The sequence below is a fragment of the Oncorhynchus nerka genome, linkage group LG24, assembly GCF_034236695.1.
Source record: "Oncorhynchus nerka isolate Pitt River linkage group LG24, Oner_Uvic_2.0, whole genome shotgun sequence".
Classification (NCBI taxonomy): Eukaryota; Metazoa; Chordata; class Actinopteri; order Salmoniformes; family Salmonidae; genus Oncorhynchus; species Oncorhynchus nerka.
In genome coordinates this window covers 24345967-24490145 of record NC_088419.1, presented here as the reverse complement: position 1 = coordinate 24490145, position 144179 = coordinate 24345967, and the positions used below count along the sequence as shown (strand labels likewise).

The window sequence follows — 144179 nt, the reverse complement described above, 5'->3', positions numbered from 1 at the left end:
ACAACATGCCTCCACCAACAGAGCCCACATCATCAGAGCAGGCCTCCCCAGTGCAACAACTTGTCTATCTATCTGGTGGCGTGCAGAGGGCATATTAGCTGGTTGGCTGCTGAGGTTTGGACCAGCACCAGCCTGACTTATTGATCTGACCACTGATCAAGAGCATCCTGATTGGTTGCATCACTGCCTGGTATGGCAACTGCGCAGCCTCCCACCGCAAGGCACTACAAAGGGTAGTGCGTACGGCCCAGTACATCATGGGGCCAAGCTTCCTGCCATCCAGGACCTCTATACCAGGCGGTGTCAGAGGAAGGCCCTAAAAACTGTCAAAGACTCCAGCCACCCTAGTCATAGAATGTTCTCTCTGCTGCCGTATGGCAAGTGGTACCGGAGCGCCAAGTCTAGGTCCAAGAGGCTTCTAAACAGCTTCTAGCCCCAAGCCATAAGACTCCTGAACATCTAACCCCCCCCCCCCCCACGTTGCTGCTACTCTCTGTTATTATCTATGCATAGTCGCTTCAATAACTCTACCTACATGTACTTGTTACCTCAATTACCTTGACATCTGTGCCCCCGCACATTGACTCTGTACCGGTACCACCTGTATATAGCCCTGCTATTTTTATTTTACTGCTGGTCTTTAATTATTTGTTATTATTATCTCTTACTTTTTGGGGGGTATTTTCTTAAGACTGCATTGTTGGTTAAGGGCTTGTAAGTAAGCATTTCACTGTAAGGTGGATGTGTTGTATGTGACAAATAAAAATGGATTTGATTGGGCTTACCAAAGAAAAACCACTGAGGAATGAGTCCTTTTTGGGATGTTTTTCTTTGATATGCCCTATCACTGGATTACTGTCATACTGTAATTCAAGGCACACCTTGAACTCTTAACACACATGTGCTGCTATTCACTTTTCACGATCAGGCTTTTTGTTTCCACTGTCACATGTGAAAGTCAGTGGCTATGGGAAAGCACTTCTATATATTATAGTCATCATTGTGTCCCACCCTGGTGCTTTTGTGCTCCTGGGCACAGAGCAGGATCATGAGTCTCTCACACGCGGCACATGACAATTTTTTCCTCAAGGCTAACTTACAATATTGTGTTGTTCTGGCCTCAGTGACTTGTATTTGTGTGTAACATCATTCACATTTGTGTATGTGTACCTGATCGGGTATTGAACCAGGATTGTCAGTGTAAGTTGTAAGACCATGTGTGTATACAGATTTATATCCTAAGTACGGCCACTCTGGAAGCTACATAAACAAGTCCTGCAGCATTACTGTTTAGATCAGTGTGTTTAACCATTTAACATGTTGCTGTCTCATATTCAGCTAAGACACCAGGTCATTATTGTCCAGTACCGTACTGCACTGCATTGATCACCTTCACTTTAAAGGTAATTAACGGAAACGATTTTCCTAAGATCGTCATAGCGCTTTGTTTTCCTATAGATCGAAAAAGACGGCCTGTTCCTTGTGTGTCATGCCTGTACTGTCCATTCATTAGAGGCATGGGACTGGATTGAGACGAAGGCATCGGTTGTAACACAGACCTCATCCAGGGCCTCATGTTGGGTGCCTTTAGAATTCTACCAGCTTCTGGTGTTTACATGACATTATGTGTCCTGTTTGATTCACAGTGCTAGGTGAGCTTGGCTTGCCATGGTGGGCTCTGTTCAATCAGGAGTGTTGGGACAGAAGATAAACAATGCGCTGGCCGCTGCCTCCTGTTACTGGAGGGCTAATTATAGCAGGATATTGTCTCACCTGAATTAGCCTGACCATTGTGGCAGGAACGAGAGCGAGAGCCACCTACAGCGTCTGAGCCAGACCATGTCATCACTGGGCCTGGATGAGATTTATTGTTTGTTTCCACAGTAACTTAATGAGTGTAAGTCATGGAGATAGACTGTGTCGTCTTCTGAGTCCTACTGACAATACTCTCTTTAGAGTGAATGGGTTGTTATGTACTGCAGACTTAAAGGGGGAGCCTTGTTCTCTTTGTGGATCTGTTTCATTCTTCTGTTGAACACCGATCTATCATTTAGACTAGAGAACACGTATTCATCCTCTGCATTGTTCTTCCAAACCTTTTATTTCCTTTGATTCGAACGCGTTGTGCATTCTTTCTTGGTAGCCTACTGGTTAGAGCATTGGGACAGTAACCGAACGGTTGCTTGTTCGAGTCCCCAAGGTGGAAAAATCTGCCGTTCTGCCCTTGAGCAAGACAGTTAACCCCCAACAATAACTGCTTCCCAGGCAGCCCCCCACACCCCTCTGATTCAGAGGGGAGACACATTTTGGTTAAATATATTCAGTTGTCCAACTGACTAGGTCTCCCCTTTCCCTTTTCCAATCCCACTTGTTAACTTCCAATGGGCTCCAGTCCCACAGTGCAGTCATAGTATGGGAGAGGCCTAATGCTGATTAACAGCTTTCTATCTATAATATCACTCTAAATGACTGACTCCCCTGGCACACATAAAACACATGCCTTGGCCGTGCTCTATGGCAGTGTTAGTATTATTGCTTCCCGAATGTATTTCAATAGGCGCAGAGTATTTTTAAAATAAATGATTTAATTACCTTTGCAAAGTGGATCAGTCTGGCGCGGGTTGCATCAGGGCTTTTAGCCACCACCCCCACCGTCAGAAGGGAAGGGGGAAAGAGAAATGGCTTTTCAATTAGTTTGATTGCCTGGTGTTTTGTTGGGCTGGTTCTGCTTCCACAGGCTCTGGGACTGCTCCAGGACAGAGCAGGCGCTGCTGGAGATGCTACCACTCAGAGTTTGTGACCTGAACATCAACCAGAACAACCTCAACCAGGTAACTAACAACAATCATTTCATGTCTCACTGTCCTCTCACTGCACATCCCCAACCAGCTAACACATACATCAGTATTGTCTACCATCTCACTGGACCATACATTAATCTCAGCCACAGGACTCAGTCATTGGACCTTGGAAAACAGTGCTGCAAGAGGTTCCGACATAGCGACACTTACCACTGCAATGGACACTTACCACTGCAGAGCACTTTCACTTAGAGAAAAACTCTCAAATGCTACTCGTGCCTTTTCCTGAGGGATACGTTGCACTGAAGAAAACTGTTGTATAGAGTAAAGACCTTTAAACAGGTCAACGTTCACAAGGCCGCAGGGCCAGACGGATTACCAGGAAGTGTACTCCGAGCATGCGCTGACCAAATGACAAGTGTCTCCACTGACATTTTCAACCTCTCCCTGCCTCAGGTTGTAATGCCAACATGTTTCAAGCAGACCACTATAGTCCCTGTGCCCAAAAACACTAAGGTAACCTGCCTCAATGACTACTGACCCGTAGCACTCACATCTGTAGCCATAAAATGCTTTGAAAGGCTGGGCATAGCTCACATCAACGCCATTATCTCAGAAACCCTAGACCCACTCCAATTTGCATACAGCCCCAACATATCCACAGATGATGCAATCTATTTTGCACTCTACACTGCCCTTTCACACCTGGACAAAAGGAACACCTATGTGAGAATGCTATTCATTGAATACAGCGCAGTGTTCAACACCATAGTGCCCTCAAAGCTCATCACTAAGCTAATGACCCTAGGACTGAACGCCTCCCTCCGCAACTGGGTCCTGGACTTCCTGACGGGCCACCCCCAGATGGTAAGGGTAGGTAACAACACATCCGTCACGCTGAGCCCTAACACGGGGGCCCCTCAGAGATGTATGCTCAGTTCCCTCCTGTACTCCCTGTTCACTCATGACTGCACGGCACGACTCCAACACCATCATTAAGTTTGCCTGATGACACAACAGTGGTAGGCCTGATCACCAACAACGAGACAGCATATAGGGAGGAGGTCAGAGACCTGGCCGTGTGGTGCCTGGACAACAATCTCTCCCTCAACGTGATCAAAACAAAGGAGATGATTGTGGTCTACAGGAAAAGGAGGTGGTTGAAGATATCCCTCTAGTGGTGTGGGGGCTGTGCTTTGGCAAAGTGGGTGGGGTTATATCCTGCCTGTTTGGCCCTGTCCGGGGTATCATCGGATGGGGCCACAGTGTTTCCTGACCCCTCCTGTCTCAGCCTCCAGTATTTATGCTGCAGTAGTTTATGTATTTCTCCAGTCTTATCCGGTGTCCTGTGTGAATTTATGTATGCTCTCTCTAATTCTCTCTTACACTCTTTCTTTCCTTCTCTCTCTCGGAGGACCTGAGCCCTAGGACCATGCCTCAGGACTACCTGGCATGATGACTCCTTGCTGTCCCCAGTCCACCTGGCCGTGCTGCTGCTCCAGTTTCAACTGTTCTGCCTGCGGCTATGGAACCCTGACCTGTTCACCGGACGTGTTACCTGTCCCAGACCTGCTGTTATCAACTCTCTAGAGACAGCAGGAGCGGTAGAGATACTCTCAATGATCCTCAGATGGGGCCACAGTGTCTCCTGACCCCTCCTGTCTCAGCCTCCAGTATTTATGCTGCAGTAGTTTATGTGTCGGGGGGCTAGGGTCAGTTTGTTATATCTGGAGTACTTCTGTCCTATTCGGTGTCCTGTGTGAATCTAAGTGTGCGTTCTCTAATTCTCTCCTTCTCTCTTTCTTTCTCTCTCTCGGAGGACCTGAGCCCTAGGACCATGCCCCAGGACTACCTGACATGATGACTCCTTGCTGTCCCCAGTCCACCTGGCCATGCTGCTGCTCCAGTTTCACACTGTTCTGCCTTATTATTATTCGACCATGCTGGTCATTTATGAACATTTTAACATCTTGGCCATGTTCTGTTATAATCTCCACCCAGCACAGCCAGAACTACCTGACATGATGACTCCTTGCTGTCCCCAGTCCACCTGGCCATGCTGCTGCTCCAGTTTCACACTGTTCTGCCTTATTATTATTCGACCATGCTGGTCATTTATGAACATTTTAACATCTTGGCCATGTTCTGTTATAATCGTCTTGTGAATGTACACAGAAGAGTCAGTGCAGGATAGGGTCAATGCAGATAGTCCGGGTAACCATTTAATGAACTATCGAGCAGCCTTATGGTTATTTAGCAGTCTTATGGCTTGGGGGTAGATGCTGTCTCGGAGCTTGTTGGTCCGAAAGCCGGACACTCCGGTGCCGTTTGTTGGACGCTAGCAGAGTGAACAGTCTATGGCTTGGGTGGCTGAAGTCGTTGGCAATTTTTCAGGCCTTCATCTGACACCACCTGATATGGAGGTCCTGGATGGCAATAAGCTCCGCCCAAGTGATGTACTGTGTCGTCCGCACCACCCTCTGTATCGCTTTGCTGTCGAGGGTGGTGCATTTGTGGTGATGCAGCCAGTCAAGATGCCCTCGATAGTGTAGCTGTATAACTTTTTGAGAATCCGAGGGCCCATGCCAAATCGTTTCAACCTCCTGAGGGAGGCGCTGTCGTGCCCTCTTTACAACTTTTTGGGTTTGTGTGGATCATGTTAAGTCCATAGTGATTTGGACGCCAAGGAACTTGAAGCTCTTGACCTGCTCTACTACAGCCTCTTTCTCCTGTAGTCCACGGTCAGTTCCTTGGTTCCCAGGGGCCTCATTTATTAACCGTGTGTCAATTTCTCACTGTTACAGATACAGTTATCCTGTGTGTGTGTGTATCCTGTGTGTGTGTTTCTTTTCTCTCCTTCTCCCCTCACAGGTGAAAACCATCACTCCCCAATCAGTCAACAATCAATCATCAATCAGAAGACACACCTCCTCCTACTTCCTACCCTATCACAGTTCCTTCCCCATGGTTTAAAAACCCCATCATTTGTTTGTTCTAGAGCTCAATCTCTCTGTAAATGCCATGTCTGTAGGTCTCTGTGTTTCACTCTCGCTTTGTGTCTTAACCTCTCTTTTGTTTAAAGCACCTCCATTTCACTTCGTAACAACCTGTGAGTATTGTTTTTGGTTATGGTGTTTGTTTGTTGCTGGTGGGAAAAGGGGGAAACCAAGACAAGTCGCCCATGGGCATACACTACCCGTAGGTGAACTTTGTTAAATACACTAGTTAGAACTGGGCGGACCACCCACTGTATTTTTGGTTAGTTAGTTAGCTGTTGTTAAAGTAGGCTAGTCTAGCTTATGGGTGTTTTTGAATACTTATTGTTTCTTTCCTTGGGTCCAGCTCAGCCCCTTTTCCTGCTCCCCCCATTACCGTGTGTTTATAAATAAACCTAGAGTTTGACGGTAGATTTCTGTTGTCGTGGTTATTTCGTGCACACTTTTACTTTGTCACAATAATAATTTGCATGAGTTATGTTACGGGTCTCATTACCATCCCCCATAGACTGTCAGGCCAAAAGGGATTCGTAACATAAGTGGGGGCTCGTCCGGGATCTGTCATAACTGACACCCATGCCGCTCATGTAGATTGTTGTAGTGGTATAGTTCAGTGTTGAGCGTCATAGCTGAAGTAGCATTAGTGTTTGCTATTTTCTTTGGCACTTGTGAAGTAGTGTAAAATGACTACTTTTGATTTGAAATCCTTTTTGGATAACCCTTCGTGGGAGGTTTTTGACAAATGTCGTAGAGTTGATTTAATGACCTTGGCTGACCATTATTCAGAGATCCGCAGAGTTTAGTTAAGGCGGAGGTTAAACAGCTAGTATTAAATGTATTGTTGAAAGAGCAGGTGCTTGTGTTACCGCTGCCTGAGCCTACTACCCCTGTAGGGGATGTTGCTGCTCCTGTGAGCCCATTGGTGTCTGATAATGAGGGAGAGGCTAAAACACCAGCCACATTGTCCCGTTTTGATCCACTCTCCCCACTGTCAAATGGTGATGCCAGGAGGGATGTCCGTTTAGCACAGTTCCAACTGGAGGTGGAAGAGAGAGCCCAAATTAGGCGAGAGACTCTCCAGTTGGAGATATGTAAAATAGAGGCAGAAAAAGAACGAGAACAACGGCATTTGGAGATGTGTAAAATTGAGGCAGACAGAGAACAAAGGCAGTTGGAGTTCAAAATGCGCCAGATGGAACTGGAGGCAGAGACAGCGAGGCTAGCCTCCGGTCCTACTGTGCCTGTTTGTGAGCCGTCCTCACCTACTGTGTCCTCAAACGCGTTTGACATTAGTAGGCAGATTGCCTTAGTACCTTTGTTCAGAGAGTCAGAGGTTGACTCCTATTTTTGTGTATTTGAGCGTATAGCCGTAGCATTGAAAGGCCTGAAGAGGTATGGTGCCTATTACTTCAGTGTAAATTAACTGGTAAAGCCCAAGAGGTTTTGTCAGCGCTACCTCTGGAGGACAGTTTGAATTATGAAGTGGTCAAAGCTACTGTTCTTCGTGCCTATGAGCTTGTGCCTGAGGCATACCGACAGAGATTTAGGTCTCATAGAAAGTCTTCTAGTAAGACTTATGTGGAATTTGCTAGAGACAAGGGAAATCTGTTTGATAAATGGCATGCTGCTAGTAAGGTAACTGATTTCAACTCTCTCCGGGAGTTAATCTTGTTGGAAGAGTTTAAAAATTGCTTACCCGAACGCATTGTAGTTTACCTAAACGAACAGAAAGTATCCTCCCTGGCAGAAGCGTCTGTGTTGGCAGACGAGTTTGTGTTGACGCACAAAAGTGTGTTTTCGGCTCAAACTGAGAGTAGAGCCATTGAGTTTCCTACCTTTAGCCCTAGTCGGCCAGCAGTAGTATATCAAGCACGCCAGAAGAATGAGCGTCCCTGTTTCTATTGTCATAAAGTAGGACATATGATTAATGATTGCTTCCTGCTTAAACGCAAACAAGGGATGCCTCTTCGTGCCAAGCCACCAACAGGTGTTGCTCTAATTCGTACGGTTGTGAGGTCTGCAACAAAACAGGTGCCTCAGGGTAACTGTAGTTTGAAAGTCTCAGTCCCCGACCGCAGTTATGAACCATTCATTTTCGAGGGGTTTGTGTCCCTAACGAATGACAAAGCGTCTCAACGACCGGTTAAAATCCTTAGAGATACTGGTGCGGCGCAGTCGTTTATATTGTCTGATGTGTTGCCCTTATCTGACGATACATATTGTGGTTCCAGTGTGTTAGTGCAGGGTATTGAAATGGGTTTTGTCACAGTGCCATTGCACTTTGTGAAAGTACACTCTGAGTTAATCAGTGGAATATTCAGAGTGGGGGTACGCCCTATGTTGCCAGTGAAAGGTGTGACCTTTATAATGGGTAACGATATTGCCGGAGGAAAGGTAGTGCCCGTATTGGAAGTATTGGATAAAAGTGACCACTCTCTCTCCAATGAGCTGGCACAGAGTTATCCACATGTGTTCCCCGCTTGTGCTGTCACTCGTGCTCAGGCACGACAAGAGGGGGACGTGATCGATTTGTCGAACACTGTTCTGTTCAAAGAGGTTGATCAAGAAGATGGATTGTGTGATACCTCTGAGAAGCTGATCACCTCTGACAAACAGCCCAGGAAAGAAGCAAAGAACGTTGAACTTATTGCTGATGCAATACAGTTACCAGTCACTCGTGAGCAGCTGATTGCTAACCAAAAGGTTGACAACAAGCTTGCTAAATGTTTTTCTAGTGTTGTCTCATTGGAAGATGTGAAGAAGAAGAACGTGGCTTACTTCATTGATGGTAATCTCCTCATGCGTAAATGGAAATCCCATGTTGACGCGGATGGAGATTGGAATGCTGTTTACCAAATAGTGATTCCTACAGCCTTTCGACAAAATGTGTTATCCCTTGCTCATGATCACCAGTGGTCTGGTCATTTAGGAATCACAAAAACTTATGATCGGATCCTTCGACATTTCTTTTGGCCGGGTTTAAAACAAGATGTGGCTCAGTTCTGTCGGACATGCCACACATGTCAGATAACAGGAAAACCAAATCAGGTTATTCCTCCCGCTCCTCTTTGTCCCATACCTGTCATAGGTGAACCATTCGAGCATGTGGTGGTTGATTGTGTCGGACCGTTACCGAAGACAAAATCGGGTAACCAGTTTTTGTTAACGATAATGTGTATGGCTACAAGATACCCCGAGGCCATTCCTCTGAGAAGGATTACAGCCCGGTAGTGAGTAAAGCCTTAATAAAATTCTTCACGACATTCGGGTTACCTAGGGTGGTACAAAGCGATCAAGGAACCAATTTCCTATCCAAGCTCTTCAGGCAGGTGTTAAAATCCTTGTCAATTACGCACCGTGTGTCAAGCGCCTATCACCCAGAGTCTCAGGGTGCACTTGAAAGATGGCATCAGACACTGAAGTCTATGCTACGTAAATATTGTTTGGAATCTGAGAAAGATTGGGATGAGGGAGTTCCTCTAGTTTTGTTTGCTGCTCGTGAAACTGTGCAGGAGTCCCTAGGTTTCAGCCCGGCTGAACTGGTGTTTGGTCACACAGTGAGAGGACCAATGAAAGTCCTTAAAGAACAGTTCTTGTCCCAAGAGTTGTGTACCAGAGATGAGAATGTGTTGGACTACGTTAGTCGCTTTCGTGAGCGCCTACACCAAGCTTGTGCTCTCGCAAAGGAAGCTCTGTCTTCCTCACAGAGGAGCATGAAAAGACACTATGATAAAGAGGCTGTTTCTCGTCCACTACAGCCAGGTGACCAAGTACTGGTGTTATTACCTGTTCCAGGATCTTCACTGTAAGCTCGTTTCTCGGGTCCTTATTTAATTGAAAAGAAAATAAGTGAAACTGACTATGTGCTTCAAACTCCTGATAGACAACGCCGATCTCGTGTGTGTCACATTAACATGTTGAAAGCTTACCACACCCGACCCATCACACAGTTAGAGAGTTCAAAAACAGAGGAAGGTACTGCTGTCTCCTCTGCTACTACTGCTATGACAGTGGACTGTCATATTGATGATGTTGATGGCTTGGAGTTGCGCAATACTCAGCAGCAGTGTGTTAGATTGCCCAACTCAGAAATGCTGCTGTCTATCCAATCCGGTCTGGTTCATTTAACGGATGGACAGGCCAATGATATTGTGAGGCTACTACACAGTTTTCCATGTCTCTTTAATGACGTTCCTACTCGCACAAATGTGTTGGAACATGACATTAATGTTGGAAATGCTACACCTATCAAGCAACACCCATATCGTATCAACGCTTCCAAGAGGAAGATAATGAGGGATGAGGTGAGATATTTGTTGGAGAATGACCTGGCTAAGCCAAGTTCAAGCCCTTGGAGTTCTCCTTGCATTTTGGTTCCTAAACCTGATGGTACGTCTAGGTTATGTACGGATTATCGAAAGGTAAATTCTGTCACAATGCCAGATTCGTTCCCGTTACCCCGACTGGACGACTGTATCGACACTATTGGTGCTGCTAAGTATGTAACTAAGTTAGACCTCTTAAAAGGTTACTGGCAGGTTCCGTTAACTTCACGTGCTTCTGAGATTTCTGCCTTTGTGACCCCAGACAACTTCCTACAGTATTCAGTCATGGCTTTTGGGATGCGAAATGCACCAGCCACTTTCCAACGACTGGTTAACTCCGTATTAGCTGGCGTTCCTAATTGTAGTGCATACCTTGATGACCTAGTGATTTATTTGTCTGAGTGGTCAGATCATGTTGACTCGCTAAGGGTAGTATGTGAACGGTTGGCAGCTGCTTCTCTAACCCTGAACTTGGCAAAGTGCGAGTTTGGGAAGGCTACTGTTACCTATCTCGGTAAAGAGGTTGGCCATGGACAGGTGCGCCCTGTTGATGCCAAGGTCTTGGCTATAACTGCATTCCCTGCACCTACCACCAGACGAGAGCTACGCCGCTTTTTAGGGATGGTTGGCTACTACCGTAGCTTCTGTAAGAATTTCTCTGCGGTAGTTGCTCCATTGACCGATTTGCTTAGTCCAGCTAGACCATTTGTGTGGTCCCCTGATTGTAAGAGAGCTTTTGAATCTGCGAAAGCACTCTTATGTAGTACACCTGTACTTGCTGCTCCAGATTTTGAACTTGAGTTCAAACTTGAGGTAGATGCTAGTGCCAGAGGTGCTGGTGCTGTTCTACTGCAGCAGGACAAGAGTGGAGTGGATCATCCCGTTTGTTATTTTTCACGTAAATTTAATAAATGTCAAACAAACTATGCGACAATAGAACAAGAAGCTCTTGCTTTGTTGTTGGCTCTGCAATACTTTGAAGTATATATTGGTTCCAGTGCCCTACCCGTGATTGTATATACTGACCATAACCCCTTAGTTTTTCTCCACCGAATGTACAACCAGAACCAGCGCCTTATGCGTTGGGCGCTGATTGTACAAAATTATAATTTGGAGATCCGCCACAAAAAGGGTTCTGATAATGTGTTGGCAGATGCTTTGTCGCGTGTGTGAAATGATTTCTGTATGTTTTGCAAGGTTGTTGCTTTGTTGTGAGTATTCATTGAAATACTGTAGTCGCAACTCCTAGGGTTGGTCTTTTAAGGGTGGGAGTGTTACGGATACAGTTATCCTGTGTGTGTGTGTATCCTGTGTGTGTGTTTCTTTTCTCTCCTTCTCCCCTCACAGGTGAAAACCATCACTCCCCAATCAGTCAACAATCAATCAGAAGACACACCTCCTCCTACTTCCTACCCTATCACAGTTCCTTCCCCATGGTTTAAAAACCCCATCATTTGTTTGTTCTAGAGCTCAATCTCTCTGTAAATGCCATGTCTGTAGGTCTCTGTGTTTCACTCTCGCTTTGTGTCTTAACCTCTCTTTTGTTTAAAGCACCTCCATTTCACTTCGTAACAACCTGTGAGTATTGTTTTTGGTTATGGTGTTTGTTTGTTGCTGGTGGGAAAAGGGGGAAACCAAGACAAGTCGCCCATGGGCATACACTACCCGTAGGTGAACTTTGTTAAATACACTAGTTAGAACTGGGCGGACCACCCACTGTATTTTTGGTTAGTTAGTTAGCTGTTGTTAAAGTAGGCTAGTCTAGCTTAGGGGTGTTTTTGAATACTTATTGTTTCTTTCCTTGGGTCCAGCTCAGCCCCTTTTCCTGCTCCCCCCATTACCGTGTGTTTATAAATAAACCTAGAGTTTGACGGTAGATTTTTGTTGTCGTGGTTATTTCGTGCACACTTTTACTTTGTCACAATAATAATTTGCATGAGTTATGGTACGGGTCTCATTACCATCCCCCCTAGACTGTCGGGCCAAAAGGGATTCGTAACACTCACAGAATGTTGGTGTACATGGAGGTTCTAGGATTTGCATGGTTTCATTGATAAATCAGAGCCATACTATATTTGTGCGCTCGTGAACGATCGTTACAACCCGGCCTCAGAAATGCTCTCCATTCACCTTTTATGGTAACAAAATTGCCCTAATTTTCTGTATGATTTGGAGATGTTGGAACTGGGCTGTGACCGTTTCTAAAATAAAGTGCAATGTCAAATTTGATCACATTTAAGTAGAGGTATGGGCAGAATGTTTGAATCTTTTTCAGTGACTTTTTCAAACAACAATAGCGAGTGCCAAAAATTGATTGTCTATTCGAACAATGTCAACGCAAATGCTACAGCACACAATTGTTGTTCAATGTTTTGTTTATCAATAGATTTTGGTGTTTTTATCTCCCGCCTTGGTATAGTTTAAATTTAATTTAAACTCCTATCGCACATCAATACTGTATCCTACTATATACCCATACTGTCAAATATTTTAAATAGGCTACTGGTCTATTTACTTTATGCTTGCAATACAATTGATCAACCAGTAGAAGTTGTGCATACGCATGGTCTGAGATTTGCATGGAGATGCGCACACTTTCCCATCAAGTTCAATACTGCTAAATACCTTCCTGGCACATACAACGTTTAGTCTTTAATCTTTTTTGTGCTCACACACCTTTGATAAAGGAGGCCCAGGGGAAACTCTCTGTCAGGCCTGACATCAGCGTTCAGGGTGATGAATGAGAGACAACAGGTCAGACCAGTCAATGAGACATCACAGCTAGGCTCAGACAGTTGCCATCAACTACTCCACCTACAATACACTGTACTACAAGATACCTCAACTGTGCATATATTAGAAAGGAACATTTTTTTCCCTTTCTTGATAAAAAATAGATTTCGGGGTCTCCCAAGTGGTGCAGCGGTCTAAGGCGCTGCATCGCAGTGCTAGAGGCATCACTACAGACCTGGGTTCGATCCAGGGATGTATAACAACCGGCTGTGATCGGGAGTCCAATAGGGCAGCACACAATTGGCCCAGCGTTGTCCGGGTTAGGGGTACTTTACTTGGCTCATCATGCTCTAGCAACTCCTTGTGGCGGGCCAGGCACCTGCAGGCTGACCTCAGTCGTCAGTTGAATGGTGTTACCTCCGACACAGTGTGGCTGGCTTCCGGATTAAGCGGGCAGGTGTTTCAGAGGATGAATGACTCAACCTTTGCCTCCCGAGCCTGTTGGGGAGTTGCAGCGATGAGACAAGATCGAAAAGGGGGGTAAAAAAATTCAATAGATTTCAAAGAAAATATGGCTTTTAACATTCTGCTCTTAAACAGTGGGAATGGCATCTCAGTCATCCATTTAGGTCTTGTACATAACATAATTTCAGTTACCCGTAAAGTTTGTAAATACTTGGTGAAATACAATGCCGCCGATTTTATTTCAATATCAAATCTTTTCTGGGTAACAATTAAGTACCTTACGTGATTGTTTTAAATTAAAAGGGTAAAAAAGTAAACAAAAATAGCCTCTTAGCAAAATGCAATTTCTCAAAGTATTTTTCTCCCTCTCTGGTAGTGGTCAGAGAGGGGGCAAATTGTAGGAGCCTAATGGGAGGGATGTTTAACCTGAAAATGAGCTGGCAGAGAAGAGGGCAAACTCTCTTTGTAAATGGTCTATTAACTTGTAACGGTTGTCTTGGATGGAAGAAGGAGAGGACCAAAGCGCAGCGTGTTTAGTGTTCATCTTTTTAATAAACAACTGAACACTTCAAAAATACAAAACAAAGTGACAATCTGGAGCAGACACGCAAAGACTGAAAATAACCACCCACAAAACACAAAGGAAAACAGGCTACCTAAATATGGTTATCAATCAGGGACAACGATAGACAGCTGCCTCTGATTGAAAACCATATCAGGCCAAACACAGAAATAGAAAATATAGAAAAACTAACATAGACTGCCCACCTCAACTCATGCTCTGACCATACTAAATAAAGACAAAACAAAGGAATAAAGTTCAGAACGTGACATAACCCACTCAGCCAAACAATCTGACATTTCTGTCTTTTCAAACAGCTCTTACACTAAACGTGCATTATCATAATTTTCCCAATTTCACAGTATTATTCCAAACTCATAGTGTGAAAATATATGTAAAACACATGAAAATCACTATTTTAACTGCATCCCTTTTCAGGATATGCCTGCACTTGAACAGTAATCAAAATGATTCAGATGCACAAATTTGCCCTGCTTCTAATTGATTTGAATGACGATGTACCTGTCATCTCCAGTTAGCCAAACTCAGTTCATCTGGGGGCTGAAAATCTCTCTCTGGCAGATGTGTGCCAGTTGCACGTCTCCAGCTGCCAATGGAAGTCATGCCTACCCAGCACAACTACACAAAAGCCTGCTTGGCGCTCCAAACAATTTGTTGGGATAAGTGTGTTTGAGCAAGCATGCATTTTGCCTAAATTGTTCTCTGTCAGGCCCAGATTTGCCTGTTGCCAGCCTGCGGGGGTGCTGGAGGGTTTGATTAGCTGTGCCAGGAAGAGGGGGCATGCAGTATGGAGGAGGGGAGATACTCCTGCAGCAGTTCTTCTCTCCCTCTCCCCATCAATGGAGAGAATAAACCACAGGCTAAAGCATATAGCCTCCCAACCTCTATCTCATTACGGCAAGAAGATACAGCCTTTATACAGCCCACTACCCTCTTCAGTCTACACGTGACGGTTGTCTCCTATAATACAGCCCCAAACACACAGCGCACCACTGCCCCCCAGACACTTACCCTCTCCCCAGCTAATCTGCAGAGCAGTTCCCTACCCCTCACCCTCTCCCAGGGCAATGCTGCATAAAATTCAGTGGTTCTCCCTTACCCTGCTTCATCCACACGTGTCTGATTGATCACCTCTCTCTAGGTTGGGCTAGCCTTTGACCAGCGGTATAGTCGTTGTGCTGTGAAGTGCAGCACACCACACAGCACCGCACCACACAGTATAGCACCACACAGCACCGCACCACACAGTATAGCACCACACAGTATAGCACCACACAGCACCGCACCACACAGTATAGCACCACACAGCACCGCACCACACAGTATAGCACCACACAGCACCGCACCACACAGTACCGCACCACACAGCACCGCACCACACAGTATAGCACCGCACCACACAGTATAGCACCACACAGTATAGCACCACACAGCACCGCACCACACAGTATAGCACCACACAGTATAGCACCACACAGCACCGCACCACACAGCACCGCGCCACACAGTATAGCACCACACAGCACCGCACCACACAGTATAGCACCACACAGCACCACACAGTACAGCACCACACAGTATAGCACCACACAGTATAGCACCACACAGTACCACACAGTATAGCACCGCACCACACAGAATAGCACCACACAGCACCGCACCACACAGTATAGTACCACACAGTATAGCACCACACAGTATAGTACCACATTGTATAGCACCACACAGTACCACACAGTATAGTACCGCACAGTATAGCACCACACAGTACCACACAGTATAGCACCACACAATATAGCACCACACAGTATAGCACCACACAATATAGCACCACACAGTATAGCACCACACAGTATAGCACACACAGTACCACACAGTATAGCACCACACAGTACCACACAGCATAGCACCACACAGTATAGCACCACACAGTACCACACAGCATAGCACCACACAGTATAGCACCACACAGATCAGCAGCACACAGTACCACACAGATCAGCACCACACAGAACAGCACCACACAGTATAGCGCCACACAGTATAGCACCACACAGTACAGCAGCACACAGTACCACACAGTATAGCGCCACACAGTACCACACAGTATAGCACCACACAGTACCACACAATATAGCACCACACAGAACAGTATCACACCGTATAGCACCACACAGTATAGCACCACACAGTACCACACAGTATAGCACCGCACCACACAGAATAGCACCACACAGCACCGCACCACACAGTATAGTACCACACAGTATAGCACCACACAGTATAGTACCACATTGTATAGCACCACACAGTACCACACAGTATAGTACCGCACAGTATAGCACCACACAGTACCACACAGTATAGCACCACACAATATAGCACCACACAGTATAGCACCACACAATATAGCACCACACAGTATAGCACCACACAGTATAGCACACACAGTACCACACAGCATAGCACCACACAGTACCACACAGTATAGCACCACACAGTACCACACAGCATAGCACCACACAGTATAGCACCACACAGTACCACACAGCATAGCACCACACAGTATAGCACCACACAGATCAGCAGCACACAGTACCACACAGATCAGCACCACACAGAACAGCACCACACAGTATAGCGCCACACAGTATAGCACCACACAGTACAGCAGCACACAGTACCACACAGTATAGCGCCACACAGTACCACACAGTATAGCACCACACAGTACCACACAGTATAGCACCACACAGTACCACACAATATAGCACCACACAGAACAGTATCACACCGTATAGCACCACACAGAACAGCACCGCACAGTACAGCACCACACAGTATAGCACCACACAGTATAGTACCACACAGTATAGCACCACACAGTATAGTACCACACAGTATAGCACCACAGTACCACACAGAACAGCACCACACAGTATAGCACCACACAGCACAGCACCACACAGAACAGCACCACACAGCACAGCACCACAAAACACCACACCGAAGAGCAGCCTCTCCTCCCCTACATAGACCCTCCAACCTTTAGCAATTACATGTTAACAGCTCCTTATGGAGCAGGAGTTTGAGCTGCTTTGAGGGCAGGCTGGGGTAATGCATCACAGAGGGGGAGAATATGACAGCTGTTCTAACATTCAGAGGAAATCCACAAAGAGGCTCTCACACTTCAGCTGCAAGCGCAGTATTCAGAATTCCTAATTACGATTTTGGAGAAAGTTGACATTTGGGATTGGATCTCTCCGCTCTCGGCCACACAGCAGGGACTGGGGATAGGTATACCCCTCAGGGGTCATTCCTCTTCCTACCCTCCTCTTCCTAAGTTAACCCTCCAGACTGCTGCAGCGCTGGCCTCTACGTGGCTTTCACTTGATGTTTTACAGTAAAATAATTCATGGAGGCCATTTTTTCCTTCAATGGAAGTGTCACGGGCAGCGAGAAAGTCTCCTCTCTGTAGTACTCAGGAATAGTGAATCACCCTCTCACTGAGATGCACAGGAGAGGAAATGAACTGTGGAGCTCAATGGAGACGTATTTCTTCCAGGCTAAATCGTACTGGATGAATTATATACTGTAGGTCCCTGTTTGTTTTTATGACCCTCCATACTTCATTGTTCATAAAAGATAAATCACTTTAGCCTTTATTCAAATGTATGTGGATAGATAGGCCAATATATAATTTGTTGTATGAGAAGACTTGACTGCGATGGAGCTTTTTTGTCTTTGGAGCTAAAAAGCCTAGATCAATTTGCCATGCATGCTATTGGATAGCATTGTCCATGTCTTTATAAAGACTAGATGAAAGTGGACAGTATGTAATTCACTTGACAACCATGACATGCTGTACGTCTGGTAGAGTTCAACCTAATAATAAACCCCACGAAGGCTCAAAGACATATTTGCCTCCACATTGTTGAAAAGGCACGTTGAGGCCTTTTCGAAGGTGCTTTAAAAGCAATGACTGAAAGAAAATGGACAATTCAAGCAATCTCCACCCAGACACTACCCACAGCATGTAAAATAATACAGTTGTACTGTGTGCAAGTCTGATGATCAAAAATATTTGCCCCAACACTAAGACACTATAAAACATCCAATGCTATTATAGGAACACAGTTCAACTGTGTACCGAAATTACACAACTCTCAAATCCCACCTATTGTATGAATGTGACCATACAAAACTCACATGCATTCTAATATATCAAATAAAATAAAATTGTATTGGTCACATACACGTGATTAGCGGTGTTATTGTGAGTGTAGCGAAATGCTTGTGCTTCTAGCTCCGACAGTGCAGTAATATCTAAAAAGTAATATCTAACAAATTACACAACATATTCCCAATACACACAAATCTAAGTAGGAATTAATTAAGACTATAAACATATGGACGACCGATGTCAGAGCGGAACGGACTAAGATACAGTAGAATAGTATAGAAACAGTATATACATATGAGATGAGTAATGCAAGATATTTAAACATCATAGTCCTCTGTCTGACACCAGTTCGAATCCCAACAGAACTTAATTTCTCATCATATGAAATCACATAAGGTCATCATCTCCATCCCTCAGATCACATGGAATCTCTTTTTGATGAGTGCAGTCTGTCTGTGTGTTCACAGGTGGTGGACTGCTCCTAGGTCAAAATCTATACACCTCCATACCTGGTTGCCCCTCCGCCCAGTGCACCGCAGAGAGCTCATAATTGGCCTGCCACAAGGAATGGAGGACTTTTAGGACGGCGGTGGGTTTGCCAAAGCTTCACTGCAGCTTTCATAGTGCTGATATTAAGAGCCCCCACACACAACTGAGCCTGAATACAGATGGGAAAGCAGGGATTCCTCCTTAGCTCAACACACAGGTCTGGACTCTATCAATTATCTTTGTTAGACTGTCCATTGCATTACAATGTTCAAATCAAACTTTGTCACATATGCCAAATACTCATTCTTAGGATATGAAAGTAAATGTCATGAATCTGACAGAAGGTTCTGATCCCTAGAGGAACAGTTTAGTGGAGAGATCCCTTATTTTGCCCTCAGCGATCCCAGCTTTGTGGTGCTTAATGCATAAGAGTTACAATGCTGAGGCCTGATCCAAATGTTCTCTGCAGCCATTTTTTCTCTGTGAGTAATTATCATAATAAAAGTGACTGCACTCAGACTCTATGGGCACTCGCTCGCTCTTTGAAGGTCTTACATGAAGCAGAGTTGTAACGGGATTCTTCCTGGGAAGGAGAGGCGGACCAAAATGCAACGTGGTTGAAGTTCATGTTTTTTAATAAGAAAATTGAAAAACATGAACATAATACAAAACAATAAACATGGAAAAACCGAAGCAGCCCTATCTGGTGCAACAAACACAAAGACAGGAAACAATCACCCACAAAACCCAACACCAAACAGGCTACCTAAATATGGTTCCCAATCAGAGACAATGACGAACACCTGCCTCTGATTGAGAACCATATCAGGCCAAACACAGAAACAGACAAACTAGACACACAACATAGAATGCCCACTCAGATCACACCCTGACCAACCAAAACATACAAACATACAAAGCACACTATGGTCAGGGTGTGACAAGAGTCACTGCAAAGCTGTCTGGCATGGCACAGAACTGATATAGGCACACATTTGCTATAACTCTCTTTAAATTAGTTATTTACAGTATTTGCAATTGCTTTTTTTTCAATTAATTGTCTTTCACCACTTTATTCTGTCGCCTATAGGCCTACTTTTATGTTAATGTTTATGTTCGTTTTTGTTGTTCACTAAATTACTTAATGGCAATAACACTGGATGCATTCTTATCACTCTTACAGTAATTCCTCCTTGTCGATATGGGAAAACTAACGGGGAATATTAGAATTTGACTTTCTTGGCTCAAAACGGGATATCATCATGAAACATTCTAATTCAAATTGTTGTTAATATATTTTGTATGCCTATTGTATTTTAATTATCTGCCCGAATGTTGATTTTCCACACTGGAAGCTAAATTGGCGTGGTCAGAATGAATCTATAGATATAGTTAAGACATCAGAGGCAGTAATGAGTGGTTGAGATAACATAGTGAGGAATTGAGGATTCTCCTCAAAGTTTTGTGTCTTAAGGAAAATGAACTGGGTCCATGTGCCCGGCTCCCCGTTTATCATGGCACGACAGACAAAGACAAAAGATTTAAGTGCCTTTGAATGGGGTATGGTAGTAGGTGCCATGCACACCGGTTTGAGTGTATCAAGAACTGCAACACTGCTGGGTTTTTCATGCTCAACAGTTTCCCGTGTGTATCAAGAATGGTCCACCACCCAAAGAACATCCAGCCAACTAGACAGAACTGTGGGAAGCATTGGATTCAACACGGGCCAGCATCCCTGTGGAACGCTTTCGACACCTTGTAGAATCCATTCGAACTGACGAATTGAGGCTGTTCTGAGGGAAAAAAGAAGTGAAACTAATTTAATGTAGGAAGGTGTTCCAAATGTTTTGTACACTCAGTGTAGGTCTTCACTGTATCTGAGCATATACCACAGCCCTGGACTTCCCCTTCCCTATATTTACATAATTTAGCAGACACTCTTAACCAGAGTGACTTACAGGAGCAGTTAAGGTTATGTGACTTGCTCAAGGGCACATAGACAGGTTTTTCACCTAATGGCTTGGGGATTCGAACCAGCGACCTTTCTGTTACTGGCCCAACGCTCTTAACCGCTATGGGCTACCTGTCGCCCCATTGCATGGCAGTGGCGCGACAGTTGGCACCTTCTTGCTGAAACTGAAATGCTGTGCGTTGAAGCACTTGCAGTTGAGTTGCTTCTGTGTTGAGCACATGCAGATGACATCACAATATATCAGATGGCATATCCACATATAAAGATTTAGACTGTGAAGATCTACACAGAAATGTTGATTGACAAGAATAGAATGCTCTCTCCAGTGACTTCACTCTAATACACATATACACATGGCCTATGGACTGCTGTATATATCACAGGAAGTTGGTGGCACCTTAACTGGGGAGGACAGGCCCGTGGTAATGGCTGGAGCGGAAATTAGTGGAATGGTATCAAATACATCAAACACATGGTTTCCATGTGTTTGATGCCATTTCATTTATCTTGTTCCAGCCATTATTATGAGCCGTCTTCCCCTCAGCAGCCTCCACTGGTATATATTCCTTAAGGTCACGTTTGGGCACGAAAAATTGTCCAACTCCGCCTCTTTCAAACAGAAATGGAGTGTGCCTTTGGTGGTTCATCAATGTGTCATTTTGGTTATGCGTAGCTAGTTCATTAGCTAAGCTAGCCACTGTAGCTACTGTAGTCAGTAACTCCTCCTGTATGTGTTGACTTCATTTCACAGGATTTGTTTTTGGACAGAAGGTGTAGAGATCGGTAAGAAATAGCACTCCTGTATCCAAATATCTTATTCATCCATTTTAAATATATTTTTTGCATTAAATGACCTGGTATGATGGTGCATTGATCAGTTATACAGTTTAAAGACATTATTTTTTGTGTTTAATTGGAATAATTGGAAAACTTCACAAACAAAGCGACAAACTCAACCATGTCACAGTCTTACAACCCTGTTATGGTCAAACAAGTATTGGGTGGGTTGAGTTTTTTGGCTCAAAATGTGCTCCTCGTGTGGTGAAGAACAGGAGATGACATAGCATGCATGAAATTAAGAATTGGCTTATATTTTTGCAATAAAAGGTAATAGATTTCTATCTTTATTTCTTGTAACAGAGTTGAGTTGTTGAGCATGAGGACGCCAATCTAACAATAAAAATACATTTCAAAAATATATATATAAAAAAATGCATGACGTGCTTGTCTTTGCACCATATTGTTCTGGAGACTTGTATGATGTCACTTCCAGTTGATGACACAAGGATAAGTTCACTATTTTTATGGGTGTAATGATGGGGCAGTGAGTCGGAAGCAGGTGCAGGTGAATCGTTTTAATAAAACAACAAAAGCAAGAACACGACACTAACATAAGGCAGTACGTCGATACACAAGAACAATACCAACTGGTGAGTGAACATGGGAGAGTGACATATAAAGGGGAGGAAATGATTAAGGTAATGGAGTCCAGGTGTGAATCATAATGATTGATTAAAATCACCTGTGAATCGTAATGATGAGTGTCAGGTGTGCGTAAGGATGAATCCCAGGACCAGTGGTTAGTACTCTGACGACGTCGTACGCCGGAGGGGAGGAACAGGAGCAGACGTGACAGTACCCCCACAACCAGGGGGACGACCCCGAGGACGAGGAGCTTGTCGGCGAAGGTGGAAATCTGAGGATTAGGAAGAGCAGGAGACAATGGGGGATATTGGTTGACGCAATGGGGGATAGACTGAAGTATGCAACTTAATATTGTGATTTTAATCAATAATCATGCATTTATTTAAAAAAATCCTCAACAAAAAAGCATAAATAGATGTTTACATCTACGGCAAAATCTATGACAAAATGCTTTCTGTCAGTTAATGCATGTGGACATCCCTTCAAATTAGTGGATTCGACTATTTCAGTCACACCCATTGCTGACAGGTGTATAAAATTGAGCACCCAGCCATGCAATCTTTATAGAAAAATATTGGCATTAGAATAAACTTACTGAAGAGTTCAGTGACTTTCAACATGGCACTGTCATAGGATGCCACCTTCCCAACAAGTCAGTTCATCTAATTTATGCCCTGCTAGAGCTGCCCCGGTCAAATGTAAGTGCTGTTATTGTGAAGTGGAAAAGTCTAGGAGCAACAATGGCTCAGCCTTGAAGTGGTGGGCCACACAAGCTCACAGAACGGAATCGCCGAGTGCTGAAACACGTAGCGCATAAAAATTGTCTGTTCTTGGTTGCAACACTCACTACCGAGTTCCAAACTGCCTCTGGAAGCAACGTCAGCACAAGAACTGTTCGTCGGGAGCTTCATGAAATGGGTTTCCCTGGCCGAACAGCCACACACAAGCCTAAGATCAAAAATGCACACTGGGTGTAAAGCTTGTCGCCATTGAACTCTGGAACAGTGGAAACGCATTCTCTGGAGTGATGAATCACGCTTCACCATCTGGCAGTCCGACAGACAAATCTGGGTTCAGCGGATGCCAGGAGAACGCTACCTGCCCCAATGCATAGAGCCAACTGTAAGGTTTGGAGGAGAAATAATGGGCTGGGGCTGTTTTTATGGTTTGGGCTAGGCCCCTTAGTCCAAAGAAGGGAAATCTTAACGTCACAGCATACAATGACATTCTAGAGATGATTCTGTGATTCCAACTTTGTGGCAACAGTTTGTGGAAGGCCCTTTCCCATTTCAGCATGACATATTTACATTACATTTAAGTCATTTAGCAGACGCTCTTATCCAGAGCGACTTACAAATTGGTGCATTCACCTTATGACATCCAGTGGAACAGCCACTTTACAATAGTGCATCTAAATCTTTTAAGGGGGGGGGGTGAGAAGGATTACTTTATCCTATCCTAGGTATTCCTTAAAGAGGTGGGGTTTCAGGTGTCTCCGGAAGGTGGTGATTGACTCCGCTGTCCTGGCGTCGTGAGGGAGTTTGTTCCACCATTGGGGGGCCAGAGCAGCGAACAGTTTTGACTGGGCTGAGCGGGAACTGTACTTCCTCAGTGGTAGGGAGGCGAGCAGGCCAGAGGTGGATGAACGCAGTGCCCTTGTTTGGGTGTAGGGCCTGATCAGAGCCTGGAGGTACTGAGGTGCCGTTCCCCTTACAGCTCCGTAGGCAAGCACCTGTGCACAAAGTGAGGTCCATACAGAAATGATTTGTTGAGATTGGTCTGGAAGAACTTGACTGGCCTGCACAGAGCCCTGACCTCAACCCCATCAAACACCTTTGGAATGAATTGGAAGGCTGACTGCGAGCCAGGTCTAATCGTCCAACATCAATGCCCGACCTCACTAATGCTCTTGTTGCTGAATGGAAGAAAGTCCCCGCAGCAATGTTCCAACATCTAGTGGAAAGCCTTCCCAGAGGAGTGGAGGCTGTTATAACATGTATATAATAGGCTGTTATATCCATATTAATGCCCATGATTTTGGAATGAGGTGTTTGATGAGCAGATGTCCACATACTTTTGGTCATGTAGTCATTGTAAATAAGAATTTGTCCTTAACTGACTTGCCTAGTTAAATAAAGGTTAAATAAAACAATAATACAAAAAAAAAATATATATATATACATTTAATTTTAAAAAGCTTTATGACCCAAAACTTAAAATATACATAAAAAGGTAAGAGTGACTCAAATCGTACCGGTTTCATGGAATGACCCCTTTGTTGTGAGCTAAAAGTAACCGTTGTTGCGGCAAAAGTGTTATTCCACAAGGCAAATTCAGCGCTTAATTAAGTGTTGCGCTCATGCAGCTCTCTGGTGCTAGAGGGGATATACCGTACTGGTGGGCTTATCCATATGCACATCGCACTGTAGTTTAGTTCTTTCCAAACAGCTCTTCCGGCAGTCTCTGGTCTCTCTCTGCTGTTTCCAACAGCATGTGAAGCAAAAGAAAGAAAGCTAGAACTTCTCCAACATGAGGTAATTTAATTGATGAAAAACGCATGCTGTCTGGCTGCAAATTTAAACAGACGCGTCAGCATACCCACGCTTTTTTTCTCTTCAACGTTTTGGGACCAGCCTCTATTTGCTTTTAAGGTCCTGCTTGTAGGTCCTGCTTGCAATTAAAACATTTAAACATCCTGACATTAACAACTTGGACATTTACAGCTGTGCGTTCAAGGAGGAAGACTGTACACTGTGTACACCACTTTATTCAAAGGGACTGAGTGAGTGCTCAATAAAGACTCACCAATATTTTCATTTTCTTGCTCTTGCGTAAAGGGAAATTCAAGGCAAGCATGGAAGTTTGTAAAGGTCGTTTACTTGGTATCTCAGTCGCTGTTGCTCATGGATTTTTCTCGGGATCGTTGAACATTTTACTCAAATTTCTCATCACGACTTATAACTTCAACTACCTCACTCTCATCCAGTGCCTCACCAGCACGCTGGCAGCGATTACACTGGAGATACTGAGGAGACTGGGCAAAGTAGACATACCTCCGTTCAGTCTTCAACTAGCCAAAGTCTTCGGAGGTGTTTGTATTCTGTCCACATTACAGTCCACTCTAACACTATGGTCTCTCAGAGGACTGAGTCTACCCATGTATGTCGTTTTTAAACGGTGTCTACCGTTGGTCACCCTAGGCATCGGCGTGTGCGTTCTGAAGAACGGTATCCCGTCAGTGGGGGTCATAACGGCGGTGCTCATCACTACTGGAGGAGCAGCTTTAGCTGGTAAAATTACACTTATTCAAATAACATTAACTTATACTTACACAGTAAAGTAGAAACGAAACATCATAATTGATTCTAAATAGCCTATGCATAGGGTGCATACTACGCAGTAAGTTTTGATGATCAAACTGCATAACAGCAATAATCTATCCTAGAGTTAATAATATTACAAATACACGAAGGGGTTAGTGTAAAAAATAAAACAAAAAAACAAGAGATTACCACCGTTTTTCTACAAACGGCCCTTTGGTAAAGTATCCAGATGCAACAGCTCTCAATGTTGCCTCTACGGTGAGGAAAATTCAGCATCATGCTCTGTCCCCTTTAGACCACACATTAAACGCACATCCTATCCATATGGATAGAATGTGTGTTAAAGATGTGGCTCCACACTACTTTTGAATAATGTTCAGAGCATCAGGATACCTTACAATAGGTTTTACCCCCCAAAAAACTAATGTAATCAAATTGTTTCTTTTTTTACTGTTCTCACCACTGTGTCTGTGTTTACTCAGGATCTGGTGACGTGACGGGTGACACTTTTGGCTACGTGACGGGCGTCCTGGCTGTGATCATCCACGCCTCCTACCTGGTCTTGATCCAGAAGACCAGCACAGACAGTGAATATGGCCCCCTCACGGCCCAGTACTCCATCGCCATCATGGCCTCTCCAGTTCTCTTAATCTGCTCCATTGTCAGCATGGACTCCATCAACATGTGGAGCTACACGGGCTGGAGTAACCCCTTCATCTCAGGTATCTTCTCCCTCTGCATAGTCATCGGCTGTGCCATGAACTTCACTACGCTGCAATGCACCTACATCAACTCGGCCGTCACCACCAGCTTCGTGGGAGTGGTGAAGAGCATCGCCACCATCACAGTGGGCATGGTGGCCTTCAGCGACGTGGAGCCCACCAGCCTGTTTGTTGCCGGTGTTGTGGTCAACACTGTGGGCTCCATCACCTACTGCATCGTCAAGTACTTTGAGACCAGGAGGAAGACCCTCTACCAGGACCTGGAGGAGCAAAGCAAGGACGAGAGTCTGCCTGGACAAACTTACATTGAGAAGAAGCCTCCCAACGGACACCTGGAGCCCCTGCCCAATGGTCACGGATGGTCCGATGAAGGATCGATTGAACAGGTCCCCACACAGGACCACCTCCTCAATGATCAGAGCCTCAGTGACTACCCACTTCCAGACACCAGCAACAGCATGGAGTCTGTAGAACTCCAGAGAGAGGCCTTTCATAACGAGAATCGGGCCAACCAGGCCAACCAGTCTGTGAGTGACAGTTACCTAAGGGTGTGTAGGTCCATCCGTAACCTGCAGTTCTTGAACAAAGACACCTTAATAGATAATATGGAGGTGCAGAGCCCTTAATGGGGAATCACTCTAATTTCAAACGGTGCATGTTTTGTCAGTCTATTCTGTTTGTATGTTTTTTCTGTTTATTTGTAAGACTGGTTGGACATTGGGCACTGATTTAATGTTTAGAGATCTGTATTTTTCTCATGAACATGCGCTTATGGAAGCAGCAAAGTATTTTTGAGAAGATGGAGTGTTTATATGAATTGGAAAAAATATACTGACTATTTATAAAAGCATTTATGTTTAAATGTTTTATATGGATTTATCAGTCATATTAATAACAGGTGAATAGTTGATGGTAAATTGCTAAAACTAGGGGTCAAAGACATCTGATACCATAATAATGGAATATCTCCCAACCACTATTTTGCTGTATGGTAAACAAAATGAATTGTCTGTGTGACAGTGCATCGGGTATGGTTGATATGGATTTACATGTTATAAAAAGATTAATACCAGTTTTTGTTTGAATCATTTTCTTTGCACAAAATGTTACTGCCTGTCCAGATTCTGTATAGTCCATGAATTGTGATATTTGGCAAGTGAAGAGCAATAGCAACTTCCATTTGCATGTACAATGCAAAGTACATTTAAATGTTTTTATGAAACTCTTCCACTGTGATGTTGGCCTCTTCTTTACGATAAATCCATTACATTGAAATCCATGGTAAATGCTTTAGCCAAATTGCCTTTCCATTGTGAAATCTTTTTGAATTACCAACAATAGATAACTGTTTTGGTAAGGTTCACTTAACATCAACACAATATAGGCGTACTGAACATTTCTCCCTGGGGCAGATAGATATGAGGTAATTGTATTTGTGAGGAGATCATTATCATTAGAGCATATAGATCCTTAATGTCAACATTAGATTGGAAAGAGACTAGAGAATGACTTCGATCCTACGGAACACATCACTTCTCTTACTGGGTCATTAGTCAAAGTACACCACAACAATTCCCTCAGAGAAAGTCTCAAAACAGCTATTTCACATCACACCCAAGGAGGATGCCTGTGTCATGATTAAAGTAATACTGCATACGTAGCTGTAAAGTAATGCATTCTCCAGTATGTCTTAGAACCCCTCCTTATCTAAACGTATGCAGTGAGAGTATGTCCTTCCAGAGTACCTGCAGGGAGAGGAGAGGGAGAAGTGTGAGCAATCGGTCCCCTCATCAACCAGAAAGAGAGAGGCCTGCAGTCAGCACATTAGTTGCAGGAAAATCCCAAAGTGCCTTTGAAATGCTCCATTGGGACTCTTGAAGCACAGATAAACCAGGAACTCTGAGTGCTGATAACAGAGGACTTCAAGAAACTGGAACAGAAAAAATTTCAACTTTGTAAAGGAAAAGGGGGGTTCAGTCAAATGGCCAGGAATGGAAACACCATGTCAAAATGGTTTTTAAATTAAACTATATTCAAGATTGGCTCTTATGCTGCATTCCAAAATTATATTTTCAATTATGCTGTTATCCGGGCATTCTCTCTGTAGACCACTGATTGTGTAATCACAAAGGGATATTTAAACACCTCATTAACCATATCTGCATGGATGCTCCTAACTCTGTACAATCCATACCATGCAGCTACACTTTCTCATTTTGGCCTGCCCATCAACTTCCTAATCCTCATCTATGTGATAAGGAAACTACTTTAATGAAATGTAATCTGTTTTTCCATTTTTGCTACCACTTACAGATCCTTCAGAAAGTATTCACACCCTTTACTTATTCCACATTTTGATGTGTTACAGCCCGAATTCAAAAATTATTTTTAAAAATGTAACTTTTTTTGTGCTAATTTATTGAAAATGAAATACAGAAAAATCTCATTTCCGTGACAATTCACACCCCTGAGTCATTACTTTGTAAAATCACCTTTGGCAGTGATTACAGCTGTGAGTCTTTCTGGGTGAGTCTCTAAGAGCTTTGCACACCTGGATTATACAACATTTGCAAGTTATTATTTTCAAAATTCTTCAAGCTCTGTCAAGTTGGTTCAAATGAAATCAAATCAAATCTGATTCGTCACATACACATGGTTAACAGATGTTAATGCGAGTGTAGCGAAATGCTTGTGCGTCTAGTTCCAACAGTGCAGTAATATCTAACAAGTAATCTAACAATTGGACAACAACTACCTAATACACATAAATCTAAGTAAAGGGATGGAATAAGAATATGTACATATAAATATATGGATTAGTGATGACCAAGCGACATAGGCAAGATGCAATAGATGGTATAGAATACAGTATATACAGTTGAAGTCGGAAGTTTACATACACTTCGGTTGGAGTCATTAAAACTCATTTTTCAACCACTCTACAAATTTCTTGTTCACAAACTATAGTTTTGGCAAGTCAGTTAGGACATCTACTTTGCATAGGACACAAGTCATTTCTCCAACAATTGTTTACAGACAGAGTATTTCACTTATAATTCACTGTATCACAATTCCAGTGGGTCAGAAGATTACATTCACCAAGTTGACTGTGCCTTTAAACAGCTTGGAAAATTCCAGAAAATTATGTCATGGCTTTAGAAGCTTCTGATTGACATAATTTGAGGCTAATTGACATAATTTGAGTCAATTGGAGGTGTACCTGTGGATGTATTTCAAGGCCATACCTTCAAACACAGTGTCTCTTTGCTTGACATCATGGGAAAATCAAAAGAAATCAGCCAAGACCTCCACAAGTCTGGTTCATCCTTCGGAGCAATTTCCAAATACCTGAAGGTGCCACATTCATCTGTACAAACAATAGTACACAAGTATAAACACCATGGGACCACGCAGCCGTCATACCGCTTAGGATGGAGACGCATTCTCTCTCCTAGAGATGAACGTACTTTGGTGCGAAAAGTGCAAATCAATCCCAGAACAACAGCAAAGGACCTTGTGAAGATGCTGGAGGAAACAGTTACAAATGTATCTATAGCCACAGTAAAACGAGTCCTATATCGACATAACCTGAAAGGCCGCTCAGCAAGGAAGAAGCCACTGCTCCAGAACCGCCATAAAAAGAAGCCAGACTACGGTTTGCAACTGCACATGGGGACAAGGATCGTACTTTTTGGAGAAATGTCCTCTGGCCTGATGAAACAAAAATAGAGCTGTTTGGCCATAAGGACCATCGTTATGTTTGGAGGAAAAAGGGGAGGCTTGCAAGCCGAAGAACACAATCCCAACCGTGAAGCACGGGGGGTGGCAGCATCATGTTGTGAGGGTGCTTTGCTGCAGGAGGGACTGGTGCACTTCACAAAATAGATGGCTTCATGAGGACGGAAAATTATGTGGATATATTGACGCAACATCTCAAGACATCAGTCAGGAAGTTAAAGCTTGGTCGCAAATGGATCTTCCAAATGGACAATGACAACAAGCATAATTCCAAAGTTTAGCAAAATGGCTTAAGGACAACAAAGTCAAGGTATTGGAGTGGCCATCACAAAGCCCTTACCTCCATCCCATAGAAAATCTGGGGGTAGAACTGAAAAAGCGTGTGCGAGCAAGGAGGCCTTACAACCCTGACTCAGTTACACCAGCTCTGTCAGGGGGAATGGGACAAAATCCACCCAACTTACTGTGGGAAGCTTGTGGAAGGCTTCTCAAAATGTTTGACCCAAGTTAAACAATTTAACGGCAATGCTATCAAATACTAATTGAGTGCATGTAAACTTCTGACCCACTAGGAATGTGCTGAAAGAAATTAAAGCTGAAATAAATAATTCTCTCTACTATTATTCTGACATTTCACATTCTTAAAATAAAGTGGTGATCCTAACTGACCTAGACATTTGAGGACCCCACGAAACAACATAAACCAACAGAGGGAAGCCATCCCCACCACCAATCGGACAGTGACTTCCCAAGTGACTCAGATCCCAATCAGAGCGGCTATTACCACCAAGACCTCGGACACCAGCGATCAAACGGCAGACGGGGCACAGGAAGATGAGGAGGGGCAAGAGGAAACCACGCTCCCAGGAACAGGCCCCGTACCCGCCAACCGGCTAGGATGCTGTAATTATTCTGATAAGGTATTTATCACACATCAGGTGTCCACCTTAAATAAACGCCTCTATTTTGTCTCCACATATGAAACTAACTCTTTTGAACTAAAGACCGATATTTTTAGCTTTAAAAAAATCTAACTTACGGTTGAAGTCAGAAGTTTACATACTAGTAGCCAAATACATTTAAACTCAGTTTTTCGTGACATTTAATCCTAGAAAAGTACAAATTCCCTGTTTTAGGTCAGATAGGATCAGCACTTTATTTTAAGAATGTGAAATCTCAGAATAATTGTAGAGAGTGATTGATTTCAGCTTTTATTTCATTCAGCACATTCCCAGTGGGTCATAAGTTTACATACACTCAATTAGTATTTGGTAGCATTGCCTTTAAATAGTTTAACTTGGGTCAAACATTTTGAGAAGCCTTCCACAAGCTTCCCACAATAAGTTGGGTGAATTTTGGCCCATTCCCCCTGACAGAGCTGGTGTAACTGAGTCAGGGTTGTAGGCCTCCTTGCTCGCACAAGCTTTTTCAGTTCTGCCCACAAATCTTCTATAGGATTGAGGTCAGGGCTTTGTGATGGCCACTCTAATACCTTGACTTTGTTGTCCTGAAGCCATTTTGCTTAACTTTGGAAGTATGCTTGGGGTCATTGTCAATTTGGTAGATCCATTTGCGACCAAGCTTTAACTTCCTGACTGATATCTTGAGATGTTGCTTCAATATATCCACATATTTTTCTTTCTTCATGATGCCATTTATTTTGTGAAGTGCACCAGTCCCTCCTGCAGCAAGGCACCCCCACAACATGATGCTGCACACCCCAGTGTTTCACGGTTGGGATGGTGTTCTTCGGCTTGCAAGCCTCCCCTTTTTCCTCCAAACATAATAGTGGTCATTATTGCCAAACAGCTCTATTTTTGTTTCATCAGGCCAGAGGACATTTCTCCAAAAAGTATGATCCTTGTCCCCATGTACCGAAGTCTGGCTTTTTTATGGAGGTTCTGTCGATTTAGGACTCATTTTACTGTGGATATAGACACTTTTGTACCTGTTTCCTCCAGCATCTTCACAAGGTCCTTTGCTGTTGTTCTGGGATTGATTTGCACTTTTCGCACCAAAGTATGTTCATCTCTAGGAGAGAGAACGCGTCTCCTTCCTTGACGGCTGAGTGGTCCCATGCTGTTTATACTTGCGTACTATTGTTTGTACAGATGAACGTGGTACCTTCAGACATTTGGAAATTTCTCCCAAGAATGAACCAGACTTGTGGAGGTCTACAATCTTTTTCTGAGGTCTTCACTGATTTCTTTTGATTTTCCCATGATGTCAAGCAAAGAGACACTGAGTTTGAAGGTATGGCCTTGAAATACATCCACAGGTACACTTTCAATTGACTCCAATTATGCCAATTAACCTATCAGAAGCTTCTAAAGCCATGACATCATTTTCTGGAATTGTCCAAGCTGTTTAAAGGCACAGTCAACTTAGTGTATATAAACTTCTGACCCACTGGAATTGTGACACAGTGAGTTTTAAGTGAAATAATCTGGTTGTAAACCATTTTTGGAAAAATGACTTGTGTCATGCACAAAGTAGATGTCCTAACCGACTTGCCAAAACTATAGTTTATTAACCAGAAATTTGTGGAGTGGTTGAATTTTTTTTTTAATGATTCCAACCGAAGTGTATGTAAACTTCCGACTTCAACTGTAGATTTACTCCAATGATACACAAAAGCCCATTATGCCTGTGGTCAAACACACATTTTGTTACATTATATCCTTTTTCTAAAATTGATTCAATAGTTTTTTCCCCTCTACACACAATACCCCATAATTACAAAGTAATAACAGTTTTTTAAGAAAAATATATATAATTCATCATTAACAAAAAACTGAAATATGACATTTACTTAGACATTCAGACCCTTTACTCACAGCCTTGCTTCTTCCTAGGTATAATGCTACAAGCTTGGCACACCTGTATTTGACGAGGTTCTCCCATTCTTCTCTGAAGATCCTCTCAAGCTCTGTCAGGTTTGATGGGGAGCATCGCTGCACAGCTATTTTCAGGTCTCTACAGAGATGTTTGATCGGGTTCAAGTCCGGGCTCCGGCTAGGCCACTCAAAGACATTCAGAGATTTGTCCCGAAACCACTCCAACCATTGTCTTGACTGTGTGCATAGGGTCATTGTCTTTCGCCCCAGTCTGAGGTCCGGAGCGCTCTGGAGCAGGTTTTCATTAAGGACCTCTCTGTACTTTTCCTTTTTCATCTTTCCCTCAATCCTGACTAGTCTCCCAGTCCCTGCCACTGAAAAAGAGTTCAGTCTCAAATAATCTTGTTTCTCATGGTCTGATTGTCCTTTAAGTGACTCTTGGCAAACTCCAAGCGGGCTGTCATGTGCCTTTTAGTGAGGAGTGGCTTCGATCTGGGCACTCTTCCATAAAGGCCTGATTGGTGGAGTGCTGCAGAGATTGTTATCCTTCTGGAAGGTTCTCCCATCTCCACAGAGGAACTCTGGAGCTCTGTCAGAGTGACCATCGGGATCTTGATCACCTCTCTGATCAAGGCCCTTCTTCCCAGATTACTCTAGGAAGAGTCTGGGTGGTTCCAAACTTATTCCACTTAAGAATGATGGAGGCCACTGTGTTCTTGGGGACCTTCAATGCTGCAGAAATGTTTAGGTACTCTTTCCCAGATCTGTGCCTCGACACAATCCTGTCTCGGAGCTCTACGGACAATTCCTTCGACTTCATGGCTTGGTTTTTGCTCTGACATGCACTGTCAAATGTGGGACCTTATATAGACAGGCATGTATCTTTCCAAATCATGTCCAATCAATTGAATTTACCACAGGTGGACTCCAATTGAGATTTAGAAACATCTCAAGGATGATCAATGTTAACAAGATGTACCCGAGCTCAATTTCGAGTCTCATAGCAAAGGGTCTCAATACTTATGTAAATAAGGTATTCTTTTTTATAATTTTTGTATTGGCAAAAATGTCTATAAACCTGTTTTGACTTTGTCATTATGGGATATTGTTTGTAGATTAATGAGTAGCATTCTTTATTTAATCTATTTTAGAATAAGGCTGTAACAAAATGTGGAAAAAGGGAAGGAGTCTGAAAACTTTCCGAATGCAATTTATGTATATTCTATTTTGAGCAGTTTATCTGTGATGAGACCAGGAACACTTACTTCTCCAAAATTCTCTAATGGTTCAGGTTTATATTTATATTTCCTGTGTGTGTATTGGCCCTGAACAAGAACTTCATGAATTCACAACCTTTTTGAACAGTATGAACACTGACCTGAAGTTCTCTATTGAATGACCATAAATAAGCGGATCCATTTCTTGGACATGTGGACAGAGGTTGCTAATGGGGAACTTATCACCACTCTATATCAGAAAGAGACTAACAGAAACACTTTTCTCCTAGCAAGTAGCGCTCATCCTAGTGCCCTAAAAAGAGGGTTGCCCAAGAGTCAGTTCTATAGGCTCAGACGTGTGTTATTCGACAGAGGACTTTATTGATAAAGATGTCAACATAAAACAATATTTTCTGGACAGGGGTTACTCCACCCAGTGTGTGGAAGAAGCATACCAAATTGTGCTCTCTAAACCTCGCCAGGATATACCATTTCTTTTATTGTTGTTGAAAACTTCTAAGGAGTTATCTGTTACTTGCATGACTACATTCACCCCCAAAGCCTTTATGATTAGAAACATAGCGATGAAGCACTGGCGTATGCTCACCTCAGACGCGGCACTCAGCCAGGAATTCAAGAAGCTCCCCTTATTCCTTTACAAATGGGGCCCCAATCTTCGCAGCAGACTAGTCTGAGCCAGCCTCAGCACAGATTCTAAACAAACCCTCCTTACTCCCCTGAGAGATGGAAACTAACCCTGTGACAATTGTGCTCAGTGCAACAACACCAACCAAAAACACCCTAGGTGTCGAAACAGATAGTGTTAAAGGTGTGATCACAAGCAACACCAAAACATTTGATTTGCATCTTATGCTGTGTTTGTGACAACATGTACATGGACAAGACTAAATTAATGGTGAATAATGATGAGTGAGATAGTTACAGACAAATGTGTCTTGGGGGTATGATATTTGTGCGTCTGTAACCTTCTCACTCATCATTATTCCTGATTCATTCAGGACTATCCATAATCATGGTAGCATCCACGTTGCTGTAGAAGTGTTTTTGAAGCATATTCTATTCCTATTTACAATAAAAGTGACTCCAAAATGGCACAATACATTATTTACCATTAATTTCTATTGGGCACAAAATAATATGAAATAACCGAAACAAACAGCAAAGGCATCCAACACATTTGTAGAGTCACACGATTGATGTAATCATTGTGTGCTAGGAACATGGGACCAAATGCTAAACTTTTGACTACTTTAATACATATATAAGTACATTTGTCCCAATACTTTTGGTCCCCTAAAATGGGGGAACTATGTACAAAAAGTGCTAGAATTTCTAAACGGTTCACCCAATATGGAGCAGGAAAATACCCTCAAATTAAACCGGCAAGACGGCAAAGTTGGCTAAAAACAAAAGTGATGTAATTAAGCACGTGTTGTAATGAGTAGGATTCTATGTTTTTACATGCAAAAGTTATTGCTTTTGATAAAACCGCTTTATCTGCCTTCCCTCCCCACTTTTGACGGATGATGTGAAGGACCATAGCCCGGTGTGCCCCAGGGCAGATTTTCTACTTACTTCAATTGTGTGCCATGCTGTGCACAGTCAAAATACAATTACATGCTTGCTAACTTAGTTAGCTACGTGACTAATTGGTAGTCGGTAGTCACTTAGGCAGGTTACCTTGGTTTTCTTGGGCTCAGGGATTATGGTGGTCTGCTTGAAACATGTTGGTATTACAGACTCGGTCAGGGACAGGTTGAAAATGTCAGTGAAGACACTTGCCAGTTGGTTAGAGCATGCTCGGAGTACACATCCTGGTAAACCGTCTGGCCCTGTGGCCTTATGAATGTTGACCTGTTTAATTGGCTACGTAGAGCGTGATCACACAGTCGTCCGGAACAGCTGATGCTCTCATGCATCTCGTACTCTGCGTTGTGTATTTATCTTCTAAATAGTCTTACTGTAATGTTCTCTAGTTGCGCCATGATTGGCTCAGTGTTGTTTCACTCATGGGGACGCTACGTCACAGCAAAATCTACATGGGAGAGCTAGAAAGGTCAAGCCCCATGGGTGCTGCCATAGATTTACACTAGAAGTGCCCATCCAAGAAGGCTCAAGGTCATTGGTCACAGATAAAATTACATCAAATCATGTCATATATACCGCAGCTTTGATTGGACTGATCATGTCAACATCATACTTTCAAAATCTTGGCTAGCAATCTAGACAAGCAGTCATCTTCATGAATTAAGTTTACAATATACTGGCAAATCCTTTTTCAATCCTTGTCATATGAAGAGAAATTATAGATAGAACGTATCGGCCCATCGGCCATTAGAATAAACATAACAATTTGGAAATGGCAATTTTAACAATGAGTGGTTGGGAAGGAATCCGTGGCTAACTGCAAGCATTGCAAAGCAATCACTAGCCTGCTATTCACTAGCCTGCTATATCTACTGCAGCCCTCATCCTCCACATACAACACCCGTTCTGCCAGTCACATTCTGTTAAAGGTCCCGAAAGCACACACATCCCTGGGTTGCTCTTTTTTTCAGTTCGCTGCAGCTAGCGACTGGAACGAGGTGCAACAAACACTCAAACTGGACAGTTTTACCTCCATCTCTTCATTCAAAGACTCAATCATGGACACTCTTACTGACAGTTGTGGCTGCTTTGCGTGATGTATTGTTTTCTCTACCTTCTTGCCCTTTGTGTTGTTGTCTGTGTCCAATAATGTTTGTACCATGTTTTGTGCTGCTACCATGTTGTGTTGCTACCATGTTGTTGTCATGTTGTGTTGCTATCATGCTGTGTTGTCATGTGTTGTTGCCTTGCTACGTTGTTGTCTTAGGTCTCTCTTTATGTAGTGTTGTGTTGTCTCTCTTGTCTTGATGCGTGTTTTGTCCTATATTTATATTTTATTTTGTTATTTTTAATCCCAGCCTCCATCCCGGCAGGAGGCCTTTTGCCTTTTGGTAGGCCGTCATTGTAAATAAGAATTTGTTCTTAACTAGTTAAATAACGGTTCAATTAAATAAATAAATAAATAAATATTCAGTGGAGAGGATGTGTGGTCCAAGTCTGGGATTAAGGGTATCTTTCCCAAGCTTAAAAGGATAAACATTCACGTGCAACACCATGGGCCAGAAAATGTTGCATTCATTGGCCATGCTGTCAATCCAGCATGACTTCTGCCTCTCTCAAAACAACTGGGAACTGGGAAATGGGAAAACTCAGACTTCAGTGAGTTCAAGACAACTGAGAACTCTGAAAAAACTAGCTCTTACTGGGAAGATGCGTTTTGAATGGTCATCCAACTCAGAATTCCTAGGTGGAAACTCTGGCCTCTTTCTGGAGCTCTGACCTGAAGATCACTGACTTCATGATTCAACCTTGTTTTTTCCGAATTCACAGTCATCTTGAAAGCACCATAAATACAGAAAATGCCAGACTTTGATGACAAAATTTGTCCACAATAAGGACCGCCGCACCACCTTCCTGTTCAAGTGAGCACGACAAGGTGAGTCTAAGAATGTCTTGTATGTTGCTGTATAAATGATGTAATATGCCAGGGAGATATGTGTACTGTAGCTAAGAAAGTAACACTAAGTGTATGTTGTGTAGTAAGCTGATAATTGCCAATGTGCCTCACCCTAACAATTTGGTACCTTTCCCCCTCATAACTTAGCCTACTGTTCTGACTTGGTGGTGCACATGTAGCAAATAGTCTGTTTTAGATAAATGTCATCATCGAATATTGTAAGAGCTTCCATTGTCTACTTATATGCCCTCTTTAGTCATTCTATAGTTCTGATTTAGTGTACAGAGAGAATGCTGTAAGAATGGCCCATGTTCTGAATTCTGTCCATGTACATTTCAAAAGTGCTGAATGAATAGTCATATTATAGTCATATGAATAGTCATATTAATGTCATAATAGAAATTACAGATTGCCTCTTATCCACTCATCGTTCCTTTATGTCATAGTTTATACATCTCAATTGTCAGTAGAAACCACATTTGTAAAAGCAAGTCAGCTGAATGAACTGTTTCGCTGCCAGACAAGGCTCCGTTGATAGCCAGGTGTAGCGGTGGAAAGGATTCACTCCATGGTGCTGAAAAGAAAGCTCTGCTGTTGGGACAGCTTTATGTAGGTCCTAATAGTTTGTGGGCATTGTTTGTCACTGTAATAGTACAAGTAATGTATTGTTTAGTGTTGAATTGTGTAGTGGCTTTGCTGGCAAAAACAACGTTTTTTACTTTGTCCCACCAAGATCTCCGCTGGTGCTACCACACCTGATTCTACTACTCAGCTGTTCATCAAGACCTCAGCTGTTCATCAAGACCATGAATAGTAGAATCAGGTGTTGTAGAACTGAGGTTGAACAAAAAAGCCTGCATACAGTGAATGTGGAAAGTATTCAGACCCCTTCACCTTTTCCACATTTTGTTACGTTACAGCCTTATTCTAAAATGGATCAAATAAAAACATTTCCTCATCAATCTACACATAATACCCCATAATGACAAAGCAAAAACTGTTTTTTAATTTTTAATTTTTGCAAATAAAAAACTAAACATATAAATATCTTACTTACATTAGCATTCAGGCCTATGAGACTGGAAATTGAGCTCATTGAGATGTTTCGACAACTTGTTTGTAATCCACCAGTGGTAAATGCAATTGATTGGACATGATTTGTAAAGGCACATGCCTGTCTATATACTGTAAGGCCCCAAAGTCGATAGTGTGTGTCAGAGCAAAAACCAAGCCATGAGGTCGAAGGAATTGTCTGTCGAGTTCAGAGACAGGATTTTGTCGAGGCACAGATCTGGGGAAGGGTAGCAAAAAATGTCTGCAGCATTGAAGGTCCCCAAGAACACAGTGGGATCCATCATTCTTAAGTGGAAGAAGTTTGGAACCACCAAGAATCTTCCGTCCAAACTGAGCAATCGGGGGAGAAGGGCCCTGGTCAGGGAGGTGACCAAGATCCCGAGGGTCACTCTGACAGAGCTCCAGAGTTCCTCTGTGGAGATGGTAGAACCTTCCAGAAGGACAACCATCTTTGCAGCACTCCACCTATCAGGCCTTTATGGTAGAGTGGCCAGAAGGAAGCCACTCCTCAGTAAAAGGCACCTGAAAGCCTGCTTGGAGTTTACAAAAAAGGCAACTAAAGGACTCTCAGACCATGAGAAACAAGATTCTCTGGTCTGATGAAACCAAGATTGAACTCTTTCGCCTGAATTCCAAGCGTCACGTCTGGAGAAAACCTGGCACCATCCCTACAATGAAGCATGGTGGTGGCAGCATCATCCTATGGGGATGTTTTTCAGCGGCAGGGACCGGGAGACTAGTCAGGATCGAGGGGAAGATGAACGGTGCAAAGTACAGAGAGATCCTTGATGAAAACCTGCTCCAGAGCACTCAGGACCTCAGACTGGGGCGAAGGTTCACCTTCGAACAGGACAATGAGCCTAAGCACACAGCCAAGACAACACAGGAGTGGCATCGGGACAAGTCTCTGAATGTCCTTGAGTTGCCCAGCCAGACCCCGGACTTGAACCTGATCGAACATCTCTGTAGAGACCTGAAAATAGCTGTGCAGCGACGCTCCCCATCCTACCTGACAGAGCTTGAGAGGATCTGTAGAGAAGAATGGGAGAAACTCCCCAAATACAGGTGTGCCAAGCTTGCAGAGTCATACCCAATAAGAAGCAAGGCTGTAATCGCTGCTAAAGGTGCTTCAACAAAGTACTGAGTAAAGGGTCTGAATACTTATGTAAATATGATATTTCAGTACGTTTTTGCTTTGTCAAATCAAATCAAATTGTATTTGTCACATACACATGGTTAGCAGATGTTAAAGCGAGTGTAGCGAAATGCTTGTGCTTCTCGTTCCGACAATGCAGTAGTAACCAACGAGTAATCTAACCTAACAATTCCACAACGGTTACCTTATACACACAAGTGTAAAGGGATAAAGAATATGTACCTAAAGATATATGAATGAGTGATGGTACAGAACGGCATAGGCAAGATGCAGTAGATGCTATCGAGTACAGTATATACATATGAGATGAGTAATGTAGGGTATGTAAACATAAAAGTGGCATAGTTTAAAGTGGCTAGTGATACATGTATTACATAAAGATTGCAAGATGCAGTAGATGGAGAGAGTACAGTATATACATATGAGATGAGTAATGTAGGGTATGTAAACATTATATTAAGTGGCATTGTTTAAAGTGACTAGTGATACATTTTTTGGTGGACAGCTGGGCAAGTGAAATAACCTTTGTTTATCAATCACATTCTAGTATATCTGAAATTCTATGATTTCAATGAATGTCATATCAGAGAGCACACAATATTTCAATTTGTCACTTTTTGCTTCATTGTCAGTACCCTGTCTAGCCTGACAGAAGTTGTAGAGGGCAAAGACTGTGGCGTCGGAGTTGAAGCCCATCAAAGTTGTTTCACCATGGCACATGATCGGGAAGTGTCCCAATTCAAATGTTGTTTTGTTTCTTTATTTGACAACAGCAGAATGTGTGTGTGTGTGTCAGTATCCTTACAAATATGAAAATCTGCATACTGTATGACACAGATACAGGTAAAAAATAAAGTAATATTCTCTCTAACACTTTAAATGTTAGGGTTGGACCTCATCGGACCATTCACGAAATCCAGGAATGGCAACAGCTGGTGTCTGACGGCGACCGATCACTTTACCAAGTGGGTGGAGAAAAACCCCATTAAAGTCAGTAAAGGAAGAGTATGTGCTTAACACTAAATTCCCTTTTGTAACCCATTAAAAAGGGTGCTTGGAACCAAAAATAGATTTTTGTTTTGTATGATACCAATCAAGGACGAGACTAGTGAGGCCACCTCCGAGACGATAGTGGACATCTTCAACAACTGCCCCCCAGGAGATATAAAAATCAAATCAAATCAAATGTATTTATATAGCCCTTCGTACATCAGCTGATATCTCAAAGTGCTGTACAGAAACCCAGCCCCAAACAGCAAGCAATGCAGGTGTAGAAGCACGGTGTAGAAGCACGGTGGCTAGGAAAAACTCCCTAGAAAGGCCAAAACCTAGGAAGAAACCTAGAGAGGAACCAGGCTATGTGGGGTGGCCAGTCCTCTTCTGGCTGTGCCGGGTGGAGATTATAACAGAACATGGCCAAGATGTTCAAATGGCAACAGCTGTTCAAATATCCAGTCCACCAGAACCAGTGAGTTCAGATCAGTCTGATTCTCTGTGCTCTGAGACGGAGGGGGACCAGCTTGAGGTAGGCTATACCTTCCAAAAGTGTTGAAAAGTACATATCTCCCATTTATAACATTGCACTAATCTATCAAATGCGCGGTGAAAATAAATTAATGACCATCAAAGTTTATGTATTAAAATCTTAAATATTGCCAGGTTGGTTTTCAAAGCTGTTCATTATTGTAAGTTATCCTATGATTTTATTAATTTGCTCCACATTATTCATTGTTGTGTCCTAGGACCTACTAGATACGTGTATATTCAACCACATGGGTGTACTATATATTCAACCACAAGGGTGTATTAATGTGTTATGCGAGATAGAAAGAAATTCATCATAATAGAGGACTACTGAAATGATATTATTTCAGTGTAGATAAGGGAAGGGCAGGTTAAAATAAAAACATGACAGCCAGACAAACCAGTGTATGAATCAAATGGATTTGCGTATGAATGTAGTGGGGGAAAAAATGATCATATTACTCCAGTGCAAGCCTCCCTACATTGGATTCCTGTCAAGGCAAGGGCTGATTTCAAGGTTTTACTGCTAACCTACAAAGCATTACATGGGCTTGCTCCTACCTATCTCTCTGATTTGGTCCTGCCGTACATACCTACACGTACGCTACAGTCACAAGAGCAGGCCTCCTAATTGTCCCTAGAATTTCTAAGCAAACAGCTGGAGGCAGGGCTTTCTCCTATAGAGCTCCATTTTTATGGAATGGTCTGCCTACCCATGTGAGAGACGCAAACTCGGTCTCAACCTTTAAGTCTTTACTGAAGACTCATCTCTTCAGTGGGTCATATGATTGAGTGTAGTCTGGCCCAGGAGTGTGAAGGCTCTGGAGCAACGAACCGCCCTTGCTGTCTCTGCCTGGCCGGTTCCCCTCTTTCCACTGGGATTCTCTGCCTCTAACCCTATTACAGGGGCTGAGTCACTGGCTTACTGGGGCTCTTTCATACCGTCCCTAGGAGGGGTGTGTCACTTGAGTGGGTTGAGTCACTGATGTGATCTTCCTGTCTGGGTTGGCGCTCCCCCTTGGGTTGTGCCGTGGCGGAGATCTTTGTGGGCTATACTCGGCCTTGTCTCAGGATGGTAAGTTGGTGGTTGAAGATATCCTTCTAGTGGTGTGGGGGCTGTGCTTTGGCAAAGTGGGTGGGGTTACATCCTTCCTGTTTGGCCCTGTCTGGGGGTGTCATCGGATGGGGCCACAGTGTCTCCTGACCCCTCCTGTCTCAGCCTCCAGTATTTATGCTGCAGTAGTTTATGTGTCGGGGGGCTAGGGTCAGTTTGTTATATCTGGAGTACTTCTCCTGTCCTATCCGGTGTCCTGTGTGAATTTAAGTATGCTCTCTCTAATTCTCTCTTTCTCTTTTTCTTTCTCTCTCTCGGAGGACCTGAGCCCTAGGACCATGCCTCAGGACTACCTGACATGATGACTCCTTGCTGTCCCCAGTCCACCTGGCCGTGCTGCTGCTCCCGTTTCAACTGTTCTGCCTGTGATTATTATTATTTGACCATGCTGGTCATTTATGAACATTTGAACATCTTGGCCATGTTCTGTTATAATCTCCACCCGGCACAGCCAGAAGAGGACTGGCCACCCCACATAGCCTGGTTCCTCTCTAGGTTTCTTCCTAGGTTTTGGCCTTTCTAGGGAGTTTTTCCTAGCCACCGTGCTTCTACACCTGCATTGCTTGCTGTTTGGGGTTTTAGGCTGGGTTTCTGTACAGCACTTTGAGATATCAGCTGATGTACGAAGGGCTATATACATTTGATTTGATTTGATTTGAAAATTAGCTGACCTCGTCATCTGTAAGGTAAGTAACTCCAATGTTGGGTTGGCAGGTTAGCCTAGTGGTTAGAGCATTGGGCAGTAATCAAAAAGTTGCTTGTTCAAATCCCCGAGCTGACAAGGTCAAATCTGTCGTTCTACCCCTGAACAATGTAGTTAACTCACTGTTCCCAGGTAGGCTGTCATTTTAAATAAGAATTTGTTCTTAACTGACTTGCCTAGTTTAAAAAAAGGGGGCCAAGCAGATTACATGTTTTCTTTGCCATTTTCTAAAAACATAGCAATGTTTAAGACATGGATTAAATATTGTAATGTTAACAGGGGAGTTCATGTTTTCATTTTATTAGCTAAACATAACATTTTTAAACAGTGAAATTGTTGCAGAAATCAGTCTTGTTTGCATGGCGATGATGAAATGAAATCATTTAGGCCGTACATCTGTACCATCAAGAGCATCCGATGGTGCAGCTGGTTGGTTGCATCACAGGATGGTATGGCAACTGCACGGCATCTGACGGTAAGGCGCTACAAAGGGCAGTGCGTACGGACAAGTACATCACTGGGGCCAATCTTCCTGCCATCCAGGACCTATAAACTAACCTGTGTCAGAGAAAGGCCCAAAAAATTGTCAAAGCCTCACCCACGTCATAGACTGTTCTCTCTGCTACCGCACAGCAATCGGTACTGGAGTGCCAAGTGTAGGTCCAAAAGGCGCCTTAACAGCTTCTACTCCCAAGCCATAAGAATGCTGAACAATTAATCAAATGGCCACCCAGACTATTGACATTGACACTAGTACCAGTACTCAGGACGAGTACGGAGAGCTGACTCAGGTGGCATCAAACAGATAACACGTTCCTTAGGGTGAATGTCGTGCATCATATACCAACACAACAACTCTCTCATTTCTCTCTCCTCCAATTTCTCCATCAACTCACTGACGGCCTCTGACGGTCTCTGACTCTCTCCGTTCACTCTCCTCCAATTTCTCCATCTTCTCCATCTTCACTCCCCGGCTCCGCCGACCACCCGTTGTGCCTCCCCCCCCCCCAAAAAAAACATTTTGTCTGCATTTTGGGCTTGCTATGTGGCAAACCCCGGCGTCGTCGCTGTCCTCCCTTCTCTCCTTGCGTCTGCTTCCAAGGAAGGCTTTCGTCTCCTGCCATAATTTCCTCACAAGTCCAGGATATCTTCTCATCCTTGATCTCCTCAAGGACATACTTCCGGGTTGGAGCGAGCGGTCGCATCCGCGCTTCGGTCTGCTTCGGTCTGCAGGTTGTATAACTTTTCATTACATTTCATTACATTTCATTATAGTACAACGGTTTGATTTGTCTAATCTTAGCAATTTCTTCTTAGCTAGCTACATAGCCGTCTTTGTATCAAAGATAATTGCGTAATTATCGTATTTCGTCGTCCTCCTATCTGCCCAGCAGCTAGCCAGCTAGCTAACGTTCACCGTCTACCGTAGCACTGTAGTAACTATCACACTCAACTGAACGACTTGATTAGTGTAGTGTTAGCTAGCTACATAGTTGTCTTTGCTGTCTTCGTATCCAAGATAATTGTGTAGTTTAGAGTGTGTAGTCTTAGAGCGATTATCTTAATTTACCGAGGTTAGCTAGCCAGCTATTTGTCGTCCTTAACGTAGGAGTCACTCCTAGCTAGCCAACAGCTAGCCAACGTCTACTGAATAGAACTTTCGCATTCCGGTCGCATTCCGCTTCGCTCCACAGGTAGTATCACATTTTCATTTCATTTCATTACAGTCCCAACGGTGTGATTTGTTTGATCGTAGCTAGCTACATAGCTAGCTACATAGCCGTCTTTGTTTCAAAGATAATTGTGTAGTCTAGAGCGATTTTCTAGGTTAGCTAGCCAGCTATTGTCGTTCTTTAACGCAACGTAACGTAATCAACACTGCTAGCTAGCCAGCTAGCCCCGAATAGCAGCATTGTAGAAACTTTACACTCAACGGAACGACTTGATTAGTGTAGTGTCAACAACGCAGCCACTGCCAGCTAGCCTACAAAGTCAACAACGCAGCCACTGCCAGCTAGCCTACCTCAGCAGTACTGTATCATTTTAATCATTTTAGTCAATTAGATTCTTGCTACGTAAGCTTAACTTTCTGAACATTCGAGACGTGTAGTCCACTTGTCATTCCAATCTCCTTTGCATTAGCGTAGCCTCTTCTCTAGCCTGTCAACTATGTGTCTGTCTATCCCTGTTCTCTCCTCTCTGCACAGACCATACAAACGCTCCACACCGCGTGGCCGCGGCCACCCTAATCTGGTGGTCCCAGCGCGCACGACCCACGTGGAGTTCCAGGTCTCCGGTAGCCTCTGGAACTGCCGATCTGCGGCCAACAAGGCAGAGTTCATCTCAGCCTATGCCTCCCTCCAGTCCCTCGACTTCTTGGCACTGACGGAAACATGGATCACCACAGACAACACCGCTACTCCTACTGCTCTCTCTTCGTCCGCCCACGTGTTCTCGCACACCCCGAGAGCTTCTGGTCAGCGGGGTGGTGGCACCGGGATCCTCATCTCTCCCAAGTGGTCATTCTCTCTTTCTCCCCTTACCCATCTGTCTATCGCCTCCTTTGAATTCCATGCTGTCACAGTTACCAGCCCTTTCAAGCTTAACATCCTTATCATTTATCGCCCTCCAGGTTCCCTCGGAGAGTTCATCAATGAGCTTGATGCCTTGATAAGCTCCTTTCCTGAGGACGGCTCACCTCTCACAGTTCTGGGCGACTTTAACCTCCCCACGTCTACCTTTGACTCATTCCTCTCTGCCTCCTTCTTTCCACTCCTCTCCTCTTTTGACCTCACCCTCTCACCTTCCCTCCCTACTCACAAGGCAGGCAATACGCTCGACCTCATCTTTACTAGATGCTGTTCTTCCACTAACCTCATTGCAACTCCCCTCCAAGTCTCCGACCACTACCTTGTATCCTTTTCCCTCTCGCTCTCATCCAACACTTCCCACACTGCCCCTACTCGGATGGTATCGCGCCGTCCCAACCTTCGCTCTCTCTCCCCGCTCTCTCTCCTCTTCCATCCTATCATCTCTTCCCTCTGCTCAAACCTTCTCCAACCTATCTCCTGATTCTGCCTCCTCAACCCTCCTCTCCTCCCTTTCTGCATCCTTTGACTCTCTATGTCCCCTATCCTCCAGGCCGGCTCGGTCCTCCCCTCCCGCTCCGTGGCTCGACGACTCATTGCGAGCTCACAGAACAGGGCTCCGGGCAGCCGAGCGGAAATGGAGGAAAACTCGCCTCCCTGCGGACCTGGCATCCTTTCACTCCCTCCTCTCTACATTTTCCTCCTCTGTCTCTGCTGCTAAAGCCACTTTCTACCACTCTAAATTCCAAGCATCTGCCTCTAACCCTAGGAAGCTCTTTGTCACCTTCTCCTCCCTCCTGAATCCTCCTCCCCTCCCCCCTCCTCCCTCTCTGCAGATGACTTCGTCAACCATTTTGAAAAGAAGGTCGACGACATCCGATCCTCGTTTGCTAAGTCAAACGACACCGCTGGTTCTGCTCACACTGCCCTACCCTGTGCTCTGACCTCTTTCTCCCCTCTCTCTCCAGATGACATCTCGTGTCTTGTGACGGCCGGCCGCCCAACAACCTGCCCGCTTGACCCTATCCCCTCCTCTCTTCTCCAGACCATTTCCGGTGACCTTCTCCCTTACCTCACCTCGCTCATCAACTCATCCCTGACCGCTGGCTACGTCCCTCCCGTCTTCAAGAGAGCGAGAGTTGCACCCTTCTGAAAAAACCTACACTCGATCCCTCCGATGTCAACAACTACAGACCAGTATCCCTTCTTTCTTTTCTCTCCAAAACTCTTGAACGTGCCGTCCTTGGCCAGCTCTCCCGCTATCTCTCTCAGAATGACCTTCTTGATCCAAATCAGTCAGGTTTCAAGACTAGTCATTCAACTGAGACTGCTCTTCTCTGTATCACGGAGGCACTCCGCACTGCTAAAGCTAACTCTCTCTCCTCTGCTCTCATCCTTCTAGACCTATCGGCTGCCTTCGATACTGTGAACCATCAGATCCTCCTCTCCACCCTCTCCGAGTTGGGCATCTCCGGCGCGGCCCATGCTTGGATTGCGTCCTACCTGACAGGTCGCTCCTACCAGGTGGCGTGGCGAGAATCTGTCTCCTCACCACGCGCTCTCACCACTGGTGTCCCCAGGGCTCTGTTCTAGGCCCTCTCCTATTCTCGCTATACACCAAGTCACTTGGCTCTGTCATAACCTCACATGGTCTCTCCTATCATTGCTATGCAGACGACACACAATTAATCTTCTCCTTTCCCCCCTCCTGACCAGGTGGCGAATCGCATCTCTGCATGTCTGGCAGACATATCAGTGTGGATGACGGATCACCACCTCAAGCTGAACCTCGGCAAGACGGAGCTGCTCTTCCTCCCGGGAAGGACTGCCCGTTCCATGATCTCGCCATCACGGTTGACAACTCCATCGTGTCCTCCTCCCAGAGCGCTAAGAACCTTGGCGTGATCCTGGACAACACCCTGTCGTTTCTCAACTAACATCAAGGCGGTGGCCCGTTCCTGTAGGTTCATGCTCTACAACATCCGCAGAGTACGACCCTGCCTCACACAGGAAGCGGCGCAGGTCCTAATCCAGGCACTTGTCATCTCCCGTCTGGATTACTGCAACTCGCTGTTGGCTGGGCTCCCTGCCTGTGCCATTAAACCCCTACAACTCATCCAGAACGCCGCAGCCCGTCTGGTGTTCAACCTTCCCAAGTTCTCTCACGTCACCCCGCTCCTCCGCTCTCTCCACTGGCTTCCAGTTGAAGCTCGCATACGCTACAAGACCATGGTGCTTGCCTACGGAGCTGTGAGGGGAACGGCACCTCAGTACCTCCAGGCTCTGATCAGGCCCTACACCCAAACAAGGGCACTGCGTTCATCCACCTCTGGCCTGCTCGCCTCCCTACCACTGAGGAAGTACAGTTCCCGCTCAGCCCAGTCAAAACTGTTCGCTGCTCTGGCCCCCCAATGGTGGAACAAACTCCCTCACGACGCCAGGACAGCGGAGTCAATCACCACCTTCCGGAGACACCTGAAACCCCACCTCTTTAAGGAATACCTAGGATAGGATAAAGTAATCCTTCTCACCCCCCCCTTAAAAGATTTAGATGCACTATTGTAAAGTGGCTGTTCCACTGGATGTCATAAGGTGAAAGCACCAATTTGTAAGTCGCTCTGGATAAGAGCGTCTGCTAAATGACTTAAATGTAAATGTAAAATCTCCTCCCAAGCCCAGGATACCTTCTCCTCCTGGGCACGCTGCTTGGTCCTGTTGTGGTGGGATCTTCTGTCACGATCGTCATAAGCATACTCAGACCAAAGCACAGCACAATATGGGTTTCACATGTTTATTTAATGAAACGCACAGAAACAATAAAGAATAACTGAAGCGTGACGTTCTGGAGTGCTCACAGGCAACTACACAAAAACAAGATCCCACAAAACACAGTGGGGAAATGCTGCCTAAATATGATCCCCAATCAGAGACAACGATAAACAGCTGCCTCTGATTGGGAACCATACCAGGCCAACATAGAAATAAACAACCTAGATAGGAACACCCTCCTAGTCACACCCCGACCTAACCAAAATAAAGAAATAAAAGGCTCTCTATGATCAGGTTCGTGCCAACTAGGCTGTTTGAGAAGGTTTGCATCCTAAGCAACCTGCCTATACATAGTTTGAAGTACAATACCAACATAGCTACAGTAGTAGGTCAAAGTTGTGTGCTGGAAAATCTTGGTACAGCATGGGTGGAATAGGCATTCTGGTGATTGTGAATTTCCTTTATTTTTCTGCTTCAGACCAATGCCTATTCTCACTTAAAACATAATATTTTTGTTTTTAATAGTCCCAAGCTCTCGTCTTCTGGCCTACAGATAATCCATCAGCATTAAACTTTGCTTGGTCCATAGCTGTCTATTACCCAGTTCTGCTGCAAATATGGATTTCCTTTACAGAGGAGCACAATCATGAATTTCTGATATGATCATTCACCAACCATAAAACCTACTTCCCGATAATGAAAAGGTTTTGGAGCGATAGTGTGATAGCTCCAGCTCAGAGCTGTATATTACCCCATGGCTCTGGCTGGGAGGATGACAGATTTTGAAGCTTGGAGTGGGAAGATTAGCTGAAGGCTTTCCTGGCCATTACCGCAGTTGTCTCCTCAGCTGTGCAAGGTAATTGAGCAGAATATATGTCTTGTCTCAGCACTGTGTTCAATATCACCCCACTCACCCCTCATTTGTGCAAAATAAGCAATATGACTTAAACAGGCAAGCACTCCTTCGTCTTCCTCAAAAGAGTGAGGCTGGCTGTGAGAGGAGGGAGAGAACTCAGTGACTGAGGGAGAGTGTGACAGAGTGTGAGGACTTTATTTTGATGGTGTTTGCAGTGCGTGAACCACATGGAAACACAGCTTACAGGTTTGAGCTGTCTTCACTCTGTGTAGTGCTGCATATCCACATTTGCCAGGCTTACGAGATTTAAATACAGCAGAGCTTTGCTAAATCAGCTAAATTGGAACTTCCTAGGTTTTTCTTTAAGAAGCATAATTATGTTTTTTGCCTAAATAAAAGGAATGCTCAAAGAGAAGTGAGATAAGCTTGCCTTGAGCTATCACATTTGTTCAGAGCAGGAAACTGTCTCTCAGAAGTGCACCTTCCAAATCCATATCTTCCAATTCACAGTCAGTACAGACAGATAGACTGCAGATGTGCTGTTATAGGAAAAGGGCCCCATCTAGTGTACCTATGATTCTGTTTTTATGATATAAGATATGAAGTTCTGGTTTCACTTGTGAGAAACAGATTGAGGTCACTGATGTGTACAGTAGGCCTGCATGTATTTTTTTATTTAAAAAACTCTGTCTTGAAGTCTTGAACTGTTGTGCTTTATCTTGGCCAGGTCGCCAGTTGTATATGAGAACTTATTCTCAACTAACCTACCTGGTTAAATAAAGGTGAAATAAAAATAAAAATACATGTAAAAAGTCTTGAGAGATCTTTCATATTTAATCTGTTCAATTTTCAAGAATGTCTGAATCATGAGAATAAAATACTAACATCCACTTAGCTCCTCTTTTCTGAATCCTGATTGGTGCATTTCCTTTTCTTCAGTTCCTCTTTTCAAAAGCTTTCATCATAAAAGAGAATAGCTCGCTTGTGTTATGCTTCACAATGAACCAACATTATGCTTCTGGCAGTCTGTTCTATGTTTTTTGATACTGTGTACAACACAGGTGGTTGGTTGCACTTTAATTGGGGAGGACGGGCTCGTGGTAATGGCTGGAGCGGAATCAGTGGAATGGTATCAAATACATCAAACACATGGTTTTCATGTGTTTGATGCCATTCCATTACTCCGTTCCAGCCATTATTATGAGCCGCCCTCCCCTCAGCAGCCTCCCCTGGTGTACTTTACAATATATTGTAGGCCTACATCATTGTTGATTTCTTAATTAAGAACAACAATTGCATTGCTTTTGTGCACACTCAGTGCTGTATGGTGTAAAAGTCACTGGTCTTCTCATATAATGGTTGTAAACCCTTGTTTGAACACACAGATAAAAGCACACAGTTGATTTACACCATGTTCCAAATCTACAGTAACTGCATCTTTTATTCTTAAGAACAGATGACAAGATATTTCATAACCACAATGTATTCTTAAGTCTATTTCCTCACTCCCTCCCTACTCAGTGAAGATTAGAATACATGGAGATTCCATAGACAGCTTCGTCACCTCCTCAGGTATTGGTCAGAGCATGGACTGTTATTACCAAACAGTTTTATGCCACATGGACGGTCGTTTTCAGCATTGAATCATGACTAGTAGTGTGTGTGATGCCCTACACAATGTAATATTATATGTTGTTATATGATAATTTTATAATTAACCACTAACAAGCCTGCAGATGGAAGCAGGAGTTATCAGGGTGTACAATCATTTATCTGGAACAGACTAGTTCTGTCCTTTAAAGAGATTACAATAAAGCTCACATTCTGCAGTATAAAGACAAATCTGTTTATAAGGAATGATGATAAATGTCAAACACAGGCAGATATTTTTTTAACCTTTGTAGATGCCTTTTCGTGACATAAATGACTCACTTCCTTTTTGAAACAAACAAAAACAAAAGGTCCCTCAGTTCATGTTCTAAATGGTAGACTTCTTCAAAGAGGTGATCATGAGAATAAATATCCACAGTCCATGTGAAAGTCAACTGTTAACAGTTATCCAGTTCACACACGCACGCAAGCACACACAGTCACACTCACATACCCACCAAAATATGAAGTAGAAAAAAGTGAATAAACATGCTTTTGGTCATTGGTGCTTTTAAAAGTCAGGTAACATTGTAAAGTCAATATTGCCTCAATGTGCTAAGTATAATAAAAGGCACCAATGACATCAACGTGTAAAGTGTTTAAGGAAATAACAGATATACAGTACCAGTCAAAAGTTTGGACACACCTATTCATTCAAGGGTTTTTCTTTATTTTTACTATTTTCTACCTTGTAGAATAATATTGAAGACATCAAAACTAAGTAATAACACATATGGAATCATGTAGTAACCAAAAAAGTGTTAAACAAATCAATATATATTCTATATTTCAGACGCTTCATAATAGCCACCCTTTGCCTTGATGACAGCTTTGCACACTCTTGGCATTCTCTCAACCAGCTTCATGAGTTAGTCACTTACATTTCAATTAACAGGTGTGCCTTGTTAAAAGTAAATTAGTGGAATATATTTCCTTCTTAATGCGTTTGAGCCAATCAGTTGTGTTGTGACAAGGTATGGGTGGTATACAGAAGATAGCCTTATTTGGTAAAAACCAAGTCAATATTATGGCAAGAACAGCTCAAATAAGCAAAGAGAAATGACATTCCATTATTACTTTAAGACATGAAGGTCAGTCATTGCGGAAAATGTCAAGAACTTTGAACATTTCTTCAAGCGCAGTCGCAAAAACCATCAAGCGCTATAATGAAATTGGCTCTCATGTGGACCACCACAGGAAAGGAAGACCCAGAGTTACTTCTGCTGCAGAGGATAAGTTCATTAGAGTTACCAGCCTCAGAAATCGCAGCCCAAATAAATGCTTCACAGAGTTCAAGTAACAGACACAGCTCCACATCAACTGTTCAGTGGAGACTGTGGGAATCAGGTCTTCATGGTCAAATTGCTGCAAAGAAACCACTACTAAAGGGCACCAATAAGAAGTATAGACCTGCTTGGGCCAAGAAACAGGAGCATTGGAAATTAGAGTGGTGGAAATCTGTCCTTTATTCTGATGACTCCAAATTCTTGGTTTTTGGTACCGTGTTTTTGGGAGTTGGTGAACTAATTATCTCCGCACTTGTGGTTCCCACCATGAAGCATGGAGGAGGTGTGATGGAGCTTTTCTGGTGACACTGTCTGTGATTTATTTAGAATTCAAGGCACACTTAACCAGCATAGCTACCACAGCATTCTGCCGCAATAGGCCATCCCATCTGGTTTGTGCTTAGTGGGACTATCATTTGTTTTTCAACAGGACAATGACCCAAAACACACCTCCAGGCTGTGAAAGGGCTATTTGAACAAGGAGAGTGATGGAGTGCTGCATCAGATGACCTGGCTTCCACAATCACCCAACCTCAACCCAATTGAGATAGTTTGGGATGAGTTGGACCGCAGAGTTAAGGAAAAGCAGCCAACAAGTGCTCAGCATATGTGGGACCTCCTTCAAGACTGTTGGAAAAGCATTCCTCATGAAACGGGTTGAGAGAATGCAAAGCTGTCATCAAGGCAAAGGGTGGCTACTTTGAAGAATCTAAAATATATCTTGATTAACATTTTTTTGGTTACTACAAGATTCCCTATGTGTTATTGCATAGTTTTGATGTCTTCACTGTTTTTCTACAATATAGAAAATTGACAAAATAAAGAAAAACCCTTGAATGAGTAGGTGTGTCCAAAAGGTACTGTATACATCCTTTATTTGCATTGTCTTCATAGTTTAGTGTGTGGTTATAAACCTTTACAGCAACACTCCCCCTGCTTGTTAATCATCATGAGGTAAAGTGGCATTGCATGTGCCTTCATATAAACTTTGAATTAAATTGTACAAAAAAAGCTATCTGGCAATTCATCAATCATGATAAGTTAGTAGAAAAGTATGGATAAAAGGTACAAAGTAAACAAAACCTCAAAAATAAATTAGTTACAATCACATTGCTGAAGCATTCACCAAGCATTTTGGATTAGTTAAAAAGATGTCCTTCATTTGATTTGGCAACTGAATCAAATGGTACAAACAGAAATCTGAATTATTCTCCCACATACGGTAAACAAACTTTTTTGCTGTGATAATGTGTGTCCAATAGGTTAACTGTCTGATAGGTTACGTGTCCAATAGGTTAACTGTCTGATAGGTTACGTGTCCAATAGGTTAACTGTCCGATAGGTTAAGTGCCCAATAGGTTAACTGTCCGATAGGTTAAGTGTCCAATAGGTTAACTGTCTGATAGGTTAAGTGTCCAATAGGTTAACTGTCTGATAGGTTAAGTGTCCAATAGGTTAACTGTCTAATAGGTTAGTCCTCCATGTTGATCTGTAGACTCCAGACATTCTGTAGTTTAGTCAGGTCACTCTCACCCTCACTCTCCTCTGAGGATTGCCTCACTAACACACTGGGTAAGATCTCCAACTGCTCTGACTCCCTGTCCTTCCTCGCTCCCTCCACTTCTGGAATAGGCTTGGAGAGCAAAGGCATCTGGAGGATCCCTGTTGTAGGGCTCCAGTCAACACAGTTACCACCACCTAATCCATCCTCTTCCTCAGACTCCTGTGGAAACAGAGCTTGCCTCTGGCTTCTGTACAGGTTGACCTGGGCTAGCAGCAGGGGCTGATTATCCCTTCTGTTAGACCGCGTCGGGTACTTTGTTGGCACCATCTGCTGCTTTGGGGCTGCTCCCACGAAGCCGTAGTCTGAGGGGTAACTTTGGGGCCCTTCAGCTTTGTCTCCCCACAGGTCCACCTCAGTGGTCTCTCTGACAGAGACGTGCTGTGGTGCGTAGGGACCCATCTGATCAGGCTCTTTGTAACTTGTGCTCTCCACCCCCAGCTTTATATCAGACAGCAGTGGCATTCTAAAGAGCCCTGTCTTGGGGTCCATGTCTAAACACATCCCAGTCAAAACATTCTCCACAGGCTCCTGTGAACCTGGTGCACATCTCTGTGCTATGTACGGGTTGACCTGGCTGAGACGCAGGGGCCGGGTTTTCTCAATGTCAGATGCCTCACTTTCTCTTACTTCTGGCATCTCTGGGGCCGCTCCAACGAAGCCATAGTCTAGAGGTTCTGGTTGGGCCTCACCGAATTCATCTTCGCATGATCCCTCCTTTGGAGGTTCTATGCCAGGGGCTTGCTGGGAAGTGTAGGGTAGTTCGAGCTCCCACTCTGTTTGGTGGATCAGGGCAGGGATGTTGTTAGGCTTTATGGTTATCAACTCCATGGGCTTGGCAATGTTGACCAGTACCACATTCACTGTCACAGTATGCTCAGGACAGAAAGTCTGCGGTGGGTTCTGAAGGTCCAATATTTCCTGTAAGAGCAAAAAGGGTGACATCTTAGTAAATTGCACTTCGTAGCCATTGTTGAAGGCTTCTATTAGTCTCATATTATTCTTACCAGGAAAGGAGGACTTTTCTGTTTATTACCACAGACAAAGTGGTAGAAAAGGCATCCGGCCAGGATCAGCATGAAAAGGCAGATAACTGATGGTACAACGGCTCCCATCAGCATCAGTAGCAGCTGATCGTAGAAGGGATCTGTAAAGACAGAGTGGTAGGGTCGAGATCAAATAAGAGATCTATACAGTGTACAGTCATCATAGGAAGAGAAAAGTCTATAGGTTACAGCTGAGAACATACACACACACACACACACCTTCGAATTCAACAAAATTCCTTCTCTACCAGGAAGAGAAAATACACTCTGGGAAACACCTAAAGTCTCCTGTCACATTTACCGGTAGAGAGAACAATTCTTGGAATGCTTTTGCGATTTACCAAAACCTGTTGGGCAGGTTAATCCTGACAGATATCCATGCATGTAATAAACATTTTCAAAAACACTGCACACTAGGCCATTGAATTAACTCTAGTCTTATTTTACCCTTTGGGGTTGTTAGGCACTGCCATTCAGAGGCATGCCAAGGTATAGGAAGTGACAGGACCTGGGAATTAGCAGAGAAACAATACTGGGTTTCATAGGCAAGCAACCCATATTCAAAGGATCTGTTTTCCACAGTGAAGTGATGCTAAAAGACAAAATGAATACAGAAAGTTAAAATACACAAAATAGAACTAACACTCGTAAAAAATCTGCATTATAAAATAATTACGATGATATAAAAATATAGAATTGTTTATTATAATATATTAATGCAGCAATTTGCACTGATTAAAGTCCCTATAGGGAGTCCTACATATTATGTCATTTAATTATTTACATAGTGTTACAGTAACCAACATAACACCAACCGTTTTGTTGCTTCTGTTGTCGTACACAGAGAGGTTGTATGTCATCTGAGGGTATATTTTCAACAAGGAGTACTCTTTTGTCATGTTTCCAGTCTTCCATCTCATTGGACCCTTCAGCTTGACAGTAACACTATTCTCCTTCACCACAAGTTTTACAAGTGGTGGTCCAAAGGTTGCTGTTGGGGAGGATAAACATTTCATATCCTTCTCTGATTTTATTTTGAAGTGGTTCGCTATCGCTCCTAATTCATAGATAAGGAAAATTATATTTGAAGAGGATCTCAACTTACTGTCAGCTTTGGGGTCAAACCTCTTTTCCGTGAATGCCCATTTGGAGGATAGGTTTGTGCCCACAGCCTTGACTCTGGCAAAGTAGCCTTCATCCAGGTCAGTGGTCTCATTGGATAGATCACACCGGGTCTGAGGGATGTCTCTGCACTGGTTCTTCACCCTCCAGCGCACCTGTGTCGCCCCACTATCCATTCTGTCACCATAACTAGGAGACGACAAATAAACACATCATGAGATGTTTCCTTAAATCCATGGATCATGGGTATTTATTTACAATTATAAACTGGGTGGTTCGAGCCCTGAATGCTGATTGTCTGAAAGCTGTGGCATATCAGACCGTATACCACGGGTATGGCAAAACTTTTATTTATACTGCTCTAATTACGTTGGTGACCAGTTTATAATAGCAATAAGGCACCTCCATGTTTGTTGTTTATTGCCAATATACCACAGCTAAGGGTTGTATACAGGCACTCCGCGTTGTGTCATGCGTAAGAACAGCCCTTAGCCGTGGTATATTGGCTATATACCACACCCCCTCGGCCCTTATTGCTTAACTAGTTAATGGAAATAGTCTCTCGTGACAAAATTGAGGAGCTGATTTGGTTCTGGGTACCAAGATTATGGAAATGTATAAAAGTGTCCTTACATTGCATACTCCACTGTGTAATGTGTGTCATTTGGTGTGTCTTTCCCATGATGCCACTTTGCAATGTTCCTCAGGTTCACAGAGTTAAAATGAACTCCTTCAGGACATCCTACACTGGACCCATGTGAGACAACTAAGAAAGGAGAAACAGCAGACAGTAGATGATCAACTGCCAAGGGCATTACGAATTGTCAACTTGAGACACTTTACACTTTATAGAGAGCATCACTAAACAATTCTAAAATGAAATAAGATTATTAAGAGAATGAAATGACATCCTTTTTCCTTAACATAATGTAGAATGTCTTAAAGTTCTAGTTGAAGAGAAACATTGTATAGAACAACAACAGGATGTTGATGTGATTAAGGTTGAGAGATAAGATATTTCATAAGCCCTCACAAAGAAACGCTTATTTTCCCGACTGCACGAGACCACATTTGTTTCCTGTGTGTTTCAGAATACCACGTGCTCAGTGGAACATGTCTTTCAAGGACCTCTCATGATTATATTAACCATATTAACCCTATTTATTGCATCATAAATGCTTGTTTGTTTTTCTGTAAGCTTTGCCAACATACTTTTTGTTGTGATCAATGCCTCAACAAAGCATTAAGTGTTATATATGTCACTACTCAACTCTGTAACTATATATTTTTTCGATATAGCACATACTATATAAGGTAGGTAGAAAATACAGTAGAGGGAGTGAAAACCAAAGTAAACCAAAGTAAATGCCACCCACATACGTGTTGCAGTTGGCTACAGCTGAAGGTGTGTTTGGGCGAGTTTTAAAATGACACAAAATGATTACATTGGTTAAGCATGCTTAAAATGCATTTTTAACCATCTACTGCACATCGTTGCCCTGAGGCAACAGAAAACCTTTTTGCCCCTCACACCCCCCATAGGGTGAAAGGTAGCCTAGCAGTTAGAGTACTGGGCCAGTAACTGAAAAGTCACTGGTTTCAATACCTGAGCCGACAAGGTGAAACATGTGTCGATGTTCCCTTGAACCCTGATTTGCACCATAGGCGCTGTACTACTATTGGCTGACCCTGTAAAACAACACATTTCACATGTACTTGTGTAGGAATTTATAAAGAAGCATATTTGATTGGTTTTGAACATATTTTGTTTTTATATATATTCCCAAAATTTTTATTTTGTTGCCTCAGGGCAACGTTGTGTAGTTAGGGTACTTTTCAGGGTACCCTAACTACCCTTTTAACATGATGTTAAAAGATGGCCTTGGTCAATGTTTTTGCCAACATATCCACTGACATTGACAAGCAATTGAGCAGTTAGGATCATACCCTCTGATAGTGAGGACAGTGAGCTTAAGGACAGTGACAGCAAAGAAGAATAGACCCCAGAATCAGGTTTGAGAGGCAGTGAAAATTACTAGTTTATGTCCAACTTGTATTTTTTAAATTAATATTTGTTTCTACTATATTTCACTTAATAAATGTTCTGAAAATATGTTTGTATCCTTATGGCACAGCATTATGCCATAAATGACTGGGTGTGGGGGGTAAACGTTTTTCATTTTATTATTATTGATGGGAATCTTAAATTATATACAACATATATCCTCCAAATTGATCTACAACAGCTGAACAATGACAGCTGAACTATTCCTATAGCTTGACGGAAAATAATATTAGCAAAATATTGAGATTAAGACATATTTAAACTTGCCAGTTCAATATGGGATAAGATGTAAACTGCACTAGATACTACAATAGTAAACATTTTCCTTGTAATTACTAATTATGAGACGCAGCCAATGAAAACGAAGCCTACCTGGCGTCCATAGATAAATAATCAAGAGATATTTCATCATTCTTTGCCGTAGTATTGGTAAAACAAATATATACTATTAAGCTCATGGACATTTCAACCAATCGGCTACAGTAAATTATTCCGTTCGAGGATCTCCTTCAGTGTCTTTTATGTTGCTATTTGCTTTACTTTACCTTGGTCAGGTAGCGTAGGAGTCAATACCCACGTGAAATGGGCGGAGTTATTTACAGTAAGCAGGGAGGAATTTAGTGAACACGGGTCTGTTAACGTCGGAACAACTTTGGCTGGGTATGGTGAGATAACGCTCCGTAAGCCACGCCCCAGTGGGCAGAGCTAGGCATGTTGGACTGTGACACGCAAGAAACTGGCCTTGCCGAAACCTCCCCCTCCTTATATTTTCCTTAATTTTGTCAGTAGGGTCAAATACTTTTTGTGGCACACATCAGAGTCAAATACTTGCTAGAGAACAAACTTCACTTCAGGATAGGCAACCGAAATTAATAATGAATGTGTGTGTGTTATATTAAACATAGAGGAGGGATTGACAGCTTCCTTGAAGGACACAAATAAAAAATGCATTCTGCTACTAAGATCAGTGAAAACTGACAACGGGGTGAAAAGCAGAAATCTCAACTAGCAAATCGCAGCAATGAAGAATTGAGTGTGTGCGTGTCCACCCAAAGGGAGGGAGAATTATGTCGGGGGAGATTTTCGGTACACCTGTTACCTTCAGACAAATTCCCTGGGTCGAAGAGTAAAACGGAGAACACCATCGTGTTCGTAAGAGTCTCCCCTTTCCATAGGTTTTAATACGATAAAATATCTAATTTTATGAGAAACGGCGGAGAATGGGTGGTTCTGTGTAGCCTAGTTATGATAATATAGGCTATTTGAGAACAATGCACTGCAGTTAATTTCGTCTTTGACCTGATAAGTCAAATATATTTGAGTGTATTTGAGTAGTAAACGGGTAAACAACGAGTCCTAGACAGTTTGCAATAGAACATACCAGAGGGGGGCATTGTTTACTAGGCTACTTAAATTATTGGGAGCATCTGGTTACCAGCAGTGTTCAGAACACATTGAGTTTATGACAAAACAGATCAGAGGACACCTTTTCACACAGAGATGTATTTATAGCAGTGAATGTCATGTATTTCTAAGTAGCAGCCATATCAGGCAGGGAAACTAATTGTTCACATTTTGATAGAACATTCAAATTTTACAGCTTGACGGTGGCACTCTTTAGCCTACCTGCATTGTTAGGATGTTCATGTGATCACAACAAAACTACTTATTGGGCTCAAATAGAGAAATCATTTTTCTTTGAAAAATAGGCTTGGCTGAGAAAAGAAGATTCAGTTTTCTGCCTGAGTGTGGCGCCGATTACAACAATTTTCTGGATTATCTCGTGACCAGAACAAAACTACCTATTTTACTAGAGAATGAAAATAAATGGTGTTTCTTTGAAGAGATGGGCCTGGCTGACATTAACTGTTTTCTCACCTTATTCTCCTTAAGGTGATCAATGATTGTTGGTTATTTACCAGGTAAGAAGAAGTGAAAATGAAACAAGGACTGAAGCAATAAACACCTTATTTTACATAACTAGAGATTTAAATTAATGTTGTTTCTTTGAAAAGGAGGGCCTGGCTGACATGAAAAATGCATTAAAGGGAAAGGATCCACAGACACACAGGCTGATTATCTTCCTGCACATCTCTTCATTTACCATGCTGGCTGCCATGGTTAACACAAACGCAGGACATTGAATGCTACCTGAATTGACTCAGAAAAGTAACATAAGTAGGCCTACAGTATCACAGCGAGGTCGAACAGGTGTGTGCTAGTTAGATCATCCAGGTTCCACAGCAACACTATTGACTATTCTCTACCTCCAGTGCATGCTCTCACTAACACTCATATTTTCTCTGTCTCCCCTTCCGGAGGGCCTGAGGCTCTGGGACCGTGACTGAGGACACCCTGGCCTGATACCTCAACATGCCTGGCCCAATCCAAGCTGGCCACACTCTACCTCCTACCTGCCTGTTACCATGACGACTTTGTGAAAAGCGATCTGACCATAGGGTCTTGAATGTATGCTTTTATACGGCCTATATCTTTGTATTACAGCAGTCAAATAGAAAACTGGAAGTGTGACTTCTTTCCCTAATGATTTCCTATGGCTGAGGTATTTTGTTAGTTATCAGGTATTCCATACCAAGGCTAGATGAGCCTGAATGGCAACAACACCAGACACAGATGCAATGCAACTAATTAATCTCATTGTTAAATTAATGCATTATACAGGCAAAGAGCCCTATGAACCCAGGTCAAAATTAGTGCACTGTGTATTGGGAAAATGGTGCCATTTGGGAGACATTCCATCTGTTGATGAAGCCACCTAAAAATCAATGGCTGCATACCAATTATCCATCCCTCGCCTAATGGATTGGTATAAGCATTAGCTTGAGCTACTTTACGCCATTGTTAAATGGACATGCAGCCAAAGTTAATGGTCACACACCTTTGAATCATTAGTAAAAAAAATATTTTAAAAAGGTGTTATATAAACTAGCAAATAATTGACACAAGTTGTTACAGTAGTGGGTAAGACATTGGATCCAGAGCTGTATAAGTTAATTATGGACTTTAAAGTAACAGGCAGGAAGCATGTAGAAGGGAGCCAGGAGGGATTGGGCCAGGCACATCCAGGTGTCAGGCCAGGGTGTCCTCAGTCACGGTCCAAGTGCCTCAGCCCCTCCGGAAAGAGAGACGGAGAAAAATAAAAGTTTGTTAGTGAGAGAATGGCTAAAAAAACTATAGTACACACCACATGCACTGGGGTAGAGAACAATCAAGTGTTGCTGTGGACACTGGATAATCTGACTAACACACGCACACCCGTTTGACCTCTATGTGTCACTGTAGGCCTGTTTATGTTACCCTGTCTGATTCAATTCCGGTAGCATTCAATGTCCTGCGTGTGTTAGCCATGGCAGCCAGCATTGTAAATAAAGAGACACACAGACAGATAATCAGTCTCTGTGGGTCCCATCCCCTTAATGTATTTTTCATTTCAGCCAGGCCTATGTTTTCAAAGAAATACCATTTCATTTAATCTTGAGTTGAGTAAAATAAGTTGTTTTATTGTTAACCAAATAACACAGAAAATTGCGGTAAACAGCCCCACACTTAGACAGAAAGAGCAATGTACTTTTCTCAGCCAGGCCCATCTTTTCAAAGAAAACAATTGAATTCTATCTTTATTTGAGCAAAATAAGTAGTTGTGATCACAAGAAAATCCTAACAGTTCAGGTAAAGAGCACCAGTCAGGCAGAACATTTGCACATAAATATGAGTTAAAAGTCTCTCCTAGATTTAGGACAGACACTTCAAAAACTTGTTTCTTAAGATTAATTTCTTTATTTGATTGTCCTTTTTGCCATTTATGAATGTATTATTCAATGCATACACTGGTCTCAAATATATGAGCATAACTAGGCTACACCGAACCAAGACGGACGCATTGTAAAATTAGATACTTATCATATTGAAACGTGTCCCAGTCCAACATGCCTACCGTTGCCCACTGGGGCGTGATTTACAGAGCGCTCTTTGAAGTAAGCGCTCTGTATCGTCGTATTCCACCGGATCGAGTTCTCATCACGCCGGTTGTAAAGCACACATTAACCCTACAATTATTGCCTAATTAAATCACTGGTCTATTCTGACTGGGTAACAAAGGTTTTGATAACTTCTGTGAATTGTTATATGATAATTAAATGTTTTATAGAAGATTCTACAAGATCTGTGTAAACGTTTGTAATAACTTTAGTTTGTGGGGCACCATAACATTAACCGTTTGTCAGGCCCACAACATTCTTGAGGCGGTAGTGCAGTCATTAATGTACTTGATTGCCTGATTGAAGACTGGTTTGACTGATGTGAATAATTTAACAGATTGTCAAAAGAGCACCAATGGCATCACTCGATTTGAAGCTCTTGATGTTTTACATTATGAAAAAGTACGTTTAATTAATTTTAACTGGACGAGACATTAAATGCAGCGGTCTCATTCATATTTCCATTTCAGAAACGTCACTGGTCTCATTGAACCGTAGATCGTATTTTTTATATTAAGATTAAATTACTCTACAGATGTGGAACAATTTACTTTTGATTGTGCCACATCGGTTTGTTTTTAAGGCTGTACAAACGTCCGGTTAACTGTATAAAAACTACAGATGACAGTTATACAAATATTTGCCTTAGCAAAGACAGTACAGTTTATAAATTCCGTGGCCGTTGCATCCAACGACAATCCATGCTCCGAGCAAAGTGCTTTTGCGATTTCTGAAATGATTTCGTAATGTTACTTTTCATCGTTGAAACATGGCGATTTCACGGAAACCCAGCTCCAGAGTATATTTAAGCAATAAAGCACGCGGGGAAGTGGTATATGGCCTATATACCACGGCTAAGGGCTGTTCTTGGGCAGTATATTTTTGCCATTACATTTACTTTTGATAATTAAGTATTAAAACCAAATGAGTTGACATTTTACTAAAGTAGGATTTTTCTGGGTGACTCACTTTTACTTGTCATTTTCTATGAAGGCATCTTAACTTTTACCCAAGGATGACAATTGGGTAGTTTTTCCACCACTTCCATAGTCTGAGTTACTCCTTGGCTAATGAAAAACACGCCACAGATTTGTCAACTAACCTGGGGTGTATTCATTACGCCGAGGTGATGTAGGGCGGCAGGTAGCCTAGCCGTTAGACCAGTAACCGAAACATCTCTGGTTCGAATACCCGAGCCGACACCGTGAAAAATCTGTTGATTTGCCTTTGAGCAAGGCATTTAACCCTAATTTGCTCCAGGGGCACAGCACAGTAATACTATGACTGACCCAGTAAAACATCACATTTTACTGCACCCATCTGGTAAATGTGACAATACAACATTTGTATTGAGGTTTTATTTGATAAAACGTGTGTTCTTAAACAGAAGTTGTAGTTCATTTCATTCACAAATTGTATGGTTTCAACAGTTGCCATTCTAATCGGAATAGTCTGCAAATTGCCTACACATCAGACAGGTTTAGACATTTTTGCAAATGTATTAAATATACAAGTACATGCTTATGAATTATTTGATTGCAAAAGTGACCAATCTGGTGATATAGTCCAGCTTCTCTGGGATCAGGGCTTTCTTTGGCAGTGGTGTTTTCATGTCATGCTCTATTTTTTTGTGTGTGTTCTGTTGTAACCAACTTTTCTGAGACTCCCATTTGGGCCAAGTGACTTTAGTGATGTTGGTGTGAGACAGTGTTTGGAGTGAGAGGGAACTAGAATGAAGCAGTCAATGAGGCCAGTCAAGTGCCACCTTTTTTTAAATGAACTATATTTCTGAATCCACTAGTGGCTGATCTCACTTGTTTTGGGGAAGTGCAGGTCAGTGTTGGAACCCCCCCACCCAACGTCAAGCGAATTCCCTGTATTGACATTTAGACCCCTCGCTGACATCGCTCTCTCTGGGCCCTCCCCCCACACATCCGGTAATCGAGGACCAGCTGGTGTACCTGGTGGTGTACACCATGGAGCGCTCTGAGACGTAGGCGCAGTTTTACCACGGCAGCACCAGCCAGCTCCTGTGGCAGCACCTCTCCAGCCAGCTTATTTTCTTTGTGCTCTTCCAGTTCGAAGCTTCCCACACATGGTGCTCTCGTTTCACCAGAAGGTGGGATGGTGTTGATTGGAACAGAAACACACTTATAGATGTGGACACAGTCAATTGTCCTATTATCTTTAACACTTGTTCTTGCTTAATTTTTATCATTAGCGGATGAATAAGCACTTCTGTTCCACACAGTTAGTGTGTGAGACAGAGACCGTAAGACAGACCATGTCTAAAATGTGTGTGTTGCTCCTCAGCTGGCTGGCCGAGGCCTGATCAAAGGCAGAGACCACCTGATATGGGTCCTCCAGTTAATCTCTGGCAGCACTCAGAAGAACGCCCAGGCAGACTTCCTCCCTGTCATGAAGCTGTTCGACCTGCTCTACCCAGAGAAAGAGGTGTGCGTGTCAATGACTGTATATATGAATGGACAAAGCCATGGGTCACGTGACTACATCCGTCCCTATGTGACTCAGCGCACTGAAGCCAAATAAAGTTGGTTAAGATATCAGCCTCCCGAGTGGTGCAGAGGTCTAAGGCACTGCATCGCAGTGCTTGAGGCATCACTACAAACCCTGGTTTGATCCCAGGCTGTGTCACAGCCAGCCATGACCGGGAGACCTATGAGGCGGCACACAATTGTCCCAGCGTTGTCCGGGTTAGGGGAGGGTTTGGCCGGTCGGGATGTCCTTGTCCTGTTGTCCTCTAGCAACTCCTTGTGGCGGGCCGGCGCCTGCAAGCTGACTTCTGTCGCCAGCTGGACGGTGTTTCCTCCAACACATTGGTGCGACTGACTTCCGCGTTAAGCATGCAATGTGACTTTGCAGGGTTGTGTTTTGGAGGACGCATGGCTCTCGACCTTCACCTCTCCGAGTCCGTAGAGGAGTTGCAGCGATGGGACAAGACTGTTGTCCTGTCCAACTACCAATTGGGGAGAAAAAGGAGAACGAGTACCAAAAAAATAAATAAAATATTATTAAGATGGAGACATAACATAGCAGATTGAGCTACTCCAGGAAGTGACGTTGCAGGCTAGCTCGGTGCTGCCCACTCTCATTGAGTAACTCAAGCTGAAGGCCGACCGGGGTAATGCAGGCTGCCATGAACAACTAAATTGTCCTTCCTTCTTCTGTGTGTGATTTATAAAGTTATCGGTTCAAGGTCATACATCTGGTGTATTAGAATAAATTATTTTCTTGAAAAAAAATATTTTTGTGACACAAAGATTGCAATTTTTCCATTCCTAATAATGGGGGGATCCTGTTTTCTGCAAACTAGGCCTGCAGTACCACCTTGAACTTCCGTGGCTTCAATGAGAAAGGCCAGTCATTCTCCCCTGGTATGTGTATGTCTACCGGTGTAAAGGTTAGCATGCTCACTGCATCTAGAGGGGAGATCATGGAGTAGGACTATACAGTAGCATTGCCCCCTGTGTATCTGTGTGGTAGCTCAAGTAAGAAGAGACTGTGCTGCCATCAGAGCTCTGAGGGCCTGTTATTTCAGTTTCCTCCATCTGTCTGAGCAGCCCTGCAGGAACCAGGATCCTCCACATTGAGCCTAACTACATCTGGAGCTGCCGTATCCAAGGGGACGCAATTAAGGCATCTGCAGCCACAGCTCCATCAATTAACTCCCAGCCAAATCTTGCATTAGCATGCAAATACTGAATCTGTGTACTAACACACACACACTCATGGTTGACTCGTACAGCTTATCCCGGAGCTAAGTGGTTATTTATTAGCTTTTGACCAATGATACAGCAAATTGTGAACGAATGAGTAACGGTTTCAATGAGATAATAATGCATTATATTAGTCCAGTTCTAAGGCTATTTACTTGGTGTCTACTTTGTTTACAAGACATTGTTATGAATTTAGGATTTATTGAGGACGATTTATTGGTATTGCTAAAGACATTGTGATGTGTGTATTTCGACAGTGCATCCCGGTGCCGGACATCAGCAAGCCCCAGTCGACCCACGCCAGATTTCCCACTCCCTCAAGTTGCACCATGAGTAAGAGACTGTCTCCACCTTATAGAACAATAGGCCCTTAATACCAGCTCTTATCCGTCATGCGGTCTACTAGGAAGCTCAGATGGATACACTTACATGTAAGGTGTCCACATGCTTCCCATCCGAAACAGTTCATGCATACAATATGATGACATTTTGGTCTTCGGCAAGGGTATTTCCGGCTGTTAGTGCACACCAAAAAAAAAAAAAAATTCTCAAGACAACCTGAAGTCGGTAGTCTGTGGCCGAAGTCTACGCGCCTTCGCTGGTGATTGGTCAACAGAATGGATTCTTCAATTAAGTCTTTGTCATTCAGCGAGAGATGAATCATTTTCATGCACAATTTTTAACTTGAGAAATTCTGCAACAAACATCTTAATGTAAAATTGTGCGATTAAGATCGACAAAACGTCAATGAATGAGATTTCTTGATTAATTATGACTATTTTCAGGAAGTATGCTGGCTATGGCGTGCCACATTTTGTTATTGTTTTTCAAGCTAAAGTTTTTTAAAGGGAGTATGCGAGCACACTCGTTCGGTAGGCGCCAGCTGAACCCGAAGCATGCAGAAGGCTTCAGGCAGTCAGTCTAAAAGTATTAGTGGTCAGTGGTCACCAACGTGTAGTGTAACTCACAGATGCATGATTTTTGATCCCTTGAGTTTGAGATAAAAGCAACATCTCAAATCTGTGATTCAATTGCATTTAAAAGACTTGCCTCATATTGAACTCTACCTGTCCTTGTGTGTTTAGGTTTCTCCAGCAGAGCCTGAGGAACAAGTCCCTGGGGATGACGGATTATAAAATCGCCTTGCGGTGTAATGCCTACTCCACTAACTCAGAGTGCTTCACTCTGCCCATGGACATGCTGGTGGAGACTCTCTATGGCAACATGCACATAACCTTACCTGGCACCAACTGTATCACATCAGGCTCCATCACACCACTACCCATGAATCCCCTGGACTCTCACTGTCCACACCAGGATGAGGTGAGCTATACTTACCATAGAGATAGATACAGATACCAAATATCTATATTGTGTAACGGGATTCTTCCATCAAAGGAGAGGAGGACCAAAACACAGCGTGGTTATAATTCATGGTTTTTTGTTTTATAAGAAAAACTATACATGAATAAACTACAAAAACAAGAACCCTGAAAACCCGAAACAGTCCCATGTTGTACAAACACTGACACAGGAGACAACCACCCACAAAATACCCAAAGAATATGGCTGCCTAAATATGGTTCCCAATCAGAGACAACGATAAACACCTGCCTCTGATTGAGAACCACTCCAGGCAACCATAGACTTTCCTAGACAACTCTACTAAACACAACCCCATAAATCTAATAAACCCCTAGACAAGACAAGACACATAAATCACCCATGTCACACCCTGGCCTAACCAAAATAATAAAGAAAACACAAAATAGGCCAGGGTGTGGGTGTGACATATTGTCCCTACAACCACTACTACTGTTCTGCTCACAGGATAATACAGCAACATAAACAGTAATGATTCATTTACACTGAACAAAAATAAACGCAACATGTAAAATGTTGGTCCCATGTTTCATTAGCTGAAATAGAAGATCCCACAGATATTCCATATGCACAAAAAGCATATTTCTCAAAAATGTTATGCACAAATTTGTTTACATCCTTGTTAGCGAGATTTTCTCCTTTGCCAAGATAACCCATCCACCTGACAGGTGTGGCATATCAAGAACCTGATTAAACAGCATGATCATTACACAGGTGCGCCTTGTGCTGGGGACAATAAAAGGACACTAAAATGTGCAGTTTTGTCACACAACACAATGCCACAGATGTCTCAAGTTGAGGGAGTGTGCAATTGGCATGCTGACTGCAGAAATGTCCAAAATCAAATCAAATCAAATTTATTTATATAGCCCTTCGTACATCAGCTGATATCTCAAAGTGCTGTACAGAAACCCAGCCTAAAACCCCAAACAGCAAGCAATGCAGGTGTAGAAGCACGGTGGCTAGGAAAAACTCCCTAGAAAGGCCAAAACCTAGGAAGAAACCTAGAGAGGAACCAGGCTATGTGGGGTGGCCAGTCCTCTTCTGGCTGTGCCGGGTGGAGATTATAACAGAACATGGCCAAGATGTTCAAATGTTCATAAATGACCAGCATGGTCGAATAATAATAAGGCAGAACAGTTGAAACTGGAGCAGCAGCACAGTCAGGTGGAAGTTGAAACTGGAGCAGCAGCATGGCCAGGTGGACTGGGGACAGCAAGGAGTCATCATGTCAGGTAGTCCTGGGGCATGGTCCTAGGGCTCAGGTCAGTTGAAACTGGAACAGCAGCATGGCCAGGTGGACTGGGGACAGCAAGGAGTCATCATGTCAGGTAGTCCTGGGGCATGGTCCTAGGGCTCAGGTCAGTTGAAACTAGAACAGCAGCATGGCCAGGTGGACTGGGGACAGCAAGGAGTCATCATGTCAGGTAGTCCTGGGGCATGGTCCTAGGGCTCAGGTCCTCCGAGAGAGAAAGAAAGAGAGAAGGAGAGAATTAGAGAACGCACACTTAGATTCACACAGGACACCGAATAGGACAGGAGAAGTACTCCAGATATAACAAACTGACCCCAGCCCCCCGACACATAAACTACTGCAGCATAAATACTGGAGGCTGAGACAGGAGGGGTCAGGAGACACTGTGGCCCCATCCGAGGACACCCCCGGACAGGGCCAAACAGGAAGGATATAACCCCACCCACTTTGCCAAAGCACAGCCCCCACACCACTAGAGGGATATCTTCAACCACCAACTTACCATCCTGAGACAAGGCTGAGTATAGCCCACAAAGATCTCCGCCACGGCACAACCCAAGGGGGGGGCGCTAACCCAGACAGGATGACCACAACAGTGAATCAACCCACTCAGGTGACGCACCCCCTCCAGGGATGGCATGAGAGAGCCCCAGTAAGCCAATGACTCAGCCCCCGTAATAGGGTTAGAGGCAGAGAATCCCAGTGGAAAGAGGGGAACCGGCCAGGCAGAGACAGCAAGGGCGGTTCGTTGCTCCAGAGCCTTTCCGTTCACCTTCCCACTCCTGGGCCAGACTACACTCAATCATATGACCCACTGAAGAGATGAGTCTTCAGTAAAGACTTAAAGGTTGAGACCGAGTTCACTAGAGCTGTTTCCATAAGCCGCCTCCGACGTCGTTTTAGAGAATTTGACAGTAGGTTCAACTGCAGACCATGTGTAACCAGGCCGGTCCAGGACCTCCACATCGGACTTCTTCACCTGCGGGATTGTCTGAGACCAGCCACTCGGAGAGCTGAGTAAAAGCTTTGGGTTTGCACAACCAAATAATTTCTGCATAAACGGTCAGAAACCGTCTCAGGGAAGGTCATCTGCGTGACCATTGTCCTCACCAGGGTATTGACCTGACTGCAGTTCGGCGTCGTAAGATCTTACTTAATTTACAAAAATATAAACGCAACATGTAAAGTGTTGGTCCCATGTTTTTTGAGCTGAAATAAAATATCCCAGAAATGTTCCATACGAACAAAAAGCGTGTTCCCCTCAAATTTTGTGCAGAAATTTGTTTACATCCCCGTTAGTGAGCATTTCTCCTTTTGAGATGAATATCTGTATTCCCAGTCATGTGAAATCCATAGATTAGGGCCTAATGCATTTATTTCAATTCACTGATTTCCTTACATGAACTGTAACTCAGTAAAATTGTTGCATGTTGCATTTATTTGTGGTCAGTGTAGTTAGAGCTCTTAATAGGGATTATTGAAGTAAAAATGGAATATCCTCAGCCTACGAGAGGCTTACAGGAAGACTTGAGGAGGCGTCCTATGATGTTTTAAATGAAGTTAAAAAAAATACCCTGGTTGAAATGCTGTGGTAAAAATAATCCTTGTCGTGTTTTTTTTTAATGACATGCCATGTCAATTTATTCACATTAATACTGTCCTGTTTAAAACGGAATGAGGTTTAAATAATGAGTTTATATCTAAACATAACATGTAAACGTTGTCGTCATTTCACCTAAATCAGTTCAGTGTAGCCCAGTGTGTAAGAAATGACATTTCTCTGTGCTACATCACAAAAAAACAGATGAGCATGTTGAAGCGTGACGTCTTCCTCCCTCTCTTGTTGATCACGGTTGTATTTTCCCTGCTGTTAGTTGCCATTTAGAAATGAGGAAAGAAGGTGGTGGTGGTGATGAGTTTAAACAACATATATCCATTTCAACCTAAAAGCTATTTTTACAGAGATGAGTGGGCTCTTCTTTAAGTCATGAAAAATACGCTCTGGTGGCTTTGCAGAGGATTCAGTGCTTATTGATTTTACAATAAAAAGCCATCTGCAATTTCTAAGCCAATAATGCCTTGAACATTTAGCTGTTTTCTGCAAAAACCAACAGTTGCATATGCAGTATTCTGACAATTTAGTGATCAAAGCCGTTTAAAAAAAGGTAAGCAAATACTCAATCATTTAAAAAAATCAGACTAAATGTCCTGTCTAATTTCACTCCAGCTTCATCAACAGCATCGCCACGCGAGTGATCAGGTTTGCCCACACCAAGTACAGCATTGCCCTGGCCCCAGTCCTGGTGGAGAACTACAGCCCTCTGCTGGTCTACATGGAGATAAGAGTCCCTGGGCATCAAGGCATTCATCAGTAAGTCCTGGGATGTGTTCAGGAGGGTACAACGTTGTGGAACGTTCAAATAAAACATTATGTAGAACAAGTATGCCTTTCACTGTAGAAAAATAAGTCACGTCAGATCTAGCGCGGGTCTGCTATGTTTAAGCTTAATTTATACAGCACATTTCAGACATGGAAGGCAATGCACTTTGCTTTACTGGAAAAAATAACAAAACAATGAAAATAAAAGCTGAAATATTTACCACACCACAAACCTAAGATACAAAACAAAAGAATGACAAACTGAATAACTAAAAACTATCCTAGGGAAAAGCAAAGCTAAAAATATGTTTTAAGATCTCTTTTAAATATGTCCACAGTCCAGAAAGTTAGACTTTTGACTCATCTGTCCATAGAGCATTCTTCGAAGAGTCTTCCAGGTGCTTTTTGGCAAACTTGCGTCAACTTTTTAGATGAGATTAGTCCCATTATGTCTGACGAAAATCAAACACTGCATTCCACAGTAAGAACCTCATACCAATGGTCAAGCATGGTGGTGGTAATGTGATGGTTTGGGGACGCTTTGCTGCCTCGGGACCTGGAAGACTTGTCTTAATAGAAGGAACCATGAATTTTGCTCTGAATCAGAGAATTCTACAGGATAATGTCAGGCCATCCGTCTATGAGCTGAAGCTGAAGCACAGCTGGGTCATGCACCAAGACGATGATCCAAAACACACAATCAAATCTACATGAAAATGGTTAAAAAGCAACACATTTCAAGTTTTAGAATGGCCTAGTCAAAGTCCAGACCTAATCCCATTTGAGATGTTGTGGCAAGACTTGAAAGAGCAGTTCATGCTTGAAAACCCACAAATGTCACTGAGTTTAAGCAGTTCTGCATGCAAAGGTGGGCCAAAATTCCTCCACAGTGATGTGAGAGACAGATCAACAACTACAGGAAACATTTGGTTGCTGTCATTGCAGCTGAATGTGGCACAACTAGTTATTGAGTGTAAGGGAGCAATTACTTTTTCACACAGGGGCATTGGGTGTTGCATAACTTTTATTTTATAATTAATTTAAGTATATATTTATTTTGTTATTTGTTATCTCAGGTTCCCTTTATCTAATATTAGGTTTTGCTTTAAGATCTGATAACATAAAGAAAATCAGTAAGGGGGCAAATACTTTCTCACAGCACTGCATTTGGAAAGTATTCAGACCCCTTGACTTTTTCTACATTTTGTTATGTTACAGGCTTATTGTTTTTCCACCTCAATCCACACACAATACCCATAATTACAAGCAAAAACAGGTTTAAAAAAACTGAAATCACATTTATATAAGTATTCAGACCCTTTACTCAGTACTTTGTTGAAGCACCTTTGGCAGCGATTACAGCATCGTCTTCTTGGGTATGATGCTACAAGCTTGGCACACCTATATTTGGGGAGATTCTCCCATTCTTCTTTACAGATCCTCTCAAGCTCTGTCAGGTTGGATAGGGAGCGTTGCTGCACAGCTATTTTCAGGTCTCTCCAGGGATGTTAGATAGTGTTCAAGTCTGGCTGGGCCACTCAAGGACATTCAGAGACTTGCTCCGAAGACACGCAAGTGTTGTCTTGGCTGTGTGCTTAGGGTCATTGTCCTTTTGGAAGGTGAACTTTCACCCAAGTCTGAGGTCCTGAGTACACTGGAGCAGGTTCATCAAAGATCTCTCTGTACTTTTCTACGTTCATCTTTGCCTCGATCCTGACTAGTTTCACAGTCCCTGCCTCTGAAAAACATCCCCACAGCACAGTGCTGCATGGTGGTGCTTCACCATAGGGATGGTGCCAGGATTCGAACAGACGTGACGCTTGGCATTCAGGCCAAAGAGTTCAATCTTGGTTTCATCAGACCAGAGAATCTTGCTTCTCATAGTCTGACAGTCCTTTAGGTGCATATTGGCAAACTCCAAGCTGGCTACCATGTGCCTTTACTGAGGAGTGGCTTCTGTCTGACCACTCTACCATAAAGGCCTGATTGGTGGAGTGCCGCAGAGATGGTTGTCCTTCTGGAAGGTTTTCCCATCTCTACTGAGGAACTCTACAGCTCTGTCAGAGTGACCATCGGGTTCTTGTTCACCTCCCTGACCATGGCCCTTCTTCATTGGTTGCTCAGTTTGGCCTGGGGGCCAGCTGTAGGAAGAGTCTTTGTGGTTCGAAACTTTTTCCATTTAAGAATGATGTAAGCCACTGTGTTCTTGGGGATTGTCAATGCTACAGAAAGTTTTTGCTACCCTTCCCCAGATCTGTGCCTCGACACAATCCTGTCTCAGAGCTCTACGGACAATTCCTTTGATCTCATGGCTTAGTTTTTGTTCTGACATGCACTGTCAACTGTGGGACCTTATATAGGCAGGTGTGTGCCTTTCCAAATAATGTTCAATCAATTGAATTAACCAAAGGTGGACTCCAATCAAATTGTAGAAACATCAAGGATGATCCATGGAAACAGGATGCACCTGAGTGCAATTTCGAGTCTCATAGTAAAGGATCTGAATACTTATGTAAAGAAGGTATCTGTATAGAAAAAGTATACATTTGCAAGAAATTTGAAAAACCTGTTTTCGCTTTGTAATTATGGGGTACTGTGTGTAGATTGAGGATTTGTTTAAGATTTACTCAATTTTAGAGTAAGACTAACGTAACAAAATATGGAAAACGTTTACGAAGACACTGTATGTACAGTATACAGACACACATCAAATAGGCTACATCAAATGTATAAGACCCATATTAAGGGTTACCTCAGTAGTTGGATCCCTTCTGCTCCTTGACAGAATTCATTCTAAATGTATAGTCTGTTGTTGCTGTCCTTGTGAGGCAATCCAGGTGTGCATTGGTCAGTCTGTTTCTCTGTTTTTGTTTCACAATGTTCATTGTTGAGTCCCTTCTCCTTTCCTCACGTTTTTATTTTATTCATTTTAATTTCATCTTTATTTAACCAGGTAGGCTAGTTGAGAACAAGTTCTCATTTGCAACTTCGAACTGGCCAAGATAAAGCATAGCAATTCAACACATACAACAACACAGAGTTACACATGGAATAAACAAAACATAGTCAATAATACAGTAGAACAAAAGAAAACAAAAAGTCTATATACAGTGAGTGCAAATGAGGTAAGATAAGGGAGTTAAGGCAATAAATAGGCCATGGTGGCGAAGTAATTACAATATAGCAATTAAACACTGGAATGGTAGATGTGCAGAAGATGAATGTGCAAGTAGAGATACTGGGGTCGAAAGGAGCAAGATAAATAAATAAATACTGTATGGGGATGAGGTAGGTAGATAGATGGGCTATGTACAGGTGCAGTGATCTGTGAGCTGCTCTGACAGCTGGTGCTTAAAGCTAGTGAGGGAGATATGAGTCTCCAGCTTCAGAGATTTTTGCAGTTCGTTCCAGTCATTGGCAGCAGAGAACTGGAAGGAAAGACGACCAAAGGAGGAATTGGCTTTTTTGGGTGACCAGTGAGATATACCTGCTGGAGCGCGTGCTACGAGTGGGTGCTGCTATGGTGACCAGTGAGTTGAGATAAGGCAGGGCTTTATCTAGCAGAGACTTGTAGATAACCTGTAGCCAGTGGGTTTGGCGACGCGTATGAAGCGAGGGCCAACCAACGAGAGCGTACAGGTCGCAATGGTGGGTAGTGTATGGGGCTTTGGTGACTAAACGAATGGCACTGTGAAAGACTGCATCCAGTTTGTTGAGTAGAGTGTTTGAGGCTATTTTATAGATGACATCACCGAAGTCGAGGATCGGTAGGATGGTCAGTTTTACGAGGGTATGTTTGGCAGCATGAGTGAAGGATGCAGGGTAGCCTAGTGGTTAGAGCGTTGGACTAGTAACCGGAAGGTTGCGAGTTCAAACCCCCGAGCTGACAAGGTACAAGTCTGTCGTTCTACCCCTGAACAGGCAGTTAACCCACTGTTCCTAGGACGTCATTGAAAATAAGAATGTGTTCTTAACTGACTTGCCTGGTTAAATAAAGGTACATTTAAAATGTTTTGTTGCGATATAAGGAAGCCAATTCTAGATTTAATTTTGGATTGGAGATGCTTAATGTGAGTCTGGAAGGAGAGTTTACAGTCTAACCAGACACCTAGGTATTTGTAGTTGTCCAGGTATTCTAAGTCAAAGCTGTCCAGAGTAGTGATGCTAGACAGGCGAGCAGGTGCGGGCAGTGATCGGTTGAATAGCATGCATTTAGTTTTCCCTGCGTTTAAGAGCAGTTGGAGGCCATGGAAGGAGAGTTGTATGGCATTGAAGCTCATCTGGAGGTTAGTTAACACCGTGTCCAAAGAGGGGCCAGAAGTATACAGAATGGTGTCGTCTGCGTAGAGGTGTACCAGAGAATCACCAGCAGCAAGAGCGACATCATTGATGTATACAGAGAAGAGAGTCGGCCCGAGGATTGAACCCTGTGGAACCCCCATAGACTGCCAGAGGTCCGGACAACAGGCCCACCGATTTGACACACTGAACTCTATCAGAGAAGTAGTTGGTAAACCAGGCGAGGCAATCATTTGAGAAGCCAAGGCTGTCGAGTCGGCCAATAAGAATGTGGTGATTGACAGAGTCGAAAGCCTAGGCCAGGTCGATGAATACGGCTGCACAGTAATGTCTCTTATCGATGGCGGTTAAGATATCGTTTAGGACCTTGAGCGTGGCTGAGGTGCACCCATGACCAGCTCTGAAACCAGATTGCATAGCAGAGAAGGTATGGTGAGATTCGAAATGGTCGGTAATCTGTTTGTTGACTTGGCTTTCGAAGACCTTAGAAAAACAGGTTAGGATAGATATAGGTCTGTAGCAGTTTGGGTCTAGAGTGTCACCCCCTGAAGGGGGGATGACCGCGGCAGCTTTCCAATCTTTGGGAATCTCAGACGATACGAAAAAGAGGTTGAACAGGCTAGTAATAGGAGTTGCAACAATTTCGGCAGATCATTTTAGAAATAGAGGGTCCAGATTGTCTAGCCCAGCTGATTTGTAGGGGTCCAGATTTTGCAGTTCTTTCAGAACATCAGCTATCTGGATTTGGGTAAAGGAGAAATGGTGGGGGCTTTGGCGGGTTGCTGTGGAGGGTACAGGGCAGTTGACCGGGATAGGGGTAGCCAGGTGGAAAGCATGGCCAGCCGTAGAAAAATGCTTATTGCAATTCTCAATTATAGTGGATTTATCGGTGGTGACAGTGTTTCCTAGCCTCAGAACAGTGGGCAGCTGGGAGGAGGTGCTCTTATTCTCCATGGACTTTACAGTGTCTCAGAACTTTTTTGAGTTAGTTCTACAGGATGCAAATTTCTGTTTGAAAAAGCTGGCCTTAGCTTTCCTAACTGCCTGTGTATATTTGTTCCTAACTTCCCTGAAAAGTTGCATATCACAGGGGCTATTCGATGCTAATGCAGAACGCCACAGGATGTTTTTGTGCTGGTCAAGGGCAGACAGGTCTGGAGTGAACCAAGGACTATATCTATTCCTAGTTCTACATTTTGTGAACGGGGCATGCTTATTTAAGATGGTGAGGAAGGCACTTTTAAAGAATAGCCAGGCATCATCTACTGACGAGATGAGGTCAATGTCATTCCAGGATACCCCGGCCAGGTCAATTAGAAAGGCCTGCTCGCAGAAGTGTTTTAAGGAGCGTTTGACAGTGGTGAGTGGAGGCCGTTTGACCGCTGACCCATTACGGATGCAGGCAATGAGGCAGTGATCTCTGAGATCTTGATTGAAAACAGCAGAGGTGTATTTGGAGGGTGAGTTAGTTAGGATGACATCTATGAGGGTACCCGTGTTTACGGATTTGGAGTTGTACTTGTTTGGGGCGCAGTCAGTGCACACAGATGCCACATTTGACCAGTCAATATTATTATCAGCAGAAAATGTAACAAGGGTTTTCAGAATATCCTCTCCTCGTGTTTGTCCCTGAAGGGGCAGTAAACATAAAAGTCCCTCTATGAACGACTCGTTTTGAGGAAAGCGGAACCAAACATAATTGGGCAATGTCACTTACATCAGTGTTTTCATCAAGCGCAATACTAAAACATGGCGCCACGGATATGTAAGTAATCAGTTGCTTACCGATGTCCTCGCCGATGTCTTCTATGCATCTTGTTATGATCGTTGCAGTCCCTTAATTTGCTTTAAAATAGCTTTCTTGTTTGTGAAATCAGCATACAATATTTCGGCTGAGGCCAAAAAACATTATTTTACAATCTCCACGTCTGTGAAGGCCTTCTTGTTTCTCGCGAGTATCCAAGCAATCTCATATGTTGCCTCGTCGTTTTCTCTGCAACAGTGCAAGATCTGTCCATTTTTTTTTTTTTTTTTGAGCTGTCCTTTGAGTAGCGCTATTTTGTTGTTTCTGAGATTGCTTCGTGGCAGATATGTTTTGTCAAAGTAGGAATGGTGTGGCTAGAAATGTTGCTCTAAATTTACTTGTTTAAAACAATTGACTGCCTTGTATAACAAGACAATGTGAGCTAGTCCCATCATGCAGTACATCAAAAATACTTGCCTTTCCATTTCTCTTGGAACTTTGTGTTCTTCTTGAATCGACTGTAAATCCTTCTCTTAGCCACTGGAGCCACGTTAGCTAGCTGCATTTCCCCGCCTCCATCTTCCTGGTTATCTGGTGATTGTTCGTTCATAGCTGTCACGTTGTCCTCCAGCTCTTCCCCCTCATTTTTATTGTCAATAGATTTACGTTTATTTTTTTACAATAAATCGATCCATGTCGACCAGACTGCAAAATGAGCTAGTAGCATATTGATATGTGTCGGTCGCTGTATGTTGAGTGGTTGGGTTCTATTTCGGCAAACCTTCTATTTCGGCTTTCCTATTCAACAGCTACGCTATACTGCCATCTATCTGCCGCCCAGGGAACAATTCAATGAAGTGATTCAGGCCTGTATTAAACACATTGAAATTAAATGGTATCATTTATTTTTTATTTTAAAAAAAATTCTCCCCAATTTCGTAGTATCCAATTGGTAGTAGTTACAGTCTTGTCTCATCGCTGCAACTCCTGTACGGACTCGGGAGAGGCAAAAGTTGAGAGCCATGCGTCCTCCGAAACACAACCCACACTGTTTCTGGACACAATGCCCATCCAACCCAGAAGCCAGCCGCACCAATGTGTCGGAGGAAACACAGTACACCTGGCTACTGTGTCAGCGTGCACTGCGCCCGGCCCGCCACAGGAGTCGCTAGTGCGCAATGAGACAAGGATATCCCTGCAGGCCACACCCTCCCCTAACCCGGACGATGCTGGGCCAATTGTGCGCCGCCCCATGGGCCACCCGGTCGCGGCCAGCTGCGACAGAGCCTGGACTCAAACCCAGAATCTCTAGTTGCACAGCTAGCACTGCGATGCAGTGCCTTAGACCACTGCACCACTCTGGAGTGAAATTGTATCATTGTTATGTATTATGAATGGAAAATAGGAAAATCATCATAAGCCGCAATAAGTACCCCTGCCATAACCCAAGACTAATTTTCCTTCTTCTGCTTTCCCTGTCCCAGATTTCTTCACAGGCTCTGACTCCATCCAGGGTACTGGTGTAAGGGCATCCTGCAGACCATTATGAACCACACTCTTCACAGCTGGGCCTCTCACACCCTCAGCTTCTTCCCTGCTCCTCTTCAGGTACAGAGAGTTAGTTCCTGACTGAGCTTAGGGTTTATGTCTACAGGGTCAGCCATAGAGAATTATTGACTCAGAGAATCAGATAGATATCTCTGTATCTATACTGAATAAAAATATGAACACAACATGTTAACTGTGGGTCCCATGTTTCATGAGCTGACATAAGATCCCAAAAATGTTCCATATGCACAAAAAAAAGCTTATTGTTTTACATCCCTGTTAGGGAGCATTTATCCTTTACCAAGATAATCCATCCACCTGACAGGTGTGGCATATCAAGAAGCTGATTAAACAGCGTGTTCATTACACAGGTGCACCTTGTGCTGGGGGCGATAAAAGGGCACTCTAGGAATGTGCAGTTTTGTCACACAACACAATGCCACGTGTCTCAAGCTTTGAGGGAGTGTGTAATTGGCATGCTGACTGCAGGAATGTCCACCAGAGAATGTAATGTTAATGTATCTACCATAATCAATCAATCAAATGTATTTATAAAGCCCTTTTTACATCAGCCGATGTCACAAAGTGCTGTACAGAAACCCAGCCTTAAACAGCAAGCAATGCAGATGTAGAAGCCGCCTCCAAACTCATTTTAGAGAATTTGGCAGTACGCCCAACCGGCCTCACAACCGCAGACCATGTGTATGGCGTTGTGTGGGTGAGCGGTTTGCTGATAATGTTGTGAACAGTGTCCCATGGTGGCGGTGGGGTTATGGTATTGGCAGGCATAAGGTACAGACTATTAACACAATTGCATTTTATCAATGGCAATTTGAATGCACAGAGATACAGTGGAAATTAAATCCTGAGGCCCAACAGTGGCCATCACCTCATGTTTCAGCATGATAATACACAGCCCCATGTCGCAAGGATCTGTACACGATTCCTGGAATCTGAAAATGTCCCAGTTCTTCCATGGCCTGCATACTCACCAGACATGTCAGCCATTGCACATGTTTGGGATGCTCTGGATCAACGTGTACGACAGCGTGTTCCAATTCTGCCAATATCCAGCAACTATGCACAGCCATTGAAGAGGAGTGGGACAACATTCCACAATCAACAGCCTGATCAACTCTATGGGAAGGAGAAGTGTCATGCTGCATGAGGCAAATGGTGGTCACACTGACTGGTTTTCTGACCCACGCCCCTACTTTTTTTTAAAGGTATCTGTGACTAACAGATGCATATCTGTATTCCCAGTCATGTGAAATCCATAGATTAGGACCAAATGACTGTATTTCAATCTATATATATCATTCATAAATAATATGAGTTAACCTGGGAACATTGTAATAAAGTAACATGTTTTGATAAGATGATTAGGTAAGCTCTGTGAATGTTAAGTGAATGGGGAATAGAGGGCATGGTCTCCCTGTGGTGCAGCTGCTCCCTCTCCAGACAAAGGACAGTGCCCTTTCAGTCTGTCACTCGGTATAACATACTATGAGGAGTCAACGACCAATCCTATTCACCCGAAGCAAACTGAAATGATGCCCAACTGAGCTCGCCCTCGGAAGCCCCACCTTCCTGGCTATAATACCGGGGCATGCATCCATTTCCTAAATTCTTTGCTCTTCAGCGAGCCTGAAGGAATAACGTGTCATGCAATTTACAAACTTTTCAAGCACTTGAAGGCTACGAGATTCGGCTCCAACTTAGGTGTCTGTTAGTGGTGAGAATAGTACTTGTCCCCCTAGATGTTGCGAGTTTTGGGTCTTGGTATCGGTTTTTGTGTTTGCTAAAAGTTAACTACTTTCTGCTCTGCTTGTGCTGATGAAAATGGCGCCGGAAGAAATGGCAGCAGTTTTACGGGCGCCCAACCAATTGTGCTATTATGTGGGGGGTTTTCGCGATATTTGTCAATTATTTTGTACATAATGTTTCTGCAACCGTATCTTACGGCAGAAAAGAGCTTCTGTACGGTTCTACAGCTGCAACATCGAGAGCATCCTGACCGGTTGCATCACAGCCTGGTACGGCAATTGCTCGGCCTCCGACTGCATGGCACTTCAGAGGGTAGTGCAAAGCTGCCTGCCATCCAGGACCTCTACACCAGGCGGTGTCAGAGGAAGGCCCTAAATATTGTCAAAGACCCCAGCCACCACAGTCATAGACTGTTCTCTCTACTACCAAATGGCAAGCGGTACCGGAGTGCCAAGTCTAGGACAAAAAGGCTTCTTAACAGTTTTTAACCCCAAGCCTTAAGCCATAAGACTCCTGAACAGGTAACCAAATGGTTACCCGGACTATTTGCATTGTGTGCCCCCCACAAACCCTCTTTTACGCTGCTGCTACTCGCTGTTTATCTTATATGCATAGTCACATTAACTATACATTCATGTACATACTACCTCAAGAGTCAGAGTCAGTTCAAAAAGACTAACCATCCGAGTTAGGCTCATGCTGGTTTCGCTGGCAAAGATTATGCACTATTCCTGATATGCTCTGTAGGGTTTTCAAAGTGAGAATCTGTTAACATGAGTCATCTTTGGATTCAGCGGAGGAGAGTGAACAATTGGTGGTAAACGTGCCTTTGATGGCGTTTTCTCTCCCAAAGCAGAGTTCCTCCAGGTTTGGATGAAGGTATTTATCTCCTGTCCCTGCAGCTGTGAAGTGTCACTTACCCCTGCTTAAAGTTTTTGCAGATGAGTGGCGAGTTACTTCACTCCAGAGACTAATAACGGATAATCCTAGCACAGTGCTTCCAAATAAACGTGTCGGTTCATCTGGATTCCTGAGGGACAGGCGGATGTATTTGTATGAGCCTTTTTCGTTAAAAAGGTTGTTTGGCTCGGGGCCCTTTCTCCCCAAGCATTTGCTGTGGCAACAGTACCCCCAACTGGCTTGATCAATGGGGGCAACCAGGGATCTGGTTGCCGAGGTCCCTGAAACCGGTCTGGGCCAGGTATCAGAACGCACAATTATTTCTGCATGTTCAGAAACACAGTTGTCAAGAGTGATGGATATGAATAACATAAAATGACGGGAATTGACAATTCAGATATGGTCCTGTGTATGACCGGTAGGGCAATGCAGTTCAATCCACATGATCCTGGCTGGCTACCTACCTTAATGCTGTCCCCCACCCACTGGGCAACGATAGTATTAATAGTGTTTTAGGTTCTCTGTTGTGTGCCTCTCCTTGTTCTCAGTGGTTAGTACATGGAACTTCATGTCCCACTTCTCATTCATGTGATGGCTCGTTGCAGTGATATATGACAGCGTGTTCATAGATGTCCAACAATCTGTTGTTAACTCCACATATGGCATTTGAGACATTGCGCTTTGTACTTGCAGAACATTCATTGTAAAATTGATCCATCAGAACTGTCACGACATCCTCTACCATTGACAATGGCTACATATCAACTGCAGTTATTTCTGTAATCAGCAATGGGATTTTCTCACTCTGTCCCTTATCACACTGCTGCCAGCAATGGGTTGGGTCTCAGGGTGCGTCCCTTTCAGCATTACATCTGTACTGCCACTGTAGCCCAATTCCACCTCGCAAAGTTTGAATTTCATCACCTTCTCATTTAACTTCTCGAAGTATTGCCATACAAGACTTCACTGCTTTCGCTTCCTTGTCTCATTCTTTGCCATTTTTCCAACTATGGCAGCCGATGACGGCGTGCGGTGCACTTTATATCCTTGACAAATCATTTGAAAGATTCATATCTCCTCCTAGTTACAGCATTGTTGCATTAGGTATTTGTTTAATTTAAATGTTTGCATTTATGATTATTATGATCTGGACCTGTTAGTGGTAGTTTTGTGATAACTGCATTGTGGTTAGGAATTTTTTCTAAACGTTCACAATACCAAATTGGTTTAAACGTCACACCTCTAGTGTCCAGTACGCGCTTTAAGCACGTACAGTGCATTCGGAAAGTATTCAGACCCCTTCACGGTTTCCACATTTTGTTACGTTACAGCCTTATTCTAAAATGGATTAAAAATATATATATAATAATAATAATAAAGGACAGTACTCCATAATAACAAAGCAAAAACAGGTTTTTGAAAAATTTTACAAAGAAAAAAAGGGAAATTACGTATTTACGTAAGTATTCAGATCCTTTGCTATGAGACTTGAAATTAAACTCAGGTGCATCCTGTTTCCATTGATCATCCTTGAGATGTTTTTACAACTCCACCTGTGGTAAATTAAATTGGTTGGGCCTGATTTGGAAAGGCACACATGTCTATATAAAAGGTCCCACAGTTGGCAGAGCAAAATCCAAGCCATGAGGTCGAAGGAATTGTCCGTAGAGCTCCGAGACAGTATTGTGTCAGCGCACAGATATGGGGAAGTGTACCAAAACATTTCTGCAGTATTGAAGGTCCACAAGAACACAGTGGCCTACATCATTCTTAAATTGAAGAAGTTTGGAACCACCAAGACTCTTTCTTGAGCTCTCCGCCTGGGCAAACTGAGCAATCGGGGGAGAAGGGCCTTGATCAGGGAGGTGACCAAGAACCCGGTGGCCACTCTGACAGCGCTCCAGAGTTCCTCTGTGGAGATGAGAGAACCTTCCAGAAGGACAACCATCTCTGCAGCACTCCACCAATCAGGCATTTATGGTAGAGTGGCCAGATGGAAGCCACTCCTCAGTAAAAGGCACATGACAGCCCACTTGGAGTTTGCCAAAAGGCACCTAAAGGACTCAGACCATGAGAAACAAGATTCTCTGGTCTGATGAGACCAAGATTGAACTCTTTGGCCTGAATGCCAAGCATCACGTCTGAAGGAAACGTGGTACCATCCCTACGGTGAATCATGGTGGTGGCAGCTTCATGCTGCGGGGATGTTTTTCAGCTGCAGGGACTGTGAGACTAGTCAGGATCGAGGGAAAGATGAATGGAGCAAAGTACAGAGAGATCTTTGATGAAAACCTGCTCCAGGGAACTCAGGACCTCAGACTGGGGCGAAGGTTCACCTTCCAACAAGACAATGAACCTAATCACACAGCCAAGACAACACAGGAGACACTCCCCATCCAACCTGACATAGCCTGAAAGGATCTGCAGAGAAGAATGGGAGAAACTCCCCAAATACAGGTGTGCCTGTCACACCCAGATCTGTTTCACCTGTCCTTGTGATTGTCTCCACCCCCTCCAAGTGTCGCTTATTTTCCCTGGTGTGTTTATCCCTGTGTTTCTTGTCTCTCTGTGTCAGTTCGTCTTGTATGTCTTTCAAGTCAACCAGTGTTTTTTCCCGTACTCCTGATTCTATGCTCTTCTACTAGTCCTCCCGGTTTTGACCCTTGCCTGTTTTCTGGACTCAGTACCCGCCTGCCTGGCCATTCTGCCTGCCCTGACCTCGAGCCTGCCTGCCCCTCTGTACCTCCTGGACTCTGAACTGGTTTTGACATTTTGTCTGTCCACGACCATTCTCTTGCCTACCCCTTTTGGATTGAATAATACATATCAAAGACTCAATCTGCCTCCTGTGTCTGCATCTGGGTCTCGCTTTGTGTCCTTATAGTGCCAAGCTTGTAGTGTCATATGCAAGAAGACTCAAGGTTGTAATCACTGCCAAAGGTGCTTTAACAAAATACTGAGTAAAGGGTCTGAATAGTATTTATTTTTAATAAATATGCAAAAATGTCTTAAAAAGCTGTTTTTGCTTTGTCATTATGGGGTATTGTTTGTAGATTGATGAGGAGGACTTTAAAAAAAACAATTTTAGAATAAGGCTGTAATGTAATTTTGGGGGGGGAAAGTCAAATAGTTTATTTTGATTGTACAAATGCTATGGCACAGGCTAAATCTGTGTCTAGAATAAATGCAGGCAGCAATAGCCAGACATGCATTAGGGTATTTATTAGCCTATTTCACTGATAATTGAAGAGAACTAAGTGAATCATGCGCATTTTCATGTCGTTCTTGTTCTTTGTACTCTGAGATGGTCATCACTATTTACCACAGCCACAAAGTCATAAACCCTGCATATTTCTACAATTTATCTTCTTAAAATCCTATTTTAAACCTAACCCTAAACTTAACCACACTGTTAACCTTTTGCTTAACCCTAACCTAAAATAAATGTTTAAAAATCATTTCAATAGAGCACATTTTTACTCTGTGGCTGTGGTAAATAGTGGAAACCCTCTGAGATGCGCTCTGAGTGACAGTGCAGTAATGTGCACTTGAGATATAGGCTTTACAGGCATTTAAAGCATACGTCTGGGTTTTCCGATCACGAGTGAATCCTATTATGAGTATCAAGTGTGACGGAGACAAATAGTAGTTTGATGAGGTCGGCACACCCCTGTTTATAACTGTACGTTGTGTGGATGGAAACAGCCTGACCATATACACACACACACACACACACACACACACCTCAACTGCCCACTTGTCATTCTAATCACAAGCTCTGAATGAGAATTACACTTAACTAAATGTGAATCTCTACTCTCCACTATTTCTGATAGCACTGATACAGCTTTCCTGCCGCTACCATCTTTTAAAACAAATCACAGGCCCAGTCTATACTAGCAAGGCATTTTTAAAGTGCTTTCTGAAGCAGAAGTTGTGGAGTCTGACTGACAACCTGTAGCCAGCGCCGTGCTGCTAAAGTGCTGTTGTGGATTCCCTCTCACAGTGTAAAAATCAGCACGGCCTCACACCCAATCCCTGGAGCCACTTGGCAAGCCATGTGCTGAGAACTACTGTTCAACAGAGGCTATGTTCTATCTGATGTCTGCTCTCTCTGCAGGCCAGGGGTTTGGAGAGCAGAGCCTTTCTGCTTATCACCAGGCAGGAGGAGTGATAATGGGTCTGTGAAAGGCTGTTGTTTGCATAACCCTCCGGGGAGAGTTTCTGCTTATCACCAGGCAGGAGGAGTGATAATGGGTCTGTGAAGGGCTGTTGTTTGCATAACCCTCCGGGGAGAGTTTCTGCTTATCACCAGGCAGGAGGAGTGATAATGGGTCTGTGAAGGGCTGTTGTTTGCATAACCCTCCGGGGAGAGTTTCTGAATTCGTTATTAAACGCTTCAACTCCCTCGCTGGCTCTTTTATCCCTCTCTCTCTCCCTCCCTCTCTTTATATATATACCTCTCTCTCCCTCCCTCTCTTTATATATATACCTCTCTCTCCCTCCCTCTCTTTATATATATATACCTCTCTCTCCCTCCCTCTCTTTATATATATACCTCTCTCCCTCCCTCTCTTTATATATATACCTCTCTCTCCCTCCCTCTCTTTATATATATATACCTCTCTCTCCCTCCCTCTCTTTATATATATACCTCTCTCTCCCTCCCTCTCTTTATATATATATACCTCTCTCTCCCTCCCTCTCTTTATATATATACCTCTCTCTCCCTCCCTCTCTTTATATATACCTCTCTCTCCCTCCCTCTCTTTATATATATAGCTCTCTCTCCCTCCCTCTCTTTATATATATATATCTCTCTCTCCCTCCCTCTCTTTATATATATACCTCTCTCTCCCTCCCTCTCTTTATATATACCTATCTCTCCCTCCCTCTCTTTATATATATAGCTCTCTCTCCCTCCCTCTCTTTATATATACCTCTCTCCCTCCCTCTCTTTATATATATACCTCTCTCTCCCTCTCTTTATATATATATACCTATCTCTCCCTCCCTCTCTTTATATATATACCTCTCTCTCCCTCCTCTCTTTATATATACCTCTCTCTCCCTCCCTCTCTTTATATATATACCTCTCTCTCCCTCCTCTCTTTATATATATATACTCTCTCTCTCCCTCCCTCTCTTATATATATACCTCTCTCCCTCCCTCTCTTTATATATATACCTCTCTCCCTCCCTCTCTCTTTATATATATACCTCTCTCTCCCTCCCTCTCTTTATATATACTCTCTCTCTCCCTCCCTCTCTTTATATATACCTCTCTCTCCCTCCTCTTTATATATATACCTCTCTCTCTCCTCCCTCTCTTTATATATATACCTCTCTCTCCCTCCCTCTCTTTATATATATACCTCTCTCTCCCTCCCTCTCTTTATATATATACCTCTCTCTCCCTCCCTCTCTTTATATATATACCTCTCTCTCCCTCCCTCTCTTTATATATATACCTCTCTCTCCCTCCCTCTCTTTATATATATACCTCTCTCTCCCTCCCTCTCTTTATATATATACCTCTCTCCCTCCCTCTCTCTCCTCTCCCTCCCTCTCTTTATATATATACCTCTCTCCCTCCCTCTCTTTATATATATATCTCTCTCTCTCCTCTCTCTTATATATATATATACCTCTCTCTCTCTCTCTCCTCCCTCTCTTTATATATATATATACTCTCTCTCTCCCTCCCTCTCTTTATATATATATATACTCTCTCTCCCTCCCTCTCTCCTCTCTTTATATATATATATACCCTCTCTCTCCCTCCCTCTCTTTATATATATATACCTCTCTCTCCCCTCTCCTCTCTTTATATATATATATACCTCTCTCTTCCTCTCTTTATATATATACCTCTCTCTCCCTCCCTCTCTTTATATATATACCTCTCTCTCCTCTCTCTTTATATATATCTCTCTCTCCTCCCTCTTTATATATATATATCTCTCTCTCCCTCCTCTCTTTATATATATATACTCTCTCTCCCTCTCTCTCTATATATATATACCTCTCTCTCCTCCCTCTCTTTATATATATACCTCTCTCTCCCTCCCTCTCTTTATATATATACCTCTCTCTCCCTCTCTCTTTATATATATCTCTCTCTCCCTCTCCTCTCTTATATATATATCTCTCTCCCTCCCTCTCTTTATATATATACCTCTCTCTCCTCTCTCTCTTTATATATATCTCTCTCTCCCTCCCTCTCTTTATATATATACCTCTCTCTCTCTCTCTTTATATATATACCTCTCTCTCCCTCTCTCTTTATATATATACCTCTCTCTCCTCCCTCTCTTTTATATATATATACCTCTCTCTCCCTCCCTCTCTTTATATATATACCTCTCTCTCCCTCCCTCTCTTTATATATATACCTCCTCTCTCTCTCCCTCTCTTTATATATATATATAGCTCTCTCTCTCCCTCTCTTTATATATATACCTCTCTCTCTCCTCCCTCTCTTTATATATATATCTCTCTCTCCTCTCCCTCTCTTTATATATATAGCTCTCTCTCCTCCTCTCTCTTTATATATATAGCTCTCTCTCCCTCCTCTCTCTTTATATATATATCTCTCTCCTCTCTCTCTTTATATATATACCTCTCTCTCCCTCCCTCTCTTTATATATATATACCTCTCTCCCTCCCTCTCTTTATATATATATACCTCTCTCTCCCTCCTCTCTCTTTATATATATACCTCTCTCTCCTCTCCCTCTCTTTATATATATACCTCTCTCTCCCTCCCTCTCTTTATATATATATATACCTCTCTCTCTCCTCCCTCTCTTTATATATATATATATATATCTCTCTCTCCCTCCCTCTCTTTATATATATATATATCTCTCTCCCTCCTCTCTTTATATATATACCTCTCTCTCCCTCCCTCCTCTCTTAAAATATATACCTCTCTCTCCCTCCCTCTCTTAAAATATATACCTCTCTCTCCCTCCTTCTCTTTATATATACCTCTCTCTCCCTCCCTCTCTTTATATATACCTCTCTCTCCCTCCCTCTCTTTATATATACCTCTCTCTCCCTCCCTCTCTTTATATATATACCTCTCTCTCCCTCCTCTCTTTATATATATACCTCTCTCTCCTCCCTCTCTTTATATATATATCTCTCTCTCTCCTCTCCCTCTCTTTATATATATATCTCTCTCTCCTCTCCCTCTCTTTATATATATACCTCTCTCTCCCTCCTCTCTTTATATATATACCTCTCTCTCCCTCCCTCTCTTTATATATATACCTCTCTCTCCCTCCCTCTCTTATATATATACCTCTCTCTCCCTCCCTCTCTTTATATATATACCTCTCTCTCCCTCCCTCTCTTTATATATATCTCTCTCCCTCCCTCTCTTTATATATATACCTCTCTCTCTCCCTCTCTTTATATATATCCTCTCTCTCCCTCCCTCTCTTTATATATATACCTCTCTCTCCCTCCCTCTCTTTATATATATACCTCTCTCTCCCTCCTCTCTTTATATATATATACCTCTCTCTCCCCTCCCTCTCTTTATATATATACCTCTCTCTCCCCCCTCTCTTTATATATACCTCTCTCTCCCTCCTCTCTTTATATATATACCTCTCTCTCCTCCCTCTCTTTATATATATACCTCTCTCTCCCTCCCTCTCTTTATATATATACCTCTCTCTCCCTCCCTCTCTTTATATATATACCTCTCTCTCCCTCCCTCTCTTTATATATATACCTCTCTCTCCCTCCCTCTCTTTATATATATACCTCTCTCTCCCTCTCTCTCTCTCCCTCTCTTTATATATACCTCTCTCTCCCTCCCTCTCTTTATATATATACCTCTCTCTCCCTCCCTCTCTTTATATATACCTCTCTCCCTCCCTCTCTTTATATATATACCTCTCTCTCCCTCCCTCTCTTTATATATATACCTCTCTCTCCCTCCCTCTCTTTATATATATACCTCTCTCTCCCTCCCTCTCTCTCCCTCTCTTTATATATACCTCTCTCTCCCTCCCTCTCTTTATATATATATACCTCTCTCTCCCTCCCTCTCTTTATATATATATACCTCTCTCTCCCTCCCTCTCTTTATATATATATATACCTCTCTCTCCCTCCCTCTCTTTATATATACCTCTCTCTCCTCCCTCTCTTTATATATATATATACCTCTCTCTCCCTCCCTCTCTTTATATATATATACCTCTCTCTCCCTCCCTCTCTTTATATATATATACCTCTCTCTCCCTCCCTCTCTTTATATATATATATACCTCTCTCTCCCTCCCTCTCTTTATATATATATATACCTCTCTCTCCCTCCCTCTCTTTATATATATATACCTCTCTCTCCCTCCCTCTCTTTATATATATACCTCTCTCTCCCTCCCTCTTTATATATATATATATATCTCTCCCTCCTCTCTTTATATATATATCTCTCTCTCCCTCCCTCTCTTTATATATATATATCTCTCTCTCCCTCCCTCTCTTTATATATATACCTCTCTCTCTCTCTCTCTTTATATATATACTCTCTCTCTCTCTCCCTCTCTCTTTATATATATACTCTCTCTCTCCCTCCCTCTCTTTATATATATCTCTCTCTCCCTCCCTCTCTTTATATATACCTCTCTCTCCCTCCCTCTCTTAAAATATATACCTCTCTCTCCCTCCCTCTCTTTATATATACCTCTCTCTCCCTCCCTCTCTTTATATATATCTATACCTCTCTCTCCCTCCCTCTCTTTATATATATATATACCTCTCTCTCCCTCCCTCTCTTTATATATATATATACCTCTCTCTCCCTCCTCTCTTTATATATATATACCTCTCTCTCCTCCCTCTCTATATATATATATACCTCTCTCTCCTCCCTCTCTTTATATATATACCTCTCTCTCCTCCCTCTCTTTATATATACACCTCCCTTTCTTTTTTTATATATATACCTCTCTCTCTCTCTCCCTCTCTCTTCTCTCTCCCTCCTAGCACTTTTATCCCCTCTCTATCCCTCCCTTTCTTTTTATATATATACCTCTCCCTCTCTCTCCCTCCCTAGCACTTTTATCCCCCTCTCTATCCCTCCCTCTCTTTCTCTCTCCTCCCTAGCACTTTTATCCCCTCTCTCTCCCCTCTCTTTCTCTCTCCCTCCTAGCACTTTTATCCCCCTCTCTATCCCTCCCTTTTTTTTTTATATATATACCTCTCCCTCTCTCTCCCTCCCTAGCACTTTTATCCCCCTCTCTATCCCTCCTCTCTTTCTCTCTCCCTCCTAGCACTTTTATCCCCCTCTCTCTCTCCCCCTCTCTTTCTCTCTCTCTCCTCCCTAGCACTTTTATCCCCCTCTCTCTCCCTCCCTCTCTTTTATATATATTCCTCTCTCTCTCTCTCCTCTCCCTCTCTTTCTCTCTCCCTCCCTAGCACTTTTATCCCCCTCTCTATCCCTCCCTCTCTTTTTATATATACCTCTCCCTCTCTCTCCCTCCCTCTCTTTCTCTCTCCCTCCCTAGCACTTTTATCCCTCTCTCTCTCTCTCCCTCTCTTTCTCTCTCCCTCCCTAGCACTTTTATCCCCCTCTCTATCCCCTCTCTCTTTTTATATATATACCTCTCCCTCTCTCTCCCTCTCTCTTTCTCTCTCCCTCCCTAGCACTTTTATCCCCTCTCTCTCCCTCCCTCTCTTTCTCTCTCCCTCCCTAGCACTTTATCCCCCTCTCTATCCCTCCCTCTCTTTTTATATATACCTCTACCTCTCTCTCCTCCCTCTCTTTCTCTCTCCCTCCATAGCACTTTTATCCCCCTCTCTATCCTCTCTCTCTTTTTTATATATATACCTCTCCCTCTCTCTCCCTCCCTCTCTTCTCTCTCTCTCTCCCTCCCTAGCACTTTTATCCCCTCTCTCTATCCCTCCTCTCTTTATATATATATACCTCTCTCTCCCTCCCTCTCTTTATATATATATACCTCTCTCTCTCTCCTCTCTTTATATATATATATACCTCTCTCTCCCTCCCTCTCTTTATATATATATATACTCTCTCTCCTCTCCTCTCTTTATATATATATATACCTCTCTCTCCCTCCCTCTCTTTATATATATATACCTCTCTCTCCCTCCTCTCTTTATATATATATATATATCTCTCCTCCCTCTCTTTATATATATATCTCTCTCTCCCTCCTCTCTTTATATATATATATCTCTCTCTCCCTCCCTCTCTTTATATATATCTCTCTCTCCCTCCCTCTCTTTATATATATACCTCTCTCTCCCTCCCTCTCTTTTATATATACCTCTCTCTCCCTCTCTCTCTTTATATATATACCTCTCTCTCTCTCTCTCTCTTTATATATACCTCTCTCTCCCTCCTCTCTTAAAATATATACCTCTCTCTCCTCCTCCCTCTCTTTATATATACCTCTCTCTCCCTCCTCTCTTTATATATATACCTCTCTCTCTCCCTCTCTTTTATATATATACCTCTCTCTCCCTCCTCTCTCTTTATATATATACCTCTCTCCCTCTCTTTATATATATATACCTCTCTCTCCCCTCTCTTTATATATATATACCTCTCTCTCCTCCTCTCTCTATATATATATACCTCTCTCTCCCTCCCTCTCTTTATATATATATATACTCTCTCTCCCTCCTCTCTCTTTATATATATATACCTCTCTCTCCCTCCCTCTCTTTATATATATATACCTCTCTCTCCCTCCTCTCTCTTATATATATATACCTCTCTCTCCCTCCCCTCTCTTTATATATATATCTCTCTCTCTCCCTCCTCTCTCTCTTTATATATATATACCTCTCTCTCCTCTCTCTTTATATATATATATACCTCTCTCCCTCCTCTCTCTCTATTATATATATATATCTCTCTCTCCCTCCTCTCTCTTTATATATATACCTCTCTCTCCCTCTCTCTCTTTATATATATATATCTCTCTCTCCCTCTCCTCTCTTTATATATATATATACCTCTCTCTCCTCTCTCTCTTTATATATATATATATACCTCTCTCTCCTCCTCTTTATATATATACCTCTCTCTCTCCCTCCCTCTCTTTATATATATACCTCTCTCTCTCCTCTCTTTATATATATATACCTCTCTCTCTCCCTCCCTCTCTTTATATATATATACCTCTCTCTCCCTCCCTCTCTTATATATATATATACCTCTCTCTCCCTCCCTCTCTTTATATATATATATACCTCTCTCTCCCTCCTCTCTTTATATATATATATACTCTCTCTCTCCCTCCTCTCTTTATATATATATACCTCTCTCTCCCTCCTCTCTCTTTATATATATATACCTCTCTCTCCTCCCTCTCTTTATATATATATATATACTCTCTCTCCTCACTCTCTTTATATATATATATATATCTCTCTCCCTCCTCCCTCTCTTTATATATATATATATCTCTCTCCCTCCCTCTTTATATATATACTCTCTCTCTCCTCCCTCTCTTTATATATATACCTCTCTCTCCCTCCCTCTCTTTATATATATACCTCTCTCTCCCTCTCTCTCTATATCTCTCTCTCTCTCTCCTCCCTCTCTTAAAATATATACCTCTCTCTCCCTCTCTCTTTAAAATATATACCTCTCTCTCCCTCCTCTCTTTATATATACTCTCTCTCTCCTCCTCTCTTTATATATATATCTCTCTCTCCCTCCCTCTCTTTATATATCTCTCTCTCCCTCCTCTTTATATATATACCTCTCTCTCCCTCCCTCTCTTTATATATATACTCTCTCTCTCTCCCTCCCTCTTTTATATATCTCTCTCTCTCCCTCCCTCTCTTTATATATATACCTCTCCCTCCCTCTCTTTATATATCTCCTCTCTCTCTCTCTCTTTTATATATATACCTCTCTCCCTCTCTCTCTTTATATATATACCTCTCTCTCCTCCCTCTCTTTCTCTCCCTCCCTCTCTTTATATATATACCTCTCTCTCCCTCCTCTCTTTATATATATACCTACCTCTCCCTCCCTCTCTTTATATATATACCTCTCTCTCCCTCCTCTCTTTATATATATACTCTCTCTCTCTCTCTCTCCCTCTATATATATACCTCTCTCCCTCCCTCTCTTTATATATATACTCTCTCTCTCCCTCCCTCTCTTTATATATATACCTCTCTCTCCCTCCCTCTCTTATATATATACCTCTCTCTCCCTCCCTCTCTTTATATATATCTCTCTCTCCTCCCTCTCTTATATATATACCTCTCTCTCCCTCCTCTCTTTATATATATACCTCTCTCCTCCCTCTCCCCTCTTTACCTATCTCTCTCCCTCTCTTTCTCTCTCCCTCTCTTTATATATACTCTCTCTCTCCTCCCTCTCTTTATATATCCCTCTCTCTCTCTCCCTCTCTTTATATATACCTCTCTCTCCCTCCCTCTTTATATATATCTCTCTCTCCCTCCTCTCTTTATATATATATACTCTCTCTCCCTCCCTCTCTTTATATATATACCTCTCTCTCTCTCTCCTCTCTTTATATATATCTCTCTCTCTCCTCTCTCTCTCTCTTTTTATATATATACCTCTCTCTCTCTCTCTCTCTCTCTCTCTATATCCTCTCTCTCCCTCCCTCTCTCTCTCTATATACCTCTCTCTCCTCTCTCTTATATATATATACCTCTCTCTCCCTCCCTCTCTTTATATATATATCTCTCCCTCTCTCTCCCTCTCTCTCTCTCTATATATATATACCTCTCTCCCTCTCTCTCTTTATATATATATATACTCTCTCTCCCTCCTCCCTCTCTTTATATATCTCTCTCTCTCTCTCTCTCTCTCCTCTCTCTCTATATATATATACCTCTCTCCCTCTCTCTTTATATATATATACCTCTCTCTCTCTCCCCTCTCTTTATATATATATATACCTCTCTCTCCCTCCCTCTCTTTATATATATACCTCTCCCTCTCTCCCTCTCTATATATATATATACCTCTCTCTCCCTCTCCTCTCTCTATATATATATCTCCCTCTCCCTCTCTCTCTCTCTCCTCTCTTTATTATATATATCCCTCCCTCTCTCCTCCCTCTCTTTATATATATACCTCTCTCTCCCTCCCTCTCTTTATATATATCTCTCTCCCTCTCCCTCCTCTCCTCTCTATCTCTCTCTCCCTCTCTCCTATCTCTCTCCCTCTCTCTCCCTATCTCCTCTCTCTCTCTCCCTCCCTTTATATATATATATACCTCTCTCTCCCTCCCTCTCTTTTATATATATATACCTCTCTCCTCTCCTCTCTTTATATATATACCTCTCTCCCTCTCCTCTCTTTATATATATACCTCTCTCTCCCTCCCTCTCTTTTTATATATATACCTCTCCCTCCCTCTCTTTATATATATATATACCTCTCTCTCCCTCCCTATCTTTATATATATACCTCTCTCCCTCCCTCTCTTTATATATATACCTCTCTCCCTCTCTCTTTATATATATACCTCTCTCTCCCTCCCTTTTTATATATACCTCTATATCTCCCTCCTATCTATATATCTCCCTCTCTCTTTCTCTCTATCCTCTCTCTCTATATATCCCTCTCTCTCTCTCCCTCTTTATATATATATACCTCTCTCCCTCCCTCTCTTTATATATATACCTCTCTCTCTCTCTCTCCCTTTCTATATATATACCTCTCTCTCCCTCCTCTCTTTTATATCCCTCCTCTATATCCTCTCTCTCCCTTCTATATATATACCTCTCTTCCCCTCCCTCTATCCTATATATATACCTCTCTCCCTCCCTCTCTATATATATATACTCTCTCTCCCTCCCTCTCTTTATATATATATCCCTCTCTCTCCCTCTCTCTTTATATATATATACCTCTCTCTCCCTCCCTCTCTTTATCTATATATACCTCTCTCTCCCTCCCTCTCTTTATATATATATACCTCTCTCTCCCTCTCTTCTCCTCTTATATATATATATACCTCTCTCCCTCCCTCTCTTTATATATATATACCTCTCTCCTCCCTCTCTTTATATATATATACCTCTCTCTCTCCCTCTTTATATATATATATATACCTCTCTCTCCCTCCCTCTCTTTATATATATATACCTCTCTCTCCTCCCTCCTTTATCTCTATATATATCTTTATCTCCTCTCTATACCTCTCTCTCCCTCTCTCTCTCTTTATATATATATACCTCTCTCTCCCTCCCTCTCTTTATATATATATATACCTCTCTCTCCCTCCTCTCTTTATATATATATACCTCTCTCTCTCTCTCTCTCTCTCTCCTCTCTCTCTCTCCCTCTCTCTTTATATATATATATACCTCTCTCTCCTCTCTCTTATATATATACCTCTCTCTCCCTCTCCCTTTATATATACACCTCCCTCTCTTTTTTATATATATACCTCTCTCTCTCCTCTCTCTCTCTATTCTCTCCCTCTCCCTAGCACTCTTTATCCCCCCTATCTACCTCCTCCCTCTCTCTCTTTTTATATATATACCTCTCCTCTCTCCCTCTCTCTCCCTCCCTAGCACTTTATCCTCTCTATCCCTCTCTCTCTTTCTCTCTCTCTCCCTCCCTAGCTCTCTTTATCCCTCCCTCTCTCTCTCTCTCTTTTCTCTCTCCCTCCCTAGCACTTTTATCCCCTCTCTATCTCCTTTCTTTTCTTTTTATATATACCTCTCCTCTCTCTCCCTCCCTAGCACTTTTATCCCCCTCTCTATCCCTCCCTCTCTCTCTCTCTCTCCCTAGCACTTTTATCCCCCCTCTCTCTCTCTCTCTTTCTCTCCCTCCCTAGCACTTTATATATCCCCTCTCTCTCCCTCTCTCTTTATATATATTCCTCTCCCTCTCTCCCTCTCTCTATCTCTCTCTCCCCCTCTCACTTTATCCCCTCTCTATCCCTCCCTCTCTTTTTTATATATACTCTCCTCTCTCTCCCTCTCTTCTTTTCTCCTCCCTCCCTAGCACTTTATATCCCCCTCTCTCCCTCCTCTATATCTCTCTCCCTCCCTAGCACTTTTATCCCCTCTCTATCCCCCCTCTCTTTTTATATATATACTCTCCCTCTCTCTCCCTCTCTCTTTATCTACCTCTCCCTCCCTCATCTTATTATCCTCTCTCTCCCTCTTAAAATATATCTCTCTCTTTCTATATCCCTCCCTAGCACTTTTATCCCCTCTCTATCCCTCCCTCTCTTTTTATATATATACTCCCTCCCTCTCCTCTCTCTCCTCCCTCTCTTTCTATATCTCTCCCTCCATAGCACTTTTATCCCCCTCTATCCCTCTCTCTCCCACTCTTTTATATATATACTCTCTCCCTCTCTCTCTCCCTCTCTCTCTTTCTCTCTCCCTCCCTAGCACTTTTATCCCCCTCTCTCCCTCCCTCTCTTTTATATATATACCTCTCTCTCCCTCCCTCTCTTTATATATATATACTCTCTCTCTCCCTCCCTCTCTTTATATATATATATACCTCTCTCTCCCCTCCCTCTCTTCTCTTATATATATCTCTCTCTCCCTCCCTCTCTTTATATATATCCTCTCTCTCTCTCTCCCTCTCTTTATATATATATCTCCTCTCTCCTCTCTCCCTCTCTTTTATATATATATATATCTCTCCCTCTCTCTTTTTATATATATATCTCTCTCCCTCTCTTTATATATATATATCTCTCTCTCCTCCTCTCTTTATATATATATACCTCTCTCTCCCTCCCTCTCTTTATATATATACCTCTCTCTCCTCCCTCTTTATATATATACCTATCTCTCCCCTCTCTCTCCCTCTCTTTATATATATACCTCTCTCCCTCTCTTTATATATACTCTCTCTCCCTCCTCTCTCTTAAAATATATACCTCTCTCTCCCTCCCTCTCTTTATATATACCTCTCCTCTCTCCTCTCTCTCTCTTTATATATATACCTCTCTCCCTCCCTCTCTTTATATATATACCTCTCTCTCCCTCCCTCTCTTTATATATATACCTCTCTCTCCCTCTCTTTATATATATATACCTCTCTCTCCCTCCCTCTCTTTATATATATACCTCTCTCTCCCTCCTCTCTTTATATATATATACCTCTCTCTCCCTCCCTCTCTTTATATATATATACCTCCTCTCCTCCTCTCTTTCCTCCCTCTCTCTATCTCCTATATATATATATACTCTCTCTCTCCCTCTCTTTATATATATATACCTCTCTCTCCCTCCCTCTATATATATCTATATACTCCTCTCTCTCTCTCTCTCTCTTTATATATATATACTCTCTCTCTCTCCCTCCCTCTCTCTTATATATATATCTCTCTCTCCCTCCCTCTCTTTATATATATATATCTCTCTCTCTCTCCTCTCTTCTATATATATATATCTCTCTCTCTCTCTCTCTCTTTATATATATCTCTCTCTCCTCCCTCTCTTTATATATATCTCTCTCTCCTCTCTCTCTCTTTATATATCTCTCTCTCTCCTCCTCTCTTTATATATATACCTCTCTCTCCCTCTCCTCTCTTAAAATATATACCTCTCTCTCCCTCCTCTCTTAAAATATATATCCTCTCTCTCCCTCCTCCCTCTCTTTATATATACCTCTCTCTCCTCCTCCTCTCTTATATATCTCTCTATCTCTCCTCTCTCTCTTTATATATACCTCTCTCTCCCTCCTCTCTTTATATATATACTCTCTCTCCCTCCCTCTCTTTATATATATACCTCTCTCTCCCTCTCTCTCTCTATATATATCTCTCTCTCCTCCTCTCTTTATATATATATATCTCTCTCTCTCCCTCTCTTTATATATATATCTCTCTCTCCTCTCCCTCTCTATATATATACCTCTCTCTCCTCTCTTATATATATCTCTCTCTCTCTCCTCCTCTTTTATATATATCTCTCTCTCCCTCTCTTTATATATATCTCTCTCTCTCTCCCTCTCTTTATATATATATACCTCTCTCTCCTCTCTCTTTATATCTCTCTCTCTCCCTCTCTTTATATATATACTCTCTCTCTCTCTCTCTCTCTCTTTATATATCTCTCTCTCTCCTCTCTCTTTATATATACTCTCTCTCTCTCTCTCTCTTTATATATATACCTCTCTCCTCTCTCTCTCTCTCTCTCTTTATATATACCTCTCTCCTCTCTCTCTCTCTCTCTCTCTCTCTATCCCTCTCTCCCTCCCTCTCTTTTTTATATATATATACCTCTCTCTCCTCTCTCTCTCTTTATATATATACCTCTCTCTCCCTCCTCTCTCTTTATATATATACCTCTCTCTCCTCCCTCTCTCTATATATATATCCCCCTCTCTCTCCCTCCCTCTCTTTTTTATATATATCCCTCTCTCTCTCCCTCCCTCTCTTTATATATCCCCCTCTCTCTCCCTCTCTTTATATATATCTCTCTCTCCTCTCTTTATATATATATACCTCTCTCTCCCTCTCTTTTCTCTTTATATGGCATATATACCTCTCTCTCCCTCCCTCTCTCTTTTTATATATATCTCTCTCTCCCTCCTCTCTTTATATATCTATATCTCTCTCTCTCTCCTCTCTCTTTATATATATATATACCTCTCTCTCCCTCCCTCTCTTTTATATATATATACCTCTCTCTCCTCTCTCTCTTCCCTCCTAGCACTTTTATCCCCTCTCTCTCTCTCCCTCTCTTTATATATATATACCTCTCTCTCCTCCTCTCTCTTTATATATATATACTCTCTCTCCTCCCTCTCTTTATATATATATATCTCTCCCTCTCTCTCTCCCTCCTCTCTCTTTATATATATATCTCTCTCTCCTCTCCTCCCTCTCTTTATATATATACCTCTCTCTCTCCTCCTTATATATATATCTCTCTCTTCCCTATATATATACCTCTCTCTCCCTCCTCTCTTTATATATATACCTCTCTCTCCCTCCCTCTCTTTATATATATACCTCTCTCTCTCCCTCCCTCTCTTTAAAATATATACCTCTCTCTCCCTCCCTTAAAATATATACCTCTCTCTCCCTCCTTCCTCTTTATATATACCTCTCTCTCCCTCCCTCTCTTTATATATATACCTCTCTCTCCCTCCCTCTCTTATATATATACCTCTCTCTCCTCCCTCTCTTTATATATATACTCTCTCTCCTCCTCTCTTTATATATATATACCTCTCTCTCTCTCTTTATATATACCTCTCTCCCTCCCTCTCTTTATATATCTCTCTCCCTCCCTCTCTTTATATATATACCTCTCTCTCCCTCTCCTCTTTATATATATCCCTCTCTTTATATATATCTACTCCCTCTCTTTATATCCTCTCTCTCCCTCCCCTCCCTCTCTTTATATATATATATATCTCTCCCTCCCTCTCTTATATATATACCTCTCTCCCTCCTCTCTTTATATATATACCTCTCTCTCCCTCCTCTCTTTTATATATATACCTCTCTCTCCCTCCCTCTTTTATATATACCTCTCTCTCCCCCCTCTCTTATATATATACCTCTCTCTCCCCTCTCTTTATATATCTACCTCTCCTCCCTCTCTTTATATATATACCTCTCTCTCCCTCCTCTCTTTATATATATACCTCTCTCTCTCTCCTCTCCTCTCTCCCTCCTCTCTTTTATATATATACCTCTCTCTCCCCCCCTCTTTATATATATACCTCTCTCTCTCCTCCCTCTCTTTATATATATACCTCCTCTCTCTCTCTCTCTCCTCTCTCTTATATATATACTCTCTCTCCCTCCCTCTCTTTATATATATACCTCTCTCTCTCCTCCTCTCTTTATATATACCTCTCTCTCCTCCCTCCTCTCCCTTCTATATATATACCTCTCTCTCTTATATATATACCTCTCCCTCTCTTTTATATATACCTCTCTCTCTACCCTCCTCTCCCTTTATATATATATATCTCTCTCTCCTCCCTCTCTTTATATATATACCTCTCTCCCTCCCTCTCTCCCTCTTTATATATATACCTCTCTCTCCCTCCCTCTCTCTCCCTTTATATATATCTCTCTCCCTCCCTCTCCTCTCTCTCTCTTATATATATCCCTCCCTCTCTTTATATATATATATACTCCTCTCCCTCTCCCTCCCTCTCTTTATATATATATACCTCTCTCTCCCTCCCTCTCTTTATATATATATATACCTCTCTCTCCCTCTCTTTCTTTATATATATCTCTCTCTCTCCCTCCTCTCTTTTTATATATATACCTCTCTCTCCCTCCCTCTCTTTATATATATATCTCCTCCTCTCCTCCCTCCCCTCTCTTTATATATATATACCTCTCTCTCCCTCCCTCTCTTTATATATATATATACCTCTCTCTCCCTCCCTCTCTTTTATATATATATACTCTCTCTCCCTCCCTCTCTTTATATATATATACCTCTCTCTCCTCCTCTCTTTTATATATATACCTCTCTCTCCCTCTCTCTCTCCCTCTCTTTATATATATACCTCTCTCCCTCCTCTCTTTATATATATACCTCTCTCTCCCTCCTCTTTATATATATACCTCTCTCTCCCTCCCTCTCTCTCCCTCTCTTTTATATATACCTCTCTCTCCCTCCCTCTTTTTATATATACCTCTCTCTCCCTCCCTCTCTTTATATATACCTCTCTCTCCCTCTCTTTATATATATACCTCTCTCTCCCTCCCTCTCTTTTATATATCTCTCTCTCTCTCCTCTCTTTATATATATACCTCCTCCCTCCCCTCCCTCTCTTTATATATATACCTCTCTCTCCCTCCCTCTCTTTATATATGTATCCTCTCTCCCTCCTCTCTCTTATATATATACCTCTCTCTCCCTCCCTCTCTTTATATATATACCTCTCTCTCTCCTCTCCTCTCTTTATATATATCTCTCTCCCTCCCTCTCTTTATATATATACCTCTCTCTCCTCCCTCTCTTTATATATATACCTCTCTCTCTCCCTCTCTCTCTCCCTCCCTCTTTATATATACCCTCTCTCTCCCTCCCTCTTTATATATATATCTCTCTCCCTCTTTTTATATATATACCTCTCTCTCCTCCCTCTCTTTATATATATATACCTCTCTCCCTCCCTCTCTTTATATATATACCTCTCTCTCCCTCCCTCTCTTTATATATATACTCTCTCTCTCCCTCCTCTTTTATATATATACCTCTCTCTCTCTCTCCCTCTCTTTATATATATATACCTCTCTCTCTCCCTCTCTCTTTTATATATATACCTCTCTCTCCCTCCCTCTCTTTATATATATATATACCTCTCTCCCTCCCTCTCTTTATATATATATATACCTCTCTCTCCTCTCCTCTCTTTATATATATATACCTCTCTCTCCCTCCTCTCTTTATATATATATCTCTCTCCTCCCTCTCTTTATATATATATATACCTCTCTCTCCCTCCCTCTCTTTATATATATATATACTCTCTCCCCTCTCTCTTTATATATATATATACCTCTCTCTCCCTCTCCTCTCTTTATATATATATATACCTCTCTCTCCTCCCTCTTTATATATATATATACCTCTCTCTCCTCCCTCTTTATATATATATATACTCTCTCTCCCTCCCTCTTTATATATATATACCTCTCTCTCCCTCCCTCTCTTTATATATATATATACCTCTCTCTCCCTCCCTCTCTTTATATATATACCTCTCTCTCCCTCCCTCTCTTTATATATACACCTCCCTTTCTTTTTTATATATATACCTCTCCCTCTCTCTCCCTCCCTCTCTTTCTCTCTCCCTCCCTAGCACTTTTATCCCCCTCTCTATCCCTCCCTTTCTTTTTTTATATATATACCTCTCCCTCTCTCTCCCTCCCTAGCACTTTTATCCCCCTCTCTATCCCTCCCTCTCTTTCTCTCTCCCTCCCTAGCACTTTTATCCCCCCCTCTCTCTCCCTCTCTTTCTCTCTCCCTCCCTAGCACTTTTATCCCCCTCTCTATCCCTCCCTTTCTTTTTTTATATATATACCTCTCCCTCTCTCTCCCTCCCTAGCACTTTTATCCCCCTCTCTATCCCTCCCTCTCTTTCTCTCTCCCTCCCTAGCACTTTTATCCCCCTCTCTCTCCCCCCTCTCTTTCTCTCTCCCTCCCTAGCACTTTTATCCCCCTCTCTCTCCCTCCCTCTCTTTTTTATATATATTCCTCTCCCTCTCTCTCCCTCCCTCTCTTTCTCTCTCCCTCCCTAGCACTTTTATCCCCCTCTCTATCCCTCCCTCTCTTTTTTATATATACCTCTCCCTCTCTCTCCCTCCCTCTCTTTCTCTCTCCCTCCCTAGCACTTTTATCCCCCTCTCTCTCCCTCCCTCTCTTTCTCTCTCCCTCCCTAGCACTTTTATCCCCCTCTCTATCCCCCCTCTCTTTTTTTATATATATACCTCTCCCTCTCTCTCCCTCTCTCTTTCTCTCTCCCTCCCTAGCACTTTTATCCCCCTCTCTCTCCCTCCCTCTCTTTCTCTCTCCCTCCCTAGCACTTTTATCCCCCTCTCTATCCCTCCCTCTCTTTTTTATATATATACCTCTACCTCTCTCTCCCTCCCTCTCTTTCTCTCTCCCTCCATAGCACTTTTATCCCCCTCTCTATCCCTCTCTCTCTTTTTTATATATATACCTCTCCCTCTCTCTCCCTCCCTCTCTTTCTCTCTCCCTCCCTAGCACTTTTATCCCCCTCTCTATCCCTCCCTCTCTTTTTATATATACCTCTCTTTCTCTCTCCTCCCTAGCACTTTTATCCCCTCTCTCCCTCCCTCTTTTTTCTCTCCCTCCCTAGCACTTTTATCCCCCTCTATCCCCCTCTCTTTTTTTATATATATACCTCTCCCTCTCTCTCCCTCCCTCTCTTTCTCTCCCTCCCTAGCACTTTTATCCCCCTCTCTCTCCCTCCCTCTCTTTCTCTCTCCTCCCTAGCACTTTTATCCCCTCTCTATCCCTCCCTCTCTTTTTTTATATATATACCTCTACCTCTCTCTCCCTCCCTCTCTTTCTCTCTCCCTCCCTAGCACTTTTATCCCCCCTCTCCCTCCCTCTTTTCTCTCTCCTCCCTAGCACTTTTATCCCCTCTCTATCCCCCCTCTCTTTTTTATATATATACCTCTCCCTCTCTCTCTTTCTCTCTCCCTCCCTAGCACTTTTCCCCCCTCTCTCTCCCTCCCTCTCTTTCTCTCTCCCTCCCTAGCACTTTTATCCCCTCTCTCTCCCTCCCTCTTTTTTTATATATACCTCTACCTCTCTCCCTCCCTCTCTTTCTCTCTCCTCCATAGCACTTTTATCCCCCCTCTCTATCCTCTCTCTTTTTTATATATATACCTCTCCCTCTCTCTCCCTCCTCTCTTTCTCTCTCCCTCCCTAGCACTTTTATCCCCCTCTCTATCCCTCCCTTTCTTTTTTTATATATATACCTCTCCCTCTCTCTCCTCCCTCTCTCTCTCTCTCCCTCCCTAGCACTTTTATCCCCCTCTCTCTCCCTCCCTCTCTTTCTCTCTCCCTCCCTAGCACTTTTATCCCCTCTCTATCCCTCCTCTCTTTTTTTATATATAAACCTCTCCCTCTCTCTCCCTCCCTAGCACTTTTATCCCCCTCTCTATCCCTCCCTCTCTTTCTCTCTCCCTCCCTAGCACTTTTATCCCCTCTCTCTCCCTCCCTCTCTTTCTCTCTCCCTCCCTAGCACTTTTATCCCCTCTCTCTCCCTCCCTCTCTTTCTCTCTCCCTCCCTAGCACTTTTATCCCCCTCTCTATCCCTCCCTCTCTTTTTTTATATATATACCTCTCCCTCTCTCCCTCCCTCTCTTTCTCTCTCCCTCCCTAGCACTTTTATCCCCCTCTCTCTCCCTCCCTCTCTTTCTCTCTCCCTCCCTAGCACTTTTATCCCCCTCTCTATCCCTCCTCTCTTTTTTATATATACCTCTACCTCTCTCTCCCTCCCTCTCTTTCTCTCTCCCTCCATAGCACTTTTATCCCCCTCTCTATCCCTCTCTCTCTCTTTTTTTTATATATATACCTCTCCCTCTCTCTCCCTCCCTCTCTTTCTCTCTCCTCCCTAGCACTTTTATCCCCCTCTCTATCCCTCCCTTTCTTTTTTATATATATACCTCTCCCTCTCTCTCCCTCCCTAGCACTTTTATCCCCCCTCTATCCCTCCCTCTCTTTCTCTCTCCCTCCCTAGCACTTTTATCCCCCTCTCTCTCCCCCTCTCTTTCTCTCTCCCCCTAGCACTTTTATCCCCCTCTCTCTCCCTCCCTCTCTTTTATATATATTCCTCCCCCTCTCTATCCCTCTCTCTCTTTTTATATATATACCTCTCCCTCTCTCTCCCTCCCTCTCTTTCTCTCTCCCTCCCTAGCACTTTTATCCCCCTCTCTATCCCTCCCTTTCTTTTTTTATATATATACCTCTCCCTCTCTCTCCCTCCCTAGCACTTTTATCCCCCTCTCTATCCCTCCCTCTCTTTCTCTCTCCCTCCCTAGCACTTTTATCCCCCTCTCTATCCCTCCCTCTCTTTTTTTATATATACCTCTCCCTCTCTCTCCTCCCTCTCTTTCTCTCTCCCTCCCTAGCACTTTTATCCCCCTCTCTCTCCCTCCCTCTCTTTCTCTCTCCCTCCCTAGCACTTTTATCCCCCTCTCTATCCCTCCCTCTCTTTTTTTATATATATACCTCTCCCTCTCTCTCCCTCCCTAGCACTTTTATCCCCCTCTCTATCCCTACCTCTCTTTCTCTCTCCCTCCCTAGCACTTTTATCCCCCCTCTCTCCCTCCCTCTCTTTCTCTCTCTCCCTCCCTAGCACTTTTATCCCCCTCTCTCCCTCCCCTCTCTTTCTCTCTCCCTCCCTAGCACTTTTATCCCCCTCTCTATCCCTCCTCTCTTTTTTTATATATATACCTCTCACTCTCTCTCCTCCCTCTCTTTCTCTCTCCCTCCCTAGCACTTTTATCCCCCTCTCTCTCCCTCCCTCTCTTTCTCTCTCCCTCCCTAGCACTTTTATCCCCCCTCTCTATCCCTCCCTCTCTTTTTTATATATATACCTCTACCTCTCTCTCCCTCCCTCTCTTTCTCTCTCCCTCCATAGCACTTTTATCCCCCTCTCTATCCCTCTCTCTCTTTTTTATATATATACCTCTCCCTCTCTCTCCCTCCCTCTCTTTCTCTCTCCCTCCCTAGCACTTTTATCCCCCTCTCTATCCCTCCCTTTCTTTTTTATATATATACCTCTCCCTCTCTCCCTCCCTAGCACTTTTATCCCCCTCTCTATCCCTCCCTCTCTTTCTCTCTCCCTCCCTAGCACTTTTATCCCCCTCTCTCTCCCTCCCTCTCTTTCTCTCTCCCTCCCTAGCACTTTTATCCCCCTCTCTATCCCTCCCTTTCTTTTTATATATATATACCTCTCCCTCTCTCTCCCTCCCTCTCTTTCTCTCTCCCTCCCTAGCACTTTTATCCCCCTCTCTATCCCTCCCTCTCTTTTTTTATATATACCTCTCCCTCTCTCTCCCTCCCTTTTCTTTCTCTCTCCCTCCCTGGCACTTTCTCTCCAATTCTCCCTCCATCTCTCATCTGTAGGAAAGAATCTGCACCCTCTTTCCCCCACAGAGTTTGAGTGTCAGGAATGAATAAAGCCTTTTCTATTGTAAACCTGCCTGCGCTCTTTACGTCACTATCCAGCAGAGAGTGATGGCTTTCCTCGAGAAGGCAGTCATGGGGGGATTTTTGGAGCATTGTGTCAAGCGCCGCACACCGCCATTTGTAATATGATTTACCGCCAGTGGAAGCCTCAGGTATTTTCCAAAGGGGATTTTAATTAAGAAGTGGCTAAAGGCTTTGGAGGTGGAAAGTGTGCTCACTTTTCCAGTGACTTGAAGTCTGGTAATGACTGTCTTGTAATGCAGCTGAGCTGCTACAGTAAAACTGTTCTCCTGTTCTCTAAATAGGGCCTGTCTACCAGGAAGCTGGAGCCAAGGGGATTGGGAGATGTCAGTGGTGTGGCCAGGAATGGTGGTAGGAAAGGGTATGCAGGGGGAACTACCACTGGGAAGAGGAAGGGGCTGCTGTGGGCCCCAGGCGCTCTGTCTCTGGATGCTGTTGAGGAACACACACACACACACACACACACACTAGAGGCAGATGGTGTCAGAAAGCTGTTTGGTGGTTGTTTGGGTTGATGATTGTTTTAAGGGTGCTGATAGTGTTTGAGATAACAGCTTTGCGTTGAATCATGAAATAATCTTGTTATTGACAGATGGCCTTTTGAATTCAGAGGAAGACTAGTAATGATGACTCATGGTAAACAATGAGCCATGTTACAGTACATTATGCCAATTTGACGTGTCTGTGCGTTCGTTGTGAGGTGAGGCCATCATCCAGACCAGGCAGTGTGTCCTTTCTTGCCCCTGCGTTCTGGAGAGGATAGGAGCGCGGCTCTGGTGGCTCATGTCAGGACGTTTGCAGACTTTCTGGTTGATGAGTTCTCCACGTTGGCCGGTGGCCAGCAGCTCAACAAGTGTATTGAGATCCTCAACAACATGGTGTGGAAGTACAACATTGTCACGCTGGACAGACTCATCCTGTGCCTGGTAAGGGCATGAACATTATTTATAATAAGGGTTAAATGGAGAAAATCGGACCTCTCTGAAATGAAAATGGATGGCCCTCCCTTTAGCTAAATATATTTGAACTAAACCCAGTCTTAACGCTTGGAAACGTGACCCTCCTCTATACCCTAAATAATGAATTTAAACAAAGTGGATAGCAGAGAACATGTCTACTGTTAACCCTCACGCCTTGGACAGACCAGAGCCGTAGATATGCCATTTTATAAACTGTTCTTCGTCCTGTGAGTATTACATGGTAACGCAGTAGTTTTCATAGCGTACCGTGGACAAGAGTAGGGATGGAAATATCTCCTTTATAGTAAAAGCCTCGCATGAATCTATCATCGTATTTGCTGAGAAAAATAGCATTTTATAAAAATTTCATGCAATTCTACGTCATTTGAATCTTTTTTAATGCCACAGAGCAGCCTGGTGACCTAAAGGCCGGAGAGGGAGCACTCGTGACAGTATTTTACAGCATGTTTGCGCTGTTATAGATCACTTTATATAATCGGATTTGTATTACTTTCTTAAACGTCTTATAAGTGGTAGGCCTGTCCTTTTTAGCATTTTCTTTAAGAAGAGGTAGGCCTATGGCATACCCTCTGAAACACCCTCAATTCGAGTCCTGGTTTTAACTTCACAGCTTCTCACTGACTCGGGGGTAGGCTCTTTAAAGAGTGCATGGTGGGTGGAGGAATTGACCGATAAATATATGGATATAGCAGCCTATAGCCTAATTCCGTCTATCAAACAGGTAGGCCTACCTGTTATTTATTAAATAGGAAGAAAGGCTACAATAAAAATCTCTCTTTGTTGTTAAAGTCTAATTAAAATGAACTGTTTAAATGAATTATGACTACTCGAATGTACCTACTTAGAGCACCATGAGCTGTCCATTTCTGATTCATTTTTTTATTTAATCTTTGTTTAACTAGGCAAGTCAGTTAAGAACAAATTCTTATTTACAATGACGCCTAGGAACAGACAGAGATACACTGACCTGACAGAGACAGGTTAACTGCCTTGTTCAGGGGCAGAACGACAGATGTTTACCTTGTCAGCTCTGGGATTCGATCTAGAAACCTTTCGGTTACTGTCCCAACACTAGGCTACCTGCCGCTCCTACTATGCCACGGCTGCTGTTTCAAGTTTCAGCACCACAGTGTAAGTTACTCAAATTTGACTTATTGTGAAGTCAATAACTCTGATAAATACATAATGGGCAAGAAACATATTGTTAGTTTTATCAAATCAATTCTAGTAGTAGCAAGCTATCAAAATGGACCTCCTGTCTTCCTTCTCATCTTCACGCTCTCCTTCTCAAACAGAACAGAACAGAACATAGGCTATAGGCACACAAGAGTTGAAGAAGCCTGACATTCTTCCTGAACTGCCACCGTAGGCCTACACAGCATAGCATTGGTTAGGCAGCACACAAAACGTCAGCAAGAGCAGAGCAGGCTGGGGCTCTAGATTGGAATATCCATTGCAGTTTGTATTTACACCATCCCAGCAGCGATCTTAGAAATATAACTTGGCTCTGTGCTTCCCCCGAGCATACATTTTTGTAGCCGATAGGCCATGGGTCATTTGATTGAGACCATACTATAGGCGCACTTGATATTGCGAGCCCAGAGGAGAATCAGAGATGAAAAGCTGCATCGGGAACACGTCGATATACACTGAGTATACCAAACATTAGGAACACCCTCCTAATATTGAGTTGCTCTCAGAACAGCCTCAATTTGTTGGGGGCATGGACTCTCCTTCTCTAAGGCCAAGCACCACAGGCAAACATTTAGATTTTGCTTCCATCTGTCGATTTTCAGATTTTGGGATATTTTACTATAACTTATAACTACTACTATGACTTCCCTACTTTCATCAAATGTAGAAAATAAATCGTCAATAATGTAAATAAATACTTGATTTGTATCATTTTATCCCAACTCCGCCAACTACACCTAGCATACATTGTGTTCTTGTTAGCATGTTTCATGTAGATATTCAACCACTATTTTTAAAACTCTCCATGTTGAATCATATATCATTCAAAAGCTTGTTCTCCGGAGCATATCGTTAGCTAGTCCATACAGGCGATATGCTTTGTAGACATAGTGATTGTGCGGAAATATTAGTAATTTCCTGACATCCGATTGGTTATTGGCATTTAAAGACCCTTTCCGGAAACCTGATTGGTTAAAATGCCTCACGTTCGCGCAGCACGTCCTTGTTTGAAAATATCTCTGGCGAAGGATCTACGTAAAGAGACACAAAATGAGCAAATCTCGAAGAATATACCAACAGTATGTGAATAAAAATAGTTGAGCTCGGTTAGCCAATGCGAGAAAAGCATTGAATGAAAGAAAAAATTAGCCTGATCAGCTGATCGAGGCAGTGGCAGTACAGGTAGATCAAAAGGAGGTAGCCGGCAGCAGCGCGTCGAGACGCAAATTAGTTGAGACGAAGATGACAGCTAGCAGCGGTCAACCAGCCAGCAGCCAGCCAACAGTGTCTTTCATTCCACGTCACAAATAAACCAACTTGTACATGCTTTAATTTGCCCTAAGTGTCTACACACTGGACTGAAAATCACTATTGACCCCACCAACCAGGGATTCTGTCGTTCTGTCATGATACCATGTAATGTGCACACTGTGAAGGTGATCGTGATGCATTTAGAAGGAGTGTTTACACTTCCTCCAGGCTGCAGGAGTGCTCCAGGAGAGATGTGGCATTTGACATAAATATGAGGATAGTTCTTCTAGCCCACAAACTTGAACTTGGTTATGCAGCACTTAAGAAAATAAACAAAGCCCTAGGGATTCCTTCCTGTGTCTCAGCTCATATCAGAGACATGACAAGAGAGTGACAGGTAAATGAAAGTGGAGTGTTGCCCATTATTGTCAGGTGACTTGCTATGTATAGATTTCCTTACTCCAGCAAATGTATTCAAAGTGAATCAACAGAGTGATAGGAAAACATAACTATACAATGAGACAATCACATAGGCCTACATTGTCATAGGGCTGTAGCCTACTGTGATTACTGAGAAATTAGCTTTACGTAAAGTAAATACATGCTGATATGCAAATATTTACATAGGGTAATGCTGATATTTAGTCATGCGGTTATGACAGGAATGTCGACAGACATAATAAGTACCCCCCCCACACTTTAGTTGCAGAGATTCAGAGAGGGATACAGTCAATGCCATCATAGACATAGACATTCTTGTATCCTTTGATGGCACTTTACACAATAGAGGTTTCACTTCCAACTGCGGGATAGGTGTGTGCATAGACATTGCAACAGGTCTAGTGATAGACTATGAGGTGTTGTCTTCATACTGCCATGCATGTGTGATGAAAAGGAAAAGTGGAATTAGTGAGGAGGAGTTCAGAGAATGGAAGGATTCACATGCAGATGACTGTGCTCAAAACATCTCTGGTTCGAGCAAAGCAATTGAGCAGGAAGCAGCTAAATGCATGTGGGCCAGATCAGTCAGTCGCTACCACTTTCGTTACACCGAGATGCTCTCAGATGGGGACAGTACTGTATACAATGCAGTTGTCAAATTAGATCCCTACCCAGGCATTGAGATAGGGAAACTAGAATGCATCAATCATGCCCACAAGAGGATGGGAACAGTGCTTCGTAAACTTAGTTCAGAGAAACATTTTGAGGGGAGAGGTGTAGGGAAACTCACTGCACAAAAATGTAAGAGTCTGCAAAACTATTACAGGGGTGAGATTCTTAATAACCAGGGTGATATAGAGGGCATGAAGAATGCTATCTGAGCTGGTCTTGTCCATTCCATGTCAACATCTTGGTGCTGGTACCAGCGAGCCCTAGAAAATGGTGAAGATCCACCCAGTCACAAAAACCATGGAGGCCATACATTTTTGAATAGAGAGGTTGCACAGAAAAAGGTATCTCTATATCATACGGTGTCAAATGATAACCTCCTCAAAAGAATGCAGCACGGAGGAACCCAGAATGCAAATTAATGTCTGAACTCTAATATGGTGCCCCAAAACTGTCTTCGTGGGCAAAAGCCACATTGACGCAGCAGCCAGTATGGCAGTAGCCACCTTCAATGAGGGAGCCACTGTTATATCAAATGTGATGGACAAATTGTGGCTTGACAGCACCTTTGTGACACTGGAAGCAATCAGAGAGGAGAATGCTAGGCATGTTGTGAGAGCTGATGCTGCTTCAACGGAGTGTGCCAAGAGTAGGCACAGGTCCCATGACACAGTCATGAAAGTAAAGCAGCACTAGCAACAACTCAAAGAGGAGCTTACATATGGGGCAGGCATAGCTGATTAATGTTCTGCACATTTCAACAGCCATACAAAATCCTTGTATGTGACAAATTGAGCAAAGCGATATGAGAATTTGCCCAAGCTGCATATTTGCCCAACAGACCAGTATTCAAAGCATATGCTCTATTGCTAGAAACAAATGTATTAAACATGCTCATGTAGTTATTTGTAAAAGGTATATTTGATGTTTATTTGTCAGTTTTGAAGTGATATATGAATAAGAGTTTAATTAATGTGACAAATGGTCATATTTATGGAAAGTGCATTTTAATTGCATTAGCCTATATTTATCGGCCATTTTCTGAAAATGACGTTTCCCCTGCGCCAATTCATTCTGCTCAGTCTTCCAAGGACGTACATTCACATTATTCCACACACAGGTTCTTAGATATTGTAGTCAGACTTTTACAGAGGCTTTTTTAAATATCTTTTGTTGTTTTGATTTTAGGTGGCATTTTATATGTAAATATATGAACAATATGCATCATTCATACATGTGAAGTGTTTATCAATATTTTGATAAACTGATCTGTAAAAGTCTGACCATTGAGTGTCTTATCACAATACAAAATTAAAACATTCTGCCTTGAAGCAGTGTTGAAAAATAACGGATTATCGTAATATGCAAATTAGCGCATATTAAAGGAGGTTGTCTCATTTACATATTGTAATGTTAAAATATATCAAACTTGTAATACAATAATATGTTGTATTTATGTATACTTTCAACTGGTAAAGATTCAGTCTGACTAGACTAAATAAGAAAAAAAATCCCTATTAGCCTGTGGTGCCTGGCCTTTATCCTGTCTCCTCCCCTTCATCTGCACTGATTGAAAGGATTTAACAAGTGACATCAATAAGGGAATAAGGGACTGACCAGATAAAAGCTGTCATGGAAAGAGCAGGTGTTCTTAATGTTTAGTATTCTCAGTGTATACTGTAGCCTAATAAGCAACTAATTCTAAATTCATCAATTACATGACCCTCTGCTGGACTAGATTTAAAAAAGACTAAACCCTCCCCGGGACTGAAATTTTCCTCCAGGTAACCATTCTGTAAATTTCGATCCATCCCTTAGGATGAGACAAACATATTTAGAACTATGGTCCAGTCATATGTTTGACCTCTATTTAAGTCTTTGGAAGCTTCAATTACATTGTGATAATGTACATTCATATTTCTTTGTTCAATATTAATCTGTGCCGGTTCAGCAGCTATCAAACAATTGTTTAATTCCCTATTAACCTCTCCCTCTTTCCCATTACTTCCCTCACTCATCTCTCCCCTCTTCCCATCTCTCCCTCTCCTCCCCCCTCCTGTCCAGGCCATGAGGAGTCACGAGGGTAACGAGGCCCAGGTCTGCTACTTTATCATCCAGCTCCTCCTCCTCAAGCCCAACGACAACCGCAACCGCGGCTCAGACCTCGTCAAGGAGAATGTCCCCGAACACTGGCTGCAGAGCGACTGACACACCAAGCACATGGCCTACCACAAGGTACCATACTGGCTCCAACTCTGCTGTCTGCTAGCATGAAAAGAGCAGCGTTGCCTGAAAGACAGTTTGAAAGAACCACTAGGCACAGAGTGGCTCAAGGCGATAAGAACGTGAATGTCAACGGGAGGCCGCTATTGTCCAGCCTGCTCCATTCCCTGTTGACGATTGGTCCTGTTTAAATTTGATATTTACATTGGCTCAACTGTGTTCTCTAACTAAGCAGTGGAAATGGGTTGTGACTATTGCTTTGACCACTTACTGTTTTGCTGTCATCAAACATGCTCTTTTAATACATCTTAAAGATGATACAGTTACTGCGTTTGACGTTTCATGTACTTTGAGGGCCAGGCGGAGCATGTAAATCCACCCATGCAGCATCAGTACCACTACCTGCCCATCTACTTAGGTAACGTGTGCCTCCTTATCCTGCTCGTCTTCAACATTGTCATCTACCGCTTCCTGGAGCTGCTGCCCGGAGACGCTACTGGACCACCTGGGAGGACGTGAGGGAATGGGAGAGGGAATGGTTGCGGTCTGTAGCTTTGATTGTGTACACAGCCTGGTATAGTATGTATTTTCCACAATTCTACACATTTTTCCATGGAGCCGAGATAAATTTCCTGCAATTCTATGCATTTTGCCAAGACTAATACTGTTATTTTGCTCAAACAAAATATATACTGCTAAAGTTATTGTTTTTGGAATTTTAAATTCTCCCTGACTGTCGGGCCATTCCCGAACTGTGACTGGAGGTTCAACGAGTTCCCTAATCCGGCCGCCCACGCCCTGCATGTCACCTGTGTAGAGCTGATGGCCCTGGCAGTGCCCGGCAAGGACATTGGCAACGCTCTGCTCAGCGTCGTCCTCAAGAGGTCAGCATGGTGTCAAGGCTCGTAGGTCGAACAGCGGCTGCTAACCAGTCATTGAGAGGGGGAGAAGTCTGAGAACGGGCTCTAGACTATATAAAATAAAACATATATATATATATATATACTTAACACATGAAGCTATATATATATATATATATTCTGACTGCACTGTCCTCTTGAAGCATGTGTTAAGTGCTCCCGAGTGGCGCAGTGGTGCAAGAGATGTCACTGCAGTACCTGGTTCAAATCCAGGATGTATCACATCCGGCTGTGATTTGGAGTCCCATAGGGCGGGGCACAATTGGCCCAGCATCGTCCGGGTTTGTCCAGGGTAGGCTGTCATTGTAAATAAGAATTTGTTCTTAACTAACTTGCCTGGTTAAATAAAAGTCCCTGTTATTATGCAGAAGCCTTGTGTGAGGAATGGATGATGAGTCATCTTGAAGTGGTGCTGAATCACTGCAGTGTTAGTTTTCTGCAGAGCTCAGTTAGACCTGTGTGCCCCTCTAGATGACAGTGTCTGTATGTATCTGTGTTGTGTTTTGTTAAGTTGTGTGTGGATTGGCCTCCTGATGTCATGTGCCTTTTAACAGCCAACTGCTGTTGCCTCGGGGGAACATAAGTGCCTGGATGAACGCTGGTGATCACTGCCTTGCCTGTAAGATTCCTCTCTAATCACGCACGCATTCACGCACCCACACACACACACACTTTGTTATAGATCAGGAATGTTGTTCATGGCATACAGCAAACTTGTTTTTCCCCATTCGCATGATCAAGTTTCAACTATCCATGAAAGACCAGGTCCATAAATTGTGGTATTTTATTGCTCAATGTGAAATTCTGGGCAGTTAGACAAGAGTGATGGCTTTACCCAAATAAGCATTACTTCATCTGTCCTCCAGACTCCCGTCTGAAAGCTTCTCTAAAGTCTGAAAAGAAGTGAGCTTAACGTTGTATGTTTTCCTCTCTAGGAGCCTTACTGGGTGGTCCTGCAGGACCATTTTATGAGTGTTCTGGGCAGCCCATGCCTCACATCAGAGACTGAGTGGGTGGGGTACCCCTTCGCACTTCTGGACCGCCTGCCACCAGTCTTACTCTTAGATGTACTGCAGCTACGTGCTGGCCCTAGCCAACACCATCTGGCACCACTCCAGCATTGGACAGCTCTCCCTCATACCCAAGGAAGACGCACCAGTAGCCCCTGATTAGCTGTTTTCCACCCCTCTAGTCCTGGTACCAGCTGCCCACTGATTAGCTGTTTTCCACCCCTCTAGTCCTGGTACCAGTAGCCCCCTGATTAGCTCTTTTCTACCCCTCTAGTCCTGGTACCAGCTTCCCCCTGATTAGCTGTTTTCCACCCCTCTAGTCCTGGTACCAGTAGCCCCTGATTAGCTGTTTTCCACCCCTCTAGTCCTGGTACCAGTAGCCCCTGATTAGCTGTTTTCCACCCCTCTAGTCCTGGTACCAGTAGCCCCTGATTAGCTGTTTTCCACCCCTCTAGTCCTGGTACCAGTAGCCACTGATTAGCTGTTTTCCACCCCTCTAGTCCTGGTACCAGCTGCCCACTGATGAGCTGTTTTCCACCCCTCTAGTCCTGGTACCAGTAGCCACTGATTAGCTGTTTTCCACCCCTCTAGTCCTGGTACCAGCTGCCCCCTGATTAGCTGTTTTCCACCCCTCTAGTCCTGGTACCAGCTGCCCCCTGATTAGCTGTTTTCCACCCCTCTAGTCCTGGTACCAGTAGCCCCCTGATTAGCTCTTTTCTACCCCTCTAGTCCTGGTACCAGCTGCCCCCTGATTAGCTGTTTTCCACCCCTCTAGTCCTGGTACCAGTAGCCCCTGATTAGCTGTTTTCCACCCCTCTAGTCCTGGTACCAGTAGCCCCTGATTAGCTGTTTTCCACCCCTCTAGTCCTGGTACCAGTAGCCCCTGATTAGCTGTTTTCCACCCCTCTAGTCCTGGTACCAGTAGCCCCTGATTAGCTGTTTTCCACCCCTCTAGTCCTGGTACCAGTAGCCACTGATTAGCTGTTTTCCACCCCTCTAGTCCTGGTACCAGTAGCCCCTGATTAGCTGTTTTCCACCCCTCTAGTCCTGGTACCAGTAGCCACTGATTAGCTGTTTTCCACCCCTCTAGTCCTGGTACCAGCTGCCCACTGATTAGCTGTTTTCCACCCCTCTAGTCCTGGTACCAGTAGCCACTGATTAGCTGTTTTCCACCCCTCTAGTCCTGGTACCAGCTGCCCCCTGATTAGCTGTTTTCCACCCCTCTAGTCCTGGTACCAGCTGCCCCCTGATTAGCTGTTTTCCACCCCTCTAGTCCTGGTACCAGTATCCCCCTTATTAGCTGTTTTCCACTCCTCTAGTCCTGGTACCAGTAGCCCCCTTATTAGCTGTTTTCCACTCCTCTAGTCCTGGTACCGGCTGCCCCCTGATTAGCTGTTTTCCACCCCTCTAGTCCTGGTACCAGCTGGCAGGACTGCTCCCTCCCAGGCCCAGTTTAGGCTTAGCTCAGCAGGGCCTCTCATCTAGCCTGGGAAAATCTCCCCCATAACTGTGTGTTCAGGCCTTGTTCAGGCCTCGCTGGACTCCCTAAAGTGTCAGCAAGTGCCTTTCCTGCTCCGACGGACTGTCATGTGAAATGACAGCAGAGCTATGGCCTGCTGAGATTACATTACTGTAAAGCAGATGGAAATGCCATCAGTGTGGGCCGTGATGTGTGGGAGGGCGGAACATGAGACATGGGAGATCTCAGCGGGCGCCGCAGCATTCTGACGGCAGAGCCCGGTGACGAGACACCCCTAGTGGCACAGGCAGCCGAGTGTGTACGCCTCACACTGACGCTTCTGAAACACAGAACACACATGGCTCTCGCTCTGGAAGACCTGTATACACACACACACACACACACACACCTGGGATCTATCTTGTCATCTGCAAACACACTCTGACGCTTTTGTTCTGCTGTACATCTGGTTTATTGTCAGCTGTCTGTGCATTCAGAAAAACCTGTAGTTTATCATTCAAATTCAGTGCCTCCATTGTCTTCTTCCATTTGCACACAGCTCTCACAGTGAGAGCCTTAGTCACTTAGCATCGGGTCCTTGGCTTTACAAAGCCTTTCATTAAGTTCTGTAGAGATGTTTTTGTCCTTTTCTCCTCCTTCCCCATATGTCTTTGAGAGAGCAGTCCATTCTCTCCTCTTCAGTCTCTATCTTTCTCTAGGAGACGTCTAACATCTCCTCTCTCCTCCCTCCCCAGGTTCCTGTCTGAGGTGCTGAATCCCCTAGTAAAGACAGAGTTCCAACTCCTCTATGTGGACCACCTGGTGGGGTCCTTCCTCCAGCGCTTCCAACGGGAGAGGACCCACTGCATGCTGGAGGTCCATTTCTGTCCATATATCCCCCTCCTTTCCTCCCCCATATCCCAGTATAACCTGAATACACCATACAATCCCACACAAAAGGCCTGTAAATGAAATTCCCTTTCACACTCCCTCGACCATTGGAGAGAATAGAACTGATGGTGGGTGTGTGGGTGGGTACATATATGTGTGTGTGTGTCCACGTGCCGTGTGTGTGCACATTTGTATGTGTGACATGTGCGTGTGGCCCTGAGGTAAGTCCCAGGGCTGGTCCCCCATCTCCAGGTTTAACCTCAAGAAAATGAACAATAGTTTGGTAGATTAAAGGGGGATTAGCTGGCTCAGGGAGAAATCCTGTTATTTGCGGAGAGCAGAGAGGGAGAGTTAAGGTCCTTGGTATTGGCTCCTCTCCCCAGCGGCGGTGTCTCTTCCCTGGGCTGCACTGTGGCTTCCCATTAATCTGCAGTTCTTCTGTTGACCAGCCTGCCACCCCCTGGACAGCTCATTGACAAAAATAGCCATTTTTAGAATTTCTTCGGTTTTCCACTCTAGCATTGTGTTCATGAGACGTGCGACACACCATCGCCATTCAATCAGTGACTGATTTGCCTGTTCCTTTCTTAAAGATCTATGTTGTGAAACGCAGATTGGAGTGGCGTTCCATGAGATGCTGCAGACTGTGGACCAACACAGTCAACATCTGTCCTTCGTGGACCCCATCTGTGACTTCCTCTACCACATCAAGTACATGTTCACCGGGGACAGCCTCAAAGGCCAGGTACAGTAAGAGCAATACTGTGTGCTGTACCTTGTCCTGTAAATGTATGCTCACTTGTTTCTGTCCAGTCCTGCATTTGTCCAGCCTCTCCTCGCCTACTCTAATGATATTGTCAACACCCCAAATAAAAAAATATATAATTTGTTTGTCCTCCAAACATTTCCTCTTGCATTTAGCTTTGATGTCACTCTGCAGCGTCCCACTTCATTTCAGCGTCTGAAGCTGGAGTTGGCGTCTCTCCTCAGTAGAAGTAGAGCAGAGATTAGTTGAATTCTCCTCCCTCCTCAGACTGAGAGCCCAGCTTATCCCTCGTATTTCCTAGTGTTGAGTGTCTAATGTTAAGAGCCTACTAATGTGTGTGTGTGTTCCCAGAAGATCATCATGGCCACGAGATGCAGCATCTGGCCACGAGACGCAGCTATCACCCACAGCAGCAAGATGGAGCCTGCAGCCGCCAGTGTTCCCCTGCCCTCCTCCTCTGTCCTCACTTGACCCCCAGAGCAACCACAGCCCCTCCATCCTCCCCCTGTCTTTAGCCCAGTAACACACCCACACCAAGGGAGGAGTCTACAAGCACCATGGCCGTGGTCCCACTGACACCAGCTGAAGTATTGAGATGGACACACTCCATGAATGTGTAGGTCAGGGTTGCAGACAGACAATATGATCCCGAGAGTCTGGTCTCCTGAGAGTGACCATGCAACGACTCAGTGCTGTGGTGTGTTTTGCTAGCACAGACTGGAATATGTTCTGGGATTCATCCAATGGCATTGAGGAGTATACCACCTCAGTCAGTCACCGGCTTCATCAATAAGTGCATCGACGACGTCGTCCCCACAGTGACCGTACGCACATATCCCAACCCGAAGCCATGGATTACAGGCAACATTCGCATCGAGCTAAAGGCTAGAGCTGCCGCTTTCAAAGAGTGGGACACTAATCCGGACCTTTATAAGAAATCCCATTATGCCCTCAGACGAACCATCAAACATGCAAAGCGTCAATACAGGATTAAGATTGAATCCTACTACACGGGTTCTGATGCTCGTCGGTTCTACACCGGTTCTACAAAGGGAAACCCAGATGCGAGCTGCCCAGTGATGCGAGCCTACCAGACAAGCTAAATGCCTTTTATGCTCGATTCGAGGCAAGCAACACTGAAGTATGCACTAGAGCACCATCTGTTCTGGATGACTGTGTTATAACGCTCTCGGTAGCCAATGTGAGCAAGACCTTTAAACAGGTCAACATTCCCAAAGCCGCGGGGCCAGATGGATTACCAGGATGTGTACTCAAAGCATGCGCGGACCAACTGGCAAGTGTCACACTGACATTTTCAACCTCTCCCTGACGGAGTCTGTAATACCTACATGTTTCAAGCATACCACCATAGTCCCTGTGCCCAAAGAAGCGATGGTAACCTGCCTAAATGAATACTGCCCCATAGCACTCATGTCGGTAGCCATGAAGTGCTTTGAAAGGCTGGTCATGGCTCACATCAACAGCATCCTCCCGGATACCCTAGACCCACTCAAATTTGCATACCGCCCCAACAGATCCACAGATGACGCAGTCTCAATCACACTCCACACTGCCCTTTCCCACCTGGACAAAAGGAACACCTTTGTGAGAATGCTGTTAATTGACTATAGCTCAGCGTTCAACACCATAGTGCCCACAAAGCTCATCACTAAGCTAAGGACCCTGGGACTAAACACCTCCATCTGCAACTGGATCCTGGACTTCCTGACAGGCCATCCCCAGCTGGTATGGGTAGGCAACAACATGTCTGCCACGCTGATCCTCAACACTGGGGCCCCTAAGGGGTGTGTACTTAGTCCCCACCGGTACTCCCTGTTCACCCACGATCGTGTGGCCAAACATGACTCCAACACCATCATTAAGTTTGCTGACGACACAACACTGGTAGGCCTGATCACCAACAACGATGAGACAGCCTATAGGGAGGAGGTCAGAACTGGCAGTGTGGTGCCAGGACAGCAACCTCTCCCTCAATGTGAGCAAGACAAAGGTGCTGATCGTGGACTACAGTAAAAAGGCGGGCAGAACAGGCCCCCATTATCAGACAGGGCTGTAGTGGAGCGGGTCGAGAGGTTCAAGTTCCTTGGTGTCCACATCACCAACAAACTATCATGGTCCAAACACACCAAGACAGTCGTGAAGAGGGCACGATAACACCTTTTCCCCCTCAGAAGACTGAAAAGATTTGGCAGAAAGTTCTACAGCTGCACCATCGAGAGCATCCTGACCGGTTGCATCACCGCCTGGTATGGCAACTGCTCGGCCTCTGACCATAAGGCGCTACAGATAGTAGTGCGTACGGCCCAGTACATCACTGGGGCCAAGCTTCCTGCCGTCTAGGACCTATATAATAGGCGGTGTCAGAGGAAAGCCCATAAAATTGTCAGAGACTCCAGTCACCCAAGTCATAGACTGTTTTCTCTGCTACTGCACGGCAAGCGGTACCTGAGCGCCAAGGACCTTAACAGCTTCTACCCCCAATCCATAAGAGTACTGAACAATTCATAAAATTGCCACCAGACTATTTACAATGACCCCCCCCCCCCCCCCCCCCCCCATTTGTTTTGTACACTGCTGCTACTCACTGTTTATTATCTATGCATAGTCACTTCACCCCTACATACATGTACAAATGACCTCAACTAACCTGTACCCCCACACACTGACTCGGTACCTTTTATATAGCTTAGTTATTGTTATTTTGTGTAACTTTTTATTATTTTTTACTTTAGTTTATTTGGTAAATATTTTCTTAACTCTTATTGAACTGCACTGTTGGTTAAGGGCTTGTAAGCATTTCACAGTAAGGTCTACCATCTACCGTATTCGGCTTATGTGACAAATAAAGTTTGATTTGATTTGTTCCAAAGCTTTAAAACAGCCAGTCAGTCCAAACACAACCGAGCGCAACCAGACACAGACATGAACTGTTACACATCACAGACATTCACTTTTTATAACCTTTAGCTTTATAGTGCTTTTTTTAATAGATCTTGTTGAGGAGTGTATTGGAAAAAGACAAGTGTTTCCTCTACAATCATTGGTCTCCTAGTGTGTATATAAAAGACGAGGGTTGATGTCTGCTTCTCTGCTCTGTTATTGCTCTTCCTTTGTAATAACATGAGACGGTCCAGTGCCTTGTGACTCCCCACTTAATCATGAAAGAGGTGGTTTATGTTGTATTTTTCACATGAAATAATAATAATGAGTGTCTTAGTACCCTGTAGTCTGTGTTGGATTGTTGTTTGTCTGATCATCGGTGTTATTCTGTACTGAGCTCTGTAGACAGTATCTGTAGTCTGTCAGCTCAGGACCTCTGCCAGATGTCTGTACAGATGTATGATCTTCATTTGATCACCCTGTTGCAGGATAACTTTGTAGTGTGCTTGAGATTTAAAAAAGCTTCTGAAGTTTGTAATTTCACTTCGAAATGTCAGACTTGATATTTCCTTACAAAAACATTTATCAACCCCTACAAAAATCTCCATTAAATATAATCCACATACTTCACGTTTCCTTTTGTTGCAGGATTATTTTCCTGCTGTAGGAAACTGTCTCAAATTCCTACATCTGTATGTTGATGCACAAACACTAAGGTCAGAACAGGGTCAACAACTCACTGTTCTTTAAACACAAACTGACTGGAGAGGCTTAGTGTGTTAACAACACCATCTCCACATGATTGGAGTGAGTCAATCCGCTCATAGTGAGATGTGTGAAAACATGAGAATGGATTTGAATGTATATTGATTGACTGGTTCTGAGGATGCTCTAGAACTCCTCGAGCAGAATAAGAAGCTGTCAAGTGGATTTGACTGAATTATCGTAATTAACCTTGTCACTTGTGTTCCCTCTCCGGCATCTAGGTCACCAGGCTACTCGTTAGGACGCACACCTGTCACCAGCGTTTCACGCATAATGACACTCACCTGGACTCCATCTTGATTACCTGGCCTTTATGTCACTCCCTTTGGTTTCTTCCCCAGTCCTCATTGTTTCTGTTTTATGTCGGTGTGCTGTTTGTTTCTTGTTTTGTTCATTTCTGAATTAAATATATTCACTCCCTGAACCTGCTTCCCAACTCTCAGCGTACATTGTTACAAACCTCTTGTGGATTCTCTTGTCTAGTCCTTCGAAGGTGTTTCATATAGTAATCTCTTATACATAGAAACAACTGCAATGTTGCTAGTGTTTTCTGTGCCTGTGTTTATTTGATTTACCAGGTGTGATAAGTCAGAAAAGTCCATTAGATGTGTTATGCAAAGCACACACCTTCATATCTCCCATAAATTAATGTACAATTTGGGTCAATCATACCTTATCACTGCCTGCCTGCTGCATTCAGTGCCGGTAGCTTTTTTTCAATAACTTGTCAGACATCGACAGTAAATTAGGTGTTGCTGCTAAAGCAGACATGACCAAGTTGGAGATGGGGCTCTGACAAACAGAATGACAGCACTAGCAGTCAGTGGGGGGGGATGTGTGATTTCATGTCAGCACTGTTGCAAGGCCTGTGCCAACTGGAATGGAAGTCATTTTAGATGGGTACCATGTACAGTATGAGTGGTAGTTCTTTCAGAAAGAGTATATGATAGCAACTTTTTGGGAACGAGTCCAGTGTTCATTAAGACGCACAAGGCTACTCTCTCCTAAGGGAGCCTTTCACTGTCCAAGGACACTAATGTCACATTGGAATAGGAAATGAACTTATAGACGAGTGGAATAGGGTAATCAACTTTTATGTATTTACTTAACCTTAGTAATTCATTTCCATGCCCTAGGATTCTTATAGACACGCATACTGAGTGACAGGCGTTTTGCTGAGTGATGACATCTAACTGGTGCTGTAGGGGCGGGCCAAGGGGTTGTGAGCGTTACACTGCATTGTGAAATCTCGACCAATCACAGCAGGCACCGCATCACTCCATTTGTTGTTTTATACTGCATAACAACAAATGGAGTGATGCGGTGCCTGCTGTGATTGGTCGAGATTTCACAATGCAGTGATGCGTGCTTATGGAAACTCGCAAGAATTGATTTGCCAATCAAAAGGTTGGGCTTGACCAAAAACATCCCAGGTTGAAGCCCCGGAAGCCCAGGCCTAGTGCAATGTTCTATGGATTATGCGATTCGCATAATCTACAGAAAGAAATAGATTTTATAAAGAGGTTTCAGAAAGCTGTCAACTGCTGCCCTGAATGATGTATAAAGTATAAGATCATTGTAATTATGGTACTGTATGCAATGACACTAATTTAAAGATGCTCTTGATAAAAAACTGGGGCAGTGTATTTGCTATCATGCCTCTAGCACTTGTTGATATAAACTTAGCTGAGTATATGGTTTTACATTTTTTCTCTCCCATCTTTCTAGTTGGAAACTGGAGAAATATAATAGCTTAGACCAGCATCCCCCAACTGATGGACAAATTTGGCCCGCAGGTGGTTTAATTGCCCCCTCCTCCCCCCTAAAGTTTTCTAAGCCAAAAAAACCATACATTTTTAGATTTTCATTGTTGGACATAACAGACTGTAAAAACACCAGGAAATCAGCTCCAAGTGATTTACATTTTGGAAATCTGTTCCCAAGTATTCCCATGTATAATAGAGAGACACGTGAAATGCATCAAGTGGTTGCTGATGCTGAAGCTCAGTAAAAAAGCAGCATACTGTGGAGTCCTGGAGGACAGTGGCAAAGCACTAATGGTTTATCAGTGTTCACACGTCATACATTCCTGAACTAACCCTTACAGTATCTATTCTCCCAGTTGCCCTTCCAGATCGTTCACCCCACATGACTTTTGATGGCTATGTATATTATTATATATCAATATACTATTGATGGCTATGTAAAAGGTGGCAATGGGCTCCCATCGATACAAATGATCACTGAGATGCTTAGCCTACGTACCGGGGTATTTGTCATCTGAGATGTGGAGGGGTTTAAGTTACTCACATCCTCTCAAATGTTTTGTATGCCCCTGGGGATCTATTTGCACAATTATTGTATCATCATATTTATGTCCCTGGATAACCGCCCAATAGTTTATTTGGCATTAATGGTTTGTTGTTTGGATTTGATAGTATGTAGCTGCTGGGTGACATTAATCGAGTTATTCTCAGGAAGTATGATTATAAAATAATTTGGGAAAAGACGATATAGAAATACACGGTAAAGGCAACACAGGCCAATCGAATTTCGCTTGCTCATGATAAATCTAATTAATGAGAATAGATGTTACGTTAGGTTAAGATTTCTACTTTATGGAATTATGTAAAGAAAGTGTCACTAATAAATAAGTACACAAAGTCTTCCAGTAGCAGAACTTACTCTCTCCTACACAACCAGGATGCCCAAACAAATATTGTCCTTTACAGAGAGTCTTGGCTTGGTTACTGTGAAGAGACAGGGCCAAGTCTTCAGCTCCCACCTCACCTCTACTTCCTGTTAATGGTTCCAAGGGCCTGCCATTGGTGGACTGCTGCAGTTGCCATGGTCACAGTGACCAGCCAGACCTTTCAGACCAGACCAGAGATTCAATGTGACTCCAGGGAGCCTGAGGGAGAGAGCGAGGGCAAAAATAAGGAGGAAGAACTGAAGAGGGAGGGAGAAAGGGAGGTAGTGGGGACAGTCTGGGTAAGGTGCTTTGCTGCTTCCTGTGTCCAGAGGATCAGGCCCTTTCTGTAGGGTCGCACAGGTGCTACAATAAACATGATTGCTTTCAGTAATCCCTGGTTCAAGCCGAGCTGGTCAATTAAACAAGTGATGCTACTTGTACGAGGGCTGAAAGTGTATGTTCTGTTGAAGGGAACAGGCTAAACATAATATTGTTTTTGTTCTTTATTCCAAAATGAAAAACAAGCGTTTGTTTTTCTGGAAGTGCATGCTGTGTCTGATGTTTGATTGTAGGCTGCACTGTAATTGCTGCTATACCCCCCACCTATTCAGTTGCCTTTAACAGCTACAGTGACAAAACATTCTGTTACAGTGCCTTGCGAAAGTATTCTGCCCCCTTGAACTTTGCGACCTTTTGCCACATTTCAGGCTTCAAACATAAAGATATAAAACTGTATTTTTTTGTGAAGAATCAACAACAAGTGGGACACAATCATGAAGTGGAACGACATTTATTGGATATTTCAAACTTTTTTAACAAATCAAAAACTGAAAAATTGGGCGTGCAAAATTATTCAGCCCCTTTAAGTTAATACTTTGTAGCGCCACCTTTTGTTGCGATTACAGCTGTAAGTCGCTTGGGGTATGTCTCTATCAGTTTTGCACATCGAGAGACTGACATTTTTTCCCATTCCTCCTTGCAAAACAGCTCGAGCTCAGTGAGGTTGGATGGAGAGCATTTGTGAACAGCAGTTTTCAGTTCTTTCCACAGATTCTCGATTGGATTCAGGTCTGGACTTTGACTTGGCCATTCTAACACCTGGATATGTTTATTTTTGAACCATTCCATTGTAGATTTTGCTCTATGTTTTGGATCATTGTCTTGTTGGAAGACAAATCTCCGTCCCAGTCTCAGGTCTTTTACAGACTCCCATCAGGTTTTCTTCCAGAATGGTCCTGTATTTGGCTCCATCCATCTTCTCATCAATGTTAACCATCTTCCCTGTCCCTGCTGAAGAAAAGCAGGCCCAAACCATGATGCTGCCACCACCATGTTTGACAGTGGGGATGGTGTGTTCAGGGTGATGAGCTGTGTTGCTTTTACGCCAAACATAACGTTTTGCATTGTTGCCAAAAAGTTCAATTTTGGTTTCATCTGACCAGAGCACCTTCTTCTACATGTTTGGTGTGTATCCCAGGTGGCTTGTGGCAAACTTTAAACGACACTTTTTATGGATATCTTTAAGAAATGACTTTCTTCTTGCCATTCTTCCATAAAGGCCAGATTTGTGCAATATACGACTGATTGTTGTCCTATGGACAGAGTCTCCCACCTCAGCTGTAGATCTCTGCAGTTCATCCAGAGTGATCATGGGCCTCTTGGCTGCATCTCTGATCAGTCTTCTCCTTGTATGAGCTGAAAGTTTAGAGGGACGGCCGGTCTTGGTAGATTTGCAGTGGTCTGATACTCCTTCCAATTCAATATTATCGCTTGCACAGTGCTCCTTGGGATGTTTAAAGCTTGGGAAATCTTTTTGTATCCAAATCCGGCTTTAAACTTCTTCACAACAGTATATCGGACCTGCCTGGTGTGTTCCTTGTTCTTCATGATGCTCTCTGCGCTTTTAACGGACCTCTGAGACTATCACAGTGCAGGTGCATTTATACGGAGACTTGATTACACACAGGTGGATTATATTTATCATCATTAGTCATTTAGGTCAACATTGGATCATTCAGAGATCCTCACTGAACTTCTGGAGAGAGTTTGCTGCACTGAAAGTAAAGGGGCTGAATAATTTTGCACGCCCAATTTTTCAGTTTTTGATTTGTTAAAAAAGTTTGAAATATCCAATAAATGTCGTTCCACTTCATGATTGTGTCCCACTTGTTGTTGATTCTTCACAAAAAGTACAGTTTTATATCTCTATGTTTGAAGCCTAAAATGTGGCAAAAGGTCGCAAAGTTCAAGGGGGCAGAATACTTTCGCAAGGCACTGTATATTATAAAGTGGGATTAAAATGGATTTAATTGTAATTTTTTTGTCAACGATCTACACAAAATACTCATCAAAGTGGAAGAAAAATTCGAACATTTGTAAAAATATAAATGAAAAAAGTCATAATTTTACAACAAAAACCCAGAATATATATTGATTAGGTAGTATTCAACCCACTGAGTCAATACATGATCGAATCACCATTGGCAGTGATTAAAGCTGTGAGTCTTTCTGGGTAAGTCTCTAAGGAGGACCGAGCACGCGCCCATTCTCATCGACGGGGCTGGAGTGGAGCAGGTTGAGAGCTTCAAGTTCCTTGGTGTCCACATCACCAACAAACTATCATGGTCCAAACACACTAAGACAGTTTTGAAGAGGACACGACAAAGACTATTGCCCCTCAGGAGACTGTTACAGGAATTAAATTCCTATATGTTTTAATACTCAATTAAAATTAAACACTGTCAATTCCTAAGAATTTGTAAGGCTCTTATTTGCAAAAAAATGGACAGAGACCAGTCTCAAAATCAATCAGCAGCGTTTATTCTCGAGAGTACTGAACATGATACAGTTTACCACAGGTTATAAACTGAAAATGATGTCATTAGTTTTCGTACTACCTGTCTCATCTCCACTCCAGTACAATGGCTGTATAGTTCTCAAGCCTTCCCACATCGTCTCTCCCAACTTAGATAATTTATGACCCGAGCCAAGGTCTGCCTGTGTAGATAAGCATTCTAGCCAGTCTGATGATACATTCATTCATTTCTACCAAGGAACAGACAGTCATTGTTCTAATTCTTGATTATAATTACACACATTATATTCAGTACTAGGATAAAAATAAAATTCATACATATACAGTAACATAATAGTACTCTGATTAGTCAGTCCTGATTGAAATGTATACATAATTAGTCATTATTGATTAAAAAAATCCCTTAACAGAGACTGAAAAGATTTGGCATGGGTCCTCAGATCCTCAAAAGTTTTTACAGCTGCACCATCGAGAGTATCCTGACTGGTTGCATCACTGCCTGGTATGGCAACTGCCTGGTATGGCAACTGCTCGGCCTCCTACCGCAAGGCACTACAGAGGGTAGTGCGCACAGCCCAGTATATCAATGGGGCCAAGCTTTCTGCCATCCAGCACCTCTATACCAGGCGGCATCAGAGGATGGCCCTAAAAATTGTCAAAGACTCCAGTCACCCTAGTCATAGACTGTTCTCTCTGCTACTGCACGGCAAGCGGTACCAGAGCGCCAAGTCGAGGTCCAAAAGGCTTCTTAACAGATTCTACCCCCAAGCCATAAGGCTCCTGAACAGCTAATCAACAGCCTTGGTTTCTCAAATGACTGTTTCGCCTGGTTCACCAACTACTTATCAGATAGAGTTCAGTGTGTAAAATCGGTGGGCCTGTTGTCCGGACCTCTGGCAGTCTCTATGGGGGTGCCACAGGGCTCAATTCTTGGGCCGACTCTTTTCTCTGTATACATCAATGATGTCGCTCTTGCTGCTGGTGATTCTCTGATCCACCTCTATGTAGACGACACCATTCTGTATACTTCTGGCCCTTCTTTGGATACTGTGTTAACTAACCTCCAGACAGGCTTCAATGACATACAACTCTCCTTCCGTGGCCTCCAACTGCTCTTAAATGCAAGTAAAACTAAATGCATGCTCTTCAACCGATTGCTGCCTGCACCTGCCCGCCCGTTTAGCATCACTACTCTGGACGGTTCTGACTTAGAATATGTGGACAATTACAAATACCTAGATGTCAGGTTAGACTGTAAACTCTCCTTCAAGACTCACATTAAGCATCTCCAATCCAAAATTAAATCTAGAATCGGCTTCCTATTTCGCAACAAAGCATCCTTCCCTCATGCTGCCAAACATACCCTCGTAAAACTGACTATCCTACCGATCCTTGACTTCGGCGATGTCATTTACAAAATAGCCTCCAACACTCTACTCAGCAAATTGGATGCAGTCTATCACAGTACCATCCGTTTTGTCACCAAAGCACCATATTCTACCCACCACTTTCTGAAGGCACTGTACATCATTATTACATTATTTCCCTTGCAATTGTATTTTATCAAGTATGTTTACATTGACTGCATCTGAAAATGTAATGCATTCATAGTTCTTGTTATTCTCCCAGCAGGCTACAACAAGCTCTTTCTCCAAATGCCACGCTCACTCGTCTGAGAATTAACGATACGGTGTGCCAGACAGACCTGTTGTTGGAAACCTGCTCAGAAGGCTGATGGGGCATCCATGACTGTCTAATCTGACCTGACCCTGCCCTTGCCTTTCCCCAGCCTGCACCAGACTCTTCAGCCTTAGCCTCAGCCTTTCCCCAGCTTCTCAGACACTCAGCACCTGCCCCCAGGCCATTAGCCCCAGCCTCTCAGGCTTCTCAGCCCTCCAGTTTCTCAGGACCCCAGCCTTTCCCCAGCCCGATCCCCTCCATCTGCTGCCTTACGTTCTGCCCCTGGGACTCTTGATGAATAGTAATCAGGCCAGAGCTGTCATTAAATACTGGAGAGACAGCCAGCCCTGCTCTGGATGACAGGATGGCCATTAATTACGTGACACAGTCACAAATGGCACAAATCAATGAGCTGCAGATGTGAGACGGATGCCAGGAAATATGCATAAAATGCTTTCCCAGAGTGCATCACCATACGTCAACGTTTCATGGCTGTAGCTTTTTCCTGCTGTGTTCAATCAATGCCATTTCCATATTATTCCTGTTTTCTTTCCGGCCATACCACTCTCAATGCATGTAACAAGTTGACAATGAGTTAAGTTGATATACACTGAGTATACAAAACATTAACATGACAGACTGACCAGGTGAATCCAGGTGAAAGCTATTATCCCTTATTGATGTCACATCTACTTAAAATCAGAGTAGATGAAGGGGAGGATCTTTAAGCCTTGAGACAACTGAGACATGGATTGTGTATGTGTGCCATTCAGAGGGTGAATGGGAAAGACAAACAATATAAGTGCCTTTGAACGGGGTAGTAGGTGCCAGGCGCACCAGTTTGCGTCAAGAACTGCAACACTGCTGGGTTTTTCATTTTCCTGTGTGTATCAACAATGGTCTCCCACCCAAAGGACATCCAGACAACTGTGGGAATCATTGGTGTCAACATGGGCCAGTATCCCTGTGGAATGCGTTCAACACCTTGTAGAGTCCATGCCCCAACGAATTGAGGCTGTTCTGAGGGCAAAAGGTGTTCCTAATGTTTATTATACTCAGTGTAGATAATTGATTTGCAGTCACTATTTGAAATAGGAAATTGTTAAGCCTCTACAAGAGGGAGGCACAGTTGTAATTTCCTAAACTGATGCTTTATCATCTCCCCGGCTGATGATGAGACAGACATATGATACGAACCATTGAAGTCTTTGACAGACTCCTATTTGTGTGAGATTTATAGTGTCTGTCGGTGATATCATAAGATTCTTCTCCCTGAGCCTACAGTGTGTCTGAATGATTCAGGAGTGCCTGTTGCTTGTCATTGCATATTTGTAGAATACTGTTCTGTGTTACCTGGCAACATAAATGTAGATGGCAGCCTGAAAAGCCAGGGTCTGTTTCTGTCAGAAAAGTCATGCCCTCACAATTCAACATGAACTATTTTCATTTTAGGATTATGTAAGTTCATGTAAGTTCACATTCTGAATAATATGGTTGTATACATTTTTATGATGCTCTTAAAAGTAACCTTTATACTGTTGCAAATCTCTCTGAGAAAAAAGAGCTGCAGTACATTTGTATTCTGCCTGAAAAGCTTTAGCCATAATGACTGAGCCAAAGACTTTTATAACTAAACCAAGATAGACCACACACTGTCGTTTCCAATGGGAAAAAATAAGTCATAGTGGGCAGAGCCAAGCATGAGCTAACGAGATCCTATTGGCCCTTTCTAGCATGCATCTGCATATTTCCGTTAGGGAACGCCTACTCTGAAGTGCACGTGTGCAATAACTCAATTCGCCTTTGCACTTCTAAACAATGCAATTTTTAAAAACATTAGCAAAGGGTAAAGTCTACAAAACATAGTCCACTCTGTTCATAACAGACTGTAGTTTTGGGAACGGAGGAGATGGCTGCCGTTTTATGGGCTCCTAACCAATTGTGCTATTTTGTGTATTTTTTCATGTTGTTAATAACTTATTTTGTACATAATGTTTCTGCCATGGTCTGTTATGACTGAAAAGAGCTTATGGATATTAGAACAGTGATTACTCACCTTGAACTGGACAAAGATTTTTTTCTTTAACGAGTCGGACGCAAAGGATTTACTGCTGATACCGGACCAGGCCCAAATCTCTGTCATTCGCATGAAGAGACGCCGAAATAGGAGACGCAGGTCCGAGTGCCTTGTGAGAATTCGTCGGCGAGTGGGTAACCCCCCTCTACCATCCGTCCTTTTGGCCAACGTGCAATCAGATGAGCTCCGTTCGAGACTATCCTACCAACAGGACATTAAAAACTGTAAAATCTTGTGTTTTACCGAGTCATGGCTGAACAATGACATGGATAATATACAGTTGGCTAGATTTTCCGTGCATCGGCAAAACAGAATTGCTGCCTCCGATAAGACATGTGGTGGTGGTCTGTGTCTATTTGTCAATAATAGCTGATGTGTTTTCTCAACACACAGAAACGTGTACAAATCTCTCCCTTGCCCTCCATTTGGCAAATCTGACCATAATTCTATCCTCCTGATTCCTACATGCAAAAACTAAAGCAGGATCTGACCACTTCAATACGGAAGTGGTCAGATAAACTACAGGACTGTTTTGCTAGCACAGACTGGAATATGTTCCGGGATTCATCAGATGGCATTGAGGAGTATACTACATTAGTATACTACAGGAGTATACTACATGTAGTATAACTACATCGATGATGTCATCCCCACAGTGACCGTATGTACATACCCCAACCAGAAGCCATGGAATACAGGCAACATCCGCACCAAGCTAAAGTGTAGAGCTGCCGCTGTCAAGGAGTGTGAATCCTAGACGCTTATAAGAAATCATGTTATCACTCCGACAAACGATCAAACACGCAAACTGTCAATACAGGACTAAGATTGAATCCTACTACATCGGCTCCGATGCTCGTCAGATATGGCAGATATGGCAAACTATTACGAACAACAAATGAGCCTACCAGATTAGCTAAATTACTTCTATGCGCTCTTTGAGGCAAGCAACACTGAAGCATGCATGAGAGCACAAGCCGTTCCGACTTTGTGATCACGCTCTCCGTAGCCAAAGAGAGTAAGACCTTTTAACAGGTTAACATTCACAAGGCCGCAGGAATTCTGGAATTCTGATAGATTTTGGTTATTAATGTAAAGATATAATTTAATCGTATTATCATTTACATTTACATTTAAGTCATTTAGCAGACGCTCTTATCCAGAGCGACTTACAAATTGGTGCATTCACCTTATGACATCCAGTGGAGCAGTAGTGCATCTAAATCTTTTAAGGGGGTGAGAGGGATTACTTTATCCTATCCTAGGTATTCCTTAAAGAGGTGGGGTTTCAGGTGTCTCCGGAAGGTGGTGATTGACTCCGCTGTCCTGGCGTCGTGAGGGAGTTTGTTCCACCATTGGGGGGCCAGAGCAGCGAACAGTTTTGACTGGGCTGAGCGGGAACTGTACTTCCTCAGTGGTAGGGAGGCGAGCAGGCCAGAGGTGGATGAACGCAGTGCCCTTGTTTGGGTGTAGGGCCTGATCAGAGCCTGGAGGTACTGAGGTGCCGTTCCCTCACAGCTCCGTAGGCAAGCACCATGGTCTTGTAGCGTATGCGAGCTTCAACTGGAAGCCAGTGGAGAGAGCGGAGGAGCGGGGTGACATGAGAGAACTTGGGAAGGTTGAACACCAGACGGGCTGCGGCGTTCTGGATGAGTTGTAGGGGTTTAATGGCACAGGCAGGGAGCCCAGCCAACAGCGAGTTGCAGTAATCCAGACGGGAGATGACGAGTGCCTGGATTAGGACCTGCGCCGCTTCCTGTGTGAGGCAGGGTCGTACTCTGCGGATGTTGTAGAGCATGAACCTACAGGAACGGGCCACCGCCTTGATGTTAGTTGAGAACGACAGGGTGTTGTCCAGGATCACGCCAAGGTTCTTAGCGCTCTGGGAGGAGGACACAATGGAGTTGTCAACCGTGATGGCGAGATCATGGAACGGGCAGTCCTTCCCCGGGAGGAAGAGCAGCTCCGTCTTGCCGAGGTTCAGCTTGAGGTGGTGATCCGTCATCCACACTGATATGTCTGCCAGACATGCAGAGATGCGATTCGCCACCTGATCATCAGAAGGGGGAAAGGAGAAGATTAATTGTGTGTCGTCTGCATAGCAATGATAGGAGAGACCATGTGAGGTTATGACAGAGCCAAGTGACTTGGTGTATAGTGAGAATAGGAGAGGGCCTAGAACAGAGCCCTGGGGGACACCAGTGGTGAGAGCACGTGGTGTGGAGCCGGATTCTCGCCACGCCACCTGGTAGGAGCGACCTGTCAGGTAGGACGCAATCCAAGCGTGGGCCGCGCCGGAGATGCCCAACTCGGAGAGGGTGGAGAGGAGGATCTGATGGTTCACAGTATCGAAGGCAGCCGATAGGTCTAGAAGGATGAGAGCAGAGGAGAGAGAGTTAACTTTAGCAGTGCGGAGCGCCTCCGTGATACAGAGAAGAGCAGTCTCAGTTGAATGACTAATCTTGAAACCTGACTGATTTGGATCAAGAAGGTCATTCTGAGAGAGATAGCGGGAGAGCTGGCCAAGGACGGCACGTTCAAGAGTTTTGGAGAGAAAAGAAAGAAGGGATACTGGTCTGTAGTTGTTGACATCGGAGGGATCGAGTGTAGGTTTTTTCAGAAGGGGTGCAACTCTTGCTCTCTTGAAGACGGAAGGGACGTAGCCAGCGGTCAGGGATGAGTTGATGAGCGAGGTGAGGTAAGGGAGAAGGTCTCCGGAAATGGTCTGGAGAAGAGAGGAGGGGATAGGGTCAAGCGGGCAGGTTGTTGGGCGGCCGGCCGTCACAAGACGCGAGATTTCATCTGGAGAGAGGGGGAGAAAGAGGTCAGAGCACAGGGTAGGGCAGTGTGAGCAGAACCAGCGGTGTCGTTTGACTTAGCAAACGAGGATCGGATGTCGTCGACCTTCTTTTCAAAATGGTTGACGAAGTCATCTGCAGAGAGGGAGGAGGGGGGAGGGGGAGGAGGATTCAGGAGGGAGGAGAAGGTTGCAAAGAGCTTCCTAGGGTTAGAGGCAGATGCTTGGAATTTAGAGTGGTAGAGAAAGTGGCTTTAGCAGCAGAGAGAGAAGAGGAAAATGTAGAGAGGAGGGAGTGAAAGGATGTCAGGTCCGCAGGGAGGCGAGTTTTCCTCCATTTCCGCTCGGCTGCCCGGAGCCCTGTTCTGTGAGCTCGCAATGAGTCGTTGAGCCACGGAGCGGGAGGGGAGGACCGAGCCGGCCTGGAGGATAGGGGACATAGAGAGTCAAAGGATGCAGAAAGGGAGGAGAGGAGGGTTGAGGAGGCAGAATCAGGAGATAGGTTGGAGAAGGTTTGAGCAGAGGGAAGAGATGATAGGATGGAAGAGGAGAGAGTAGCGGGGAGAGAGAGCGAAGGTTGGGACGGCGCGATACCATCCGAGTAGGGGCAGTGTGGGAAGTGTTGGATGAGAGCGAGAGGGAGAAGGATACAAGGTAGTGGTCGGAGACTTGGAGGGGAGTTGCAATGAGGTTAGTGGAAGAACAGCATCTAGTAAAGATGAGGTCGAGCGTATTTCCTGCCTTGTGAGTAGGGGGAAGGTGAGAGGGTGAGGTCAAGAGAGGAGAGGAGTGGAAAGAAGGAGGCAGAGAGGAATGAGTCAAAGGTAGACGTGGGGAGGTTAAAGTCGCCCAGAACTGTGAGAGGTGAGCCGTCCTCAGGAAAGGAGCTTATCAAGGCATCAAGCTCATTGATGAACTCTCCGAGGGAACCTGGAGGGCGATAAATGATAAGGATGTTAAGCTTGAAAGGGCTGGTAACTGTGACAGCATGGAATTCAAAGGAGGCGATAGACAGATGGGTAAGGGGAGAAAGAGAGAATGACCACTTGGGAGAGATGAGGATCCCGGTGCCACCACCCCGCTGACCAGAAGCTCTCGGGGTGTGCGAGAACACGTGGGCAGACGAAGAGAGAGCAGTAGGAGTAGCAGTGTTGTCTGTGGTGATCCATGTTTCCGTCAGTGCCAAGAAGTCGAGGGACTGGAGGGAGGCATAGGCTGAGATGAACTCTGCCTTGTTGGCCGCAGATCGGCAGTTCCAGAGGCTACCGGAGACCTGGAACTCCACGTGGGTCGTGCGCGCTGGGACCACCAGATTAGGGTGGCCGCGGCCACGCGGTGTGGAGCGTTTGTATGGTCTGTGCAGAGAGGAGAGAACAGGGATAGACAGACACATAGTTGACAGGCTACACAAGAGGCTACGCTAATGCAAAGGAGATTGGAATGACAAGTGGACTACACGTCTCGAGTGTTCAGAAAGTTAAGCTTACGTAGCAAGAATCTTATTGACTAAAATGAATAAAATGATACAGTACTGCTGAAGTAGGCTAGCTGGCAGAGGCTGCGTTGTTGACTATGTAGGCTAGCTGGTAGTGTCTGCTATTATATGTAATAGAAAACGATGGGTTAGAAGAAGCCTACATAACCAACCCACAAAGTAAAATGTAACATCTATATGGCCCGCTATGTAAACTTTAACATTGATTTATCCTGCAATAGATGGTGTTCAATTGGTAACATAGATTTTTGTCTTCTAATGCCTTTTTAGGGGAAATAAATCTAAAAGTAACTAAATGTAATCAGATTACGTTACTGAGTTTGGGTAATCCAAAAGTTACGTTACTGATTATAATTTTGGACAGGTAACTAGTAACTGTAACTGATTACATTTAGAATGTAACCTATCCAACCCTGCCAGCCACCAAAGGTAGATAAAAAAAATCTAGCAGCCGCTCAGATTTCTTTAAAACCCAAATACCTTTTCCCTGCTAAAATTACAGCAACAAAACACCAACAAAACGTATGAGCATGCTTTGGAATGTTCCTAAAACAATACATGTATTACTAGTAAGAAGTAATGTGGTATATTATTTAATAAAATTTTTGGTGACCTGAATCTTATAACCAAAGCATTTCACCTGCCTCTTAGAAGCAGGTGACTTCTCTTCCCCTAGCAGTTGAAACTAAAACATGACAAAACAACCAAGCTTGTGAACAAAGTATCCAAGAAACACAAGGACAAAGTCTCACTAGTAGACTTTCATTTCAAGTAAATTGGATCAACTTTTATGCCAGTGTGCAACGCTTATAAAATGAATCTTTCGCTCGGCTCTTCAAGTGCACACAGCCTCAGCCAGACAGTGTTGCAGTACGAGGTGGAATAGGCTATATAGGATTCATTTTTTTTTCAGCGATTAATTTACCAGCTATGAAACAAAACGGCAGAATTTATTTGACTATTAATATGATCATACTTGACCATTTTCTATTCACAAATACGAGTGAAATGCTCACACTGTGTATCCCTGACCATCCACAAACTGTCACGACTTCCACCGAAGTTGTTCCCTCTCCTTGTTCGGGCGGCGTTCGGCGGTCGACGTCACCGGCTTTCTAGCTGCCACCGATCCATGTTTCATTTTGTTTTGTCTGTTTACACACCTGGTTCCCATCTCATAATTATGTTCCTTATTTAACCCTCTGGTTTCCCTTTCTGTTTGTGCGTGATTGTATTTTGTGTGTTGGAGTTCTATCCTGTTTTGTCCTTGTTTGATAACGGGATTTTTATTATGTTCTTGGATTGAGTAAATGCAGTGTTTTTTTACTCTTACCTGTGTCCTGCGCCTGACTCCTTCGCTATCTTCTAGATAGACTCTGACACAAACGTGGCTGATGAAATAGACATTTTGCATGCCAATGTCAAAATTTACCCGGATTTGGCAGGTGTTCATTTTAGGTCCTGGTCTCTGGCCTCTAGTGAACTCCAGTCATTTGCAGCTGAATGGAAAACTGCCCATTTCCCCCTCCATCTTTAGTGCTCTATTCTTTCACCACCAGCCAGGGTTTCCATGGTAACAGGGAGGATTGGTGTCTACCTGGTGTTTGTCAGTCAGTCTGTCATTGCCCCCCTCATGGCTGGCGTGTAATCTGCCTGCATCGTGGGCCTTGTTAAACCACCTTATTCGCTATTCATTACTTCAGCTACAAGCACTCACATCAGCCTCCAGAGGACGAGATGGAGGCAGACCCCGCTCGCCGGCTGCAGGCTTGTTCAGTCCAGCGACATGGGCCTCCCTCCCTCACTCCCCAAAGAGCAGCCTTGGCCTGGATATGTGGGCTGCTGTCCAGAGATAGTGTACAGGAGTGTGTATATGTCTACGCTTGAGTGCTTGTGTGTGTGTCTGAGAGAAAAAGAAAGATAGGAAGGGAGGGAGGGAGAGAGAGAGATAATCCAGTGTTTCATGAACAATTGTAGAGTTTAATCCACAGTGATGACAGTGTGATGTGGACAAGAGACAGAAACAAAGCCAGAGCAAACTGAGTTCAGAGGAGCCTTCAGGACGGTCACACCAGAGTCATGCAGTCACAGTTGACAAGCTAACATGGTTAAGGCTACTTGAGCACAAAGCAGTGTTACAGGGATTCAGACATTCAATTCAATAGATCTTTATTGTCCCAGAAAGACAATTCTTGACATTGCTTCCTATTGTTTCTAGCTCACAGATGCAGTTATATACCAGGCAGGCACACTATAGTATAATGACATACGTCTGTAGGCTGAATACCATTATGATTACACGATAGATCTGTTAGAGTAATACTCCACGAATTGGTACACAGTGTGGCATCCATCATTGCTACTGGGGGTATAGTCATTTTTTTCACAATTGAATAGGCATCAGGTAATTATGCAGGCCAGCCTTCAGGCAGTTCTGGAGTGTTTATGAGGGAATTATAATCAGAATGAGAAGAGTTTTGGGAGAGCGTTCCAGATGACAAGCACTCGTTCTGGTAATCACACTTGATAAAAAGTGCCCAGTCTACCCATACACAACTGCCCTAATCAAGACAGAGGCATCGAAGGCAATGCTGTCTGAAGGGCACCTGCACCTTTCGTAGACAGAACAGCCACCTGAAATACACTACATGGACAAAAGTATGTGGACACCTACTCGTCAAACATCTCATTAATATGGAGTTGGTCCCCCATTGCTGATATAACAGCCTTCACTCTTATGGGAAGACTTCCACTAGATGTTGTAACATTGCTGCGGGGATTTGCTTCCATTCAGCCACAAGAGCATTAGTGAGGTCGGGGCACTGATGATGGGCAATTGGTCCTGTCTCGCAGTTGGCATTCCAATTCATCCCAAAAGTGTTTGATGGGGTTGAGCTCAGGGCTCTGTGCAGGCCATTGAAGTTCTTCCACACTGATCTTGACAAACCAATTCTGTATGGACCTCACTTTGTGCACGGGGGCAATGTCATGCAGAAACAGGAAAGGGCCTTCCCCAAACTGTTGCCACAAAGTTGGAAGGACAGAATCATCTAGAATGTCATTGTATGCTGTAGCATTAAGATTTCTCTTCACTGGAACTAAGGGGCCTAGCCCGATCCATGAAAAACAGCCACTGACCATTTTTCCTCCTCCACCACTATGCATTCGAGTAGGTAGCGTTCTCCTGGCATCCTCTGAACCCAGATTCATCCATCGGATTGCCAGATGGTGAAGCGTGATTCATCACTCCAGAGAATGCGTTTCCACTGCTCCAGAGTCCAATGGCGGCGAGCTTTATACCACTCCAGCCGACACTTGGCATTGTGCATGGTGATCTTAGGCTTGTGTGCGGCTGCTCAGCCATAGAAACCATTTCATTAAGCTCTCGACAAACAGTTCTTGTGCTGATGTTGCTTCCAGAGGCAGTTTGGAACTCAGTAGTGAGGGTTGCAACCGAGGACAGACGATTTTTACACGCTATGCGCTTCAGCAGTCGGCGGTCCCGTTCTGTGTGCTTGTGTGGCCTACCACTTCTACTTTACAATAACACTTACAGTTAACCAGGGCAGCTCTAGCAGTGCAGAAATTTGATGAACTGACTTGTTGGAAAGGTGGCATCCTATGACGGTGTCACGTTGAAAGTCACTGAGCTCTTCAGTACGGGCCATTCTACTGCCAATGTTTGTCTATGGAGATTGGCTTTCTGCTCGATTTTATACACCTGTCAGCAACAGGTGTGGCTGAAATAGCAGAATCCACTCATTTGAAGGGGTGTCCACATGTAGTGTAGGTGGATCTGGAATCCACATGCTTGGTTCCAAGTACAGCTCAAGGTTGCTTTATTGTTGGATATAAGCGATTATTTTCCAGAGAAATATAAATACATGCGCTGGTATATGTCTCTGTGCTTTTCTGTTCATTGCACTCCCTCACACTGCAGACTGGCTTTAGGCATTGCCTCAGGGGGAACTGAAGACTTGGCCCGATCTCCCACAGTAACCAAGCCAAGACATTCTCTGCAGATGAAGATGAGGGAGAAAGTAAACTACTGGGATGCTTCATAGAATTATTTATTCGATAAGTAACACCATCTTCATATCAATAAAGTCTGAAGGTAAAATCAATTTTCATTAGCTCAATTAATCATGAACAAATTGTATACTATTTTATTTGTAAACCTATGTGTCATCATGATGGTTTTGTGTATCCTCACAACTTTAAGGTTACGTGTCTGAACCCTATTTTGAGAGGTAATGTTAAGTGGATATCACAGCTCTTCCAGGAGAAGCACAATCGCACAGGAACAGTACGGACTCGAATTAGGGTGCCCTGAGCTACTGAATAGATATCGCCCCCTTACCTACACACAGTAAGATACCACACCATGATCATGTGCTGTGCCTTCTACATATCTGGTTGCCTGTGTTGTGTTCCCCTGTTTGAGTGATGCTGTGCTGTGGAGATTAGTTATGCAGTAGGATGATAAAATACATATCTTCAAGCGGTTTGACGAGGCACACAAGATGAGTGCATGTATTACTGAGCTTGCGGTGTGTCAGAGCAACACAGTGGAGGGAGGCAGCAGCTAGAGCCGCGTGGGCCTCACATGCTCTCCTCAACAACAATGTCATTCTAATGAATGCTATTCCCTCACATATCTCCCTTCATTATAATGTTGAAAGCTGGACGGCCACTTCTCCTCTAGCTGTGTAAAAGGGAGTGATTAACGATCTATCACAACTCTGACTAGGGGTCTCTATCAGGGCTGGAGCTTTAGATCTCTCCCCAGAAGGGAGCCTGGAAGGATGGAGGGGAGCCCGGGGAGGATGGAGGGACATGTTCCACAGGAAGTCATAAAAGCCTCCCCTTCATTAGCAGACAGAGAACTAAATGGATGAAGAGAGAGAGCTAGAGCAAGAGAGAGAAAGAGAGAGATAAAGGAGGAAGACATTCTATAGTCAATGGAGGTGTCTCTCCAAAATGGTGCTGCAGCTGCACTTTATGATATCTGTGGATGCACAACCCTGAGAAGATATAGCAACACCGAACCCTCCCGCTCCATTTCCCGCTCACTCTTATCTCTTCCCAGGCCAGTAATGAGACTGGGAAGCCAAGATTTAAAGGAGGAGTAGAGGGGCAACAGCCATCCGACATGAAAACATACTATGCAGGCTTTACAGTTAATACTGTAATGCTGTAGTATACTGTAGTCTTTACAGTTAACTATAGTATAAATACTATAGTATTTTGCAGATTGTAGTATTTGCCGTAGTGTTTTTGCAGACTGTAATATACTGTTGTGTTCAGTGTTTTTGTTTTATTATCTTTGACAAAGAAGTGGAGGCTTTCTCCTTGAGGAAGCCTACTGGAGAAATACTAAAATAGCATAACATGTAGGTAGGTAGGACTGGGGTCTGAATGGATAGCTCAGAGCTTTTGCTCTTTTAAAAACCTGCATTGAACACAATTTATAGTCTATACTTGGCAGGTAGGTTTCTCAGTCATGGGTGGCACAAATTGGGATATGGGGAAGGGGAATGGGCAGGGTATATGCTTATTAAATACTGTACATTTACATGTAGAATTTATTATAGTTTAAAAAGTGTAGTGTTTTTGCGGACATTACTGTAGTAATTACTACAGAGTTTTTTTGTGGTTAATACTGTAGTATTTACTATAGTATTCTACAATTTACTACAGAATTCTATAGTACAGTAAGTCATACGGGCTGCCCTGTGATCTCAGCTAGCCTAGTGGCTTCTGTGGAACGGATATTGCGTCAACAGAGGAGTTGACCATATGTGATAAACTGTACGGAGGCTGTTGTAGACTAGTAGTAATGGAACAATGTGATAGTGTGATACAGTACGCTTGTCGCGATAGCTTTGTTAACTACAGGTAGTTTAAGTAGCTAGATCTGTTCACTCACTCAGGAATAACATCTTCATCCACTGATGGTTTCATCCCTTTCAGTCTGTCTGACCTTGCTATAAAGGGACTTGAAAATATTGGCTTTCATGGTCAGGGATAATAGTGGGCTGAAATCTAAAATAAATAGCATCATAACTATGGGGGCTTCTCACTGTCTATCATTCTCTCTCTCCCTTCCCAAGACAGGCATGATGAACCATTAGTGGCCTTCATACCCACTGACCATTGTAAGGCTAAGCTGATTTACTGGAATAAATGGCTTTGTAAGCACAGACACAGCGACTTAAGTGCTGGATTAAATCAAGACTCTGACCAGACCCACTCTATCTCAGCACTCGTCAAATAAATGTGAACATGTATTTCCACCATCACAAAGAGTGCTTCAGCAGTTCTGTGATGCGTTGACCTACTCCACTGGTAGTAGTAGGTTTGTGATTCATTTCTTAGTAATGGAGGCAGGGGAAATGATGAAGTACTCCTCAATGTCAGGGATCCACCTGCCTGGCTACCTGTAGTAGACACATTTATCAAAACAAGCACACTGTATCAGGCTATCAGATCGTTCCATCACTACGCAGTAGTCTACAACAGCAGTACAGTTTATCACCTAAGAAAGATCAGCTCTCTTGACGCAATTTCACTGCCGCAGGAGCCGCTAGGCTAGCTGAAATCACAGGGATATGACAGTCTGCAGTAGCAGGGCTGCTGGATCTATCTCCTCTCTATCCCTACTGCCTCTATCCCTACTTTAAATCTGGGCTTCCCAGTCTCATTACTGGGGTGGGTAGAGATAAGTGGAAGCGGGAAACGGAGCGGGAGGGTTTGGTGTTCCTCTATCTTCTCGGGTTTGTCAGGCTGTGAAGGCAGCGGCTGGTTACACAAGGCTAATACCCCTGTCGGACCAGAGGTAATAACATTAGGGGGAAAAAGGCTTTTCTTTTCTCTCTCGTCCACCACTACAGTCCAACGACGTGATACACCACGGGTCAGAATGGATGGGTGGAGCGCTGAAGGGTTCCCAGAGGGGTGAGAGATGAGGGTTTCATTGTGTAATTCTGGAGTTCCCATGAAACAGAGCTTTGTGAAGAGAGATGGAGAAGGTGTACTACTGTGTCTGCAAGATTAATGTAGAATGTAGAATAAAGCAGACTTCCTCAACTGTTAAAGGGTTCGAATTCTCACACATTAGTGTCATTTTTTGTTGTTGATAATTTCACTACTATCAAGGCCATAATACATAAAGCTTACTTCTGCCATCATGAAGTGCTTTGAGAGGCTAGTCAAGGATCATATCACCGCCAACTTACCGGCCACCCTAGACCCACTTCAGTTTGCATACCGCCCCAACATGTCCACAGAGGACGCAATCGCCATCACATTGCACACTGCCCTATCCCATCTGGACAAAAATAATACCTATGTAAGAATGCTGTTCATTGACTACAGCTCAGCATTCAACACCATAGTACCCTCCATCATCAAGCTGGAGGCCCTGGGTCTCAACTCCACCCTGTGCAACTGGGTCGTGGACTTTCTGACAGGCCGCCCCCAGGTGGTGAAGATAGGAAACAACATCTCCACTTCGCTGACCCTCTACAATGGGGCCCCACAAGGGTGTATGCTCAGCCCTCTCCTGTACTCCCTGTTCACCCACGACTGCATGGCCATGCACACCTCCAACTCAATCATAAAGTTTGCAGACGAAAAAACAGTAGTGGGCATGATCACCAACAACGACGAGACAGCCTACAGGGAGGAGGTGAGGGCACTCGGAGTGTGGTGTTTGGAAAACAACCTCTCACTCAACGTCAACAAAACAAAGAAGATGATCGTGGATTTCAGGAAACAGCAGAGGGGGCACCCCCCTATCCACATCGAAGGGACAGCAGTGGAAAAGGTGGAAAGTTTTAAGTTCCAGGGCGTACACCTCACAGACAAACTGAAATGGTCAACTCACACAGACAGTGTGGTGAAGAAGGCAGAACAGTGCCTCTTCAACCTCAGGAGGCTGAAGAAATTTGGCTTGTCACCCAAAAGCATGACAAAGTTTTACAGATGCACAATCTAGAGCATCCTGTCGGACTGTATCACACCCTGGTACGGCAACTGCACCACTCTCAACCGCAAGGCACTCCAGAGGGTGGTGCGATCTGCACAATGCATCAGCCGGGGCAAACTACCTGCCCTCCATGACATCTACAGCACCCGATGTCAGAGGGAGGCCAAAAATATCATCAAGAACCACCCGAGCCACTCCCTGTTCACACCGCTATCATCCAGAAGGCGAGGTCAGTACAGGTGCATCAAAGCTGGGACCGAGATAGAAGCTGTTTTACAATCTCAAAGCCATTAGACTGCTAAACAGCAATCACTAACGCAGAGGCTGCTGCCTACATTGAGACCCAATCACTGGACACTTGAATAAATGGATCACTAGTCACTTTAAACAATGCCACTTTAAATAATGGCACTTTAATAATGTTTACATATATTACATTACTCATATCACATGTATATAGTGTATTTTATACCATCTACTGCACCCTGCCTATGCCGCTCGGCCATCGCTCATCCATATTATTTTTTGTACATATTCTCATTCACCCCTTTAGATTTGTGTGTATTAGGTCCTTGTTGGGGAATTGTTAGATTACTTGTTAGATATTACTGCACTGTCGATACTGCACTGTTGATACTAGAAGCACAAGCATGCTACACTCGCATTAACAGCTGCTAACCATGTGTATGTGACCAATAACAGCTGCTAACCATGTGTATGTGACTAATAACATCTGCTAACCATGTGTATGTGACTAATAACAGCTGCTAACCATGTGTATGTGACTAATAACATCTGCTAACCATGTGTATGTGACCAATAACAGCTGCTAACCATGTGTATGTGACTAATAACAGCTGCTAACCATGTGTATGTGACCAATAACAGCTGCTAACCATGTGTATGTGACCAATAACAGCTCCTAACCATGTGTATGTGACCAATAACAGCTGCTAACCATGTGTATGTGACTAATAACATCTGCTAACCATGTGTATGTGACCAATAATAGCTGCTAACCATGTGTATGTGACTAATAACAGCTGCTAACCATGTGTATGTGACTAATAACAGCTGCTAACCATGTGTATGTGACTAATAACAGCTGCTAACCATGTGTATGTGACTAATAACAGCTGCTAACCATGTGTATGTGACTAATAACAGCTGCTAACCATGTGTATGTGACTAATAACAGCTGCTAACCATGTGTATGTGACTAATAACAGCTGCTAACCATGTGTATGTGACTAATAACAGCTGCTAACCATGTGTATGTGACCAATAACATTTGATTTGAACTATTTCATTGATCTATGCACTTCACCACGCCATGTTTTCAGCCTTTATTCTACCTGCTGTGTGCACTGCAGTAACCCCTCTCTCTCTGTGGTCAGAAAAGCATCAACAAAAGGACAGACAACAATGTTAGGAATGTGGGAAATTCAAATAAAAGCAGAAAACTCGCTGTTCAATTTCCAAGGTTTGGATGGTGGTGAAAGGAAAAAGCACTCTGTGTGTGCAGTCTGTCGTGTCCTGCTGTGTGCCTGTTTCTCCAGTCCTAAGGTTTC

General features: G+C 43.5%; 2 protein-coding genes and 1 pseudogene across 2 annotated transcripts; 2 read left to right on the top strand and 1 right to left on the bottom strand.

Annotated features, from left to right (window-relative positions):
- Nucleotides 1-24512: 24512 nt before the first annotated feature.
- LOC115107293 (solute carrier family 35 member D3-like) lies at nt 24513-27244 on the top strand. Its single transcript, XM_029630680.2, has 2 exons — nt 24513-25262; nt 25778-27244. Exons 1-2 carry the CDS (start codon nt 24827-24829, stop codon nt 26641-26643), a joined length of 1302 nt encoding a protein of 433 aa, XP_029486540.1. The 5' UTR covers nt 24513-24826; the 3' UTR covers nt 26644-27244.
- A 23313-nt stretch (nt 27245-50557) lies between these two features.
- LOC115107709 (uncharacterized) lies at nt 50558-58427 on the bottom strand. Its single transcript, XM_029631260.2, has 7 exons — nt 58261-58427; nt 56457-56589; nt 55807-56012; nt 55517-55692; nt 55149-55293; nt 54663-54802; nt 50558-54576 (listed from the first exon to the last, which is right to left on the bottom strand). The coding sequence occupies exons 1-7, from the start codon at nt 58298-58300 to the stop codon at nt 53566-53568; spliced, it is 1851 nt and encodes a 616-aa protein (XP_029487120.1). The 5' UTR covers nt 58301-58427; the 3' UTR covers nt 50558-53565.
- A 528-nt stretch (nt 58428-58955) lies between these two features.
- Nucleotides 58956-121486, top strand: LOC115107470 (mediator of RNA polymerase II transcription subunit 23-like; annotated as a pseudogene).
- Nucleotides 121487-144179: the final 22693 nt, after the last annotated feature.

Bases quoted from the DNA above. Each gene is read 5' to 3' on its own strand.
- LOC115107293 (XM_029630680.2), top strand. From the start codon at position 24,827: ATGGAAGTTTGTAAAGGTCGTTTACTTGGTATCTCAGTCGCTGTTGCT. The intron at 25,263-25,777 runs GTAAAATTACAC...GTGTTTACTCAG, and splicing joins TGGAGGAGCAGCTTTAGCTG to GATCTGGTGACGTGACGGGT.
- LOC115107709 (XM_029631260.2), bottom strand. From the start codon at position 58,300: ATGATGAAATATCTCTTGATTATTTATCTATGGACGCCAG. The intron at 55,294-55,516 runs GTTGGTGTTATG...TTTGTCTTTTAG, and splicing joins ACAACAGAAGCAACAAAACG to CATCACTTCACTGTGGAAAA. The intron at 54,803-55,148 runs GTAAAATAAGAC...CTGTCTTTACAG, and splicing joins GTGCCTAACAACCCCAAAGG to ATCCCTTCTACGATCAGCTG.